At 34.7% G+C, this 105,641-nt stretch overlaps 2 protein-coding genes across 3 annotated transcripts; both read right to left on the bottom strand.

Annotated features, from left to right (window-relative positions):
* Positions 1-3,416: 3,416 nt before the first annotated feature.
* LOC145664781 (uncharacterized) lies at positions 3,417-28,653 on the bottom strand. Its single transcript, XM_081731739.1, has 4 exons — positions 28,551-28,653; positions 19,937-20,086; positions 12,918-13,149; positions 3,417-3,698 (listed from the first exon to the last, which is right to left on the bottom strand). Exons 2-4 carry the CDS (start codon positions 20,080-20,082, stop codon positions 3,537-3,539), a joined length of 540 nt encoding a protein of 179 aa, XP_081587865.1. The 5' UTR covers positions 20,083-20,086; positions 28,551-28,653; the 3' UTR covers positions 3,417-3,536.
* A 148-nt stretch (positions 28,654-28,801) lies between these two features.
* Positions 28,802-96,536, bottom strand: asun (integrator complex subunit 13 asun). 2 transcript variants are annotated; one of them, XR_014127518.1, is made up of 15 exons: positions 96,412-96,536; positions 88,387-88,619; positions 82,253-82,327; positions 80,301-80,459; positions 76,139-76,263; positions 71,567-71,657; positions 66,833-67,043; positions 65,499-65,652; positions 59,858-60,074; positions 56,408-56,569; positions 51,091-51,248; positions 49,312-49,503; positions 46,564-46,827; positions 32,205-32,294; positions 28,802-28,943 (listed from the first exon to the last, which is right to left on the bottom strand). XR_014127518.1 is itself a non-coding variant. In XM_081731738.1 (14 exons), exons 2-14 carry the CDS (start codon positions 88,600-88,602, stop codon positions 28,865-28,867), a joined length of 2,103 nt encoding a protein of 700 aa, XP_081587864.1. In that variant the 5' UTR covers positions 88,603-88,619; positions 96,412-96,536; the 3' UTR covers positions 28,802-28,864. The 2 variants fall into 2 exon arrangements, 1 of the variants encoding a protein (XP_081587864.1); XM_081731738.1 differs by lacking the exon at positions 32,205-32,294.
* Between the last annotated feature and the right edge of the window lie 9,105 nt (positions 96,537-105,641).

The following is a 105,641-nucleotide window of genomic DNA, read 5'->3' as shown; positions in this document are numbered from 1 at the left end:
CCGTAGAATTTAGTTCTTCCGTCCCGCCATCATTAGAAAACTTCGAATAACATCGTTATCCATAATCGCACTAATAACGCTTAAGACTCAAATCGAATTTCCTTGATGTCATCATACAATAATAGAAAATTTGAATTTTTTCACAATTAACCTAAAACATTAGTTCTCAGACTTTTGATGCTGCAACGCTCTCTTTGCTAGTTACAAACAACCCCTTGATCCTTACAAATAATAATAACAATAATAATAAAATGCATTAAAATACACCTTAACGACGACTCACTAACAATCTGTTCACGACCCTTGGATGGATGTGGCTCAAAAGAAAACCTCTACAGTACTTTTTTTCATTGAATTATCACATACAATATTTACTCGACTGATACATTTATAGGATTCACTGTTGTTCTTCCAAAGTGCGAATACTGTGGCTCAGTGATAATGTTCTGGTGCGAGGAGTCCCTCAATATGGATCACAGACCATAAAAGTAGACAATATCGTATCTGTGAGGTTTCTGTGGTTTTCCCGTCTTCCTCTACACTGTCATTCCACGAATTCTTTCGTACTAATTAATTAGCTTTCATTTATCACCATCTCCATTAGCTTAAAAGACATAAACGTGAGACGTTAAAACTGTTTCATTTTAGTTTTTCGTTCGAGTTTATTCTGTACTAAGACAAAGTAGATCAGTCCTACATGTGTATTACTCCTTCTTTCGAACTGAAGCAGTGTTCTAAGTTGAACGATGTACTATGATTTTTGTTCGTTGAAATATCGGACTTGACAGTTATTTATATTTTAAATTTGATTTCTGATAAAATACCTTAAAAATTCTCCAGTTTCTTTGTAGATTACCCTTGCGCCCCACTGTACAAAATCCAAATTTTGCATCAATGGAATTTAGGATTAAAACAATGATGAACTTTCAATTTTACTTGACTTCGATCCGATATTTTATTTTTGAGTTATGCCTGTTTATGGATTTTCCCGACAAATTTTCGGCTAGTCATAGCACTGAGAGGAAGCATTTTTACATTTAGGTTGATCCATACTTTTTGTCCTATTTTGGTGTCAGGATCCATCTTTCAAACGTTGACAGTGAGATTTTAAAACATCCTGTATAACAATAAACTTATCAAGAAAGCACACCGTATTTGTTTTCTTCATTTAAAATAAATAAATAAAAGATAAGTATCACTGAAACAACCTTTCTCGCTGTCATTTCTTATATCTCATGGAGGTAAGATGTTGTGATGGGGAACGGTATATATGTGAAAGTTGAAATTCGAAAGGAAATGAAACTGGTAAATATATATATTGTGTTTCAAAGAAGTTTTTTCTATTAGAATATTACTTAATAAGAGATGTGATTACACCATTTTCCTTGAAGATGTAAATAAACTGAAACATTTTCTTCTTTTACACTAAACTTTCCAAAGAGGAATTTTCTTATCTTCTCCCAATAAGTAATATCAAACCAATAAGTAATTTACAGATTTTATTAGAATTTAACCCTTATCCGGGCAATCGGGGCCTCCCAGGCCCAGTAGCTTCATTTTTCTAAAATTTCTCAATAACCATACATATTTCGAAGACATAAAATACTGAATTCTTCTATCTTTCGTCGAAGTTAAAATCATGAACATATCGAGTTGGTAAAGCTTTTTTTTTCTTTTAATTTGAAAATCTTTTCCTGACGTAACCGGGCAACCGGGGCCTAGGAGGCCCCGTATAACTTTAGTGAAATTCCTGTCAAATATTAGATCAAATTGTCACATAATTATATATTGAACACGTGACTATTGTAACCTTTAGTCGGAACAGTATGCGGCAACCGACATTGAATTTTGAGTGTTCTGCACTTAAAATATATACTGGGCCTGACAGGCCCCGGTTGCCCGTTTACGTTACAAAAATGTCCTGCCCGAATAAGGGTTAATGATAGTGAAATTGTTACAGGCTTAATAACCATATGATAATTTATCATCATATACGATAATTTAAGCCTCAATGGCTATATACGATAATGCCTTTGCGATAATAGTTTTAATATACGATAATTTTAAAACGGAAACTTTTTGTACTTTTCGAATGTGCAAATAATTTGTAGATATGCATTAAATAATTATAACACACACGCTGATGTTTTAAGTCATTCCCACTAAAATAAATCAATAACGATTTGAGAATTGGCTAATGACAACCCTGCATCCATTCTTTAAATTCAATTATTTTTACGAAGGGGTGGAAACACAGTTGATGTTCACGTAAGTATTAATAAGATTTTTTTTTTTAATGATGAGGACAGTAACCCCGATTTCGAATTCGAAACTGAAGATTAATAAATAAATTTGTTATATATTATTGCTATTATTAGTAGTATTGTTTCTACAATTATCATGTGCATAACGAATATAAGATTTTTTGTAATACACTATAATTTTAACGACAAAAATCTATAATTTTGTTCTCTAAGGTTGGCAATTCTGAATTGTTAACATGCAATTCTATAAAATGTGAGATTATGAGATAGGAAAGAGTCATTCTTGGGTAGATGGAGAACAGTGTATAAAGATTTAATGCTGCCTGCAGGGTCTAATTTAAAGTGTTTGTGTCCTCCATCTGATACAAATGTGAAGTGTAAGAGACTCTTCAGAATCATTAAAAATAATTTTAAAAAATAAAGATGTTAATGCCAACAAGTTATGAAAGTAAAATTCAATGTGAAAATGACCTGTGAAGAGTTCAGAGTTGGAAAAAAGGATAACTTTCAGCTACTCAAGAGGACAAAATCATCTCTGAAGTAAAAATGATGGTGACTGAACTATTTTATTTTATTTATTTATTATTTTATTATTTCTCTGATTAATTGAACAGAATGAAGGTATCAGTGTTTTAATTTTTCTGTTGATTTACGTCAAATATATCCTTTTTGGTCAAAATATTTCTGGCCACTTTATGCATAGCAAAGTTAGAAGTGTAAAAGGAAATAGTTTACTATATTAATACCATGTCCAGTACACGGATAACTAAACATTTTTATTCCACCGACCAAAGTTAAAAACAAATTAGAATATTCAACTAAACTAATTCGGTCATGACTATGGAAACCAAATTAGTTATTTACGTTTCACTATCATAACTTTGTATTTGGATAAATGTTTTCTGTTTCTACACGTTTGTTTGCAAGCTTGAATTTCATACTGTTGCACTATCATGGTTGTGCGAATCCATTCATTTGCTGCTCGTAGGGGAGTGAGCAAATAGTTCACCTTTCTTTCATTTGTAAAATCATTTTGGAATTGCTGTACCGGTATATTGCTGCCATGTTCTTTTTTTTATTTTTTAAGAAAAAAAAAATAATTATTTTATTTTTCACGAAAATCAATAAATGATACATAACATAGTTATATGATATAGTTTATTCTTAAGCATCTTAAATTATATACACATAATTTTATATTAATTGTAAAAGAATCTAAGTAATAAAATCCAAAATTGTTCTTGAATGTTCAATAAAATGTTCAATAAAATGTTAGTTGGTCGCGAGTTCTTCTGGTTGATTTGGGTAGTTGCTTGGATGAGAAAGAATATCGACAATTTTATTTAAAAACCTTTCCCAAATTTCTTCATTTGGCTTCTTTTTCTTAAAGTTTAAATGATGCTTCAAAAATATTAACAATGCTTCCAACATAAGCTGCAAGGAAGAAAGAACTTACTTGCAATTGGTAATAGAAACTAGTGGTTTCATTTTATGGTTCTTCAAAGAAGATTATTTTTAGGTAACAGTTCCATTGACCTGTCGAGGATATAACCAATGTTTTATTACGATAATAATAATTATTATTCGTTGCTTTCTCCAAGCCTTCGGCCCGCTATACGCAATATATTAAAATCGTGATTTATGTTTTTAGTTTATCCAAGTAATTTGCAGTTGCAAATAAAATGTTCAGCTTTAGATATGGTTACGTACTGTTAATGGTAGTATATTTCATGTGGGTTACCATTAAAGCTTGTTATTGCACAACCCTAAAGGTAAACTGTAAGAAATGTTCGTAGTTCATATACACAATCCTAAAGGTAAACTGTAACAACTGTCTGCAGTTTATATACTATGTACTACCTACATGTTGCTTAGTTAAGAAATTATACTGTGTTTGACATGGAATAAATAATTGTAGATTTTATATAGGGTAAGTCTGGTAGAGATGGACCGTTTTTCTGCCTTAAATAACTGGAATAATTGTGCAGGTAGAGGACTTTCTGTAACCACAACTAAAGCTTTTACGATAAAAAGAAAATACATATTTCTACCCGAGATTTCTGGCTGACAGGTGCATCTATCCCATAGTAATATGGGTTAGAGATACCATGCACTGTGGAACTGATAGACCATACGCAGAAGCTAACTTGGGACAGATAGATCACTTACATATGTGGTTAAGTTCTCCCACAATGCAAGTGGTTCCTCTATACAAAGAAGGAGGGGTAAGAAGAGTAGTTTAATTGTTTTCGTTCCTGAACGCGGTAAACTTCGTTTTCATTAACACATTCTTCTATGAAACGCACTAGTAAAAAGCAAGAGCGAAGAAAGCTATATCAGAACGAGGAATATAGCTTTCAATGAAATGTGGTTAAAAAATGACCTAGCCGAAATTAAAAAAGAAATCTTGCCTTCTGAAGAAAGGTGTGGTCTTCTGCTTGAGGAAAACACACAGTGTCTAGTATACCTTTTTCATGGCACTACATCAATATTCACACTTCACTCTGATGAATAGTTTAAGAATTATGAATCCAAGTGGTTCATCTCTACAGCATTATCATCACTGTCTACTTTTAAATAAAGGCAGACAGGCAGCAAACCTGCTGCTGGAGCGGCGATTAACTACTAGGAATTAGTGTTACTCACAGATTGATATATACTGTATATTCTAAGGTTTATTAAAGCCCTCACGTGACAAAAGTATATCAGATTCATGAATTACGAAGAGTAACATTGATCTGTCTCTAAAGAAAATATTTTCATTATACACTGTGTCCACAAAAAACACTCCGTGATTTCGATTGATTACAAAATGAAAACTTTTTGCAATATATTTATAAATAAGATATCAGGAAATGTATTAACTCAAAATATTTTTGTTTCTTCCCTACAGGTTCTAACATTCACTTCTTGTTCCGCTAGAGGGTAGTAAATTCAAGATGGTGCTCGCCAAACAGCAACGCAACTATTGAGTTTTGGAATTTCACTTAACAAAGAGCGTTGTGTCCGTGCAATATGCGGTCAGGCGCAAATTTGCTGTGAAACCATCTTCACATGAGTCAACTTCGAAATGATACAACGATTTCGTAGATGAGGGGTGTATCTGTGACAAGCAAAAGCGGTATCCCGGCCGACTACTATTGTCGAATCAAGTTGTTGATTGCGTGAGAGGAATCCTTGTGCGGATCCCTAAGAAATCTGTGTCAAGAACTACAAATCCCAAGAAGCACGATTAGCAGGGTGTTACGCAGACTCTTGCATTTTCATCCATATAAACTGTAATTGATGCAGAAGTTGAAACCTGAAGACCATCCAAAGTGACCGCAGTTCTGCTTGAATCTCCAGCAATTACTCAAAAATGATTATAACCTGATGTCCAAGATCATTTTCAGTGGTGAAGCAAGCTTCCCCCTGCATGGAAAGATCAACAGATACAATGTGCGAATATGGGGATCAGAGAATCCCCATGCCACGCTGGAGGTGGGACGTGATTCATCCAAGTGTAATGTTTTTTTAGCCATATCAGAATGGAGAGTTTATGGACATTTTTTGAAAGTCTAACTGTGTCTGGCGAAAGTTACCTGGATATGTTACGGAATTTGTTGTTGCCATAACTTGCTGAGGTAGGTGACTATTTTTTTCAACAAGATGGAGCATCACCGCACTGGTATCGCAATGTCCGTAAGTATCTCAATGAACTCCCGTCAACAAATGGATTCGTCATGCTGGACGTAATGACCAAGAGTTTCTCCAGTGGCCTTCTAAGTAATCGGATCTTACTGTATGTGATTTCTTCCTGTGGAGGTATGTTAAAGACAGTGTACGTGTAAAGAGAGTGTACGTACCTCCACTACTCCCAACTATGGAAATTCTGAAGGAACGAATCACGCCGGATATGCTTCGAAGAGTGTGAAGTGAGCTTGATTTATCGAATAGATGTTTGCCGAGTAACACATGGGACTCTCATCCGGTACCTGTAATGAACATATACCACATTATGTGTTGATATAGTTTTAGACAAAAAATGAACACAAAATTTCAAAAGGTTTTCATTTTATTACCAATTTAAATCGCGGAGTCATTTTGTGGACACGCTGTATTAAAAAAATATAAGATACCAAGATGACAAAATGCATACAAACGTAATCTTTGTGCCTCATATCTTATTTCTTCACATTAAGTGCACTACAGAGATATACAAAGGCATTTGTATTTTAAATTTGAACTGAGTGTTCGGAACTCACTAAAAATCCATGTTAACCTGTCCGAATGGGAAATATTCTTACACGGGAGGGTCCCACAAGTTGTCGCTAAAATCTGATTGCCACATAGCACATCTGATAGAGCATCATGCGAAATGAAAATGAGCAAAATTTACGGTGCTATGGACCAGAAGAATAGGAACTACTAGGCTTCAGAATTTGAATATCCAATAATTATAGTATGGAATTACGTACGATTAAAGTAAATATCTTGAAAACCATTAAAGCGATCAAAACAAAAGTTGCACGATATAATGAGAACAAAATGCCCTATCGAAAACCATAAACAGTGTTGCTATAGGTGAAGCAGTGTTGCCAACTCAGCACAAACATATTTTGTTTGAAATAGCACCATATACAAGTGCACACAGATTTAAAATGCACTATTATCACTAAACATAATAGTGAAGTGTAGTGGTACAGTGTTTCACACAATTGGAGCTATGTGTGCTGAAAATGTACAATGGAGAAGTCTGATATGTGGCAACAGATGGTGATAAAGGAATCTGGGTCTCATAGTATGAATTTAGTTCAAATGCATAACACAGATAGTATAACATAGCAAAATGTCAGCAGTGTCACAAAATATTGATGCATTTGAAAAACAAAATTGAGTGATGCCATTTTTACGTTCTGTATCAGCTCCGAAACTATATAGGAGTGTAAAGTGGGATCCGAATCACTATGAAAGAGAAAGATTACAATGTACATCCAATATCGGATCTCCCCTACTCTCGAAAAGTAATTCCTTCGCTATGTTACCAATCACTTACCTGTGACCCATGATAAAAGTGGATCTGAAAAGGTAGGGGATCGCATGACATCACACTGTCCTCGTGCTTTCTTTGCCCATTGTACTTTTTGAGGAAGCGCGAGGACGCGAGGAAGCGTTCTAAGTGATCAAGCATGTGCCACTCGACCATCTCCACAAAATCTATTTTTTTTATGAATGTTTAACCTATATCAGGGTACTTCAAAACCACAATTAATTACTTTTTTTCAACATCCCATGGCGACACAGCGGCTGCCGCTATTTTGCGATTTCTCCATTTTAGGCGTTAACTTTGTTTTGAATATCTCAGCATGTATTTGTACTACCAAATTGAAAATTGCTGGATATCTCCAAGTCATGCAGAGCTAAAACTTTGATCTCTTAACATTCTGGCCTAAAACCGCTTGAAGGGGTGAAATCAGGGTCTGCAGTAGCAACATTTTTGGACATTGAAAACATGTTTGGGAAGAGGAAACAACTGATGTAGAGATCTGAATTTGTGTGTACACGTAGTCCGGGGTCATAAGTTAATACACAAAAATTTACAGACCTGTAGCTGCTCCCAAAGGCCTGAAAAAAATCGTAAAGTTGGGGAATTATGCCAAATTGGCATGTTTTACTGTCCAATATCTCCAATGGGCCTGGATAAAAAAAATCTGAAATTTTGTGAATAGTTAGTCCCTTGGTATACCATAACACACAACAAAGCGCGTTTTGTGTTTTTGAACAGAAGGGGGTCAAAGTATTAAATAATGACGTCATATTCTAGGAGGTGTTTTGTTTATAAATTCAACTGGAATTTTTTTTTCTTTTTTTTTTTTGTGAAGTAAAATAAAGTGGGATGAATGGTTAGTTCAGTCAAGGCTCTCAAGCTCGTTTCTTTCCTTTAGTTGTAACACTGTCTTATCACATCCACAGCAGCACTGATGAAGAATGCCGCTATCAGCAGAAGGCGAGGAAAATCAAAATGCACACTTGACAAAAAAGTCCGTAAGTATTCCTTGCTCTTGCTGCTTGCTATATCAATGATATTCAGTTATGTTTATTCTTGTTTTAACTGTCAACATGCAGGAGACTGTTGTCCTTTCGTTTGATCTACATTCCCAAGTCAGTGAACACTTACTCGCTGTAAACACTTATTGTGGCAGTAATATGAGTGCGAGTATTGTTATGTTGTAGAGGAAATTTGTTTTCAGAAGTCCGTGTTACTTCGTATAGTAGGTTTACGATTTTTTGGAGATCAGAATACAAGTTATTATTGACTATGAGTTCCGTAGGCTCTAATGCTCCAAAATGACACCCTTTTGGCACCAGAAGAAAGTACTAACTTCCCTGTAGAAGATTGTGTCCGATAATGGATACTGCCTCTATTGCATGCTCGCTTTATTACTTTCGGAATGGGGACGTGGTGGCTCAGTGGTAGAGCGTTCACCTCTGGTACTTGGGGCCTCTGGTTCGATTCCAGCTCGCGACAAGTTAACTTTGTGGTGGACAAACATAGTTTGCGTGGGTTTTCTCGGGGTTTTCTCATTTCCTCCCACTTTCTTTATTCCACCATTTCATTTATTTCTCATAATTACCGTTTCCTTTAGCCTAACCGGCATAATCGTGGGACGTAAAACTTAAAAATTTCATATTTTACTTCCGGAATGTAATAGCACACCCATATTTCATTCCAAATAATGAATCTCTTCTGAAAGTTTGCGGAGTGGCAAAATCTCGTCACACATCAACACATCCTGCTTCAGTTCGTCTATCAGCTGGCATGATACCATCCTGGCGCACACATTTCGAAATCTGAGCACAGCGTGGAAGATGTTATAGATTGAACCACGACTTATGCCAGTGGTTGTAGCTGCTTCATCCAGTCACTCTGCATTGCCCCTTATCACAATTTCAATTTACATAGAGCAAAGACGGTAAGTGATAACAAGCAATTATTTGTTGGTATAGATTCAGCGTCCCAAGCATAGGTTCTATCTGCGCTCCTTATTCTTATGTTGAAACCGCAAGTGGTACACGTATCACTTACGGCCAAAATATTGGATCAATAAGAGCTAGACATAGAACACTCACTTCTGGTGGGTGAGATTTTTGGCTGGACCCGAGCTCGTACCAAGTTTGCTTTATGGTGGACAACAGACAAACCATATGTGTGGGTTTCTTCCGGGTCCCTCCCTTTCTTTCATTCAACCATTTCATTCATTGTCATTATCATCATCTTTTATTCGGAACACAATGATAGGACGTTACAAAAAAAAAAAAACATTCATGTCTCTCGGTTATGCCGTGTAGGCTAAACGAGACGGTGATGATAAGAATGAATGAAATAATAGAATGAGAAAAGTAGGAACACACGGGAAACCTTGAGAAAACCCCCACACACATGGTGTTTGCCCATCATAAAGCCCACCTGGAAAAGCTGAGATCGAACCAGTGATCCCACATACAGGATGTCAATCCTCTACCACGGAGCCACTGCAGCTCCGGAGTAGAAAAAGGATTTGCATTTCTACTGCGTTTCTCAACTGAAGATATACATAATTTATTTTCATTATAGGAAAAAAAATAATCAAGCTTTACGGTTTTATGATTTTTTTTAAATACTAACTAGGGAAGGTCGTGGGATATTACTCTGACATCGTAACGATATTAATTTCAGTCGACGACTTTTTGCATATGAAACAATTAGGCAACCGGAGAAACCCTCGTTCGCAAGCGTGTTCGAATTATGAGCATTAAAAGCTCAAAATTGAACAGATTTTGCAAAAAGTTTGAAGAACCATTTCTTGAGATAGACGCTTCAGTTTTGGCATCAGGGAGTTCTCCTGGATGCCCAACACAGTAGTAAGATCAAACCTTACGCATTTTGAAAGATAAGGGCAATTATTTGGAAGGGTATGAAGGGTAATGGCGCCTTACACCTTGCAAATTCCCCCATTTGGCATACTGGGTCAATAAGCTAATAAAATGTATTTGATACCCCTATTTGACTGTATTGTTATTCAAATATCACTTTCTGTGTAGCCTCCTTCAAATTGAACCAAAGCATTTGTCTTGAAAACGCTTTGCAACTAGTGCAAAATTCAATGAAGAACGTCGTGGTATTCACAATTAAACTTGTGATGATCTATATTGTAGTGTTCTTCCCAGACAAGTATCCATGGGAGGTCTAGGGGCCCGGACTCCCCTTAAATTTTTACTGCCGCCCTTAAATTTTCACGGTAGGCTTGCAAATGAACTATAATATGGTGATGATCAATAATATGGTTGGATCGCCCCCTCCCCAACATTTTTGGGCTGGCTACAGGCCTGATTCTTCCCCTTCTGTAGCTAGGAGTGAGACCAATATTTTCTCAAAAAAACTCTGTCACCAATGTGTTGTTTTGTCCGGATCAGTTGTTTACCAAAAATTTTGCACTGGGCCATACTAAAATATAGTATCATATGTGGAAAACGAAAATCATGTTATTGTTAAAATGAAGTTAAATCAAATAAATTATCTACTAAGGCTGGCATTGAGGGTGAATACGAATATTAGTTTATACCACCAGTATTTTATTTATTAGTTAGATCCTAATCGTGCGGAAATGCGATCCAAACAGCTCAGAAACTCCTGAGCGGTACTTCAAACCCTGTCGGCTTATGCTTATGCATGGCAGAATACGGTGTTCTAATATATCATCGCCAGCCATGTACTTAGTTTTCAGCGAATTGGAATGTCGATTGTGGGGAAATATTGGTCAAACTCTAGGAAATAATCTAAGATATTCAATTGGCCGAAAAATTTAAAGAAAGAAAAAAAATGGTTAGCGGGAATGTGCGCTCAAAATTGTGAACCAGGTGACTTATTCTCGAGAATACCGCTGTTTGCATACATCATCGCTAGCCGATTTTTTTTTTTTTTGGTTTGTTTTTTGGTCACATTTCTCGCAGAATACCGTAAAATATTGCCTGAAATTTTGCCACTATTTTCAAATAATCGCCATTAAAATCCGTTGAAAATTATAAAAAATGGTTATGGATGAAATATTGAAACACCGTCTTCCATAATGAATACCATCATGTCCAATTGTTTTCTTGGAGTATCCGAACAAGCTTGCGCTCGAGGATTTCTCCGGTTGCCTAATTGTTTCATATGTAAAAAGGAGTCAACAGAGCATAGTGTCAGTATGAAGCCAGAGTAACACCCCACGATCTTCCCTAGTAAGTGAAATTAATTAGTATTTTCCACTAATAAGTTGAGGCAACTATTCGTGTATATATGAAAGCTCAAAAACATATATAAATTATTTTCAAGAATATATAATATTTTACCTAAGCAAAATGAGTTTCAGCAAAAATAAATAAATAAAAGAAAGGAAAGAAGAAAACAGAAAGAACACACATTACATACTTAATGTTCAAAATGATCGTCAAAATAAACTACCTTTGTATTACACGTGTGCATAATATTTACCTGGAAACAAACAATTAAAAATTGAAAAGCTGTTTCTTCAAATTATTGTCCCTTTCTCTTCGCTTCCCTTGGCTCTTTGATCTTTTACTTTGAGTTGGATTCTTCTTTTTTTGTATATGATTCCTTCCCTTTCCCCATTTTCCACTTTTATTATTTATAATAGTTTTGTCACAATTCACAGGTTCCGCCTCTGGACTTGAAACGCTAACAATGAATTACCCTACTACTGTGACTGCAACAGTAAACATGCAAGTTTGGCAACGAAGCATTATGGCGTCCTGCGCAAGCCTGAGATTCAGCCGCTAAAACTATTTACTTAAACATAGAATTATATTTGGATAGAATGTAAAACATAACACGAAAAATGGTAATATAATATCCATATTCCGTAATGAGACAACTACTTATAAAATAATTTATGCTTGTAAGTAAAAATTTCATATAATTGAGCACAGGAGTAGCAAAATCTAACAGCAAGCGCCATCTTACGTACTCATCTTAAAACTCATCAAGTTTTCCTCTTATATGTTACTTTTTTAGATAACAGAATACATAATCACAGGAAATAGTATCTTATGTTGTAGCTGATGCGTAACTCTATTTTATAGTGCAATATTTATAATATGTGCCATTTCTTTACGAGTTGGTTAAGGCAATGAACTAATGCTTATACTGACTTCCGGGTAGTGATCCACCTTAATTCCAATGATTTCACAATTAACTGTCGACAATACGAGTTAGTTATCTTTTAACTCAAACGGTTTTCCAATTATCTTACGACAAGAGAAGTACATTATCTTTTAATTGAAATCGTTTCACAATTAATTGACGACAATAAGTGTTCATTATTTCTTAATTCAAAAGGTTTCCCAATTATCTCACGACAGTAAGAGTATATTAACTCTTAATCTCTTAATTCACAACTAACTGACGACAATAGAACTAAGCTGAAATTTCTGTGCACTAATCAGAAGTCGAAATCGAGAAGATGTACGCTAAATTACACTGGAGCTAAAAAAAATACACACACACACACACACACACATATATATATATATATATATATATATATATATATATATATATATATATATATATATATATATAATATCATTATTATGTTATTTTCTCCTACCATCTTACAAGACTAGCATAATTACCTTGAACCCGACCTCAGGAACTTCTACACCTTTCCGTTCGTGGATACTTTTTACGTACTTAATCTTATTAATTATATAGTTGGAACTTCCTACATTTGTTACAATGTCGCTAATATGATATATAATATTGATGGCCTGTCTTTGGAAAGCTGGATTCTTTTCCAGTAGAGGATGTGGGTACTCTCGAAACTTGGGATAAACTTCCTGAAATTCTGGATGAGCGTCCATGAATCTGTAAAACAAAAGAAAAAATAGCAAGAAATAGATTTGCAAAATTCTCTTCCATCACTTTCTTACAATAACTTACTAACTTTCCATCTAACTTCATCCTAGTTTTGTAGAACATGCATTTTCTCATAAGACACTTATAGTCAGGAATAAAATGGCAATTATTTTATTGGGTAATGCTAGTCTATAAGCATGTACCCAGTTGCCATTTATCAAGTAACATAAAGCGGTACAATAAATGTTTGAAATAAATACGCCTCTTAAAGACAAGAAGGTACCCTGACCAACACCTGCTCATGCGCCCTCATGGATTCCATCGAACGTCTTGCGTTATGTGGTAAAAAAAAATAGTAGGGTCTACCCTGTAGAGGAAGTTCAGCTATTCTGTCCCCTTTCGGGTAAACTATACCCCATCTTTTTCTTGCAGTGAGTTGGCAATTTTATCAGAGGAAATGAATTTCGTACCTAACCATATGTGAAATCTTTCAGAAAGGAGGCCATTGAATGTAGGTCAGGATATGCAAATTTATGTCTATAGGTTTTGAAATTTTGCAAAGGAAATTTGTTTACAGTATTTTTGCTGTATCAAGAAGGACTTGCTGCTGTATGTTACGTTGTCTTGGCGTGACCTTACAACAAACATTATACCAAATAATAATAATAATAATAATAATAATAATAATAATAATAATAATAATAATAATAATAATAATAATAATAATAATAATAATAATAATAATAATAATCGCTGTTGACGCGGCTAAAGTAAACTCCTTCATGGTGCTTAAGTGGAGTAGGGTCCAATTTGCCATGTACTGTCAGGAAAGCTTCTTTATTGACTGTTTTTACTGAATTTATGACTGTCACAACTAAGTTTATGAAGTCAAATTTCAGTATAGACCTTGGGTAGAGTGTCCGGATTCAAAAGTCCGCAGGGGACAAAAGTCCTTTTCAGGGTACTTTTTGTTGTAGTTGTGCAACTCTGCTTGTGCTGCAGAAAGATTAAATAGCGGCGGTGTACTGTCCATGTTAGTAAAGGTATGCGGTGAAATTTGTTGATACAATGAGGTAAATTACATTTTGTCTTACTTTGAAGTAATATTTTGTTTTATGGGAAATAGTACTACGGTCCGTGGAAGAAGTCACGACTTATTTTGTTCCTGTTTCATATGAAAACACTTCTTGAGTAACAATATACACTATCTTCCCTTTTCCCGGTATCAGTTATTACATCAGCATTTCATTGTAATTAAAACAAGTGCGAATGGGTCAAAATTCCGATTTTTGTGGGACAAGAATCCGAACGCGGACTTTTGCCCCAGCTATCAAATTTGTAAATAATTTTATTCTTAAATTTAAATTCCAGTTTATCACAGCAGACCTATTTAGATTCGTTTGCTATGTAGGCTTTCTTTAGCTTAACTAAAGCTATGTAGGCCTATATGGAGTTTGATCTTTAAATTTGGGCAAGCCACGCTCAACACTGATTAGTGCACCGATGGCACCAAGGGCACCATTCACATTTCAGCGGTGTAAACAGAGCCTAGGATTAATAGTCAGTAGTGCTAACACATATCTGTTTGTATTGCTGAATCCATCTGTTGAGGTGTGAAAAGTACTCTTGGAGTCATTTGGTTCATCGGCTTTGGAGTCATTAGAAACACTACAAAAAGAGCTACGTACTGTTCGAAAAGAAAAAGAGAAGAAGGGTCCTAAGAAGTCAGCCTCACGGAAGAAATTGTTTGCATCCGCTGTAAGTTCAACTTCAAAAGTAGTGGAATATGTATGTTCATTGTGTAAAGGCAAATATGTCGATCCACTGGATGAGAACTGTATAGTGTGTAACTCGTGCGAAGAATGGTGGCATCATGATTGCACAGCTTATGAAGGAGGCCAGTTCGTATGTGACAAATGCCTAGACCCAAGCCTGGTTTTGTAATTATTTCACTCCATAATTTTATGTGCCTTTCTTAATAAGTGGGATAATTTCTTCTTTTACTCTAAATTTGTTGATGAAAAGAAAAGTTCTATACGTTGTCTCTCTATTGAGGTTTTCTTAAGTAAGGAGGACTTATTTTTTTCTTTGTATAACTTAACACGAACAAAAACTTTATGCTTCGTATGTTCGTGTGTGTGTGTGTGTGTGTTTTAAATAAATAACTGGGATAGCCTAATTTCTTCATTTAGTGTAACTTAATACGAGGGGGAAAATTCATGCTTTGTATGTGGTATTCGTAAATGAGTGGAATAATTTCTTTTTCTTTTCCCTAGTTTAACTTTATCAATACGAAGAATAACTTCATACTTTGTATGTTTATTGAGTTTTTCTCAAGTGAGATAAACTTATCTTTCTGCTTAGTCTAACTTTTTTGTTAATGCGAAGAATCACTTCATGCTTTGTATGCTCTTTGTTTATCTTAAGATTCTTGTAGAAAACAAAATAATTCAATAAAAATGCCTATATGTCGGTTTCCTGCTTCGTGTATTTCAGCGGACTTTTGCCCCATTGCGATAGGACTTTTGCCTCCTATATTGGGACAAAAGTCCGAATTTGTCCATCCTTTTTTAAATTGGTGTATCTTATTAAGTAACAAATTAGTAGGCTTTCTAGCACCTTCAAAATATAGAGGAATGTTCACTTATACTTTTGTGCGAAATTCGTTATTTTGCCGTTATATCTTTCTGCTCCAGCGCAATCCAAACACCAAACTGCGGATTTTTGTCCCCGCTTACTCTACACAAGCACAGATGCACGAAGAAGTTTCTTAGGTTACTGCAGGATTATTATAGCTATTGGAAAAGATGTTCATTGGAGTTATGAAACATTACTAAAGTAAAGAAGTCAGTTAAAAAAAGAGAAAACAAAAAAAGAAAGAGGGAAAGAGAGAGAGAGAATGTGGGATTGTGGGATTGTTGAGATGCAATCTTCATTAAAGTACAATTAAGAGACAGTAAAGATTTCTGTAATATATTTGATTGGTAGGATTTGAGTTTAGCGCCCTCTTCAGCGCCGAGGCTATGAGACGATAACCTACTAGGACAAGGATCGAATCATATGAGCTACAACCGGGAACTTTTTTTTATATATATATTTTTGGGGAACTTTAGGTGTTGCAATTATTTTTAATTTCACCCAGTTTCCAACTAAAGTTGTTCTACGGTATTATATGAAATCATATACGTATATGCGTTTGTCGTATGTAAATTCTAAATATCACGTATCCCTCTTCCCACCCTATAAATAATCTTAAAATCTTTCTTTTTTCTTTCTGAAAACTCTGGCAACCCTACACGTAAGGAAACAAAGAGGACATCAAACAACGCAGCATAATCGCGAAAAGTTCCTAAAATAACCCAATTATCTGTATCGACGCATTACATTTTTGAACTTATTCTCAAAAGAAAAACAATCTATTATACAGGCACTTTGCAACAATGTGTCTCTTGAAGAGTGGGACAATCCTTAATAGTAATTTCACGAAGACTTCAGCAGCATGTATGGGTGAAAAGTTATATCCATTTTTATTAACTCTTTCCCGTGTTGTCATATTTTCGTCTACAGAATGCACTATTAATAAAATAATCTATTATTGGAAATTTATAAAATAGGTTTACTATACCGAAAGCTTTAAAAAAAATGTACATATGAAACTACAGGAGAATTCAAAATAAATGGGATAAAAAAGTTACTTCTTATTGTTGTAATGAATTTATTTTGGAAATATCAGTATAACATGTAAGTTGAATTCTCCAAATTTCCTTTGACAATGTTGAAGAACTTGCTATTTTCTAAATTGCCCACTAGTGGCGCTAATATACAAAATTACGGCTACCGTTGTTGTGCGGCATTTTTATTTTATTCTATATAGAAAACTAGCAGCGTTCACCCCGCTTCGCTGCGGTCACCCCGGAACGCAATAAACTTTGTTACTTAGATAATTTTTACTTTTTCGCTTTCAAGTGATATGATAAAAACCATAGTAGATTGCAGTAAATGTTAACATTATATCGCCTGTCATTTATGTTAACCCGCCGAGTGACACGGTCATGCGGGTTGCATATAAATACGTTTATTTTTACCTATGATGAACTAACAAAGGATTTGTACGTTATGGACACTTGAATGGTCAATTATCTCAAGACACTGGTAATTAAAAATTAAAGTGATATGATAAAAACCATCTAGGGTCCAAATCCTAATAACCCCCCAAAAATAAAAGAAATTGGTTCAGCCGTATTAGCGTGATGAGGGAACAAAGGATTTGTGCGTTCTCTTTTATATATAAGATAAACCTGTTGGTTATTTATCACTAGAGTCGCGGCTATGGAGCCAGGCCCGTAGCCAGCCCAAAAACGTAGGGGGTCCGGCTGAAGTTAAGGGGGGCGATCCAACCATATTATAGTTCATCGCCATATTATAGTTCATTTGCAAGCCTACCGTGAAAATTTTAGGGGGCCAGCAAAAGTTTAGGGGGGCCGGTTCCCTCTAGACCCCCCTGGATACGGGCCTGTATGGAGCCATGTCGACTTTATCACTAGAATTACTCTAAAATTGTTTCTTTTCTTTCTTTCATTTAAACGCCCCACGATTATAGGGTCTACTCTTTAGACCAAGGAAGACGGCGTTCTAATATTGAAATTGATTCTAAAACTACAGAATTTGCTGTAACCAAAATGACTTGGTCATGAGGACGTATAGCCAGATCTAAGTAGAATTGTTAACAAGAAAAATTGTAATGAATAACGATGAGTAGTGGTGCCAGGCATGTGGTGCCATCCCTGCTGAAACCTTGCGCCAAACTATGCAGAACATGATTGTCACAACTAGGATCTAACGAATATTCTCGTCAAAGTGCTGCCCATCTAACAGATATAATCTTCAAACACTGAGAACACTACAAAACTCCTGTCTTTTGACAATGTGTTCCACACACTTGGTAATACGTGTTGCGTTCAACATGCTCCACAAATGTATTTTAAATATGTCCCATCAATATTGCCCCTCTGTATGAATTGTTTTAATTAACTTAAAGATTGTATCAAACTAAAAATTTTCTAAAAGTGAAATTGTGTAAAAATGAAAACTTGAAAAATGTAAGAGCTTTAAACTCTGTAGTCATCTGTCCAGGCGCCATTTCATTTACTGACAAAATTTCGTAACCGAGCAGCACACCAGTGAGTGAAACAGTGTGGGGGATAGGCTGTTTATTCCAAGGGATAAACACTAGATGGCTAGAACTTGATTATCGTTTAGACCTCTGCTGCGTTACAAGAGAGGTTCATATAGAACATTCGCGAATATCTATGATTGAATGTGAATGTTTGTTAAAATAATAAACGAGGAGTGTTGGGAAAGTCATGTCTATGGTGGCTAACAAGAAAACCAATGAGCTGAGAAAAAACACGTTATTATTTCCCAATGTAATCAACTTCCAGTTTTACACATTGTCTCCATTTTGTTCCAGTCAAAGAACTGAACCACAGCATCCATTACCTGCTTGTCGCTTAAAAATCGCTGGTCCCTGAGGTATTGTTTTCAAATGACGAAACACATAATAATCACTTGGTCAGGACTGTAGGGTGAGTGGAAAAGTTGAGACATTTCCTGTTCTGTGATAGCAGCCTGCACAAAATGTGATGTGGGTGCAGGCGCATTGCCATGAAGAAGCAAAAATTCGACGATGTGCATCTCCGAGTCGTTCATTCTGAACTGCTCGGCGTAAATCTTCAAGTGTTTTTTTTTTTTTTTTTTTTTTTGTAAGTAGTCCTTGTGATGGTATGTACCTTTGGTATAGCTTCAAGCAAAAGAATTCCTTCCCTGTTTCAGAAAAGTCACCATAACATTGTCAGCCGATTTCTTTGCCCTGAATTTTTTTGGAGTTGGTGACCCCTGATGCTTCCACTGCATGGACTCTTGTTTATATTCTGGGTCATACCAGTGAGCCCATGTTTCATCCCCTGTCACTACATGCTGGTAGAAGTAGTCATCTCCCATAAAATCCAAATTTTCCTGACACATTTGCACCCGAGTTTGCTTCTGAAAAACGTCTAAATTATGAGTAATTCATCTGGAAGAGACCTCTGTGAGCCGAAGGCGTTGGTATAGAATATCCCAAACACAATGAATATCAATCCTTACTTGCTCCGCTATTTCTCTAATCTTTTTTGTACCAATTTTTGTACAATTTCCACGACTATGGATGGTTTTCTTGTTAGCCACCATAGACAAGCATTACCAATTTTTGTACAATTTCCACGACTTCAGGTGAAGTTGCTGTTTTTAGTCGACCACTCCTAGGCTCATCTTCGACGTTTGTTTTACCACACTTAAATGAGCTTATCCATCGTGTTACCTGTCGATGCGACAGTGCATCATCACCATACACTTCCGCCAAGTTTCGATCAATTTCATTAACACTGACGCCCTTACGAAAGAAAAACGAATCACATGTCTCTGTTCTAAATTAGTATTTTCTGGGTTTTAATTAACTTGTTCACTTGTGGAGGCTCTGGCGACCCGGTCACTTGACATTTTTCCTTGAAATCTTGTCCACCTTCTTAAATATGCTTGTCCTTTATGGCCAGGTTGCTTTCATTCACCTAAAAAAAGAAAATGGAGGTAATTAGACATGACTTTCCCAACATTCCTCGTGGAGAGTTTACTTTTTATGTTATATCGGTATTTTTTGCAATAAATTCAAAGCAGCTGTCACAGATAACTTTTCATTTTGTAGATACAATTCACTTTGAATTGCACTTTATTTTCAGCATGAAATAAATAATATGCTTACAGTCGAAAGAAGAGCAAAGAACACCCGTAGGGATGGTTTTCTATTTCCTCCCAGTCTTTCAGAATAACCCTCTTCTCCCATTCATGTAAGTTCAAAACAGGATCCATCATCTCCTCATGTTTCGGTTGCGAAGAGCACGTGCCCATGTTTCTGCAAAAATAATTTACTTTACATTGTATTGAATTGAAATGTATACTTTTTGGTTAAATGAATGCACTTAGTCATAATTATACTGGTTTAATATAACGTGCTTAGGTCACATAAGAATCACAATAAAATAATTTTATTTTAAACATCATCATCAATGTTTACATCAAGTTACAACTTGGCATCGGTAAGAATTTCCTTTAGAGGGCTTTCATTAGAGATTACTAATACAGTATATATAGGGTGGACATTTTAATCTTTCCACGGAAATATCTCGAAAACTGTTAAACACAAATGAACCAAACAAAAACTCAAATAGGGAATGCCAGGGAGCACATGAAACGGTATTGTTGTGGTGCCTCCCAGGGCTACCCTTCATGGGGGCCCGGGGCCCAACTTTAAAATTTTAAAGGGACACGTGGGGCGAGTGATACCTCGTTCGATAAATCTATAAAAACTAAAAAGCGTTATGGCAAAAGATATGGCCGCCAAGATATGGTGCCTGTATCAGGTAAAACGTCCAGTACTCTAATATGAAAACGGTTGAACATAAATGGACCGTATAAAAACTCAAATAGAAAATGTCATGGGGCACATCGATTGGTATTGTCGCAGTGACTCCTAGGGCACCCTTCATAGGCGCCCAGGACCCAACTTCAAAATTGTAAATGGAAACATGGGGTGAGTGATATCCTGTTCGATATGTATTTAAAAACTAAACAGTGATATTGCAAAAGATTGTTCATATAGGCCACCGTTTTCAAAATCACCATCAAAACATGGTATCTATATCAGATAAAACGTCCAGTACCACTAATATGAAAACGGCTCATATTAAAGATATATGAACAGAACAAACATTCGAATAGGAAATCACAGAGGGTATTTATCATTCCACGGCTTGAGAATAATATAACGGAGAAAAGGATTATTAAAGTATAATTGACATAATGCAAAAGATGAAATGTAATTCTTAGAAAATTATCTTTCCGATTTCCCTCTGTAAGTGGTTGAAGCAGGAATGAATGGTAAAATCTCAAATTAGAACCCCACTTTTACTTGCAATAGGTATGGTTTGTTTGAAACACTTGTGTGTACAAATTACTGGTACTGTAATGAATAAAAATAAGATGAAATTCAAGTTTCACCCATTTGTATTGCAAAGTGTGATTCGATGGGAAAAAAGAAACAACTGAAATGAGAAGCAAAGGTTTTAATAATACTTTTTTTGGAAGTTGCAAACATTTTGCCTGCCCCTGATAATTTAACGCAATGCGTGCAAGATGTTTGGGAGGTATCTACATCAATAAATACCTTTCGTTACTGAGGATCACAACTGAGACTACAGCTGAAAGTTGTTCGGAGTGTAACTGTGGACATTTCAGTGAAGCTCATAATCTATCCCATGCAAGAAGACATAGAAGGAAAAGAATCCAACCAGTATCGTGCAAACGACTGTTGAACAAGACCAACGTTTGTACACATTTTTTCTAAAATTGCATTGATAGACAAATCTGTTTCGTATTTCAATTGATTCATATTTGCACCAAATCATTGCCTACAATCAAAATGGAAGGTACAATTTAACAAGAATTTTACACACTTTATCCCATTACACAGATATCTATCCCTTATAAAAACATATTTCAGATAACTTTGTTTCGTAGTTACAATTTGCAAACTCTAAGGTTCTCATTTGCAATTTCACTGTTCCTTCCCGCTTCACCAACTTACAGAGGGACGTCGCAGCGATAATTTTCTAGGAATTAGACTTCCTCCTTTCCATTGTAGGACTCTCACTCTAACCATCCTTTCATCTGTTGCAACATTCCCAAGTCGTGGAATGATAAATACCTTCTGTGATTTCCTATTCGAGTTTTTGTTCTGTTCATTGTTCTTTAACCGTTTTCATATTAGTGGTACTGGACGTTTTATCTGATACAGGTACCATGTCTTAGTGACCCATACGAACAATCTTTTGCAATATCGCTCTTTAGTTTTTAAAGATATGTCTAACGAGGTATCACTCACCCCATGTTTCCATTTACAATTTTGAAGTTGGGTCCTGGGCGCCCATGAAGAGTGGCCCTGGGAGCCACTTGAAGCATTTGAATACTATAATGAATTCAACTACATAGTTATTACATACATTTTGAAATTTTTTCTACTTTGTCACTTTTTCTTTTATTCCATTATTTTGTATTTAATATTTTACTGCCTAGGCTATATATAGGATGTTCTGAAAATGGCGCCCACCGACTACAGAGTATTACTTTAGAAGTCAAAATAAAGCGAAATATCTATATGTGTCTATATCTATCTATCTATCTATCTATCTATATAATTGAATACTTTCGTGTTCTCGTCTGGAGGTGTGAATTGCACTATGTGGCAACGTTGCAGATAAAGAACCTCAGAGAAGATCTACCAATCCATCAAATAGTTACATCGATTCTTTCCAGATGGCAGTTAAAGTTGATAGACGTTGACGCTAGCATCACTTATTAACGTAACAATTGATGTACCTGTTTGATGGATTCAAGAAGCAATGCTAACGGTTCCAAGGTAATCTGCGACGTTGCGACATAGTGAAATTTTGATTCCCCATACCAGGTAAAAGAAGTCCCGGAGGGTATATGATTATACATCATTTTCCGCTTCATTTTCACCTGAATAATAGCGCTCTGCTGTCCGTGGCGTCATTTTTAGTACACCCGATATATCGGAAATGTTTGTAAAGCAAGACTAAAACCAAGGAGAGAAACATTATTTTATTTGAGTGAAGAATACGCGTATGTTAGAATTGTGAATCTGTTTATTGTGTTTACAATTTATTTCAGAAATTGATAGCAGACTTACAGGTATTTACTTTTTATTATCCATTTTATTTTAGCTTAGTCAGAAGCAATATTAAAACATTCTGACAACGAACTCTTTTAAATAAAATTAAGCAATTGCAAACAGTTACCTTTTGCGTCCTTAATTTGAAATTTATCAACTAATATCAGCATTACTACATTTCCATCACACGCACGAAACTAATCTCGATCAAATATTTATCAGCATTTGTAGTTTCGATATCTTGAAGCTTTAATAGCGTGGTTTTAATTTCAACCATGACGTCATATTTGCGAATTGATAAAAAAAAGCACTTAATGCTACGAACGCGGTGGCTCAGTGGTAGAGTGTTCACCTCTGGTACATAGAATTCTTGGTTCGATCCCAGCTGGCGCCAAGTGAGCTTTGTGATGGACAAATACCGTGGGTTTTCTTGGGGTTCTCCCGTTTCCTTCCACTTTCTTCATTCCACCATTTCATTCATTTCTCATCATCACCGTCTCCTTTAGCCTAGCCGGCATCACCATGGGACATAAAACTTAAAGATTTTATTTTCACTTCATTTAGTGCTACGAAAGATATTCCAAATGTGTAATTTTGTACTGTAGAAGTTCGAAGTAATTGCTATATTGTGTTATATAAAGAAATACGAGAGATATTCTTAGTACATTTTCATATAAGTATATTTCGGACTTGTATACATACACTTCAGAAAGTATTAAAAATATATTATGTAAAATAAACAATTTTTGGTGTTAGGTAGAACACACATTTCAGATACTACGAGTGTAGTGTTCTGTTACGTTAGGAAGACGAATATTTTACGAAGTAACATATATTTTTTGTCACGTATATTGTAATTTTACATTTATAAATTTTATTAATGGAAGTTTCGATATTTTAGCACGACAAGTATATATGAAACTTCATTTATGAACAACTATCGACATTCACAAGACGAAAGTATCTTTCCAATATGTCCCTGTGAACTAATTGATCCTTTCGAGATGTCTATATTATATACTTATCTCCAAGACTATCAGTATTGTAAAACGGAGATGCAATATAATGCCAAGTACAAATAAATTTTGTTAACTTTATATGTTCAACATTGATTTACATAAAGAAATAATAAACACTTCTGACCAGAGTATATACACTTGTTTATTAAAAACTAAATTCCAGTGTAACAGTTTCAACAACGTAACGTTGTCTTCATCAGACACTAACTAGTATTGCAGTTAGTGTCTGATGAAGACAACGTTACGTTGTTGAAACTGTTACACTGGAATTTAGTTTTTAATAAACAAGTGTATATACTCTGGTCAGAAGTGTTTATTATTTCTTTAGTGAGTTCCAGAGTCGTGATGGATAGAGTTGCATTGATTTACATCTTTTCCAGAGTTACAGTATGGATGCTGATAACTATTAAATATTTTTAATTTCAACAAGTCAAAATATATTTTAGCAATGTGTTCAATAATAACTAATTTATATTTTCTCTTGGTAACTTTTAGATCAACCTATATATATACATATACATATACATACATGTATATATATGTATGTATATGTATATGTATATGTATATGTATATGTATATGAATATGTACATGTATTGAATCTTTAAAAGGTAAAGGTACTAATAAATAAGTCATAACTAATATGAACTACATACATACAATGATTAGATGTTTTGCAGCCATGTATTGGAAAAATAGAATTTAAGTAAATACTTGCCTGATGAATATTTTTTTAAAGCTTTTCCAGTTATCCAATTTTTTTTGGAAAGAATATTCTTTTTAATTTTACGAAACAAGGTGATATCTCTATGTTCACATAACAGTTTCACGCAATTCTCTCACATTTTCATGCATAAAATTATTTTACATATTATTTTGTGCATTACCATGGGTGAGTAAAAGTGTCGATATTTTAATGTTTGTATTTCCTTACGTAAATTTCGATAGGTGTTTATTTAATACAAGTTAATTAAAATTTTTACCATTTATGTATATTTTTTCCTAATATTCACCTATATATTTTGTTTATTTAAAAAATGAAATAAATGTTAAATAAACAAATAAAAAGTGACCGAACTATGGATACATAAACTCTTATAACCTCATATAAAATCAATATTTATTATCATTTATTCAAAGTTTATTACTTTAAAATATATTTAAACCAAATAATGAGAGACTAAACGAAATTTGAAAATAATAACTAATATGCTCTCTAATAAGCATATTTTTAGTGAATAAAATTCTCACACAATCATCATCATCATAGGTATTCTACCCATATTAGCAGGTCACTTGCTGCAGCTAAGAAGCTTCCATGCTCCACGGTCCTCCGCTAACCTCTTCGTCTTCACGTATGATCTTTCTGTTTTTATACATCCATTAATTGTAGTCTTCTTAGCCCCTCCCTCTCTTTCCCGCCACCATACCCTTTAGGACGTCCCTCAGATACAATCTCTTCTTAGACAATGTCCCAACCAGTTTCTCTTCTTCTTCCTAATAATATATAAAAGTGTTCTTTTCTCACCCACCATTTCTAACACTCTCCCATTCGTTTTCCGCTCGACCCAACTAATTCTTTCCATTCTTTTCCACACTCACATTTCGAAGGCTTCCAGTCAATTTTCATCAATTTTACGTGATTTCCACGTTTCCACCCCATACAGTACACCACTTCACACGAAGCATTTTATGAGTCTTTTTCTCAAATCTTTATTCAAAGTCCCACAAAACAGACTTTTCTTCCTCCTAAATGCTTCTTTTGCCATTCCTATCCTTGCTTTTATTTCACGTTCGCACTTCATGTCATTACTAAAAATACTACCCAGATATCGAAAACTATTCACTTGTTCTATTTTCTCCCCTCCCACTTTTATATTTGACACAGACCCCTTCGTTTCAATCACCATGGCTTTTGTCTTTCTAACATTTATTTTCATCCCATATTCTTCAAAGCTCTTCCTCATGTTAAAATTGATTTGAGAATTAAATTCTCGCAGTGTTGAAAAAATGTTCACACTTATTATTATTATCTATTATTAATTTATTAATCCTTATCCCCACTTCAAGAGAATATTGGAATCATTTTACCAACGTACAACTTCCCTCGAGGGAAGAGAAGTTCTGAAGAAAAGATATTTTTCAATGAAATCTTTAAAGGAATATCCGAATTCAGGAATTTTAAGGGAAGACAAACGAACTTCCAAATATCAAGTGAAACAAATAATGCCCCAGTTTACTAATTGACGAAGAAACACACTTCGATCATAAATATCTTTATTAATGGATTAATCCCTAGTGATATTTACCAAGATTTACGCCAATTTTCATCTGATGAAGTGTCGTGCGAACAAGTTTCTAAATTTTACTTTTCTCCAATGTTTCCGTTATTTCATATCACAGTTCAAGTTAATCATATCGTCGAAGAGTGTTGCCAATGAGAAAAAGATTTATAATCTAACAATGTTGCCAAATATAATTTTTTAGTAAACATACGAAATTTCAAAACCTTGTTTCAGTGAACTTTGAAACAATTTACAGCCAGAGTTCTTCATTTATTTTAGTAGTCTACAAGCAAATTATTTCATGCCGAGTGTCAGTTGTAACCAGTCCATGGTTCCATGATTTTTACTCGAATGTGCAATGCATTTTAACCCCATTTATTTGTTAGTAACATTTCTCGTTTTCTGTGAGAAATCCAGAAGTTAAAACATTCTGAACTTATTAATTTTCTTTTCTCCTTTTCGCAACAAATAATGAACTTTTTTATTCAAGAGACCAGCCAGGTGCTTTTCAAGACTGTTCGTCGCTAAACATCTTTTAATACGACACAAATGCGCATGTGAACAAGATTGCTGTGTGAATCTCAAAGCGTAACTAGTCGGAAAGCCAAACGAACTATAACACAGTCAGAATTACCAATTCATTATTATCTTTCGAACTATTTTTTGTATATTGTTAACCTAAAACATTCATTGACTTATATTTTCCATTGAAGTTAGTTAGAAATTACAAAATTTCAGCAGCACTTTCTGTTTATTAGTTTAAAAGTTACAAGGAGATATCAAAATAAATGGCCCATCCTGTATAGCTATGTATTGAACTTGAGAAGGCTATTTGTTATTCATTCATAGGACAATATTAAATGAGACGTTTCACAAAAGATAGTCTAACATTTTGTACGTTCTTTCTATAAAATTAAAAAATTGGTTGATTTTAAGACCAATAACATTTTTATGTCAAACAAATGCTTATTGATTATGTTGTTTCAGGTGGAATTTATCAAATAGTGTCTCACAACTTATATATTTCGAGTTAGAAACTTAGTTTTGTGTGATCAGAGAAACATTTCTGAAGAGCTGCAAGGAAGTTTTTCTTTCTTTTTCTTTCTTTTTTTTTTAATCTGTCGTACAGAAAGAATGTGTTTTATGTTAAAACCTAAAATTACAAGTATTTTAGAGTAGCTGCACAAGGTATATTGCTAATATAAGTGATTCATGCCTCAAACCAGAACTTTACAAGGGAGATCGGAGTGTTTTTAAATTTTTCTTGACTATTTTCTTTGCAGTATTTTTCCTTAGTTCTAAATTTTACATACGCAGTTGTATACATTCATGAAATAACAAGGGCACATTGAAACTATCAATGTACTCCAACCCTTTCTGTATTAATGTGCTCCAATATTCTTTAGGCAAGAGCTTAAAGAACTTAGTAGGTAGTATAGAAAATTGACCTATTAGCCTTCTCCTCCCACTATATGGTAGTGAAACAGATATTTTCTCCGAAATTCGGTGTTGCCAACAAAATTCGAACTGGACGACAGCTCTCGGTGAGAATAGGGGGCGAGTAAAAGCTGATCTTCTCCGTCATATGGGTAAGGAATGGAATGTCTTAAATGTTTCGGCGAAGAAAAAAGTAGTCTGGAAAGTTGAGTGCTTGGTGTTATTTGACACTTTCAACCTGCTTTCAACAGAATATTTCTTCTTCTGTTCAGAAGTCATTAATCATAGTGTAACGGGGATCAAAACTATGGCAACGTTGTTGGACACACATTAAGTTACAATGTCACTAGTAAGAGGATACGACTGTTCGGACAGTTCCGATTACCACCCACTAAGGACATCTTCTTGTTGCGGCCATTATAGCACCTTTTTTAGTCCAAAGGTAACAAAAAAATGAAGTTTCATGGTTTCGCTGAACTGAGACTAACTTACACACAAAGAATCAACCTTTCTCACACAATAAAACTTTTTCTGAAAATACTCTACAATAAATAATCCCTATAAAGGCTTACAAACAGGAAATTAAAAGCTTACTTTGTCTTCAAAAAAGTGACAAATAGTCAAGAAAAGAAATTCGACGTGCCACTTCCATGAACTTTCACTCGAATAACAGTCGACATTCAGTGATGCCAAGCACCTACGCCTCAAAAGTTAATAACTCGTCTAGGAGAAGATATCTACGATATATTAATGTTCCCCATGTACCAATGTGCCTCCCTCTCCCTTACATGATCTGAAAACTACGATATATCAATGTTCCCTACGTACCAATGTATCACCCTCTCCTCTACAAGATCTCAAAACTTTTACAATTTTGAATCTTACCTTAACTGGCCAAAGCAATGACGATCTAGCAACTTAGTTCATAACTTCAGCAATAAAAGAACATTATTTTATTATACATTGGCATTTCAAATTGATATTTCATTTTAAACATAAAGCATAAAATGTCTTAGTAACACAGTCCAATAAACATTTTAATTTCTATTATTGTTATTCGATTAGCTTGAAAGAAATTTCTTGCGAATCATCACTGCACAAATATTGTAGGTTTAATTTAAAATAATATAACTACATTATAAAAAAGAGAACGTTTTATTTTACAAATTTCGTTTACATTTAAAATATGATGCAACATCTTATGAAAGAATCTTCGAAGACGTAGTAGTTGTAATAGTAGTAGTAGTGATAGAAGTAGATTTAGACTCGTTTCCTTCCCTGCAAATAAAGATAAAATGTTTAAAAACTGTTTAAATAATTTATAGTAACAACTTACTAAAATATTTAACACGAACATACAACCGACTCGAATTATGTATTTCTTTAGCCTAAACGTAAGCCAAGAGATGATAAATGATCTTAGAATATAACGAAGACAAGGAGCATCAGGATTTCTTACCACTGACCGACGTATGCAATAAAAATTAAACGTTAAGTATTCTTTGTTAAAATTGTAGCAAATTCTATTTTGGTACCACTTTGTGTGCTACAGGATCTTTTGTTATAGAATGTGGCATTGGAGAAGGAATAAAATCAATGTTATTTGTACGTAATAGGTACGGTTAGGTTAGATTAGGTAAAGTAAGGTTAGGTTAGGTTCGGTCGCTATGAATGTCTTGTTCAAAGTGCACTTTTGCATACAGTTTTTACTTTATTTAAAGTTAGTGCGGCCCAAGAGCCAAATGGTGTGAGCGCAAGACTGAATGTTAATGTCCCTCACACTGGAGTATTTGCGGATATGGGATACCCGTTGAGGATCAGGATTTTTTAGAAATCAACACTTGAAATTACCATTTCAGAGCTATTTGAACCTAAAAATTAACGTCGCATAATATCTTAAGATGAAATTTAACAGACTAATACTTTTCCCGATATATATATGAATAAAAGATCTACTTACTTAGTCTCTTAAACTACCTTTTTCAATGAACGATCAAATAAACTGAGTAATCTACCGTAATATCTAACTTAATATTTTGTTAGTGTTTAAATAACTTTATTTAAAACATTTTTCTATAAATCAAACTTTAAAATGTAATCACAGCTCACTGTAATATACATTGTATTAAAAATAAAGTAAATAAATGGTTTACCATTGCAATGTTTTACAATATTACCATTATAGAAAATAAGATATCCAGTACCTCCAAATACAACATTTGTTATTTGTTTCAAAACAACACTGTTATGTAAAGTAATCTAAATATGCAGAAAATAAATTAAATATAGTTGAAAATAGGAACGTATATATTATTTGCTTTAGTTTAGTATATAGTAAGAGCAATGAATGAACAGTTACATATTCCAGTGAACAGCAGACTTGTAAGCAGAGAACACTTACAAAATATTAGATAGCCTAGAAACTATTAGGGGAAACAATGCTTGAATATTACAGAAGTATTACAAAAATATTCTATGAAATAAGAAAATTATGACACTAAAGTTCGTGAATTTACATGTAACCAAAAACTGTTTACTCTAAAACAAATTTGCATTAAAATTTGTATTTTTGATTCCCCTCAGACGTAACTTTCGATCAGACAATTTACTTTTCTACAAATAGTTTTTGAAAGTATAAAATGTCTTCTACATATGAACTGTCAGCTGCTGGGGATGGGAGTGGGGCCATTTAGCCCATCTTGGTAACGAACTCAAGCTCGAAAATGAGGAGAGTTGATGTCAGGTAGGACACCGGCCGTACGAACTACGCAAACACAATACGATGGGTTCTCTAAATAAAGCCTCGGAAAATTCTATAGTGTACTTTGGAGACGACGCGTAAAGGCTTTGTTTATCTTCTACGAGAAATAGGCAAGAGCTACCCAGTCGAGAACAGGCTCGGTTAAAGAAGCTAGTACACGTGAGGGTAACAGTAAAAACGCTTAATGTTGTGACAATGAATGGATGAGGATGCTCGCTGTCCTTTAAATTATAAACTAATTATACTTTTTTTTTTTTTTTTTTTAAGCAAAGTACAAGAATTCAACTTCGTTTCTTTTATATACAAATTCGCGTTTCAGAAAACTACAAAATTTCCACTAATACTCTATTTTAGCTGCAATCTGGAATTCTTTCAAGTTTTGTGATTTCTGATACATAGTGTTTCGATGACAGGTCATTATCAAGGTAAAAGTATACAAGAACACGAAAAGTAATGATTGCTATGCAAACAATCAGATGTACTGTGAATTATACGGTATTCTACCTAACTTAACTTCCGTACATATTCTCGCATAGAATGACGTTTTAACCCTAGTTACAGATAAAAAAAAATACTTTTCGGAACTGGGATTTGTTTAAAAAATAATAGACATTTTTAACCACTCCATAATAAACAATTAATTTTGCCCTGCTACAGTGATTCTACAAATTAACAAAGAAACTGTTACAAGATACAGTAGTAGCGAATCTTGGAATTTGAAAATAAACTTCCAAATATAATTGTACAAATAAAAAGTATGATAATAATTACAAAATAATAATAATAATAATAATAATAATAATAATAATAATAATAATAATAATAATATCACGAATAGAAGATCATTAAGGGAGGAAGAGTAGATGATCATTGTTTTCGTTCCGCAACCGACATGTAAAAGATTCGAATCCAGCGACTGGTCCTTCTAACTGGGATTATTCGCAGCTTACCCGGTGAAAAATGGTCTGATAAAATACAAAAGGTGAAAAAAATATATATGCACGATTGGCTCGAGAATCAAATCCAGGTGGGGGACATGATGGATCAGTGGTAGAGCGCTTAGCTCTGGTGCGAGGGTTCCCTAGTTCGATCCCCAGCCAAGTTAATTTGTGGTAAACAACATCGTGTCCGTGAGTTTTCTCGGGGTAACCCCATTTCCTCCCATTTTCTCATCACACCAATTTTTCCATCAACATTCACTTGCTTTAATCATCGTCTTCTTCAGCTAAAGGGCATAATCGTGGATCGTTAAACTGAAAAATTTAATTTTTGAACCCAGTATCGGGTTAAGAGTGTCTATGCCTTACCCACTATGTTACCCAGTTCGCTTCCTGCACAGCCATACATGCTATCACTCTTCAAGCCAGTAACTAAATACTCAGTGAACATAGACTTTACAAGAACTCCTGCTATATTGAATAACCAAGTTCTAAATTACAGAATATCTCTGACGGTTGAATTACAATGATAGAATGTATCCAGCTGCGCATTTGTTTCACTTATATATATATATATATATATATATATATATATATATATATATATATATATATATATATATATATATATATATATATATGAATTCTCGCCTACAAAGGAATCGGTGTATTATAAAATCCTCCATTTATCATAATGAACGAGATGAAGTTTAAAAAATATAGAAGCATCAGCTGGCTTCACTTCAAAATTACTTCTCATGTTTAAGTTTTAACTATCTCTAGTTTAAAATGGTTTCAAAAGCGTATTAGAAACTTTTATTACTAATAATCTTGGCTTACCTTGATCTAGAATCCAAGTCCATTTTCTTAAAAAATTAAAATAACAGTTTTTCCAAAGAACATGTTATTAGCATGCAGCAATTTTAACGCCTATTAGAGAAGCAAAATGAACATTCATGTAAGTAAAGAAGCACAATTTTTTAAAACAAAAAGAATAAATTGGTAAATTTAACTAGGTGATAAAGTTGTATTTTATTATTTGATACATGCTTGATTCATCAGCAAAGCAGGCAAATACGAAACACATTTGATTTGTCTATTCTACTGTAAGCTATACATTAAAAATAACACACATTAACTTGCTTATCTTTAACAATTTAAATTCTTATCATTTTTGTTAGTGACTACTAGGGAATTATTAAGACTACAACAAATGCAATACAAGTTCCGGTACGGTGGCAATACTATATAAGCATACCAAGTTTTATAAGTGATACGCTCTAACACAATTAATGAAACGCAACAATAAAGATATTAGAACTCTCATTGTGTGTAGATTGGTATTAAACTATTTAATACACAATAGTGCGCGTACATAAATTGTAGAACAATGTTATTAAAATATTACAGTACGAGACGTATTAAGAAAGTCAACTTTCCCACGTGTCCCATAGCTAGGAAACTGTATGTTGTGCGAAGCGACTGAATGCACGTGAGAGAGTAAGGTCTTAGCATGGCTCATGCGCTAGCGGAATATCTTCTCTGCTCTCAGTAGTGTCGTGGCAGTGGTTGAAGATGGATGTTCCTATTCCAGCTCCCGCCGCGTGTGAAGTGCGAACAATAATAAAGTTTTTGAATGCACAGGGCATAGCGCTGATTGAAGTCCATCGTCAGCTGTATCATTGCAAAAATGTCAATGCTGACCCCATTCGCCTTGTTTTGTGTTCTGGAGTCAGTCCTTCCAGTCCACCTGGCACACAATTCTTGAATAACTGGTGTCCGTGACAATAGTGTGCAATAAGGAGCGGGAAATCTGCGGGAACTCACCGCTTAGTTTCCTTATTGTGAAACGACGATTCTTCATGATGCGTTCCCGAACAAGGCCAACAAGGTCGTTTGTGATAACGGTTGACCTCCCACTGCGTCTCTCATCATGCACGTTTTGGCGTCCTGCTGCAAATTCTCTACAACAACAATGCACCATCTGCTTGCTCATGACGTCAGGCCCATAGATCTGACGACGGATTTCAATCGGTGCTATGCCCTGTGCATTCAATAACTTTACTATTGTTCGCACTTCACGTGCAGCGGGAGCTGGAATAGAAATATCCATCTTCAACCAGTGCCACGACGCTACTGAGAGCACGAGGAAAGTTTCGCTGAAGTATGCGCCATGCTAGGACCTTACTCTCTTTTGTGCACGCAGTCGCTTTGCGCAACATATGTTTCCTAGCTAAGGAACGCGTGGGAAACTTACTTTTTGGATGCGCCTCGCACTTTTAAAATATTGTTTGTATCAAGCTTTCGTCTAAAAAAGAATATATTAAGATTTCACCAAAAGCGAAAAGGAAATGTTAAAGAATTTAAGAAAAATGAAACAAACTCACACATAACTGCAACCATTAATGCATTGAGACGAGAGCTTCGAATCTACATTGCAACCGTCATAGACGTTAGAATGTTGAGATAATCAGAATCAACGGAGATACAATGAACTTATTTTCATAGATTTTTTTTTCTAAACTCTTCATAAAACTGAACATGACTTTATCCAAAACTATAAGGGCTCTACAATTTACACTAATGTATATGAATTACTGAAATTACAAATAGCTATTTTATGTAGAAATATCTGCTACTATTTACAGAATATTTATTGAATTGCCATATTGTAAATAATTTACAGAGTTGCTTGAAAATATCCTGATCAAGACAGAATTTTTTCATTTGAAACCCTCTGAATCTATTCGAGCTATCTTCACATATACAGGGTGTTACAAAAGTTTGACACAATATTTTGAGAACAGATTCCTCGCATCAAAATAAGAAAGAAAAAAAAGTTCATATGAACTGCTCAAAAGTGGATAGTTTCGGAGTTATAGATTGCCGAAAACGTGAAAAACAATGAACTTTAAAAGTTCATACCTCCACTACTATGGGACCTATCGTAGTCGGTCAAGACATCCCTGAGTTACTGGTCTGTAAACTATCCCAAATATCCATCTTTGAGAATCTCCGGTACTTGCACAATCATTTTTAGAGAGGCTGTTAGGGAGTACTTGATTACTCTCCTCTATGTCTATAAAATTGATATGCAAGTATAGGAGCAATCTTAAACATAAGTACATAAGTATTTTTTTCAAGCCCAACTATTGGTCAAATACATACAAATAAAAAAAATCGGAATGTTTGTTGTGGGATTTGGATTTTAAATCTTTCATTTCTAATACTTATTCTATGCTGCTGCAATAATAATAATAATAAGAAGAATGCCTTCTCCGCTGGTGTAGTGGTTACCGCGTGTGCCTTTGGTGCACGAGGTCCCGGATCCGATTTCTGTTGAGAAAATGAAAAAATAATTTCACGATCATTCACTTTTATTACTCATTCGCCTTTTTTCGCCTAAAGACCATAAGAGTGGGACGTTAAACTAATTTCAAAATAATAATAATAATAATAATAATAATAATAATAATAATAATAATAATAATAATAATAATAATAATAATAATAATAATAATAATAATAATAATAATAAATGCTGTCAAATGGTTAATCTTCGTTGATCTAAAAATAAAGGAAAATGCCTTAATAAAATAACACTATTTAATATTATCCCAATGACAGTTATGTTTTTAAAATTATCGCAATGTCGTCCCAGTGTTGGGTCCCAACTTCCAATGAACAATCACTGCCATGATAAAAACCTTGTTGTCAAGCAATTCTATAAATCATTTTCAATATTATAATGAATTACTAATAAACTGTAATGACCTATAAATGCTCCTACACAAAACAGCTATTAGTAACTTCCATAATTTATGTGTATCAGTGTAAAATATAAAATATCTATAGTTCTCGGTAAGGTCATGTTCAGTCTTATAACTTTTCAAAGAAATAGTTTACATAGTAAGTTTATTATATCACCGTTGATTTCAATTAACATACGTTATGCCTGTCTCAATATGGATTCGTAGCTCTCGTCTGAATGAAGAAACAAACAGTTATAGTTACAGCGTGATTTTGCTCCATTTCTCTCCTACAATTTTACTTAAATTCTTTCAATTTTTCTTCCTGCTATATCTCTGACGAAATTTTGAAGATGTTCATTCAAAGACGAAAGCTTGATACAAGCAACGAATGAAAAAATCATCTTAAAACTTCCATTTGTATAATATGCTTCTTTCATGAATATTAAATTTTCTCAAAAAATTAGGGAACTTTGTAAAATTTTGTTTTAGGTCATTCTCGATGGGACAAAATGTAGTGTCTATTAGTCTAATATTGCCTAATGAAATTTATTTTAATAACAACCATTTTACAGATAGTATTTCATAATGTATGTATTTATACACGAAACAAACTATGAGAAGACCGATCTGAATGCAGTTTGTATTTGACCTATAAACATCTCAGTTAATAACAATAATAATAAAAAGTACGCTACAGTATTTAGTGAAGATATCCTAAACCAAAGAAAAAAACAAACAAACAAACAAACAAAAAAAAAGATTCTCCTATTTTGAAAAATTCTTTTCTATAACAGCAGAAATAATGGGAGAGTGTACCTGAGACGTTAACAAATTGCATGAAGTGAACTTTCTTTTAATAACGATCGTCTTGAATACATGAATAAAAACGATCTTTAAATGACTGAAAAGTTGGAAAAAATGTATCCTAAATTTTCAAAACTACAAAAATGACCTTAAAAACATGTATTTTCAAAGCTATAAGTTTATGAATCGAGTTTGAGTAACCACTTCCTTTGTCCTATCTGTAACAGAAAAATGGTATGTGAACAAAACCCAAGGCCTGCTATTAATATTTATAACCTTTATATTTGTTCTACTAAAATTAGTCACCGAAAAGGAAAGGCAAATGACCCATATGTTTCGTTATATTTTCACAATTTATTTTAATTATAACAGTTTACATGAATTATATGTAAAAAATATACAGTTAGTTTCAAAACAAGGCGATGGAGAAAAAAAAAAGATTTAACGTAATTTTTAATTCATTCAGTTAGCGCGATCACGCACAGGCGGCAAAATTCCGCGCAAGCGCCGCAGTAGGAGATTCGTTTAGTCTTCATACGGAGCAGCGACATATCACCTGGGTGCCACGTCGAAAAGCAGGCGGCACCTCTTACTCACTACTGAATTTCGTGGAATTTAACATCGACGCTGTTAATTTATCGAAGATGGAAAATAAAAAGACGAAGGAAACGTTTCTGGGAGCATCTAATTCTATTTCTCTTCTGTTTAGTACCAGAACTTTATGTTGTAATCGTCAGTAGCACCGTACTATCTGTACGTGCAATAAACTTATTTTCTATTCTATCCTTTTCGGGTATTTATCGTTATAGTCGCAGCTATAAAGCCAAGTCGACTTTATCATAAAATTGTTTCAGCATTGAAATTGATTTAAAAGTAACCAAAATGGCTCGTCGATGAGGACAAATAGCCGGTTCTAAGTAGAACTGCTAACACTAAAAATTGTAAGAAATAACGAGGGATAATGTACCAGATATACATATGTAACTGACTTAAAGATTTATCAAACTAGACAAAATGTCTAAAATAAAACTGCTTAAAAATGTAAAATTGACAAAAAGAGAGAGTTTAACATTCATCCAGTTATTTGTCCGGCCGCCATCTTTATTCCCTTCCCAATAATCTTATTTACGCATATTTTAAATTGTATAACCTGGATAATATATGCTATAATGTATGATAACAATCCTGTCTCTCCCAAGTAGTTAATTTCTAATGTTTAAACAATTTTTTTTTTTTTTTTTTTTTACAAAAAATATATATTATTCATATAATTAAGTAAAGTTTTCTTGATTAACTTTAGCTCTTCGATTCTTGGTTCTTTCTCAAAACAATTAAACTATGCCAACGTTTAAAGATCACTGATTTTCTATGGAGGTTCAAGTTTATTCTGGTGATGTGTAAAGTCTCAAAAATGCGTTTTAATCATAGACAAGACAGTGCTTTGTGGGCGCCGCGAGATTTTTTTCTTTTTCTTTAACTTGTGTTTCTGAATCAAAAGATCCAATAAATTTCAATCAAAAATTTTCTTGTAGACCTTATATCTGGAGAACTACATATAGTATAGTCAAACCCAAACTATCACTTAACTCAGTATGATGTGCTTATTCCGTAAAAAAATACGAAAACTCGATTTGGGGGTCGTTCAAAAATTTTGTAGTCCTTGACCCATAAACTAATTCTTGGTCAAGATCGCATCTTTTGATACATTATTTTTAATCATTCCTAAAATTCTTGTTTGCTTCATTTATTAATATTGTAGCATACGCCGCGCACGGTAACCACGTGGTTGCAACGCGGTATTTTGCTGCCCCGTATGTGACCACGGTTATGCTTTAAAATTTCTAGCAAAAGAATATTGCATTATAATTAGAATTTAAGATTTGGAGCTTGTTTTTTTGATAAAAGAAAAAATCATTCTCTTCAGATATAATTAACGGTACCTAATATAGATAATTTGATTTTAGTATTAGTGAAAGCTATTTCTAATACAAATTAGTAAACGAAATAAATAAATTAGTTTTTATTGTGTTAGTCTAAGATAATATTCAAGCTACTGTAATACTAAATATAGAATATATTAGATTACTAGTACTGAAAAGTTACTGAAGTAAATATAAAATTCTATTTTATAATTGATTCAATATTATAGTTTATTCTAATGTATTACGTAGTGTTACCATATTTGGTAATAGAAAAATGTGAATACAACTTTCAGCTGCTAACTCGTTATATAAACATTAACTGTTTAGAATACAGGGTGAACATAAAGTCTCTCCCTGATAACAAACATTAATAACAAGGAAACAAATAATAATACAAGCATTCGGTCTAAAATATCGCTTGTATGCTACCTTACGATTTTGCCACAGCTTGCGCTTCCATCTACTGCCAGTGATCGCAGTGTGACAGTCATTTGTTTAAAAATAGCGTCAGCATAGCAGAAAGCGAAGTGTGTTGTGGTATCATGAAACAAAATCTCTCGTCACAGTTCAACGAACATTCAGGAGAGAGTATCAGGGTTGCCAGAGATTTTTCAAATCAATTTTCCCTGACAATTCCAGGTTTTCCAGGCAAGATCTATTATTTTTCAGACATAATTCTTTCCTCCAAAGAATGAATGAATGGAAAGTTCTTCACAACATCCACCCACTGTTTTCCATTCATTTTTTTTCTTTTCGTAAGCACGATTAACAAGATTTAAACCTTTGATACATTTCTTTCATTACAATAAAATTACAGTACCGTACTTATGATTGCAGTCTACATAAATAATTTCTGTTAGGGAATTTTACACTAAACAAATTACTACTACATGTTTCCTTAGTTTCCACAGTTCTCTATCTTAGAGATGCTTTCAAGGTCTCAATTTCATATTCCAAATTTTTGTAATCAACTGAAGACTCTAATGGAAGTTTTGCTTTCTTTCTTTTTTTTCTAAAGTGGTAATCTGATCGGCTATGTGCTTATTTTCCTTTTTCTTTGATTCGTTTCCAGTGGTTTCTGTCCTTTTCCTTTGCATGGCTTCTTCATAACGTGCATATGATCCACGTACGTACTGAATCATTTTTGTCTATATAAATACCAAGGGGCCATCCAGCACACTTTATAGTATCATCAACAACTCGTAAACTCACCCACCAAAGATTCTTCATGCATATTTTCCACCAGCACGTCATTGTTAACTGAGAAATCCTTCTCAACGGAAGTATTTCCATGGGAAAGGGCAGGTAACATTATAATTATGTCCCACAAATCAACGAATTCACAATTATCATGTAGACTTCAATAAAAGACATTTAAAATACCTATGTGTACATTAAATGATTCGAATTTGTTCTTCTCTTTTATTACTGAAACACATAATTTGGAAAATTGATGTTTTACTTTTCAGCTTTGGCAGCTACAACTACATTCTTGTTATGGAGTTCCTCAAGAACATTATACATCTTTCCTTCGCTTACACTTTGGTTAATACAAATTTTACTTAGAATAAGACATGACAGATTTCGCACTATTTTGTGTTTTAATGGGCAGTTTTCAATAATTTTTGAAGTTTTTTTTTTTTTTTTTTTTAATTAATGTCATCAGTATACAAAATTCCCTGACATTTCCAAGTTTTCCAGTATTTCCCTGACACAAATCAATTTCCCTGACATTTCCAGGTTTTTCAGGTTTTCCAGGTCGCTGGCAAGCATGGAATATGGACAGCAGCCACCAGATGTTAAGAGCATAAAGGAATGGCAAGCAAGTTTATTGCAACAGGAAGTATTTTAGATCGTGATAGAAGCGGTAGACCGAGTGTTAGTGAGGAACGTGTGGAAGCTATTCGTGTTGCTTTAACCCGAGGCCCACGAAAATCCTTGCGTTGCATATCACGTGAACTGGACATCCCGAAGTCAACTGTGTTAAAAATTTTACACAAACATTTGAAGTTATACGCATACATGATGCAGATTTCATGCGTTAACACAAGAAGACCGTTCCTGACGCGCAAGTTTCGCATGTGACATCGCAAGGGTAACTGATGGAGCACTAATGGGCAACTAGTGTAGATTCTCTAAATCAGGTTTTTTTTTTTTTTTAAAAAAAAAAAACTTTTTGAGTTTTCCTATTATTTACCGCAAACCGCATGCTTCTATCATCGACAGTTTTCTTGTTATTAATGTTTGTTATCAGAGAGAGATTTTGTGTCCACCCTGTATATTGTCCTCCTTATATGGCTGATATGCTGAAAGCATATAATAAGCACAATAATACAAAATAGAATCACGGTGTGCCTAATCATTTAAATATTTAAATATGACAATATGTTGACACAACTCTAGCATAGCAAAGCTCGGCACAAAGGACCGGAAGTACAGATACGGAAGGAAATAAAGAAAAAAAAAAACGCACTAGGGGAACGATTGTAATGCCAAGATAGCCAATCTGCATATTTCACGTTCAACGCTGGTACCAATATGTGAATACGATGGACAGCATTAGAAAGAAAATATACTTGAGCTCAGAAAATGTGATCAATTTAGGGAATAATTTCGGATGGAGATTTTTTACTCTTAAAATGTGGATATATCCGCATAAATGTTGTCATATATTATGATGTATATGCATATATATATCAGATGTTATAATTACTCCTTGCCTAACATTACGTAGAAGTATAAGAAACGAAAAGATTATGGCTAAAAAAGAAAAATCACCACCACCACGAGAGCTAGAATCCCAATACTCGAAAAGTTGAGTTACCAAATATGCCTAAGTTTTAGCTGAAGCTAGAATAGTTTAAATAGATCGCATTTAAGCTAGATTGAGTATGACAGTTTATTTACTGATAGTCAAGTATTAATGAGGGGTTTACATTTTAGAGTATAACTACAAGCAATGATAGTGACTGTACATTCATATAATAGTAGCAAGATCTTTTAGATTTACAGTGGAGAAGTTATTTAGACTGTGTTGAGACTATCTTAGCTTATGCTCCCATTTTTCAGATCCACCAGTGGAACGCTCGCACTGTAACCTTAAGTACTAGACCCTAGATGCCTTCCTTCCAAATTCTAAAATTTTTCCATCTTTTTCATTCCAGTGTAAAGTAATTCTGTCAGAAACTTCGTTAATAATATAAATAATGTGATCAGAAGATCAATACAAAGTATTTTCTCAGCTTTCTCAAAGATACACTAAGAGTCGTAGTTCCATTAAAAATAATTATAGTGAAAAAATAACACTTGAGAGACATAGCTTATTGAGACTCTCTCGTGACTAAATAGCCAGAACTCCTGCTTTTGATGTAGAAGTGATTCCCAATAGGAGGCAATGTAAAATTTTAAGGGATGCATAATAACGCCTTCTATATTAGAATAATAAAATAATTGACCTGTTAAAGCATTGTGTAAATTATTATCGTCTGCGAAATTTCATTTCCTTTGTACCTTCGTAGAAACATCTTCAAGCAGTTATGTTCAGAATAATACCTTGAATTTGGCTGCTCGCAGCTTGCTTCTGTGTACAGAACAAGTAGCAGTGTCAAGTGTATACAACGCGAAGGAACTTATATGGTGTGATATTTTCTTAATTACTATTGAAACCGGAAGTGGTGGTAGATATCTACCACTTCTGGTTCTAGTAGAGAGATTAGAGAAGTGGAATATATTCTTGAGATACTTTATTGATTGCAGAAAACCACATCTCACTGTGGATTTTAGTTTTTACTCTATAGTGATGAACGTTAAAACCATGAAGTGGTTCATTTCTGCCACTTCCACTGTGAATAGAGGATTAAGAGAAAACATCAACACTAAACGATTCCCAAAAAAAATGCTATCACTTATCGTTTTTGCCCTATGTAATCAATAACGAAACCGGAAGCTGTAGTGGATTTCAATCACTTCCGGTTTTAGTCGAGAGTTAAGGATAGAGATGAAAAGTACTCTTGGGACGCTCAATGGATTATAGGAAACAGCTTCTCATCATTTACTGCCCTTTTTGCTTTATTAACGAACAAAGTTAAAAACCGGAAATGGTTGATTATACCAGTTCCGGATTGAATACAGCCTCTATCAATGAAACCGATTCCTGATTTTTGAGGTTCTATATTGTGGCCAAAATTGACTGTGATCAATCAAGTAGTTGAATTTTTTTCTCTCCCGTACGGACTACCGGACACACAGACTAACAGGATAATATATATATATATATATATATATATATATATATATATATATATATATATATATATATATATATTATATATGTATATACAGGAGTTTTGGTAAACCAAACTCCTTACAAGAAAGAACTATCCACATTTCACCAGGGACTGAATTGGAAATAAATCACTATTAGTAAGCTGGTATACACAGACACGTGCTACTAGTAGATATACTTCTATTTAGCAGATTATTTTTATTTATTTATTTTACCGCTGGTATGTATTTTAGTATCTTAATTTACTACTAGTATGCCGCCTCATGCTGTAACAATTCGGTCACTGATTAATACTTAAGAAGAAAAGAAACTGAGGATTGCACCTTAAATGGTAGGTCGACTACTGATGTTGATTTGGTATTGAGAACGGAATATTCCTGAAATCCAGCCAACCACCAAAATGCTGGTCGGTTTTGACGCGTTGTGTCCTTATGCAACGCCGAACTTATGAAAGACGGAACCTACTACTATTAACGTAGGCTCCGAACCACTGCAGGGGATTCAATTAAATGCAGTCGGTGGGTGCATAGACGATCATGCATGATCAATCCTAGTTCCCCATCACATTATCTCACCTTCAAGAAAGCTGGACCACTAGTACAAAGAACGCTGCTGATAGATATGTGTTTTAGCATCTACATCAGAGACACCTGTACAAATTTCCACAAGCATATCTGTTACTCTTTAATAAGAACGTGCTATCTCAAAATTGACTATGGCGGCCGCACAAATTATTTTACAAATAATACGTAGTAAACGGAGAACAATGTCATAATAAATACTAATATTTACTCACCTGGCTCTAACGTGGTGAAGGAAGGAAATATTGACGGATTTTGTTCTTGATATTTTACCAGCTTTTAGTTTCCACATTAGAGTAACAAGTGTTAATGCAGTTATCAGTACGTTAATGAAAATGACCAATTAAGTTTCATGGACATATTCAAGTTGTAATTTATTATATTAATAATCAATTTCCTTATGAAGTTCTGGATTGCAAATGTTATGTGCGAAACTATTAGGAGTACTTTTTTGTGGTTATTAGATGTGTGTATATGGCACCTTTGGCGGAGGACAAGAAATGAAATCTTTGAGTGTAACGTTTTACAAGGCTCTTGGGGCTAAGGGAGACGGGTGATTACGGCAAGTGAATAATTATGGAAGAAATGGTGGAATGAGAATGTGAAAGGGGAACGAGAGGTACCCCGAGAAAACTTACGGACACGATGTTGTCCACCACAAACTTACTTGTCCGGAGATCGAATTGGGGACTCCTTTCATGAGCGCTCTAGCACTGAGCCACCGTGACCACAAATAACAGCAAAATAAAAAAAAAGTGTCAATTATCATTGGTAACTAACGAGATACTTTTTAGCGCTATAAATTTCTTCCCTCGATTTTCTCGAAAACTACGCATGAGAATTCATCCTCAAAGTATTCCATTTCGTTCAGTTTAATATGATCTATCAATCAATATATGTGTTACCTTTAAACAATATTATCATTGAATAGAAATTTTAAAAAAATGAAATGAAATCTTTGAGTTTTACGTCCCACGTTTATGCCGGTTAGGCTAAAGGAGACGGTGATTATGAGAGATGAGTGAAATGGTGGAATGAAGAAAGTGGGAGGAAACGGGAGAACCCCGAGAAAACCCACGAGCACGGTGTTTGTCCACCACAAAGTTCACTTGGCGGGGGCTGGGATCGAACCCTGCACCCCAAGCATCACAGGTGAAAGCTCTACCACTGAGCCACCGCGCCCCCCGAACAGAAATTAAAGTATGCAAGTTAATCATAATTTTAGACTATATCTCATTAACCATAGGATGCACATTTGTCTTCCTAGTGTCGTATTAAAGAACTAAATGATAGTATACTTCAATGTCAGCTTCACCTTCATACGTAGTCTGGCTGTCGTACAACATCAAATTTTAAGATTAAAAATACAACTGATTTTCTTCAAAACTATGCATGAAGTTTTACATTCACCCAAGTAACTTTGTTTAACTCGGTGAGGTCTGCTGATTGATTTACGTCTCACCTTTGAACACTTTTTTCCCATTAAACTCTAATGATATTGTAGAACTTACAATACGTGTGTTTCGTTTCACGTTTTGAATTTATTAATCAAACTTGAAATTTGATATGATCTGAATTGATTTTGAATTTAACGCCCCTTTCAGCAGTAAAACTACATGAGACGAGGATATACAGCTTCACTTGGAATTCAAACCATAACGAGGGACCGCGGTGGCTCAGTGGTACAGCGTTCACCTCTGGTGCGTGGGGTTTCTGGTTCGATCTCAGCTCGTGCCCAGTATACTTTGTAGTGGACATACACCGCATGCGTGGGTTTTCTCGGGGTTCCCACGTTTCCTTCGACTTTCTTCAAAACTATGCACCACTTCATTCATTTCTCATCATTACTGTCTCCTTTAGCCAAGCCGGCATAACTGTGGGACGTAAAACTGAAAGCTTTAATTTAATCTCATTTCCAAACCACAATGAGCTCTCGTCTGAAATCGAACCTGGGTCTCCTACATCCGCCTAAAGTGTACACGCTCGAACTTGAAGCAGAACTGGTTGCAATAGAAGAATAAAATAAATGATAGAAGTTGTTCCTCGAACGCTGAATCCACACCTTTAAACATTGAATCGATTAAAAGAAAAGTCTTTTATCTGTTACCGTTTCTGATCTATGACGTTCGACATTGAAACATGAAACGGTTGATTTCTACTAATTCCAGTTTGAATAGAGGATTAGCGAAAGGGAATGCAGCCTATTCTTGAGACGCTAAATCGATTGCAAATAACTGATTCTCGATCTCTCTTACCGTTTTTGCTCTGATACCTGTTGACAGACGGACGGACATAGCTTTTCTATAAGACTTCCCAAAATTTATGCATAGCATAGTTTGCAGGTCTAATAAATTAGAACTTTAACATGCACATGAATCTTTTATTGCTATAGTTGCATTAACATGCCTGTTATTTGCATTGATTTTTTTTCTAAAAATCTCCATAGATCCGAGGATATATAATGAAAAGTGTTAATGGCCCAAGTTAAATTGAAGCTTTTAATCCATAGTAGCTGTATCCACTAGGCTTTCCCTTAAACGATTTAAAAATATTTTCTTGACATACAGTAACAGATCGCTGGGACCAGTAGTACAGAATCTACTTGGTAATTATTAGACCGGAACTCAATTTCCTACACTCCAGTAATCAGTGTTTTGAAAAAAAGAAAACATCTTTTTTTATTTTTTTTATTTATAACTAGCAGAAGTGTCCGTTATTTGCACGGTCTGAATACTATGTAACCCACAACACCACAGAGTAGTGTGGGTTATCTAACTTGAGGTGCTTCTGTGATACTCTATACTCTTTGGAACCTCCAGAGCGTGTTTTCTGCCCCGAAATCATTCCTCGAGACGAAAATAGAAAACAACGGTTATGTCTGAAATTGTATCTGGTGAAGATTTATTATCGGTGTACGAAATTTGGTGGCTTTAGGTGACTCCTTTCTAGGTAAAAATCTAATAGTCACAGATGAGATGATATATATGTATAGGGTGTCTCAAAAGTCCGCTAACATAGAGTAACTCTGTTATTATCAGAGTTACGACAAAAACATAAGAGGGGAAACCGGCCGAAAATATGATGTTTTCAATCTAAAGTGAAGAATTTTTAAAGTCGGGCGAGCTGTTTGGGCTGTACACTCTTTATGCGCCCAAGGTTAAATGAAAATGCAACGTTGTCATTTACCTGGATCCACAACATAAAGTGAATGGGGACATGTTTGAAATGGAGGCTGCACATCAACACGTTAACGTAAAAGACAGTAACTTCATTCACTTATGTTGTGGGTTCAGGTAAATGGTAACGTTGCATTTTCATTTAACATTGGGGCATAAAGAGTGTACAGCCAAAACGGCTCATCCGATTTAAAAAATTCCTTCACTTTAGACTGAAAACATCATATTTGCAGACAGTTTCTCCTCTTACGTTTTGTTGTAACTAATAATAACAGTTACCTTATGTCAGGGGACTTTTGAGACACCCGATATATATATAAGTAATAATACAAAATTAAATAATTATAATACAGTAAGGAAGTTATATGACAGAGATAGCAGGATTAACTTCACAGAAGGCACAAGTTTCTTTTTCATTCTTTATTTTAGATGTTAATTTAATATCGTACAAAAATAATTAAATGTTTTCTGTTAGTAATCAATAATTTCTATCACAAGACAAAGAGGGAAGTAGAACAGTTTCATGCAACATGCTACATAAAAGGCATTACAATGGATAAAGTTTAGTAAAGAAGCATAACAGGCAAGGGAATTCTAGGTTAACATCATGCTGCTACTTCGAACATTGATAGTATGGGCATGAGTGCATTTGTAACTATGAACAAAATCAATTTAATACCCTTCAAGGTCCAGATCGTTCTTTAGGTTAGGATACAACTTCGCGATTCCACCTTCCGAGTTTTGTTGTCCATAGAACTCAGGTCGTCTTCTCGTATGATCTGCATTCGCCTTGTTCAACCACAAGTCAAGCACTGTTTTCGGGCCACACAACGAGCCTATTACACGTGGGGTTTTCACTGGTGGTGGTGACATTGGAGAATCTGTTGTGGCGCGTATCACAGTTGCTCTCGGGAAATCATTCATATCACTGCTGGCACTAAACCTGTTAAAAGAAAACAAAAATCATATTGATGAGTGCGTACAAAAGAAAGCATTAGTTTCTGCTTTAGAACTATATCTTCTTACCTCATGTACAGTCAAAAACAAAATTAAGTATAGGTTGGAGGTATAAGAAATAATAGCTCGAACCTATATTTAATATTGTTTCTGATTGTACAAACTTACATACGCCCATTCACAACCCTAAAAGCCTTCTGGTCGGATAAAAGCCTTCATCAGTTGTAACATTTGGGAGTCAGTTGTACATTATTCTTAATGTAACTTTTGCAATAATGATCCTGTTCTTATTTCAAATTCATATACGCAAGTCCAGCAAAGGATGCCAGTAACTTTTTACTTAACAGAAAGAATTTGAAAACTAAGTTTTTCAGTTTCCAAACTTCCACACTCATTCCCTCTAATTCATACAAACACATTTTTAACACCCTCCCACGATTATTTTTGTCCTGTCCTAAAGAGGCGTGTACAAAATTTTGCGAGCATTAGTTATCTTAACTTGCTTTTATTATTACTACTATTATATATGTTGATTCATATATTTACCAATACGGAATTTTGATAAAGTTTGCAGTATTGCTAAAAATTATGAAACAGAGTGAACATGTAATTACAACTACTAAAAGGCTATTGCTCTAATGTTATAAATGCAACGTAAATTACATATTTTAAAACAATGTCCCACAACTACATTTTAAGCAGTATCAATCTTTACCTACGTTTTTCATACCTCCGAAAGGGCTTCAGTTATTAAATTCTTGTAAACGATATTATGATCTTTACGTTTATTGAAAACCATCTACGTCATTGGATATGATAAATATCTAAGCACTCTTTCGAAACAAAACCTTTTGAAGAAAGTCGCATGTTTTTATTCCTTGTAACTTCGTTCCTATTCGTTAGAAATAAGTCATATCCTGCCCATAGTATTCGACACTAAAGTACTTCCGATGTTCATTGTCACATCCGTCTCACTTGCATTATTGTTGTAGAGGCCTCTAAAATTTGGATGTTTAAGGACGTTTGTGATACTTTTGCGCCCTTAGGTCGTAACACTGAATAGTACAAGTGATGTAAGCTTTTGTTTAACATTGAGATTTGAAATGTGTAATTATCTGACGTAATGCCATTTAAAGAATATAATTTTGAGTTGACAATACTGTTAATTGCGTGGGATATTGGACAGCATGTCCAACAATGTTCCTGTTGATGTTTGCATGTTGCAAAATTTCATCAAGTTTTATTTATTAGTTTACAAGTTACAAGGGCATTCCAAGTTTAATGGTCCACCCTGTATATTTTCCGCAACAATCTTTCAACAGTGAAAATAAATCTATTGATTCCAGTGTCTATCAGATATTCATGCAAGACGTGGAAAGAGAAGAAAGGCACTCCCAATTCCATGTGACCGACACATATAATTAGTTCATTCTTCTCACAAAATAGTAATTAGTTTCATATTCGAAAAAAAAAAAAAAAAAAAAAAGGATCGAAAAGTCCCGGGCGCCAGGTTGGCATAGCAACTGGAAATACATATTCTATAAGATGCACATGCTCTAATAAAATGACGACATAATGACGGGCAATGACGTGACAGACAAGCGTCAGAACAGGACCACTGAAAACCAGGATATTGCGACTTACAGCATTACTGAGACACCGCCATATATATAACGGTTATCCTTCTTTAGGCATTCCCCATTAACACGGCCCGTGATTTGAGGTAAGGTAAACTACGACTCATCCGACCGTATCACATGTTTCCAGTCATCATGAATGATTACGGCATCGTCGGCGTCATGCTAAAGTGTTATAATCTCTTATCAGCAGTTTCATCTATGCAACCCAACCTCGTACGTCGATGTCCTGTGCCTCGCAGCGAACTGTAATTGTCGACACAGGTTGTAGGAGGTGCTGGTAGGAGTTCTTCCGTGACTTGCACCGCAGTCACACGACGGTTCTGAGTGACAATCTAATTTAATGTCCGGATGGACCTGTCACTGAGGGTTTTCTTCCGACCACTGTTCCTCTTCGCAATGTGATGTTTCGTAAGTTTTATACGTCGTCATCATCTTCCTCACGACACACCCACGACGCTTGCCACTTTGGTCACGCACTACATAACCAAGTTCAAGCAACTGCAGTGAACAATCAGTGCTGCTTTTCATAACATTCTATGATAGTTAGAGACTTTTATTAAGACTCATTGCTCCGCTATAGTGTGTTCATCTCTAGCGCAAAGGAACCCTCGCTCTAAGTGTTTGTGGTAAATATTATGTTTGTAACTTTTTGGAGTTTTCCTCCTACTTTCCCATTCTACTAACTTTTTCATCCCCATTGTCATGCATTTATCATCCGCCTCCTTTGGGAGAATATAGGTGTATGGCGAAACTTTAAATCATTATCCTTAAAAGACACTTCATTTCACGTAATTTCGATATGTCAATAATTTCAAAATACGTTTACTTACTGATCTAATTCTCGAAGTGCTTGATCCAGTTCCACTTTTTCATCTTTGTTCGAGTTCTTCTCCAACTTTACGTCCGAAGTCTTACTTCTGACCTCCAGCAGGCAGCGTAAAACACGACTATGTTGTTCGCTATGAGAATTGGCGCGTAGAAATGTTTCAAGTTCACTCCATAGTATTCTGTACTGCTCTTCCCTGCAACAACGTTTGAAAAAAATGCATATTTAAATAAATGAAAATAAAAGTATATATATATATAATGATTGTTTGGGAATACAGATACTGTAAACAATAAACCAAAATACTTAGCTTTAGAGTCACGGATCGCTCCTCATCGCAATGTAGAGAATGCAAAACAAAGGGAAAAAAATGCTGGAGAGAACAACAAAACGTCTGGAAATATAGCATAAAGTTTTACCTCTAGCGTATTTGGTACAAAAATTACCTCTAGCGTACAAAATTAAAGAGGTGCTCAATCACTGCAATCCGCCTTCCCGCAGCATAGCGCTCAAAATTTTGAAGAAGCAGAAACTTCCGTCATAAGTTGCAAATTTTGCCGCAGCCACCGGAAAACAATTTTGCCCACAGAATTTATTTATTTTGTTTGCCTCAAATGCAAAGAGATTTCACATTACTGGGCAAGTAAACTAAGGAAGTTTCAGAAACTGGTCAAACACAATCTTCTAGTGCTTCACTGATAACTTACAAATTTTCTTCAAAATTGATAGTTTAATGTGGAATATGGGATACGCATATTGCTAATTCATTTTCTGAATGGACAGTGTTTATAAAAATATTGCTTCCTGATGTGACGAAATGGTACCAATATTCGATGTGATCTGCACCAATTCAGATTCGTTTAAGCATGACGGGATGCCACCTCACAATATAGAAAGTGTATGCCACTAGTTTCCCAAATATGGATTGAGAGAGAGAGAGAGATCTGTAAAATGGGCAACATAGTAATCTGTCGTTTACACCATGGACTTGATATCTGTGGCACTTATTATGAAACTACTGTATCTGAATTCTCCCCAGAAAAAGGTGGACATTAAACAGTTGCTCTGAATTCTCACATGTTCATGGGAATTGAAAGAAACACGGCAGGTCCGAAGAAGTGTGTTGGGAATGTAAAGCACATTTTGCATTAAAGTAGCCTGATGTTCATCAGCTTTCTGATAGGTTCTAGACTTCATAGCTACCCTGTATTTACAAAAATACATATCGTAATTACTTAAGATAGATAATGCTATTCTAAACTTGATGAGGGCTTCATTTGTTCCATATCAAAAATCATTTAAGCATGTGAAATATCTGAGCCATCTTGGCTCATCAGTGCATTGATCTCTATAAAAAAACTATAATGCTTTTAGAAATGAACGGGAATGTAGTGGTTTTATTTTACCGGTTCACTTGCAAATTCAGAAAGTACTTTTTAGATATCTACACTAAAGGTAGGACACGAAATTCCGAAGAGTCACGGTGGCTCAATGGTAGAGTATTCACCTCTCGTGCATGAGGTCTTTGGCTCGATCCCGGCTAGTAAGCAAACACGACGTCTGTGGGTTTCCTCGGGCTTCTCCTGTTTCCTCCCACTTTCTTCATTTTACTATTTCACTCATTTTCATCGCCACGTCCCATTTAATCTACCCGACATAATAGTGGGACGTAAAACTGAAATATATAATTTTATTTCATTTTCATACTACCCTAAACTTGTATTTTAATAAACTAATGCAAGCATACTGTTACATACACGAATTTATTGATAATTATACTTGCCTCTTGGGTCCTTTTCCTCTTTGCCCTATGTTCAATGTCTGCAAAGGCTCATTCTTGGCTTCTAGTCCAATTAAGTTATAAATCACCTGTTGACATGTGATTACTTCGTCTTCAGATAATTCAGCCTTCACCATAAGCGTTGGTAATGGGTCGATATACTGAAATGAATAGAAATATTTAAATATTATAATTAGATATGAACATAATTTAGTATCTATAGTAATTTACAGTGATCAGTACAAATATTTACTTAAATATGCTACAGGATACATTTGGAAAAATTAAAAGAATCTCTTACCTTCGTATCTACTTAAGACACAAATATGTATTGAAATTATAATATATATAATAATTATATATATTATAATTTCAATAATATTTGTACCTTTTTAAGTATCGTTACCTCGTTAAATACTGGGCTCTTACAAGAATCCACTATAACCGGAAAAGCAAATGTATGAAATGTACCCCCCCCCTCCCCCCCAAAAAAATTGCACTTAGCTATTTATTGAAAATTGTCTGCACTTTGTATCCTTCAGCGAAAAGAATGTAGGCAACGATTTGAATATCCACAAAGAACTAAATACTTAACAACGCTTCACAGAAAATTATGTTCACAAGAACGTCACTAATGTGTAAGACTTATAAAGCGTCCCTTTATGACGATATAGTAGTTATAAGTTAATTATGTACGAAAACTTGTCTATTTACTAACATTCTGTATTTTGCTACTTTTCGTGAAAATTGTATTCCCTGAATATAGTAATTTAATTAGCACTGACTGTTAGTGACACCACCGCTGTTTCGATTTCTTCTTTGAGGTTTTGTGCAATGCTGTGAAATAAAAGAAAAACGGGAGCTGCTTAAAAATCCAGTTTTTAAGCTCCTACTGTAAATTCATGTGTTGAAATAATACACAATTATATGTCTTAAGTGGATACAAAGATAAGAGATTATTTTCATTGATCAGTACACAATTCTGAATTATTTGAGAATTTCATTTAACAGATAAATGACAAGTCTAACAACTCTTAAATGTAAGTATTACCTCCTTACTCGTCCGCGTATATCTTGGAACGGATTAGCTCGCTCCCTAATAACTAAACAGTTAACGTTCTCGTCTTTGGTGCGGCAGACCTAACCTCGAATCGAGGAATAAAATGAAATGAAATCTTTAAGTTTTACGTCCCACGGTTATGCAGGTTAGGCTAAAGGAGACGGTGATGATGAGAGATGAGTCAAATGGTGGAATGAAGAAAGTGGGAGGAAACGGGAGAACCCCGAGAAAACCCACGAGCACGGTGTTTGTCCACCACAAAGTCCACACGGCGCGAGCTGGGATCGAAACAGGGACCCCAAGCACCGGAGGTGAACGCTCTACCACTGAACCACCGCGCCTCCACTCGAATTGAGGGATAGTATCCCGGCCTCTTGATGGCATTCCGTCATCAAAGTACGAGCCTTTGAGTGCAGACTGAGTTTCGGAAATAGAAAATAATCGCACGGGGCTATATCTGGTGAATAGGTAGGGTGGTATAATACACAGATTTTATTTTATTTATTGGAACAAAAAGTCTTGCACAATCATTGCCTTCTAATTTGTGGCATTGTCATGGATCATCCCGATACTTGGGCTTTACAAGTGTGATACGTTCAGTAATCGCTTCAGTACCTCAAGATTAAATAAGCATTACCTGTTTATCCTGTAAGCACAAATTCCTTATGCACAATGCTCTTAATATCTTAAAAAAAAAAAAAAAAAAAAAAAAACGTGATTTTGGATTTTGACTTCCGTTTTTTTTTAATATACAAAAAAGCTTGTTGAGAGTCAGAAGACTTCCTCTCTGCACTCTGACTTTTTATGACATGTATTAAAAAGTATCTCTCGTCCTCAGTAACGATATTCAGGAGGAAGTTAGGGTCCCTATTAAACAGGTTTCGTCCAATTCTATTGCAGTTGACTTCTGCACAAGTTTAATCCCAGGCTTTTAATTTTCGTTAAAAAAAAAAAATAGCTCCTTAATTGATTTGACATCATTAGTCCAATTAAACATTTTTTTTGTTCTGTTAATATTATGTAGATTACTGCATTTTAAATGTTGTGACTGTCCAGAAGTTGGATGTTCCTTTTCAGCATACTTTATATACTCCTTAACTGTTGTTGATAAATTTCCTTTCATGGTCTCCATACATATTTACTAAGAAGAATAAGCAACTTCTCACTGGTTTCTAACTATACATAAAAAGCTTTTATATTCATAAATAGTTTCGTTCTAAATTTTAGCTTGGTTTAATAGCCATATTCAAACAGAACCATTTTATACGTCTTTCTCTAAGATTATTGTTTGCTAGTTGGCCGGTGAAACAAGCGTTTTTCATTCTTGCTATATTCCTTGTTTGGAAAGTTTACTGCACCTGATTTTCCCAACGTTTTTTAAAAAGTAACTTTATAGGGTAACAAAATATTTTTCTGTTTCACAGATACATTTAATTACTTCGTTTTGCATTTCTTTTTAACGGCACAACGAAAACCTCCCTCGGAAGATTTTCTTCCAGATGTTCACCTTCATTTTTATCGTATTGACTACATACGGCATCTTTATTTTTTTTTACCTAATTGATTTATACGGATATACATTTTCAATTTTCTTTGAAATCAAGACAGATTCCAATTGTTTTAAATTTTACTCATTTCTTCTTTAAGTCTCCTTAAATACACCGTGCTTTGCCAAAATGCATTTGCATTGTAAACTAGCTGCAGTGCCCGTTTCTCGCACGGGGAGAATAGATTTATAGAAAAGATTTTAATCTTCTTCCCTCACTTCAAGTCTACATACCAATACTTATTTAACCTTTCTTCAGTTTCCTGGCTGATAAAACGTCAGTGAAAGAGCGGATAGTTTACTTTCGTTTGTCAGTGTTTTTATCTGATTTCAAGTAAAGAAAAAAAAAATGGAATTATTCATTTTACTCCCATAGTGATGATCTTTAGGCTAAGGAAGACGGATGATAAATTACACTATCTTATATATGGCATGGGATCGAACTAGGGACTCTTTGCACCAGAAATAACCATTCTATCACTGAGTCACCGTCCTCTCTATTCGTAAATCAACAATTTACTCCCTACTTAAGTTCATTATATATCCATATGCTTACAGATAGACAAATTAGAATTTAAGACCAATGCTCGCTCTAACAGTAATATTCATGTACATCTTATAAGTATTAAAAAAGAGATAACTATGAAAGATGATAACGATATAGCCACTTAACCTGATCTAGAAACCTATCAAAAAATTCATTTCATGCTGCTCCACTTTAAAGCGCTGTATCCTTTGAAAGCAGAAAGTACGAATTGTACGTGCAAATTTTTAAATAACCTGTATATTCAGTGGCGAATTACCAAACAGGCCCACTAGGCAAGTCCTTAAGGGACGGCAACTCATGGGAGCGTCAAATTCTTTCTGCGGAATATCAGAAATTTCTTTCTTTTCTTTTTTCTTTTCAATTTAATGTGAAGGAATATTCTTGTTGGAAATTCATAGTTTGCAACAAAAAGTAATTTCTTTTTCATTTATATTTTTTACATATATGCTGCGTTCTAATGCCAACATCACATATGTTTGCAGTCCGTTCTTGACCTTCGACATCGTCGTCTACCAACGAACCTCTTAAGCTTCAGCCTTGAAATATTTATGAAGCATGAGAATGTGAATTGTCTTCAATTACTATTCAAACATTTTAAATTTATTACCTGTCATTACCTACATATGATCTGATACCAAAATTGTTGGTTATTTCCTCATTTTACACATAATTAACACGTTGACTGTTATCCGTATGGAATTTCATACACATGGTTCTCCCATGCAGCGCCGCGTGTACGATTTACCATACACAAACAATATTGACTTTTGTGCGAATGTTTTATACTTGTGTATGAAATTACAAATATATGGCGTAGAAGTCAAAATTTAATGTCCATGCCGCGTATATGCAAAACTTACACAAAGAAAATCATACATTTATACGCCTGAAACAAAGGCTTAAATAAAATATTACTGGCGAACTGTTGCTAAGAATGTTCGCCCTTCATCAGGTCTTCGAAACCGTTGGACCCAAATACTTGAATCTTGTACAAATATTCCCTTTAAATCCTACACTTCGCGTAAAAAAAAAGCGCTTTTGTAAAATTCGCCCTTAAGGAGGCAAGTAGAGTTGAAATAGTTTACACTACAGTTACACGTTTCATTGGAACTACTGGACGCAAAGACAGGTAATTTACTACGAGTTTTGAGTTCACAGATTTTAAATGTCATTCATTTACATGAACGTAATACAACTAATGGAAACGGAGAGGAAGACCTCTTTTGAGTGCTAAAAATAAGTATATAAAAAAACTGATAAAAAATCTTCAGGGAGGCTTTTTGGTAAACCTACGTATTTTTTCCCAAATTTAACATAGTTTTAAGCAGACATTATGTCTGTCTCCCTGGGATATAGAGACTGATTTTTTGCTTACAGTAATCTATCATGTACAGCTTAAAGCATTCTTTTTAAACCCCTCCCTCCATCACAGGCTATTCAGTCTTAAGACTAGGTACAAATCGAAAAGTCTTATATTTTCCTTCCTCTTTATGAGAAAAGAGGGAAAATTATATATATAAAATTTGTTTTCTTTTTATGATTGCTACTGCACTATGGTTCCTCCATATAGAGAAATCAGTGGACTATTGTACTTTTACCAGAGTACGTAGAAGATTCAAAGGAAATAGAATGAAGTCAGCGCATAAATATATCAAATTCGATTAATCACTAACTGATACGATAGGATGCACATCTACTAAAAATAATAAAAATTTCTCGTATGTCAAAACATCTAAATGACATAAGGTTTGTGATCATATGTCTTTTGGATATTTTAACGTATGAGAATTTTTATTAACTATTAGTGTCTAATCATTGTTCAGCTTTACCTTCTAATGTTGCGAAGTTCATCTTAAAAGCTTAAACTTGGATCTTCATTGCGACTTTGACAAGTTTTATCGTTTATTTTTATTTATTATTATTTTTTAACTTCTGCTCTCACGTGGTTCCACAATACTGCCACTGACAACCCTACAAAAGCTAGTGGGTAGTGTTCTTGTTCATTTTAAAAGAATAACACTCAAAATGTCAATCACTGAAACTACATAAAACAAGAATTAACCAAAATGATGTGCATGAGAAGCAAACATTATACATTGGAAAGCATATAAAAATATAAGTTTTCCTTTCGAACCACTAAAATGTAACTTATGAAATAAATACTTACATTTTTAATATTAAAGATGAAAGTACCAGAAATCGTCATTGGCCAATACATTGTGTGCCTTTCCAGTCTCGCTTTCATTCTACTTAACGGGCTATCCGCTGGATCAGTGAATTTTCTTTTGCTTGGAGCAAGTCGATTGTTGTGCATTAAGACACCGAAGTCCTGAAATAATAATAATAATATTTATTCATTTCCGATGAAAGCGACACCACAGTCAAAGTCTTGATTCGGTCACATAAAAGACAAAGAAACATGTAAGACGCAAATTAAAATATTAATTTAGAAAAACAAGAGTTATGTAAATTTTAAACAATAAAATACACTGTGCTTGCATAGAATTGTCCAAGAAGAAAGAAGAAAAAAAGTTATATGGTAATTTGACATACTGATTTAAATTACATTTTTTTTTTATTATAATAATTTTTAATTCTTTACTCATTGTTCAGGAAAACAAGAAACAACTAAAACCTTCAGTTAGTCACATTAAAATAAGAAGAAGATGTGAGTAAAAAAAAGTAATATAAAATATTCTACAAAAATTAAAAACATGAAAAAACATCATAAAATAATACTTAGTAAAATACATAACTTATGTAGAAATTGACAAAACAATATTCTATGAAAACACAGAATTGCCCTAGGAAAAAAATATTCATTAGTAATATTCTTGAAATACGTATTGATTTTTAATTTGAGGAAATTGTTTGTTAATGTTAGGTTTGTTTATTTTTGGTACCTTCAGGGAAGCAAAGTATTATTTTAATTAACTTCTAAAATGTACTAGAGTTTACAAATGAATTATACCACTTTCTTTTCACTGTCAACCTTTAATTGACTTACACCAATACACTCAATTAAACAGGAGCCTTCCTGTATCCCAAAAACTATCACAATAACTATGATCCCACTTGGCATTACCATAAGCCACTATAATATCAAAAGCCACTCTTGGCTCTTCAACCTTATTATCAACAGCCACGCTTGGCTCATAAATCCTAAAATATCAATTGCCACACTGACTCTAACTTTCCTTAACATACAAAAGACTTCAGCCACTTATAGCTCCATTTTTACATCAACACGATTACACATTATTTATTTCTACACAGTGACATCCTTCATTTGTTGTTTCTATTTTCCAACACTTTGTCCGATTATTCAAAATCAACACCTTTTGCCCGGCTAACTAATATAACCCAACACTCTCCCGGATATTGCCAAAAACAAATTGTCAAAAGCACAGTATTATCCCAATAATTAAAAATATTAAGTATTAAAAGTTTTCTTTATATATTGAAGTACGAACCAAATTATAGTTACAAGAAAGAAGTCAAAAATTTCTAGGGTTAAAAGATGGCGTTCTGATGTACAACAAATTGATGAGATCAACCTTAGCATGAATTATACTGTGAATAAATTTGATCGCTATAAATTTCTTCTTTCAACGAGGGAAGTTAATTTGAGTTTCAAAAGAATAACATCATTGGTTAAGGTATTAAATTTAAAATTAAATCGAAGCCAGGCCAAAAAACGAAATTTGAATAGCTTCAATAGCTTGAAAGATCGAGATCAAATTCTTATTCTATATCAAAGCAGGCTTTCTAAGTGGGATCCAGCGTAAGCACAATATAAAACTTTACAAGTCAGAACATCTTGCTACCCATTTAATAAGACCTAAGTTCCTTCTGGCTTTTGACAAAATATTATCAACATGTTCTTTAAACAGTAAATTATTATCCATAACACTGCCAAGTTTACTACTAGTCAAAACCATTTTAATTTTATGATCATTAATTTTGTACTGATAAACTGATACATTGGTTTTCCTCGAATATAATACTGCTTTATACTCTGCGTCCCCCGATTTGGTATATGGAGTCAGCCAGTAAGTTCGCAGTGCGCTGTTACCGGGAAAAAATAAATGAAATGAAATTTTTTCGTTTTACATCCCACGATTATGCCGGCTAGGCTAAAGGAAGCGGTGCTTTTATGAGAAATGAATGGAATGCTAGAACGAATGAAGTAGGAGGAAACGGGAGAACCAAGAGAAAACCCACGCACATGGTATTTGTCCACCACAAAGTTCACTTGGCGCAAACTGGGATCGATGGCGCCAAATAATGTCCGGAAATGTCTGACTCAAAAGGACACTATTTAAAAGAACATACTGTTTACTAGAATATAGGGACGCAATGAAAGCAGCTAGGGAGAAAGACTACAGAGTAGGGTTCGCAAAAAAAAAATTTTTTTTTTTGTTTGTTTAAACCAGGTTTTTTTTGTTTAAATAATTTACTCTATGTATTTATATTAGATATGGACAGAAATTAGTTTGTTTCGCCTTGGTGCTATTATGCAACAACAAGGTTATGCTGGAAGGGGTCACATAAGCTTAAAGTGGAATCCAAACCGCTTCTCGGCTTACATCCGAGAGAAATTGTCCATTTGGACACGAAACCGGGGCTAATTGGTCACAAATGCGATTGCCAACTCACTCACGAAGGACTCCTGATAAAAATACGTTGTACTGATCTTTACATAGGCCTACTTGTTAATATAATTGTCAAGAGTCATTTCAGAAGGACAAAAAGATAAACACTTACACAAGTAGAATTATATATAAATCGGGAAACTCCCGCCTTAGCCATTGGGAAAATTCTGTTATTACTTTAAATGTATTTGTATGTAAAATTTTAAGGTCAACGTATCATAATCACTACGCTAAAACTGAGGTATTAAATTACAAATTTGATATGTAGATATCATTCAGTAAAATTAAAACAAGGTCGTCAAATCCAAGCTGATGTTGGAAGCTACGTAGGCATTTGATAAATTTTGCCAATTTCTATCAATATGTTTAAGCAACCTTGGCTTCTTTATAAAACAACAGGCATTCATTCAAGTACAAATATATAATTTGGTTTCATTTCGTATGTTTAGGCTTAACATCCTTATGAAATACCAAGGTTACCATGCAGAAGACTTTCGCTTAAAGGGACACTTCGAATCGCTACTTGGTTTACACTTGAAAGATGGGTTGTGGTTCGACCGAGAACTGAACACGGGATCCCTTGATTAAAAGGTGAAAAGTAGATAAACATAATGTGGATGGTTTGATATGTGGAAACGTCACCATGAAGTTCACAAGACTTAAACACTTTTCGTTCTTTTTTATTTTGTTTTATTTTTTTATTTTTATTTATTTTTTTTTGTTTAAACCAGTTTTTTTTTTTTTTGAAAAAAAAAAAAAAAAAACAACAACAGCTGGTTTAAACCAGCCAACCCTGCTACAGATGAAAAGAAAGTTATATGGGAGCGCGATTAATGCTAAAACTTTCATTTAGTTCTAAGTAATCCTTTGTTATAATGGAACCCACATAGATGTTTTTATCAGGATTTCAGATTGAAATAAATGAAAATTAAATAGCTGAGAGAATAAAAGCAAATACTTACCGGAATTCTGTAATCGGTAACCCTCCCTCCACAGCCTTCACTAATTGACGGTGGATCCTCCAAAACGCTGCGAGCAGTTCCCAAAGCGTGAATAAAAATCTCTCCTCCGTGCGCTGCTAACAAGTGCGAAATAATCCTTCCGCCGGACTTACGCGGCATCTCCAGATTAACTGAGCGACCATTCAGTAAGAAATTGATCAAACAGGACGATGGCCGGCTGCAAGAAAAAAAGTACACAATTGTGTATTCAAATTCTGTATTCACAACATCTACAGTAATTTAAGATATACGTTCGGCATGCTCATACAAGGGTTAAATATAAAATTTCAAGTACTATATAATTCTGAACAAATACTAATCAATATTGCTTACAAAATAAAAATTCTATCTCGCTGCATAGTATGTATTAATCAAATTTTAATAAATATGCAAAGTAAAAGTGCGAGGGGCATTCAAGTCAATCCGGTAAAGAATTAATTTTAAGGAGCCGAAACTACATTTACTTTTCCACATAACTCCTGTCTGTTATACATTTAGCCCCGCATTTAACTCATGCCTGGAAGGCATCGGCATAGACATATTTATCAGCACGTCTGAACCATTATAGGTCAGCCTGCTACACTTCGTCATCACTGTGGATCAATTCCGCGGTAAGTGACCCTACGAAGGAAAAATTTGAAGTTTCACCTTGGCCTACATAAGTATTAAAATTCATTTTTAAAAATGCTGAATTTTTCATACATGAACAAGATGATACCAACATTGATTTGTAGATGGCTCTGCAGGAGGTAAAATATGGCCACTTTCATGTCGCAGAATATCGTACCTACGTTTGGATTTTAACACAAAGTTTTTTCCTGCTAATTCCTGTAGGTAAGTGAAGATCGCGTATGGTATTTATTAAGGTAATGTTTGTGTTTACATCAGTGACATTGTTTTGCACATAATTTAATAATAGCATGAAAATTATAATAATTGATTTATTCAAGTAGGCTGTCGTGTAAGTCACAAGAAAACATAAATAAGTTTATGTATTTATATACATAATTAAACAAAAAAGCTGTTATTCTAAATTTTCTTCATTTGGACAGATGGTAATCAAAGGCCGTGCAGAAAGTCCTGAAATAATACGTGTAACTCTTTTAAATACAAAATATAATATGTCGTGTAAGTCACATTTCTTTCCCTGTCGTGTAAGTCACATTATGCGTGTCGTGTAAGTCACATTTTCTTGCAATGTTACCACATTGCCAATAGTAGCTAATTGCAGTAAAACGTATAAATAGTGAATTGATAACTCAATTAATGTATTAAGTGCCATGTTTAGTGTAAGAGAATGAAAGATAAGGAGGATAAAAGCAATATTATGAAGTATGGATGTAAAATGTACTTGACTGGACTATAAATGTAACAAATGAATGAAAAGTTAAACATTATGAATCAATGTGATCTAGAAAGAAGTTTTAAAAACGTGACAGGAAGTATCTACTGTCTCTGGAACAATGCTGGCATATGTGGTTCCGAAGTTTCTAGCCCAGCTACTTTTAATACCATTATTGGTTTTCTCGTAGTCTTTCGTTGTTTTGGAAACATGCTTCTAAATTGGTATTTATTGCCTTTAGGCATCTAAAGCTCAGTCCGGTATAGGACGGAGATGGGCATGTGGGAAAGGATTCGTTCAGATCTACTGAAAGTATATCATCTCGGCATTTGCCTGGTGTGAATGAGGAACATCTCAGTCAGGATTGCCAGCAATATGTTTTAAACCCGCAACCTACCGAGTCAAATCTAGCACGCTACTACTCTGTCACGCTTCCTTGGTAGAAAACATGCTTACTCAAACGAAAATATGTAAGTCACAACAAAGTTTACTTTAGGATTATGAAATTAGGACACGTCAAATATGTAACACTTGTCTTTTCTATTGCATTTTCAGATGTGCCTAGTTCAGAAGCTGAATGGAAGCGGAAATAGATAGAGAAGTTGAAAAGAATGATATTACGTCAAATGGATTTTTAGTGGAAATTACTGTTTTATGTACCAAGAAAAGATACAAACCGGTCACTGGATATCACACAGTTGTACTATATAAACTGCAATAATATATTTTCCTGAAGAAAAGGAAACCACAGAACATGATTCGTGCGTAATTATATCTGATTGTATGCATCAAGATATGTTTCCATTTGCTTATTTCAAGTCTACACTTATGGAAGATTTTGAAGGATGCCATCCGGGTTTTCCGATCAACAATGTGAATTATCAGTCGGATGATGGTGCACAACATTATTAACTTTGTTCAATAACATTGCAGAAAGTTGAAATGTATTGGCATTTTTCTGCTACGAACTATGGAAAAGGCTCTCAAAGACAAATTGATCCTCAATCTGCTTTAGAATTTATTGAGAGAGTACGCAAGTTATGTCCGAACATAAATGTAATATACTGCAGAAAAAGTATTACTTCAAAAATTTGAGTTGATGCGCCAATGGAAACTTCATAAGAAAGAAATTTATGTAATATTCCAAAAACACGAAACTAGCACTACTTTCATTGTATTTCAGTGTATACTATTGAATGTTGTCTCATCTAAGATATTTCTTCACCACGAAGGAAGTTCGATTTCATTCCAGAACTGTTCATTAGCGCATGTGAAGGGAATAAACGCAGCGAAGAAGTGATGGAAATACTCTACTGGAGACAGGGTATTATTACACTTCGCCGAAAAAGAACTATTAAATATTTGTTAGATGTGGAGAAAAGAATCATAACAACTGTATGTAACATTTCTTCGCCATTACCATCAAGATAAAGAATTTTATTGGCCGCAATAGAAAGATTAGGCCTAGGGTTGCATTAACAGACGTCGATTACAGACATAAATTAGAATTTGACAAATTTTGCTCCAATAAAAGAACTGTTAACTTCTTGTTTTGTCTGTTAACTTCCTTTTATCTCTCTAAATCATTAGTGCCACTCTATCCGCCAATAGATTTTGAAAGTGTAATTAAACGAAGACATGATGTTAGACTTGTCGTGTAAGTCACAAATTTATGTCGTGTAAGTCACGTTATATTTGTAGCATATATTTTAAAATAGATACAGAAAATATAATAATTTTCTTTTGGTCTTATAGCTTGGTATCTACTTAATATATGAAAAACGTTTTAGTTTTCTTGCAGCAATAGAAGAACAGAATTTTCATATAGTTAACCGTTATTCAAAACACGATGTCTCCTACTGTCGTGTAAGTCACGTATATATTTAGAGACTTGTTTCAGCCATTTTGTTTACATATTTAAATGCTACAAATAAAAATGAATGAAGGACTTACTGCCCCTTATTTATAACCTAAAACTTGCCCATGAATATATCTTATAATTTTTGTAATACATAATATTTACTGCCGTCTAACGTCTGTTGTCGTGTAAGTCACAAATGGAATTAGCCTGTGGTAATGTTGAGTTCTACAGAATTATTTTAGGGGACAAAATAGGTGGAAGTAACTTGTTGCTAAGTTCGCTCAATAATAAGGCGGTAATGCAATTCAGTACAGACTTCAACTCTTCTGTGTCGGTCAAACCGGAAAACTGTTTTAGAATAAAGCATGCACTCATTTCCCGGAACAGCAAAAGGTTATGAATGATTGTGTTTATCGTTCCTAACGAAAGACTACACATCTCTGTAATCTCACGACGGTTATGAAACGATTGTCAATGATAAGCTTTTCAATGCGCTGAATATTTCCAGGAAAAACGGCTGTAGGCTGGGATCCACCACAACCCGGCTTGTCAGTGACAGTTGCCTTTGAAGCCTTGCACCATTCAAATGTTCTATTCTGGCTGAATGTCTCATCATGGTATTGTGAACGAAGTCTTCTGTAAATTTAAGATGGTTTTGTATCATCGTTCACTAAAACCTACCATACACTGTTGTCCGCCATCTTGAATAACGTCTTCGTACTGGCATGCAAAATGAGTGCCGCTTAAAAGTAACAGGACACAGTTATCAGTTCCTACTGTAGTGGTTTGGTTCCAAGTGACGGACTTTTTGACTTCTGACCATCGAATGAGGACTGATTATGTTAACTTCTGTTCTTATTTATTCCATAGAAAAAGTACGCTAACGTATCGTAAGGATGAAAACACACTGAAGCAAAAGTGTTTTCTAGATGAGTAGAAAAAAATGAAGACGGAATACAAGGATGGAAAAAAGAATACAAGTTTGAATAGAAGAATGAAAGAAGGAATAATCAAAGACAATAGGATGGAAGAAAGACGAGTGGAAGACTGAACAGAAGGATGCAACAAAAAATATAAGATAGAAGACAATAAAAGGATGAAAGAAGAAAATAAGAATGGCTAGAAGAATGGAAGGAAAACAGAAGACTCAAAAGAAGACAGAAAAAAGAAGAATAGAAGACTGAATAGAATGTTGAAAGAATGAAGAATAGAAGTATAAAAAGGAGAATAAAACTGAATAAAAGAATTTAAAAAGGAAGAAAATTGAATTGGCGGAAGAATAGAAGCCCGAATAGAAGGATGGAAGAATGAAAAATAGATAACTAAACAGAAGGATTGAAGAAATAATAATAAAAGACTGAACAGAAGGATAGAAGAAGGAAGAATAGAATACTGAAAAAGATGGAAGAAGAAAGTATAGAAGACTGAAGAGAAGAATGGAAGAAAAACAGAAAACTTGAATAGAAGGACGAAAGAATATAACAGAAACTGAATAGAAAGATAGAAATAAAATAATGATATCGTATTGAGGGTAAACAAATAGTTGACGACTTTTTTTTTTTCATACCGTGTACCAAAAACTTGTCTGGGTAAAGAATTTCAAGAAGAATTGCCAAAATACTCTTCTGACCTAGCAATATATGCTGTAATCACACCAGAACAAGGCTATTAAAATAAATAAAACGAAACCGTTTACCGGGTTCAAACGATAGTAGTAGTAATTCATATACATAATTGAGCACACACAACGATCATATATCTTCAACAAAAATACACGAAATAGACCCACCTTTGAACAAACTAAATAATAAATCTAAAATTAAGAAATGACTCGTAAAAATTTCACTTTTTGAACTGCAAAAACGAAGAGCAACAATTTTAGGAATGATCCAAAAAAATGGATCAAAAGTTTGCGAACTTGAACAATAATTAGTTTTTGGATCAAGGGCCACAAAATTTTTGAACGGCCCCTAAATCGAGTTTTCACTAAATGCGCTTACGAAATAAGCACATCATACTGAGTTAAGTGATAGTTTGGGTTTAGTTACACTATATGTAGTTCTCCAGATTTAAGGTCTATAAGAAAATTTTTGATTGAAATATATTGGATCTTTTACTCCAAAAATAAACGCTAACTTCAGGCTTAATACTCCCATAGCATCTTTTCATTAACTGTCCCAACATTCATTGGAAGTAATGGGAAAAGAACAAACAAACTAATAAGCAAACAAACAAACAAACAAAGAAAAAATGATCTGCATTTCAGGACTGATATGAAATTTGACGTTTATGAGTTACTACTCTACAAGCTAAGCTACATTGGTTGATGAAAATACAACTGAAGTCAAAAAATATTATTAAGCTACTCAAAACTTCTATTTTATGTATTAAAGACTTACCTATTAACATCCACCGGTGTAATCCTATGTACGGCAGTACAATTCTGTAGTTCTGATGAGCTACAACTACGAGGAGTGCACCATTTAAGAGTAATTGTTTCGTACTCCGTTCCCTCTCTTTGTGTACGAATCTGGGCTGAATCTGCAGCATTTCCTAAGGTAAATAATTATGTTATGTAATTGTATATAGTTATCCAGACATATCTCCTAGGACTTCTTAACATTATCTACAAGACCACATATATATATATATATATATATATATATATATATATATATATATATATTCTGAGAACACATACTACTTACCCAATTACTCGACATTATACAAGTATTAGAGGTTCCCATCATAAATGCTTATGCACAAGAAATTTGAAAGTGTATACCTCATTTGCGACCACCTTGTACGTCGAAAACCAAATAAATGAGGTTTTAATTACTACAAGCCCCTTTCTAACTCCTTGTGCTTCAATTATAAAGAACTTGAGTACATTCTTGGTTATCTGAGAACAAAGACAATGAATCCTCGTAAACCTTATTCTATTTTAGCCCTATCCACCAAATACGAGGCGCGTTCAAAAAAGTAATTTCCGATTGGTCACTGAGCGTCAAGTAGTGTAGGCAGCGCTACCAACTTAGCACAGACGTGCGCGGTAGATCAGTCTGCATCCAGCCGTGGTAGAGTGAAGGTTGTCTGATCACTAGTTCCGCTTATGTAGCGTCTTTAAATGTGTGCTGCAATACAAAACCTCGCCAAGTACGAGGTGCGAGCTGTTATTCGCTTTTTTACGGCAAAACAATATTTGGGAACTTTGTGCCGTGTATGGACCAAGTGTGATGAGTGAAGTTGTTCGCGAATGGGTTCGTTCATTTAAAAGTGGACGAACAAACATTCATGACGAAGAGAGGAGTGGCAGGCCATCAGTGGTCACTGATGAACCCGTTCACCAAATTGATGCAAAAGTTCGTGAAAATCGAAGTTTCATAATCTCGGAGCTTTTCGATGAATATCAGCATATTCCCACGCTGTGTGATATGATGTAGTAACACAGAGATTAGGCTACAGGCTAAAGATGCGGTCACAGGCTGGCTCAACGCACAGGCGAGAGATTTTTGTGCTGATGGAATTTCTAAGCTAGTGCAGAGACATAATAAGCACTTGAACGTTTATGGAAACTACGTTGAAAAACAGAGCAAAGAAGTAGTTTTCAGACGTATACAATAAATTCTTCTTATTTACTTTGTTTTTTCTTTTATTAACCAGTCGGAGGTTACTCTTCGAACATTCCCCGTACATAAACTATCAACCCAAACTAGTGTATTTTATACAATACCTTTAAGAATTGAAGCATGTGCAGCAGCCGGATGAAAGATCTCTACATCGTAATTTGCCGAGGAGCTAGCGTTTTGTTCCTCTTTCATGGGGATACCAGTCACAGTTGTGGAAGCGAGGTCATAGTGACATAATGTTAAATGAGACATTTTGGTAGCGAATTGCCCACCTGCTTTGGCACAATGTACTTCAGTCGTTAAGATAGCTGACAACTGTAAATGAAAAAGAACAAAAAAATTAAAATGAACTGTTATCTAAGTATGTATAGTAATTTAATATACAGGGTGTTCTATTCATGAATATTTTGCAACGAAATTTACAGCGGGCTTACTTCAGTTTATGAGAAATGTAATACTATAATAACATGAGCTAAAAGTTGACACCATTTGTGTCGTACACAATATTTCGGAATTTGCTTGCCAGAATCTCCTTATCACTTCCTGAATTGATCATTAATGCTTGCCTAGTTCGGGGTTTGTTTGCATAAACTCTTCCTTTCACATATCTCTACACGAATAAGGTGGTAGCAGCATATCGGGTCATGACAAGGTTGATGTAAGAAAACTGAATTTTGTCCATGTTGGCGCATAACATGTGGGATGTCGCTCCCTGCTGCAAATATACAATGAGGAATTCCTCCTTGCTCAATTGATTCATAAAGACGTTGGCAAATTTCAAATTTGCGGTTGCTGTGATGGTTCTATCGACGATGGTGGCCAATTATGTGCTGCCGCAACATTCTACATTTAACAAGAATCTTCTCGAAATGAAAAGTTTCTGCATGTATTGTGCTGGCACTTTCACTTTTCTAATTGCAGGAATTTGCAGGATTAGTGTATCGCGAAAAGTGAAACCGTGCCTTTTTTCATGTAGTCAGACCCTTTTAATTCGTGAAACACGGAGGTACTGTAAACATGTAATTTCATTGTTGTCGCAGTACGATGATGACAGATCCTTTTGAACAATCCTGATTTCTGCAACAGTGACTTCTTGGAGTTGACAATAATTGGTCCTTCACATTCTCAATAGCTTCCTCTGATATTTTTGAACGACCTCCTACATGCTCGTCCAAATGCATCTCCCTGGTTTCGAGTCTCTTCGACAAGTTCTAATTAATGGACTTATTCGGCGGATGTGCCTTCAAATTTAACCAAGAATTAGCGTTGACGTGATTGTATCTATTATGTTTTCTAATAAGTGCGAACAATAAACGTCCACTGCCTCAGTTAGAAACTGAGAGAAACAAGAATAGACAAAAAACAAAGGCCAACTTCCTTCCCAATTTTCCTTTCCTTGTTCTTAAAGATTTTTTTCCTTCTCCTTTCAGAATTACATTCTTTCATTTGTTCTGCCTTCCAGAGTAAACGAATACATTTTTCAACTATTTTCTGTGTGCATACACACTAGCACTCGCAATCAACAACTACTGTGTAGTCACCTTTAGCCAATCGAGAAGTACAAAACGATATCAGCAAAGAAGATGAAGACGGGAGACAGGCTGATTGGCAGACCCACAATTTAACTCCATGTAGAACTAGAAGCCACATAAAACCCATTTCTTTTCCACTTGTTAACATTTCATTGGAATATATTCATTGGTATTTAAAAAAAAATATATTAACGAAATGTCGGGTACGGTAGTGAGTCAAACAGTCTGCGCTTTACCGTTAAGAAGAATACAGAGCATATTCTACTCACGTTATACAGTACAAAATTCCAAAATTTGGGAATCCAGAGCATATTTCACTTCGGTGATTATAACGTTGGAACAAAGGAACGGAAAATGAATTACTTGCCAGAAAACACTAAAAATACGCTCACACACGCTAAATAAAATAAGAAACAATCTTAGAATGTGAAGGAACGCCTAAATGAATGATTCACAGCTAATTTCCGTTCTCTAATTTCTCATTTTTTTTTTCTTCCTATTTATCTCCTCCCAATTTGACGAAAGATTTAGCGAAAGTGCTTACAACGAAACATTTAAGAATACTCAGTACAAATCGCCAAATTCAAAAGAAAATTTTGCACCACACAATGTGCGTCTGCAGACAGCATGTTGATCTCAGTTTCAAGGTACCAGCACACCGGCCACATTAGAAAGCCTCCTAATGTAGTGTCTGTAGAGGACATGTTACTGGCAGTTGAAGGTCACTGAACAATACAACGAATATAGTTAAATGTGAAAATCCCTTGTGCATGGATTACAATCCTCTACAGTAGCAGCAAATACTTATTATGCAATGAAGTGTCTTCCGGCGTGATGATGTAATGGGGTTCTGACAGGCCAGGTTCATTGATGACGTACACAATGAAAGGCAAAGGGTTCCCACAGTAGATATTTCTCCACAAGATATCTAGGAGTGTCTAGACCAGACATGTGCAATAGCCGGCCCCCGGGTCAGTCCCGGCCCGCCTGACCTGTTATTGAAAATATCAGGGCTCATAGTGGTCTGGTCTCTTGTAAATAGTTGAAAAGTGACCAAAAGCACACGAAAAAAGTGACCAAAATCTCATCATGGCCCTTTTTTCCTTTGTCAATTTCTCCATCACTTCTCTCTTTGTTTCTTGTTTTGTTTCATCTTTTCTTCTTCTTTTTGAGCTTCCTCCTTTCTTAGGTTTTCTAAGTATGCTTTGTAATTACGGTAAACAGACTTAGCAGATGTAAGAAGCTTCTGAGTGACTGGAACCAATTCTGGCCTATTTCCGAATTTCTTCATCCCAGACATTATATTTAACTTAGCAATGAGAGTTCTCAAAGCCATGAAATATTCAAATTCATCACCTACTCTTAAGAAGAACATAAAAGAAGCGTAACACAAGACGAACACGATGAACCACACAAACACACACACACACAACGTTGAGCGGAGCGTTAACTATTACGAGAGAAAACTAAAAGACTATTATGATAGAAGAAAGAATAGACAATCCCACCCTGAGAGCTTAAGGATTCACCAACCATTCACTGTGCTTTAGAAAGAATAAAGCTGAAGTGAGAATAAAGCTGACTGATTCACATGTGGCAGCAAGTACTGAAGCTTTCAGAAGAGTAATGAGTAACAAGTTTCGGCCTTTTTCCGTTTATTTTTATAATATTTTTCTTATAAAACTGCCAATGGAAAACATAAATCACACAAAAAAGTCACTCTACCTCCCAAAAAAGTAACTTTAGTGATAAATTTGAAGAAAAAGTAACTTTTAGTGGCCAACTTGAAAAAAGTAACTTTTAGTTAAAAAAAAGTGACTCGCTATGAACCATGAAATATACTTCTTACATGAATTGAAAATATTTCCTAGATAACTGATTTCACCTTGGAAAATATCATCCGCGTTCGAACATTCAGTGTACCACGAAACATTGAGAGACTAGTTCAGAACATGAAGAATCAAATTCCATACTAAAATGATAAATAAATAGATTTTTTCCTGCTTTACTATAGTAAAGAAATATGCTGGTTAACGTTATAACAGTTTTTGTGTTCCTGTGATGTTAGTGTATGATGAACGAGTTTCTCAATTAAATGTGACCATTCGATTGTTATGAACATGTTATACATTGTCTTATACGGCCCTCGTAGCCAGTAAGTCCTCTGTAATTGGCCCACACACTGTCTCAACTTGCACATATATGGTTTAGACAAAGGATCATTCATGTTGCTCTGACAACAGTGAATGCCAATCAAATCTTAATGTGATCACACGAACACTTGATTGTGGGAGGCATCAAGTTCCCATCGCACAATTACTCCTGACACTTGCTAATTACCGTCTTCGGTGGTTTCAGGAAAGACTGCAGTGGCAATGGGAATGGAAGGTGGCATTCAGCGATGAGAATCATTTATGGTTCAGAAGACTGGATTGGATTTTGAGTTTAACGTTCAGTTTAGCAGCGAGACTATATGAGACGCATACCTACTGCTTAACGTGGGATCCGTACCAAATGAGCTCCCACCGGGAATCGAACCCGGGCCTCCCATACCACAAGTGCGTACGCTATCCACATAACTACGAGGGAGCATGTGGTTCAGACGAGAAAAGGTCTGTGTGTCCGTATACGTGCAGATGAGCGGAAAAATCCAGCATGTGATCGCACTTGCACACAAAACTCATAGCTGGGATTTTGGTATGGTACACGATAAGCCACGCATTTCACTCATCTCTGGTTTTTATTAGAATATGAAATGAGATCACATTTGTGAACTGAAATCTTAATGCAACTACAATTATTTTGTATTTAATAACTTCTTTTTAAAAAAGCCAAATACAACACATTAATAATATGAATGATACGAAATGAAATCTTTCAGTTTTAACGTACCACGATTATACACTTTAGGCTAAGGGAGACGGATGATTAAGGCGCGTGAATGACGATGGAAGAACTGGTGAAATGAGCATATGGGAGGAAACGGGAGTAACCCGAGAAAACCAGTTAACAAAATGTTGTCCACCACAAACTTAGTTGAGTGGGTATCGAACCAGGAACCCCACAATCCAGAGATAAGCGTTCTACCAATGAACCACCGTGCTCCCTCCACCCTCATCCCCACTTCCAAGTTGAATGATATATGTACGAACGTGATACACAAATGAACCTGAACACTCTTTCTTTCGAACTGTAGGCATTCCACTCAAATACAATTAGCGTTTTTCAAGCAATAACCCTTAGAAATCGCATGAAGACTTTAGAGACAGCGTGCATATATATCTATGTAATTGTAACTATACTTACATCCTTTGGAGGATGAGGTGCAATCTTGCTTTCCGTATTATTTGGATACGTATTTACAATAACAAGATGACAGTGATGGATGGTCAGCAAGCTGAAATGAAGTAATGTTTTAGTAAATCATAACTAATGACGCAATACTATGATACAAATTCTAAAATTTTACAGGAATGAAAAATTTACTAGCGATATGATATATGGTCCATCGTGTATCTCTCTCTCTCTCTCTCTCTCTCTCTCTCTCTATATATATATATATATATATATATATATATATATATATATAGATAGATAGATAGATAGATATAGATATATATAGATATAGATATATATACACGATGGACCATTTATCTTTAAATGCCCTTCTAACTATAAAACTAATACATAAAAAACAATGAAATTTTGTGATATTTTCCATAAGTAGAAGCTTTGCTTTGTATATCATTAAATACACACTAATTATTTGCTGAGCAAAACCATTATATTTTCATTAAAAATTAAATACGTGTTACAGTTTCGCCAACTAAGTTTTCGGCTTCATCAGACACTATGAGTTACAGGATAACTGTACAATCTTATATACATACACCAGCTAAGACATCTTTCTTCAGATTGGCTCCTGTCAGCTATATTTACACTGTCAGCTTGTCATTGTGTCTTATTAGCAACAATAGAAAGCATCTATATAGGAATTTTCAAATAAGTATACTTGAAGGAGATTTGCTGCTCACAGATGTCTTAGCTGGTGTATGTATATAAGATTGTACAGTTGTCCTGTAACTCATAGTGTCTGATGAAGCCAAAAAGTTAGTTGGTGAAACTGTAACACGTATTTAATTTTTAATGAAAATTTAATGATTATGCTCAGCAAATAATTAGTGTGTATGAAATTTTGTACTAAACAAATGTCAACAGGGGGACATTGTTCGACATATTCAGTAATACCAATAGAATAATAGTATTGCAAACTCAACATAAAAATTCACTTTTTCAATTCCCACTGCTTCGGTTATTTCGTATTTCGAGTCCACGTATTAAACGAAAACTTACAATACAGTATAACATCTATTATTCACTGTTACAAACTAAGCATGCTACAATACCACAAACATCCCAACTTTGGAGGCCTCCAAAACAGTAAAAACATACGTGACACGGACGGGGCATTGCATATCTAAAATACTACTATGAGTAGGATAGTGTCAAATACTATGAGTATGATATGACATATTTGAAATGAATGGGAACAAAGTAACAAAGAATTGAAAATTTTATTTTATTTTATTTTATTTTTTTAAAGCTATTCCGAATGTCTCATTATATTTCAATTTTAAATATATATATATAATATTGTTATATATATCAAAATAATATATTGGGGATAAGTTTCGGAAATATAGCGTATTTTATTTTATTTTATTTTATTTATTTATTTATTTTTTTTTTTTTTGAAAGTTTTATTTCAAAAAACTGCTTAGATAAATATAACATCTAACTACATAGATGGTTTCCAAAAGCAGTTTAAAGCAATGATATCACACGAATCGTTCCGGGGATATGAAAAATATGGGTAAAGATTGGTATACTGCTTAAAGTGGTGTGTTTATTGGAAATTTTTATGACTGTTGTCCTTCTATAAGATTTAAAAAATAAAAGTTTAGTTGTTATAATTACAATAACTTGACTTTAAACAGTGTTCCAAATTTACCAATATTTATAACGTTCTATTGTCGGGAAAACGGAAATAAAAATTATATGACTTTATACAGTGAAATATCAATCAATCAAACCTCCTTAGCATTATTTTTGTCTTCTAAACGTTTAAAAGAAAAAAAAAACCTCCTGCAATACCATCTGTACCAACTCTTTTGAGGTAATACACATATAAATAATAGTTCCCCTCTCTAATCTTCAGAAATTCTGTTTTATCTAACTCCACTTCAAATATCCTGGCTATATGATCTGTGATTTTTGCTTTATGTTCTTCGTGTGATTCCGAGGTTTTGAAAGATACGCTTTCTTTTAAGATAGGACAACTCACTCCTTGCTTTATATCCGAAGTTTTGTTGTACTTGAACCTCCAAACATGTTCATTAAAAGTGAACACTAAATGAACTGATAGAATGCATATTTAATAATGAAATACTAACCGTTAACTTCACTTAGGCGCCAGTTGTATTAACTTAATCGTATGTATTTTGATGACTCCTTAACATCATCATTGGTATATGATTGTTAAGGAATTTTTACATCGATTCGTGGGTTCGCTTCTAGTGGAATAGTAAATTGTAAGCTTTGAGAATAAAACACAATTTTATACTTCGTTAACAGCGAAAAACACTACTGCGAATTATTATTCCAATAAACCACTTGAAGGGATTATTTTTAGCTGTTAATGAAGTATAATAGTGTTTTGTCCTAAGAACTGAAAATTTATAATTACGTGAGTCCACGAACCAATGTACAAATTCCTTAACAGTCACGTACTGATGATAATGATGTATCGATGATAAAGAGTCATAGAAACGGAAATAATTAAAGTATACAACGGGTGCTTAAGGGAGTTTAAGGTTATAGTCCGCGTCACCCGAATTGGCGTGTGATATCAGCCAATAAGCTCACAGTGCCCTGTTACTAAACCTTCAGGGAGGAATTTAATCATTCAAAATTGATTTTATTCGTACTTGTGGACAATTATGAATGATTAGATTCCTCCCTGAAGGTTTAGTAACAGGGCACTATGAGCTTATTAGCTGATGCCACACGCCAATTCGGGTGACCCGGATTATAGTACTTCATACAAGCTAAACACTCTTCAGACTACATTGCTGTCCTATAGGGCGTGTCGCAAAATTTTAAAATTTAAAAATCTTAAAGGACTTAATAATCAGTCAAAATCAGTTTTGAGATAGGTTGTACAGTAAGGGACACTTCTGGATGGTACACTTTTGCCGTAAATTTCCATATGGGTGTACCATCCAGAAGTGTCCCTTACTGTACCAGTCAATGCCTCCAGTGGCAGTAACACTGCTCAGCATTACACGAGTCAATACTACATAGAAACTTACAGTCTTCCACTACTATAATTTATATTAGTGTTAATTAAAACATAAAGTTAAGTGTGGGGGCCGCGGTGGCTCAGTGGTAGAGCGTTCACCTCTGGTGTTTGGGGTCCCGGGTTCGATCCCAGCCCCCGCCAAGTGAACTTTGTGGTGGACAAACACCGTGTGCATGGGTTTCCTCGGGGTTCTCCCGTTTCCTCCCACTTTCTTCATTCCACCATTTCACTCATCTCTCATTATCACCGTCTCCTTTAGCTTAACCGGCATAACCGTGCGACGTAAAACTCAAAGATTTCATTTTCATTTTTCAAGTTAAGTGTGTCGTGTAGGCGTTCAGTACAGTGTATCGAAAATCGAAAAAGGTTGAGAACCACTGCATTATCTTATGCTCACTCAGTATTTGCAACGTAAAAAAATTATATACTAATCGAAGAAGGAAACAACCGATTTTTTTTTATTTTATACACCAAATCCTCTATAGGTGCGAATTTTAACTTTTCCACTCCTTGCGTTAGAATTCACATCTATAGAGGATTTGGTGTATAAAATAAAAAAAATCGGCTGTTTCCTTCTTCCATTAGTATATATGAAATCACAACCGTCATAAAGTGCTCGGTATATGGACAGAGGACTGTCCAATCACAGCAGGGATCTGTGGTACGATCTACGTGGTCCGACCGACGAGCACCGAGCCTCGAGAGTGAGAGAATGAGTGGCTATTCTGGGAGGCGGACTGGGTTTTGTACTGATTAACGCATCGACACGGTATGCTGGAGGTACTGGGTTCGAGTCTCGGTACAGTCGGTCACTTTTTCACTCTTTGCGTTAAAAAAATTAATTATTCCAATTAAAATTGGGGCCAATTATTGTTCTTCAATAGAATTCCAAACCTTAGGACTGAATTTACATGTGGATAACACAGCGCCCCAGAACACAGAAGATGCTATGCAAAAGAACATTAAGAACTGTGATCATGTTATCAACATCTGAAGGAAACGACACAACATCGCGACATAATCATAACGTTGGGAGTGCGGTGGCTCAGTAATAGAGCGTTCACCTCCGGTGCGTGAGGTCCCTGGTTCGATCCCAGATCGCGCCGTGTGGACTTTGTGGTGGACAAACACCGTGCTCGTGGGTTTTCTCGGGGTTCCCCCGTTTCCTCAAACTTTCTTCATTCCACCATTTCACTCATGTCTCATCATCACTGTCTCCTTTAGCCTAACCGGCATAACCGTGCGACGTAAAACTTAAAGATTTTTCATTTATAACCATAACGTTAATTATCAGCTGTAAACATGATTCAAGAACATCTTGTCATTGCATTTAGAGGTGGTTTCGAAATTTCTAAGATGTTCTGTTTTCCAAATTTTAATTTTCTTTTATTTTGAAGTTAATATGAAATATAACTCGTAATAATCTTGGGAATGAAGATTCCATTTAAAATGTTTTCTTTTTAAAACAAAAATGTCAATTACGAACGTTGTACCGATAATTTAAACATGATACTTACTAATCTGATCCTGCTGCTATCTTATTCTGCTGAATTAGGACGGAATGGAAGTAATCTTCCAAGCTCTTAATGTAAGCACTACTTTTTGCGTGTGTTACACAAATTACTCGACATCTGTTTAAAACCTAGAAAAATATCAGACAAAATTACCTATAAGTGAATAGGTGTCTAACTTAAATTCAAAACAGCTTACAAAATAAGATCATAAAAAATAATTCCCGAATATACATTGTAAAAAAAGAAAGAAAAAAAAACAACTAAACAGAAGTGTAACAAGGGGCAAGAAAACAACGTCTACCAATTAAAATTCACTTTGAAATTTGCGTAGTTAATTCTTGACACATTCAATTAACCCAAAATACACTAAATTCTTAATTCATCCTATCACTGGCAAAGAAAAAAAAAAAAAAAAAAACTGCAACCAGACAGTTGAAAACGAAACCTGCTGCTTTCGTATTGAACACTTGCTCGTAAGTAAGACAGTAAAAATTCACTGCAAAGAGAACAAATACAACTGTAGCAATATACGGATAAATTTAGAAGACTTTGAGCATCAACCCCAAATCAGATATTTTATTCTGGGAACAGCAGCGCGCTTTGGCTTCCTGAAGAATACCAACGTGTTTATAACATATACGCACATGGTTTCAATTAATGGAGTAAGTGTGAATAAAATACAAATTCGAAGTATTTTGCATTTTATTAAAGAAATAGCGAAGATGTAATCATTTATATCACCAATAAATTTTAATTTAAAAGCTCTCATTGTTCTTCATATTGCTTTCCAAATAATGTTTGTATTTTTTGCAGGCTCCTCTCCTTACTTTGAACTTAACACATCTTTTCAGCCCTGAGATTACATGAGACACTGAGTTTCAGATCGGGTCTGAAATCACACGTACTCTCACCGAAAATCAAATCCAGGTCACAACAACAACGAAGGGAAACACCCACCCACAAGAGAGTGTCAATAAATATAGTACCGACTTATTAAAATAAGAAAGAAAAAAAAACATATAGTAGGCTCTCGACTATTAAGACTAACGTGGAAGACGGGCAGGCCGGATAACAAAAAAAGCCGGATACATCCTAGTTCTATTATAATTCTTAACCTACCACACTCACACCATTAAAAACACATTATTTATAATGTTTATATTTTCTGATCTCGTAGTATAGACCAGTACTTTATAAATGTTTGTTGTATACTATACTGGCGATTTATAGAGAAAGAAAACCCGCCTGTAACTGTAAACGCATTAGTGTGAACCAGTTTGGATCACCATTTGTGGAGCCTACTGTGGACCCCTACACCTAATTGGGACTTGATACCAGGACCACGATCATCCTGAACGGACTGACAGGTCGAAGATTGTAGTATGACAACATGTTGTAAACTGTCACCAAAGGTTAGAATCGTGAACGGCCGTAAATATCAAAAATAGGAATTTGTTTATCTGTGAGTTCAATGTTATTTTTTGAGTGTAAAATAATCCATATTAAGTGCTATTACATGTGCTATACATTACAAACCGAATTTTCTTTATTTCTCCGAATATATATATACACACATATATCCATTCATTTACATCTTTACGGTACTTATACTTTATCCGCCGCCTCCCAGATCCGGTTGTGATAGAATATAAATATTGGATAAATCGAGTTTCGTCGTGGCACAGCTGGGAAAACGAGGGAGAAAGGAAAGACGACAAGAAAATTCAGTAATGCATTTATATTTGAAGGAAATTCTAACCATAACGAAAATCTCGATAACATCCCAAATTCACCCCATTCGGCTGCGCGCCGGGGGTCACTGGGGGGATATCGAGATATGTAAAAATAATCCAAAATGACCGATATTAGTGTCAAATCCATAGTTTTTGCGGTCGCTGAGATGAATGGTGACACTCCCACAAGCGTTGACTTCCAAATACAACTCCCATGCGAAGAATGGGTATTTTCAGCTAGTATATATATGTTTGTGTGTGTGTGTGTGTGTACAGATAGATAGATATTGGGTCATCCCACAAATGATACGTTGTGTTCAAGCGTATGAATCAGCATTCGGAGAAGGAGCAGATACATTACCTGCAGTAACTTGGTATAAAAGTAGGTAGGGCATTTACCTTATTTTTCTTAGTGGAAATTGTGGAGAGTGCAGTTCGATTGTAATAATTATTTTCTCAAACTTAAAATGGAAATCATAAAAGAGCTTATTCGGCATATTTTGCTTTACACGTTCAATAAAGACAACGACGCAACAGAAAGTGTGAGGAATATTTATGCAGTGTATGAGAATCGGACAATAAGTGTAAGGGGGTGACAATGGCGGTTCCAGAAATTTCGAGCCGGAAACCACACCTTAGAAGACGAACCTCGCCCTATAAGAAAAAATCCTATCGTAACATTAACTATTGATAAACTAGACGGGATGCTTGGATTTACTCATTCAACCATTCACCGACACTTACCTGCGTACCAAAGGAAAAGTCAGCATACGGGTCAATGGATTCCTCACAAATTTCAGAGTTTACTCGGACGCAGAGAGTGAACGCTGCCTTTGCTGTCACGTCTCACGAATAAACCCTTCTGTGAATCGAATTTTGACTGGTGACAAGGAATGGGCTCACTACAAAAATGTCAAGAACTGGAGACAGGGGATAGAGAAATGAGATATACCGGGACCCTAGGCTAAAGATCTTAATCTTCCCCGTAGAGTATTGTGTTTGGTAGTCTATGAAACATTGGTCAACTTCGAACTTTTAAACCGAAACCAAACGATAATAAAGGAAATCTACTGCGAGCAGCTTGACAGACTACAAGAAAAAGACCATCTTTGGTTTCAAGAAAAGGTATTCTTTCATCAGAACAACGCTTGGGCACAGTGAAGATGACATTACAGAGCTGGAGAAGTTTTGAATATGAAACGATGCCTCACCAACCATATTTGTCGGACACTGCCCTATCTGATTATCATTTATCCTCCACTCTTCAAAATCATTTGGACGAACAAAATACGAATTCTATTGACGAAGAATTTTGTTTATTTTAATTCTGACCCCCCCAAAAATGAAGCATAGAAAACCGTATTATTAAGTATAGTCATATACTATACTAAATCAGCTACAAGAGGATCAGCGGAATTCCGTTTATAAGTCGTCATAAAATGAAAAATATAGGCCTTCCACAAAACATTTTTTGTATATCTGAATTGAAGATATTGAGCTACTCCTTGATACCCTCTTCTCCGTAGGTTATAGATCTAACTAGTAATGTACTTGCTCCAAGCTTAATGTAACTGTCTCCTGCTTATGCCCCAATTTACTCTATACATGGTGTTTCAAAACAACACCGACAACGTTTGGGAAGTGATTTCTGACACGAAGATAAGACAAAGAGTACAGACCAACCTGGGTGCATAAACGCTTCCTTTCAGAGTTGCCGAAAACATAAAAAAGAAAAAAAATGAATACTATGGGACCTACCATATCGGGTGAAGACTTCACTTAGGAACTAATATGTACGCTATCCAAAAATACATGTTTCAGAATCCTAAGGTACTCACGTAACAATTTTTATAGACGCAGCTTGGCTACGGGCATATAATTTGAAGTACTCACCAACTGCCTCTATAAAAGATGTTGCGGAAGTAACGCAGGATTCTGAAACATGGATATTTGAAAAGGGCACATACTAGTTCCTCAATAAAGTCTTGACCCGACTACGGTAGGTCCCATAGTATTGGAGCTATGGACCTTTAAAGTTCATTTTTTCATGTTTCCGGCAGCCTATAACTCCAAAAGGAAACATTTGTGCACCCAGGTTGGTCTATACTTTTCGTCTTATCTTGGGTCAGGAATCACCTCCCAAACGTTGTGTAATACTTTATAGAATACTAGAAAATTGTGTACATCACTATACATTACAAGTTTTCTACTCTATGATATAAGTGCACAACCCGCCCCTACTCTAGTGGCAAGTGAGCGCGACTTTGGTGCACCGGGTTCCGTATTCGATTCCTACTGGAGAAGCATTGAAGTTTGAGCGCATTACGGTAGTTCAGATTCCACTTAAACTGTAGGCCCACGTCTTGAAAAGGAATGCTAAACTCCCATCTTACTAACAATCAATATACAGAGAATAAAGACGACTACTTAACCTTATTTGCACTTTCTGTTAGTGAGGTTCTTCTCTCATGCTGCAATTCCGAACATTCACAGAGACATTCAATCGCCAACTTTAAACCATGCATCACAGTAAACTCTCCTGCGTCTTGAGCGGTAGGTGGAATCCCAACTGACGCCAACGCTGACAGTATCTGCAAAAAAAAAAAAAACATTTCTAGTTAGAGTATGAAAGTCACGTACTGTGAGACTGGAGAATTCATTAAGAAAAGATGGCCTCATATGAACCGGATGGTGCATCTTAGTGGTTAAACCTTCATTTCTTTTCACTTTTTCAATATACCTTCTTTATATACCCCTACATACACATATACATACATACATATTATACCTTTTCAATATTACTGGTAGATGATTTGCCTGCAAGCTATGAAATATGTATGAACTGCATATATGTATGTATGAACTGTAACTAAAGCAAATTAAGCTCAAATTCATAACCCAAATTATTAAAGACCCATATTGTTATAATACACTACATTTGATACTACTGCATCACATTTTCTTGTGCGTATTCTTTATAGGCACGAAAACACAAATTAAGTTTACTTAATTCCTGGTTAAAAAAAAAAAAAAAAAAAAAAAGTGACAAAGAAAGAAAAGTCTTACATGCTGTCGTAGAGACTGAAATATATAAATATCTTGGTTTTATAACCAATATGATTATTATTAAAAAAAACTAACTTTTTTTTTCTGTTTTTGTAAATTTATAATACATTTTCCTAACACACAACAATGATAAAACATGTCAGTTCAACCCTCTTAGGTATACCATATCTTGCTCCAGTATTTCCAGTGTTCTGCTAGAAAATTTTCCAGTATACTACAGTAAACAAACAAACAAACGAACAAACAAAGTGAGTGCCACATAGACAGTATTTTGTGATATTTAACAGCCTATAAAATAAGTAGAAAAAAGCAAAGTCGTCTTCAATGTTACTAAAACTAGTGAGTTAAAATAAAACAATAATCAGAAAGAGTGAATATTTTCTGGACGTTATTTCTTCCAGAATTCCTGTGGTAATGTACAGTCATCTTTCTTTTGTGTGTTAGCCTCAACTCGCCCCTTTGCTCATCTAGTTCACCGTATTAAATATATTTATACTTTTCTTTCTTTCTTTTTTTTTAAAAGTTCGCATTACATTTCGTACAGAAAACACTGTTAGGAAGAAGATCAATTAATTACAAATATCAAGGAGTAAAATTTTTAATATTCATGCTTACACATTTAGACGTGCTACTGTCTTGACACTTCACAAATATTAAATGAATACAAACTGCATATACATAAGTTGAAATCGTAAACATTTCCTGGTTACGATTTGACCATTTTCATCAAGCTGTTTTTTCTATTTGCAAAGCTTCTGGTTCCTCTTTTGCATGCTGGAACACACCTTTGCATTTCAGTTCCAATTTTCTGATCTCATCAGCAGCACATTTTTCAGTGGTTGGCCAGTTAGTCCTATTACCACCTACATCCAAATGATGGGAGTTGCCATCTTGAAGGGTCTCAAAGATTTTTTTTTTTTTTTTTAATTTCTGCAGAACTACACAATAATTTCCAGTATATTTTCAGTAGTACTTCCAGTATCGAGAAAATTTCCAGTATCAGTAGACACACTGTAGTAACAACTCACTGGCTCTGCAGCCATTGATAAATCATTGGTTTAGTACTTGGATGTGTTTTCCGTAGAGATCTTATGGAGGGTTCTTCTATCCATAAAATGAACGGATTCTCGGAACTGATACTAATTTTTAAGGAGTGTTTAGATTCGAATAAATACGATCCATAAATATCTTTCAAACAATAGCGTTGTCTTCCAGTTTAGTATTCTGTTTGACGCTAAAGACAACTTTTTTTTTTCTAGTTTTACGTTAACTTTAAGCAATATAATTGAAAAAAGAAGTGTATATAATAACCACTTACAAATGTTAAATTCTGCTGCTGTAGATTCCATGTATTCAAGGATTGAGCTGAAGAATCACTAACAACAAAACGTATCTGAAAAAACAGAAAGAAAAGAGTTATGTACAAAAAAAATTCACACTGAATATTTGTCACATACGAAACGTTTATCGGGATATAAACTGTTTTAAATATTAACACCATGAGAATATACGTAACAAAAAACGTCTGAATTCCTTTCCAAGGAATTATCGAATCTAATTATATTACATTATAAAGCAAAAACTAGCAGTTCTGCAAAAAAATCTGTCCCATTAAACCTTTTGAGCAAGATTCAAAATGGCAGGCTGCAAGATAGCGGGCCGTTCACCTGACACGCACCACAAAGATCCCCCCTTGTCCTACTGTATCCTTACAATTACCAATTCAGGATATCTACACCATCTTTCATGTTATAAGGGGTGGTAAGGTAGTATATATGGTATATGTTCAAAAAGTATTGAACCTTATACTTTTTCCCGCGTGAATTAATGAAGAGCGGGAGGCTTTCTTCAGTGTAGATGTAGAGGGGACACTCATGCGCAGTTGTGAATTTTTCCTGCCCGCAGAAGGCATCAGTCGCGGTCAGTTGGCCAACGAGTGAAGACGTGTAGTGAGCGGTCATCGAATTTGAGTTTTTGACCTTGAGCAGTGATATTGCATCAAACTTTGCCAAAAACTTGGCGATACTCAAGCGGAAACTATTTGCAAGTTTCAACATGCTTTCGAGGATGATGCCATGAGCACCTCACGCATAAAGGAGTGGTACAACCACTTCAAACATGGATACGTACCAGTGGACAATGAACCACGTTCAGGTAGGTTCTCAACAAGAGCAAGTGTAGACTGTGGTCTTGCAGGACTGTCGTATCACAGTCCAAGAAATTTCGAACGATACAAGGGTAAACATCGGAACAGTATATTCAATTTTGAACAAGAATTTGGACATGAGGAGAGTGTCCGCGAAATCTGTACCGAAGCTGCTAGCAATGGAGCAGAAGCAATGGCGTCTGCACATCGCACAGGACATCCTGGACAATGCAAACAGTGACCCTAACTTTCTGAACAACGTGATCACAAGAGCTAAGAAATGGGTATATGGGTACGATCCCAGTCAAGTGAAGACATCATGCGGAATGCAACGGCACAGTTGCTAACCATTTCAAAAACTGCTTTCTGGAAGTATTTCCAACAATGGTGGAAGCGCTAGGAGAAGTGTGTGCATTACCAAGGAGACTGCTTTGAAGGGGATTTGTGTTTCGGATTTCCAAATCAATAAATCTATTTTTGCCAACCAATGGTTCTATACTTTTTGAAGACTCCTCGTATACACAGCTAAATATCAGATCGTGTCTTCTAACAGTGATAAGAGCCACTCCTAGCAGTGGCACATACTCATAAGAGTTACGAACATACTACTTGTTGTCATATGAGTGTTGAGCGAAAAAAGAGTGATTAAATAAAATATAAGTCCGAAGAAGAAACATATAACAATCGATAGATTCCATTCACTTGAATGAAGTGATATCTGTCAGTGTAAATCCTCATGTGTAATTTTCGAGAAAACTATATTTTTTTAATTTTATTTATTTATTTTTTGTACACCTAATCGGGAGAAACGAATGTTTATATTGTTAAAAAGTATGTTGCTCGTGGCTAGTCTGATGCACTTAATAATTTTTTATTCTGAAGAAAGAATTGAATTTTTCCTGGTGTTGTGATTTCAGTATGTCTTCTCGGGCTATCAGCCAGGTGAATGTATTGGCTAATTTATACACATCTTACTTCTTGCAATCTGTTATTTCAATTCCTGTGCTTTTTTTATGCAATGTTTTTACTGAGCTGAGCTAGTTACAAATAAATTTCACTTTTTCACCATAGTCAATCTCTGAAGAGGTCAACGACTAGATAATCGAAACAATTATCAGACATTAAATATACCGCATGGCGATGTATCTCAAACATACAGCAATACACTAAATTAATAAACTGGCACCTATTAAGAGATTCCATAAGTACTATTGCTAACTACATTATATACTTATATTCATACTAGCAGAATGCTCGTTCTTCGCACGAGAAGAATAGGTTTCATTTTGAACATAAAGGGCACCAAAAACTGTCACCAAACAACTTAGAGACACCAAAAGCTATGATTTCGACACTAATATCGATAATTTTCAATTATTTTTACATATCACCCCACCTCAAAATTTAGGAGTACTAATGGGGGCTGAATTTGGATTTAAACGGCATCGAAAGTGTTTATGCACTCAGCGACCATGAAAACTATGGATTCGACAAGAATATCGGTCATTTTCTATCATTTTTATGTATCTACCCCCCTCCGCTAAGTTGCACCGTCAAAGTGGAACAAACACAGTCACTTTCATTTTTATTTATATAGATTTATTTGTAAAATACTGTATTTACGCGAATCTAAGACTCTTCAAATGTAAAACGCACCCCCAATTTTTTAAGGAAAAATTTTAAAAAATAAAATCTCGAATGTAAGACGCAAAAATGAAAAAAAAAACTACACTACATTGATTTTAAAGGATGAAATAAAAATTAATAAACATGGGAAAACAAATAATGTTATGACAAAAAAAAACACTGAACTTGCTGCTGGAATTTACGGTATATTCATGTGCATCTGCTAGTATTTTTTTTCCCCTTTAGGACGAAATTATGGTACAATACTTGCTTGCGTCAAGATGTGTGACTCACTTGTGTGTGCTCTTTAAATGGAGGAAGATACCAGCCACTGGTATGTGGGAGAGGAAGGAACAATCTCTCCACTGTCGTAAATTCATAAGATTGATTCATCTCTTTCATTTGCCACTGGTTTGCAAGCTAATTTTAAAGGGTTTTTATTTCGCGTAAAATACACGCTTTTATTTCTGCATTCTGTTCGTACACACAAAACACACATTCTTTACAGAATCGTGACTAGCGGGATTAGCAATTTTTAGAAAACTCCATCTAATCTGGCATAAATTTGCAAAACTAAAATCTACGACGCACCTTGATTTTGGAGAAAAAAAAAAAAAGTGCGTCTTTGAATCGCGTAAATACGATAATCTTGGAACCTTTCTGTGTTAGTGTGTAATTTCTCGTATTAGAAACGCTCAGCTTCATTGCTCCAAGGATTACTTATCTCTTATTTGGTTAGATTGGAGCACTGAGCCTATATGAAACGTGGACCTATAATTTAAGGTAAACTCCGACCCACTGAAATGTGTTCAAATTTCAATGCCTTCCCATCGCGAATCGAACACTGGACCTGTGGATCAATGGCTAGTAACTAGACCAGTGAGAGGGGAAGTTAATCATTCTGGATATGCTATGTAACCATTTTTAATATCTTGCGATTATTAGATATGAAGATCAATGCTTCCACCGACCTTAGCCGATGAGAACCCACCACATACAGATTGCTATGTGCAATTTTCGGTTTGTTTTTCCTTGCCTTGTGCTGCTATCCACATAGAATTCAACTTGAATCTGTTAGGTTAAAATCATGGCTTACTAAATTTACTTTCATTGTTTCTTTAATTACTCTTTCGTAATCAAAGGTCTTTAGTTCGATGACAGAGAATAATATTTTTACATACATTAAGAAGGTTTGCAGTTTGATGGCCCTACTTGCTTATCGCAAGCTAGAGTAGAAGTCCCTTTAATTAAACTTTAAATTATAAGCTTGGGGGGAGTTATGACAAATGTAAGTGAAAAGAAAATAAGCTAATGGATTTAATGGTATTCCCGGAAAACGTACGAGAATGATGTATTGAATAGATATAGCTCAGATGGACTGAAATCGAAAAGGAAATGAAATGAAATATTTGAGTTTTACGTCCCACGGTTATACCGGCTAGGCTAAAGGAGACGGTGATGATGAGAAATGAATGAAATGGTGGGATGAAGTAAGTGGGAAGAAACGGGAAAACCCCGAGGAAACCCACGCACACAGTGTTTGTCCATCACAAAGTTCACTTAGCGGGAGCCGGGATCGAACCCGGGACCCCATGCACCAGAGGTGAACGCTCTACCACTGAGCCATCGTGGTCCCCACTGAAATCGAATTAGGGATCCTAGCATCAGAAGGAAGGAAGGATTAAAAAGAATGACGTAACCACCTGGAGCAGACGAAATATCTATTGTTGCAAGGTACCAAAATTGAAATGACTTCGTCAGGCGTTGGGGATGAGGTCTGAGTTACGAGTATTCAGAATTCCCAAACAGTTCATTTTTACCAACTTAAAATGCATAAAAGTAAACTTCTTACTAGCTTGGCTGATATGTGTATGGTACAGAAACTAGAGCTCTAAGAATATTTGCTGATAGATGCTATAGGATACATAACTTAAAGACTAATCAGTAGAGCAACCCACATTATACTTTATTTTTTGTTTAATTATGTTTCAGTTTTTTCCAAATTATGTTTTATTGTTAATATCAATCATTATTTTACGTTAATCGTGTGTAATGTATAATATTTACTACACATTAAATATTCTAAATATCTTGATCTATTTATTAATATTTAATGCAACCAGTTTCCTTCATTTTTCATGAACTTACTACTTATGAACTGTAGAGAGATATGTTTTACTCGAGTCAGTCTTTTTTTAGTTTGTTTGTTTTTTACATAACTTGTGTGCATCTAGGAGTGCATATATACAAAAACGAAAAGCAAAAGATGCCACCCAAAAGTACAGAAAGTGCTCAAGTTCAAGAGGTACACATAACAATATAGTGTGGAATTCTTGTATACTATTCATTGTTGGCGGAAAGTTTTCTTCTTTTCTTTTTCTTTTCTGCACATCAAAGGATTACAACGAAATTAAAAAAAAAAAGCTTTTCATTGTTGCATTGTTACGTTCTCAATGATTTTGCATTGTAAATACTGGTTTTAAAAAATATTAATACAGTATGTTAAACTTGCAGTTCAACAGAATTTTCCAACAATTGTTCTAATAGAATTTGCAAAGAATTGTGCTATATATTTTAAATTATTATGCTTTATTTTCTAAAATTATACTTTATTATGTTTTAAAATGACTTTCTTCTGGACCCTTAGACAATTACAACCATGTTCTAGGCACCAGCCATATGTGTAAATTGCTGCTTTTTTTATTTTTTTATTTTATTTTATTTTTATTTTATGCTTTTGGATTGCCCTACTACTAAGACTAATCTTAGTTTGTATCTTGAATTTCTGTTATTTACTTATTCGTGACGTGAGGTGATTTTGAGTTTAGCGTGCCGTTAAGCAGCGAGGCTATATGAGACATGGAGATACTGTCTAACGTGGATCCGAACCACAGAGCTCCCGCCGGGAAATCGAACTCTGGTATCCCACACAAAAGACGCGTATGCTAACTGCTTAGGCACCAAGGAGATCATTCATTCAGTTGTTGTCACTATTTTCTGACACTTTCTTTGGTGATGTTCAAAAGTTGCTAAACTGTTCTGGGAAGAACTGTTGCTAAAAGTTCTTCCTTTTCATTGAGGGCTTCTGGGAAAAAAAGGAAAAACTCGTTAACCAAATATTGTAAAAAAAAATTTTGTTTCTTTGGATAAACGCATGAACCAATATAAACCTCAATTTACAGTATTCTAGAAATTCATTCCAATGTTCACCAACAAATAGACAAAGTTTATAAACTCAGTGATTATATTTAATCTGTGTATCACTTTCTTTTTCTTTCTTTTAAGAAGTGTGATTCGTTTAAGTAGTAGAAAGTAATAATGTATCTACTATTCACATGAAAGATCAAGATTTAAAATACGTTACAACATACAATTTTCAAAAATAATAATAATAAAAATGTTTCTACGTATAGTGTTTAAGGAGTGAGATGATTTACTGCTTTTTACCAAGAGAGTTCCATAGCAAGGAGGTTTCTTAACAATGTGTTCAGTTTAGCAACTTTTAGACCTCACGGAAGAAAATATCAAACGACAGTGAAATCATATGGGTGAATAGCAAAACTTCGAGATACAAGATAAGTGTGAACTCGTACACCTTTAAATAAGAACACTCATATTTACATATGTACAAATTGAAATGTTACAATGCATACTGTTAGTACTCTAATATACAAACTTACCAATTTCCCTTGTGGAAATAAATCCCAAACAACTCGGCAGTATTCAACAGCTGCTTCTACGCAACATGTCCAAAGAGACTTTGATATGGGAGCCAGTGGGATAAAACCCGGACCTCTAGTCTTGGTAAAATCAAATTCTATCTGACATTCACAAGAGAGTCCAAAAAATGGTGAATGGTCTAGCACAAAAATAGTTTTGTGATTAGACGGGAACATTATTGACAATTAGACATCTGCAACAACAAAAAACAGAACTTCAGTTATTACAATAGCTATAAGTTACAAAATTAAAAGCACACAAAAGCTTTTCCTTTTAGTTTTCTAATTTAATGTCAAAATATGTACAGTTCGAGTTGCTAACTGAATGAATACCAACAATTCAAAAGACTCTTCTAAAAAAAATATTCAGAAGATGGACTCCCCCGCTAGCGGGTTTTGAATCAAGACGCATGAAAGTAAGTCGGATGGCATTTAGTATCTCCCCCAACTTGTTTCATGGTTCCAGAACCGAGTACCTTGTTTTTGTCTAAATTGTGATAAAGGTAGAAATACAATGGCCCTGGGGGGCTTCTAACTCCCTTCGCTAGCTGTCCCTAGCTCAGCTATATTTTGTAAAGTAAGTAAGACACTGTAAATCTTATATGTGCAAGATTGGGGAAGATACTAAATATCAGCCAGTAAGTCATTGTTAAATATTGAAGTTAAATGTAGTTTGTCAAGGTTGACCAAGAAATATAAATGTTTTTAAATTTAAACTGTTAGCAATGAAATACTTAAATTTTCATTATTTATTTTTTAAATATTCGTATTATCGTTTAGCTATGCAACAAGCAGGATATCGTTCACAACACACTACTGGTTTTGAAGCTAGTCCGTCTTTAAATGTAATTTAGGAAGACCAGATGTAACTACTAAAGCCAGTGCATGAATTTGAAGAGTTTTAGCTGTATTATTGCCGATAAACTAAGATAATTCTAATAGCGTATTAGTATTCTTCACGATATCAAGCGGAAGATTGGAAGCAACCACATTAACGATATCAAGCGGAAGATAATTCTAATAGCGTATTAGTATTCTTAACGATATCAAGCGGAAGACTGGAATCAACCACATATCAAGCGGAAGATTGGAATCAACCACATTAACGATATCAAGCGGAAGATTGGAATCAACCACATTAACGATATCAAGCGGAAGATAATTCTAATAGCGTATTAGTATTCTTAACGATATCAAGCGGAAGATTGGAATCAACCATATATCAAGCGGAAGATTGGAATCAACCACATTAACGATATCAAGCGGAAGATAATTCTAATAGCGTATTAGTATTCTTAACGATATCAAGCGGAAGATTGGAATCAACCATATATCAAGCGGAAGATTGGAATCAACCACATTAACGATATCAAGCGGAAGATAATTCTAATAGCGTATTAGTATTCTTAACGATATCAAGCGGAAGATTGGAATCAACCATATATCAAGCGGAAGATTGGAATCAACCACATTAACGATATCAAGCGGAAGATAATTCTAATAGCGTATTAGTATTCTTAACGATATCAAGCGGAAGATTGGAATCAACCACATTAACGATATCAAGCGGAAGATTGGAATCAACCACATTAACGATATCAAGCGGAAGATTGGAATCAACCACATAGTAATTCGAGTTATCTAATTTGAATAATATTTTATCTTATTATTATTTCTGTTCATGATAGTAAACATACTTCTTTTTCAGATTTCAGACACCAGCAATAGTGTATAGCCAACTACTTGTCCTTAACGCCTCGGTCAACGCATAACAGAAGGACATACGCTATTAACTTTTCACCAATTAACAATCAATTCCACGTGGCTATAGCCTTGTTTAGATTCATTCTGGCCCCCTTTTGTAACACTTTCTTCCACATCGCTTTTTCCATGAAAGATGTAAAATCTGGAAACGAAAGAAATTTGTTCATGAAACTAAATTTGACGCCTTTCGTGAAAATTTCAATATTCTTTTGTGGAATTTCATGTTTTGGCCGATTTAAAATCAAGTATATCTTATTAAATAATTACGGATACATTTATTCGTAAATTCCCTTATTATTATTACTACAACTTTGTTTCTAGGTTGGGGGGCACGGTGGCTCAGTGGTAGAGCGTTCACCTCTGGTGCTTGGGGTCCCGGGTTCGATCCCAGCCCCCGCCAAGTGAACTTTGTGGTGGACAAACACCGTGCTCGTGGGTTTTCTCGGGGTACTCCCGTTTCCTCCCACTTTCTTCATTTCACTCATCTCTCATTATCACCGTCTCCTTTAGCCTAACCGGCATAACCGTGGGACGTAAAACTTACAGATTTCATTTTTTGTTTCTAGGTTAACGCCTCACGATTATGCTCCAAGGCTAAGAGAGATGGTAATACGAAGAAAGTGGGAGGAAACGGGCGAGAACCTTAAGAAAACTCCACCACAAAGCTCACTTCACGCGAGCTGTGGTCAAACCACGGACCCTACACTTTTTTTTATTATTGTTATTATTATTATTGTGTGTGTCTTAACAAGAAAAAGAAAAGTAGATCCGAATCAAGGTAGAACAATCTTCGGTTTATGTTCTGAGGAGAACACACTTCCCTGGATTCAAGCAGATTAAAGCACCCACCTCGGTTAGCATTCAAATAGTAGGTGGTGATGTTTTTTTTATATTGACCGAAGAAACAGTGGGAATCAATTGCAACATTAAAATTTACTACAGATACATAAATAGATTTGTAAATTGTTCTTCTACCAAAAATGTTTCGGCCGTTAACTGTAAATAAAACTCTACACGCCAAACTTTATTTCGTCGGCACCTTAATCTCCGATCATCCACTGAATCACATGGAAAGTACAAACTTAAACATACGAATACTGAAACCAACCTAATCTAATGTATCTCAGGTTAAAGATATGGACAAATAAATCACAAACTATTTTCATAAGAATCTCCATGCACATCTGTTTAAGTCAAATGGTGCAGATTGAGAATACGGATACTTTTTAAAATTAATATTTACAAGCAACATTTGTGACTTTAGTATTGAAGAGTAATATTTGAGGAACTTATTCAAGAAAGTGGTTAACGGGTAAGCCATCTATGAACATAGAAACAGCTTTAAAAAGTATAATTCATGACTATGCAATGTAATGCAAAACTAGCTTGTAGTAGCCAACAGCACAAGTTGATGCGAGTCTCTTCCAGTTGTCTGTATTTACGCGCGTACCTACCATCGTTTGACAGTTTTTTCCTACGGACATACCAAAGGTCAGATCTACCAGCTTCGCCCTGTACTGAACTGAAATACATACAATTTTTGTTTGTACTGACCATCTAGCACAGGTTGGTGCGTATGTTTATGAGTAATTGATCTAATCAAATATAAATAAAGTTTGTCTGCCTGCGTGCGGCCTGGGAACCAGACGACTGGACCTAGAGTTACCAAAATACGGTCACGGGTACCTTGATCCAGGCCCCAGATCAAGGCGAAGCGGTCTTTTTTTTTTTTTTTTTAAATTTAATTTAGAACCAGTGAGGTCTCAGGGGGACCATTTACCACTACCGGGCTGGGGAACAGACAAGTTGACTGAGAGTTACCAAATTTTGTCCACGGATATCTTGGTCCAGGCCCCAGACCAAGGCGAAGCGTTTTCTTTATCAAAATTCGAACCAGAGGGTTTCAGGGGAGCGTTTACCGGGACATGTAAAAGTAGTAGAAAATGACCGATATTAGTGTCGAATTCATAGTTTTCGCGGTCACTGAGATCAATGGTGAAACTCAAAATCGCGTTTACTTTCAAATATAGGAGCGGAGTAAGTAAGGAGCGGAGCCATAATAAAGGGTCATCGAGACATGTAAACATAATCCAAAATGACCGATATTAGTGTCAAATCCATAGTTTTCGCTGTCGCTGAGATGAATGGTGATATTCCCGAAGGCGTTGACTTCCAAATACAGCCCCCATCGGCTGGGAGCCAGAGGCATTGTTTTTAGAAAATTGGAACCGAGGAGTCACAGGGGGCTTTACCGTGATATGTAAAAAGCAGTAGAAAATGCCCAATATTTGTGTCGAATTCATATTTATCGGGGTCGCTCAGATGTATAGTGACACTCTCGATAGTGTTTACGTTCAAATTCAGTCCCCGTCGGCCATCCCAATGAAAACACATCTACGTTATTGAACTTACATTCACACAAAATAGATCAAATTTTAGAAATGTTTCTCAACCCTAGAACGGACGGGTGAAAAAAAGTTACATGAACGGACGGGTTGGGTCTACGGGACCCAGAAAAAATCTTATTTAAACATACATATACAGTTAAATTTATTTATTTATTGAACCAAACAGTATATTGTACTTTTATTTTTCCCAAAATGGTATTAAGTAATATTAAGCTGAGAATTATTGTTTATATAGTAAATTTATAAAAACCTAAGTATGTGACGTAATGTTTCATAGTATTACAAATCTATAGAAAATTCTGAAAAATATACAGGAATTTCTAACCTATTGAATTTCAGAATGTTCTAACTTAAATTTATCCTGTATTCTGTGTTTCAGTTTTTAAGTTCAACACATTTTCCACATACCATTTGTGTGTGTTTCAGAGATACCCATACTTTGCAATATTTGCAAAAAATATTTGGTTTTGCTGTCTCGACACTTGTAATGTCCACTTTTGTTTGAGATCATAAATTCCACTTGCGTGTCTGGTGGTAACACACGCACCACTAATTCTTCCGGCCAATTCCCTAATATGCATTGGCAGTCTTTCATGTTAAGCCCTTGTTGCCATTTGAGGTGTAACTAAAAGCAATGCAAGTTCTTAGACGAATTTACGACGTGTGAGTTACTCAGGATCCAGTGCTTTGTTTGCTTTCAACACGACGTATGCATGCAAATGAGTGACAGTATTGTGACTTCTGGTTCGACAATTCATAGGTAAAACGATTTTGTTCTATTTTGTTCGTTCATCTCATCCACAATATGTTGAAGCTAAATCATAGCTCTCAAAACCGACTTCATTTTCACCATCATCAACATGCAACATTTCCAGGCGAAGAAAAATATTACGACTATCAGATAACACTTCAACAGAATCATCATCTAAATCACTATCCGTGTTATGTTCAATTTCTAACTGGAAATCTAGATTTACATCACTCATCGAATTCACTATATTCTCTTTCCAATTCGTGTCGTTTTTCATCATCATTTACAAGGACCTCAGCCATTTTCAAACACTCAAATACGTTGCAAACAATATCCACATACAGATATACAACATATGTAAATTATTTGGTAAACTTGATGAAGCTTTTACGAGAAACGTTGCTCAATATGAAATAAATAAAGCTTTGTCATCTGTATGCTAGAAAATGTAAACTAGGCCTAGCAGGTATTATACCTTTAGTACAAGAACTGCAATTACTGAACATTCATTTCTCGTGGAGGCCCTCAATATTACCTATTCTGAGCACGGTTTTGACATCGACTATGGAAAGCACGAGGACACTATGACATTACTCGAGCACACCGTTCTACCAAACTTTGACACATTCCTTATATTTCCAGATTAGGTTATAGTTTTGTACTTCTTTTAGCAGAGCATGCACTAAATGAGGAGCACTATTACTACTGACAGATTGACTTCAAGAGGGCTAGACATGTAGACGTAGTGCAGTGTAGACGTTTGACATAAAAACTACAGTGCATAAAACACGAACAAACTTGTGCTGGGTGGCCACTAGAAAGCACGAATGCTAGCTAACCGAGTGAGGGCAGGAGTTCAGCAGGGAAGCCGAGCGGAAGCGAGGGGTGCGTCCGTAGGGAGCAGGCACGTCAGCGACGGGGATTATACACATAAACGAGGATAGTGGAAGAGGACACTTACACATTCAATACTTTTACTCTCTCTCAAAAATCATTTCAATATACTATGCACTGACAGTAATTACTTATATTTACACTCTTATTCCTTCAAGAAAAATATTTCACATCGTATTTGGGTTAAGTACTGTATCGCCGGACCAATATTAGGCAATATACCGGGTCAATTGGAGAATTTATTTAAGTTAGTGAGGAAGAATGAGTGAAAGTCAGGTAAGGGGAATAGTAAAAGTTAAGGGTAAGTCTTTACTTTGACTCCAACTGTGACTTTAATCGGTTCTTATAGGTTCAGTTACTTCTTGGAACTGTTTGTGCGTGAGTCACTTGTTGGAACTGTTCGTGCCTTTGGTGTGACGTCTTAGTTCATATTTTTCCCACTAGGTGTCTGTGTAGTCATATGGTAGTTTGTTAGTGTGATGTCACATGTTCTGTGTTCATGTATGTGTGTGCTACTGTTTGTGGCATGCGGGAAGCGCGTAATTGAATTGGTTGAATTGAGTTAGAGAAAACCTATCATAGTTGTGGTCTAAAGCTGAAGATATTTTCGACGTATTGTAAAAGTGGATGTTTATTGGTTTCTTGTTTGTAATAATAGCAAGTGTGCTCGGTTTAATAAAACGACGTGTGTGCGGAAAGGAACATTTTTCAGTAATGTTGAGTATTGTGCATGTGTTCTTGGTATCTTATTTTTTCGTGTGTGGAATCAGCAGTTATGAGTTCATAATTCATGAGTGCTCTCCTATGGCGAAATGGTGAGTGTTTTCTTTTTTTAATTCATATTATTTTTATTCTTGATTTGTTTTGCATTTGAGTATTAGGCAAAGTATTTGGTTTGCTGCAATCCTGCTTGTCCTATTGTCTTGTTGAGATGTAATTTTTTTTTCTTTGTCATGCACTGATTTATGATTAGAGACGAGTGTTTTTTTTTTTTTTAATTTTTTCCCTTCTTATCTTAGCTTTATAGTAGTGGTGTGATTATTTATTATTATTTTGGATGTTTTTATGGTACTTGAGCGGGGGGTTTGGGGGGCGGTAGCTTCCCATTTAGATCTGAAAATTCATATTCACCGCTTCACCTGAATTAATGTTTAGTAACATTGTGGCCCTTGCACTTATAGTATAATTCTTAACATCGTATAGTAACATTGTGGCCCTTGTACTTATAGTATAATTCTTAACATCGTACATTACTTTCACTGTGTTAGTAATTGTAATCGATTCATGTGATCCGGTTCCGGGAGCAGTTTAGGAATGATTCCTAAACTGCTCCCGGAATCGGATCACATGAATCGGTTGAAGTCACTGTTTGGCTCAAAGTAAAAATTTGCCAAGTTAAGAAAGTAGTTGTATTTGTTGGCTGATTTTGATGTTGTAAGCGGCACTGTATGTGGAGGCGGATGGACTATTTCGCAGAGAGGTACACTTGTTTTACTATACGGATTCATATAGCGTAAAATGTGCAGAAAAATATGGGCAAGTCTTTAATATGCCCATTTCAAGTCGATAACAGAAACCAACCAACCCATGCGGAGCTTCTAACCCGATCCTCCTCCTCCTCCTCCTACTACTACTTATATAATGGATCCGTATAGTAATACTGCACGCCTAATGTTACGTACTCGGACGTAAGGTAATGTAATCCAACCAAATATAACCGAATGCAGTATAACATTTTCGTACTTTTTTCGATTTTCAAATTGGTCCGGCGATACAGCACTAATGCCTCTTATTTTACTATAAATTTTCTATTTGATAGAACCGTCTGCTAGGATCAATTTCCCACTATTTCCACGAATTGTAGTGTTTTACTGTTATATAAATTTCTCCTCGTACTATTAAACATTAGGACTCACATTAATGCTTCGCTACGTGAGAAACAGTCTCCACAACTAATGCCATAGTGTGTACTGAACTTTCAATGTAAACAAAATAATCTTCCTTGCACTTAACATTATGAATTGTTTAAAGCACCGCAGCTTGAATGAAAGTACAAGTCTTGAAGTAGAGGAGAGTTAACAAACTTATTAATATGGGAATATATATTACACCTAATAACAAAATGGGAGCGACATATGTTCTGAATGTTACCGCTTAGTTTATTCTTACCTCTCTGCACTATATGAATAATATAAAATGGTCTTGGTTTTTGAAGCATCTACATCAAACAACACGAACACAAAGATAAACATACAGCTATCAGTGATGCCAACTTGAAATGTTATAAAATCCCATTTCAAGAGGCATATATTCACATTTTTATCTTAAATTTCCCATATTATACTAATTATTATATACGTAATAATAATAATAATAATAATAATAATAATAATAATAATAATAATAATAATAATAATAATAATAATAATAATAATAATAAATGTTATTGCAGAAACATCTGAGAACATCAGATGTATTACAATTGTCAGAAATAAATAGAAGTTGAGAATTTTAGGGTTACATATATAACATACCATAATATACCAGAATATAAACAAAGATCACTGCATAACAGACGCAAATATTTTAACTATCAATTTTGAGTTCAAAAAATTCTTCAACACTATAGGCCTATATACAATTATTAATAAGTATTTTCTGTACTTGTTTTTTAAAAGCTAGAAATAGAAGTTCTCTTAAAAATATAGGAAGAAAATTATAAAATTTAACTGACATATAGTAAAAGGTCTTTTGTGTCTTATTATATTCACATCTAAATGATCCTAAACGGTTCCTATTGTAAATATGATTGTTTTCCTTGATGTAAAGCAAACATTGGTATATGAAAATTGCAAGTACTGTCATAATTCCTAATTTAATTAAGCTTGACCTACAATGTGCACGACTAGGGAGACCGAGCATTAATCTTACAGATATCTTTTGTATTTTCAATAGGCTTTTGATGGAGGACTGATGACCCCAAAGTATCGTGCCATAACGTAAATGACTGTGAATTTGTGCATAATAAACAGTTTTAACTACCTTTAAACTTACGCACAATCTTAATCTAAGTATTAGATAAACTCCTTTACTAGCTGTAGATTCTACCTTAAGGATATGGTCATCTCAATTCAAATGATTATCAATTAAAAACCTTAAAAAAGGAGCGGAATATTTTTTTAAGTTCGGCATTCGAATTTTTGTTGTTGTAGGTAAGCACCAAGTTTTTGATCTCATCGGAGTTATACAAAGCAAGTTGGAAGTACACCAGTCTTTATCAAATGTGAGATGATCTTTAATATAGACTGAACTGAGTCTTTTTGTCTTGAGTTAACACAAATATTGAGATTATCAGCAAATAAATAACTATTAACGAAGGGTGAAGCGACGTTGTATGGGAGGTCATTAATATAAATAATAAAAAGAATCGGACCAAGAATAGATCCCTGAGGTGCTCCGTGTCTAACTGGCAACAGGTTAAACTCTTTTCCTTTATAAACAACTCTCTGATATCGTCCATTTAAATACGAATGAAGAAGTGACAGAGCTGCATTATGAAAACCATTGAATTCTAGTTTTTGTAACAAAATATCATGAGACACCGTATAAAATGCTTTCGACAGATCATATAGTTTTACATGAACAAAGTTTTTACTGTCCATCCCGGAAGTACATTTTACCAAAAATGAGACAGTAGCCTTAACAGTACCTAGTCCGGATCTATAGCCAAATTGAGAATTACTAAATAAATTATTGCGTTCAAAACAGTCAACAATCTCAAAAACTTTAGATACAACTGGAACCAATGAAATCGGTCTATAGTTATCAAGAGAAGACTTATTTCCTTCTTTTCATTATAGATACTACTTTCACTAATTTAAAGCATTCAGGAAAATAACAGTCTAATATACCAGAGTTTATAATATGAGTTTAAGATTCCTTTATGATATTTACCCCATATTTTAACATAATAGGACTCAGATTATGAATATCCTCACATTTACTGCTACTCATTTTAATAATCGCTTTCTCAATATCTTTTACTTCAACTGGATGAAAATTAAACGTAGTAGTAGGTTTGGGCAATTTATTTAAATAAACACCTGACTCATTATTAGGAGAGTATGATGAAACTTCCTTCAGTATCTCTTCAATTTTGTTAATGAAAAAGTTATTAAATTGAGAGGCATTCAACTGGTTATCAGAGTTTTTTTTATGTTATTGTATAGTATAGGATAACTTTCTATTTTTACAATATTCCACATTGCTTTAGACTTATTGCCAGAGTTGTTGATGGTTTTATCATTAACCTTAATTCTAGTTTCTCTCACTAGTTTATATAACTTTTTCTTACTAATTTTATATAAATTCTTTATGACACTTGAGCCAGTACTACTATAATAGTCATAATAAAATTCACATTTTCTTTGAGTCTATCAATTTCTTTACTCTTAACTCTAGTAGGTTTCGGTTTAGTTGGCTTACCCATAACGTATTTCACAGGAAACGCACTTTCAGTTGAGAGCAACATTACAGACATAAAAAAATTCTAGTTTATCCTTAGCATCGTGCAAGGAGCTATACATGTAATGTGAAAAATGAAACTATTGTATGTAACTCACCTTTTTCAATACAGTACCAGTGAATTATCCGTAAGCTTCGGTCTTCTAAATTTATCAAATGAAAATGAAACAAATACATTGTGTTGTCAGCAGCGACGCAACTCGGCTAGTTGTCGCCCGGGACAAATCTTGCCTTAGCCCCCCTCCCTCTCGCTGACCAACCAAACCGAAACGTCACTACACTTGATATTGACATCACACCGTTTATTCTCCTATTCCATTTCTTAGAATAACATGCTTGACATATTGTTATAGTCTTATCATAATAACTACAAATCACAATGTTTTTGGAATCGTATCGGGATGTGAATATGTGTAGAATGAATCAATAGTTTGTCGCTTTAGAATTAAATATTTAATTATGACAGTTAAGGTGTTGTCTCGAGTATTATATTCGAAAATTTTGAAGATCTTTTAAATCGATGTAAATAAACTGAAAACACAAAAAGGTGGAACTAAAATTTAACTTTGCGAGCGGGCTCTTTTGGTTGCAAAGGTTTTTACAGTGTTCACAAAAGATAGCTTTGAAACTAACTTATGCTCTACGGATATGATCGTAAGGTTGGTGAGTCGTTGTTGTTCTGTTACATTTATGAGTTTTTTATTATTATTATTTTTAGTTTCTTAAAACTCATTTCCTTGACTTATATTGTGAAAATAAATATTTTACCCAGTTTTGTGCCCCCCAATCCAGTGCCCGGGACACAAGCCCTGTTTGCCCCTACGTCACTGGTTGTCAGGATTTAGTATTACTGCATTATGGTTGAGCCATCAACTTTTAATGGACGTAACGATACTAGAACTTTATTCTTGGGCTATTTTATGTGGAACTTTTCCAAATGGGTTGTTTCTCTATTCACATTTTACTTTTTTTTCCTAGATTGCAGCACGATTTTTCTATTTCTAGGAAAAAGCTTCTTTATTCTGTTTTAAAATGTTACTTCTTCACTAGCATGCATGTATTCTTCGAAAAACAAAATAGACACTGATTTCAAGATTATTGAGAACTCAGTCTACTTTCCGTCTGCAGAGAATTTTGTTGCTGAAGAAGTACGAAAAACATCATATGCTGCTAACTACAGCGAAATTTCCCTTTATCCCTCTGAAGAACACTTAATCTGAAAATTCCTCAGAATGGGAATTTTCCCACGAGTTAGCATTACTGACAGCTTTATAACATTCATCTGTTTTCTCATTTTGACAAAAACGAATCAAAAGTCATGTTGCCAAATCGTACTCTAAGCATGTGAAATATTTTCCGCTGTAAACCTTTACTCCCCTATTAAAGAGTTTTCAATTTTGGGGTTCGAAGAGAAACATTCATACCAATATCTTCGTAAAATTCTGCTTACAGTAACATAACGTCATATGAAATGTGCCCGTTAGTCCAATACTCACTTAAAAAAAAGTCATTAGTTTCTATTGAGAACAAGAATTAGCAGGAATACAATCATGATAAATGCAAAGTACAATGTAATGTGTACCGTCATTTGAAAAAAATACTGTAACTCTTACGTTTTCTCCAATAACCCTGTTTTCTTAATGAATTATTGATTTTTTTGTGCTTTCCTTAACAAAACAGTTTAGTAACTAAAAATTATTTACAAATTTAGTCTACGTAATAATAAAGAAAACTAAAATAAACTTATAAGCAAAAACCTTAATCGATATGAAACGTTAGTCATGCAAACTATTACCTAATCGGAATTCATTGGAAAAGAGGCCTAATCACTGCGAAATTAAAATACCGCTAATTTTACAGTAATTAAGTGATATTTTCAAATAGATAAAAGATAATGGAAATGTGGAACAACAGCACCTTGACAATATTTTGCATGAGGTACTGTTATCACGAGTCACCTAGTAGCTTTCCGTTTGCAACCATTTAGAAACGCAAAAATAAATACCGATTTTGTAAATGGCTGGAAATCGAAAGCAGATAAGTGAGTCGTGATAACGGTATCTCATGTAAAATAATATTGTCTAGGGCGTTCTTGTTAAACATTTCGATTATTTTTTATCTATTTGAAGATATGACATAATTACTGTAAATTTAGCGGCATCTTAACTTCGCGCTGCACAGGTATTAGGAACACACACAAAGATGTGAAGTTTACCAGAGAGGAAAAAGAGAAAACTACGTATTTCTGGATTGAACATACAATATATACAATATGCAAAGTCTCCTCATAAGACGTCAATATATAACTAACTGTATGCCCTATGGAACCTGGAAGTTCAATGCTGCGTACACAAAAGCTCTTCCGGCAGTAGTAGAAAATGGATCGATCTGGCTCATACTAGGCAAACTCAGGAGCCCCTGGGAAATCGAGCATCTTGAACCGTCAACCCACGGTCTTTTACGACCTCCATTTTAGGGGTGAATTTGTTCCCTTTTATGAACACTTTTTAGAGGGTGTACTCGTTCTCTTTTATGACCTCCATTTTAGGGGTGAACTCGTTCCCTTTTATGAGCATATTTTCCAACCCCTATTTTCACATAGCAGAAATTACGAACACATAGCAGAGCAGATAATACATAAGACTACGTAACACATAGCAGAACATAAGACAACGTAACAGCAGATGTAATACAAGAGTATGGCTTATTTTCCAACCCCTATTTTAACATAAGACTCGTTCTCTTTTATGAGCTTATTTTCCAACCCCTATTTTAACATAGCACAGCTAATAAAAGAGTATGGCTCTTTAATCACACAGAGACTATGAAACATAGCGAAGATTAAACATAGTTCATTTTAGGGGTGAACTCGTTCCCTTTTATGAGCTTATTTTCCAACCCCTATTTTTACATAGCACAGCTAATAAAAGAGTATGGCTTATTTTTTTCAACCCTTATTTTACCATAACAGAGACTACGAAACATAGCGAAGATTAAACAGTTCATTTTAGGGGTGGACTCATTCTCTTTTATAAGCATATTTCCCATCCCCTATTTTAACATAACATAAGACTCGTTACACACAGCAGAGCGGATCACTCATACTCGTTCTCTTTTATGAGCACATTTTAAGGGGTGAACTCGTTCCCTTTTATGAGCATATTTTCCAACCGCTACGAACACATAGCAGAGCAGATAATACATAAGACTCGTTACACACAGCAGAACATAAGACTACGTAACATCAACCCCTATTTTAACATAACGAACATAGCAGAACTAGTAAAAGAGTATGACTTATTTTCCAACCCTTAATTGAACATAACAGAGACTACGAAACATAGCGAAGATTAAGGGGTGAACTCGTTTCCTTTTATGAGCATATTTTCCATCCTCTATTTTAACATAACGAACATAGCAGAGAATATGAAACATAACAGGGGTGTACTCGTTTCAACCCCTATTTTAATTACGAACACACAGCAGAGCGGAGAATACATAAGATTCGTTCCACCCCTATTTGGACATAGCAGAAATTATATAACACTTCGTTCCCTTTTATGAGTTCGTTTTAGGGGTGAACTCGTTCCCTTTTATGAGCATATTTTTTAACCGCTATTTAAACATTGCAGAAATTACACAACTATTTGACATAGTAGAGCTGTACTCGTTTTTTCAACCCCTATTTGAACATAGTTGGTCTATTTTAAGGGGTGGACCCGTTCTCTTTTATGAGCAACGAACATAGCACATAACACACAGCAGACATAAGACTACGGGGGTGTATTCGTTCAACCCCTATTTAAACATAGCAGAAATTACACAACTATTTAACATAACATAGCAGGGGTGTACTCGTTTCAACCCTCTATAGCAAAGTGTCTTTTAAGGAGTGAACTTGTTCTAACCTCTATTTGAACATAACAGAGATTATTTTCTTTTACAAGGAGACAATATTTAAAGATTGCAAAGGAATGCAAACCCCCGTGTTTTATTATCAGTTACATAATAACTTCCGCCATATGTGGATAATTCTCATTACGTCATTAATCAGGATTTTAAAAACATTGTGCTAGTTTTTTCTTTAACAGACAATACTGATTTAATAGTATGTGTTGATCGCTCGCGGTATAACTTGTCATTCAACGATAGGATTAAAAAAAGGGGAACTCCGACCGTGACCCGATGATATCATCCTTATTGCGCAATATTACGCAATGCAATCACAAAGGTATATGTTGATTGCTCGCGATCTGTCTTGTCATTTAAACCTGACCGTGACTCGATGACATCATCCCTATTGCACAATATTGCGCAATGCAATTTACAAAGGTATAAAAGACTGACCGAGAAGTTTTTTTTAAATTAGTTCCTTGTTGGTGTTTAAAGTGTAAAGTTCTTATCATTGAAGCTCTGATTTTTTGTGTGTGTCTATATCAGTGTGGTTTTGTTTCTTAGTTGTCTATAGGTAAGACATTTTATAACAGTAATATCATATTATAAAAACTCACTTCTGAACTATTATAGTAACGTTGCGTTATTTAAAAAATGGCAACCAAAAAGGTTAAACCAAATACTATCAATTTACCAACTGATACTCTATTTAATAATAATTTGAAAAAATTCATTTTAAAATGTGATAGTGTCTTAAATTAGGATGGTGGATGCTTTTTAAATAATAAAAGAAAAGACTGTTTAGATATATTGAAACAGGAACAAGATAATTCATCTTTTAAAGTAAATTTTTCTTTGGCTACAACTTTTGTAAAACCAGTAGATTTAGAAACATGTATATTCTTTGTAAATAGTGGTAACGAAATTATTTTACCGAGTACAGATGTGAATGCTATAATTGAAAAACTATTTAATAAAATTTTAGTTGAACAAGAAAACAGAGCAATTAAGAAATCAGGGTGGTCTCTATGCTCTCAACCTAACCATCTCTTAGAAATTAAAATCAGTAAATATGATCCCCTGACCGCATCATCTTTTATAAAATTGCCTCAATGGATTTTATCTTAAAAAATGTGTTCTAAATATTCAAAATAAACATAATAGATGTTTTATATATTGCATTCTAGCTGCATTACATCCTATAAAAGAAAATCCACTGCGTGTAAATAATTACATACAATATACTAATACTTTATTACCGTTATTTGAAAAAACGAATATAAAATTCCCTGTTGAAGTATCACACATAAGCAAATTTAAACATATGTATAATTTCGTATTTACTAAGGAACAAATTTCTATTAATATATATGGCATTGATTATGATAATGTTACAATTTTTCCGTTACGTATAAGCGAAAACACAGCTGTAGGTAAACATATTGATTTATTATATTGTGAAGAAAATTTCAATAGTCATTATTGTCTTATAAAAAATCTCAATGCCTTATTGAAAAGTCATAAAGATAAAAACACATAAAATTGCCTCAATGGATTTTATCTACAAAATGTGTTTTAAATATTCAAAATAAAGATAATAGATGTTTTATGTATTGCATTCTAGCTCCATTGCATCCTATAAAAGATAATCCACTGCGCGTAAATAATTGCATACAATATATTAATACTTTATTACCGTTATTTGAAAAAACGAATATAAAATTTCCCTGTTGAAGTAGCACAATAAGCAAATTTGAACATATGTATAATTCCGTATTTACTAAGGAACAAATTTCTATTAATATATATGGCATTACTTATGATAATGAAACAATTTTTCCGTTACGTATAAGCGAAAACACAGCTATAGGTAAACATATTGATTTGTTATATTTAAACTCTCATTATGGTTTAATTACAAATTTAAATGGTTTAGTTAGACATCAATTAGGTACTCATCAAGCATTTATTTGTAGACGATGTTTAGTATCTTTTTATAACAAATCAAAATTAGATGAACATGAGAAATTATGTAAAGAACACACTCTAACCAAAATTAACATGCCGAAACAAGGAGATGTTTTAAAATTTCGTAAACTAAAATTGTTATTAGAAAATGATGTCATAATAGTTGCAGATTTTGAAAGTTTATTAAAACCTATAAATAAACAAATTGGATCTAATGCAAAACAAATTCAGGAACATATACCATGCAGTTTTAGTTATATTGTGTGTTGGAGTAACAAATATATAAAATCAGATCTAGTTATTTATCGTGGAGAAAATGTATCGATTAATTTTATGTCTGCTATGGAGAAGGAATTCAGAAAAATAATGAACATATCAACAAAAAACAATAATACCATTAAATAGTTCTCAGTTACAGGAGTATAATCTATCCACTGAATGCTCTGTTTGCGATAGTAAATATATGAGTAACAATAGAAAGGTTAAACATCATAACCATTTAACTGGAAAATATATTGCCACGGTGTGCAATAATTGTAATTTGCAAATTAAACGTCAGAGTAATTTTATCCCTGTATTCTTCCATAATTTATCTGCCTATGATGCACATTTATTCGTGAAAGAACTAGGTTGCACACCTGGCAATATATCTGTAATTGCTCAAAGCACTGAGAAGTACATCACATTCTCCAAACATTTTAATTTTAATGGTAGACCTATTGAGTTACGTTTTGTAGACTTATATAAATTTCTTCCGTACAGTCTCGAAAATTTGGTGTCAAAATTAAAACCTGAGGTATTCGTATATACAAAGCAATATTTTTCCGAAGATAAGTTTCCTTTAATTCTCCGTAAGGGAATTTATTTTTATGAATACATAACAAATTTAGATACATTTAAAGAAACTGAATTTCCTGGAAGAGAGGCGTTTAATAGCAAATTGAATGGAACACAAATTTCCGAGACCGACTATAAATATGCAAAACTGATTTGGCGTGTGTTTAAATGTCAAA

Source organism: Thermobia domestica, chromosome 11 (genome assembly GCF_964235325.1).
Source record: "Thermobia domestica chromosome 11, izTheDome1.hap1.1, whole genome shotgun sequence".
NCBI classification, from domain to species: Eukaryota; Metazoa; Arthropoda; class Insecta; order Zygentoma; family Lepismatidae; genus Thermobia; species Thermobia domestica.
The sequence above is the reverse complement of the archived record's forward strand: the minus strand, read 5'-3'. Positions and strand labels throughout refer to the sequence as shown.

Excerpts from the sequence above, each read along its gene's own strand:
- asun (XM_081731738.1), bottom strand. The coding sequence starts at position 88,602 with ATGTTCCCGTCTAATCACAAAACTATTTTTGTGCTAGACCATTCACCA. Across the intron at positions 76,264-80,300 it reads TAACAGAAAGTGCAAATAAG|GTTTTAAACAGATGTCGAGT; the intron begins GTTAAGTAGTCG and ends ATATTTTTCTAG. Across the intron at positions 46,828-49,311 it reads GCACTTCGAGAATTAGATCA|GTTTAGTGCCAGCAGTGATA; the intron begins GTAAGTAAACGT and ends TTCTTTTAACAG.
- LOC145664781 (XM_081731739.1), bottom strand. The coding sequence starts at position 20,082 with ATGGGCACGTGCTCTTCGCAACCGAAACATGAGGAGATGATGGATCCT. Across the intron at positions 13,150-19,936 it reads TCTTTGCTCTTCTTTCGACT|ATTCATGGACGCTCATCCAG; the intron begins GTAAGCATATTA and ends TTTGTTTTACAG. Across the intron at positions 3,699-12,917 it reads TTCCTGAGGTCGGGTTCAAG|CTTATGTTGGAAGCATTGTT; the intron begins GTAATTATGCTA and ends TCTTCCTTGCAG.